This window comes from Barbatula barbatula (genome assembly GCF_947034865.1).
Source record: "Barbatula barbatula genome assembly, chromosome: 18".
NCBI lineage: Eukaryota > Metazoa > Chordata > Actinopteri > Cypriniformes > Nemacheilidae > Barbatula > Barbatula barbatula.
In genome coordinates, this window is record NC_136781.1 from 12,424,657 (window position 1) to 12,556,791 (window position 132,135).

Below are 132,135 nucleotides of genomic sequence, written 5' to 3' on the forward strand. Positions count from 1 at the left end.
CATCAACCAGATTGGGATCTACCACCAGGCTCCAGCTCGTGCCCAGCTCTAAGGGCGTTTCAGAGGTCCTGCACCTCCAGAGATATGTTCAGATCTGGAAGAAACTTAAGTCCATCATTCTCTGTCAGACACGGCCATAAAGCCTTCAGGCTCATGGTGGCTTCTGTTATTGATGGGTCCTTGTGAGATTAATCCAGATTGAGTCCAGGAAAGGAATGATCTACTGGCTGCTTAGATCCTCATTGCTCGGGATTTAAGGCTTTGCTTCATCACTCGGTTGGCTGGGAGCCACGCCTTCAGCCCTGTGTGTTATTTCTAAAAGACAGGTGGTACTTCTCCACCACTCGCCCTTAAAGTATGATACATTTCTTCTACGGACTGGATTGAAAAGATATAGCATTAATATATTGTGGAGATGTGTGATCAATAATTCATGAATTGAGAAAATAGGCCAACTGTATTAAATATGGTTGACAAGTTTTGAATGCAGAGAAACTTGAACGTAAGGCAGAAATGGTTTTGTCTTGACTTACGGTGTACAGGGATAACATACAACATACTATTGACTTTATAATGAGAGACATAGCTCAGTTCAAATTCAATTTAGATTTTATTTTATAGCACTTTTCACAATACTGCACTTCATCTAAGCTTTATACAGGGAGCGCAGTATAGGCAAACAAAATTTTATTACAAAAGACGTGTGAAATATAAGGTATCTTAGAAAATCTACAATTACATTAAATATAAGCTAATTGGGTGAACCAGTGCTACGATAGCATCGCAATGCTAAAGCTTCATAGTATCGTAGATGTTCATTTGAACACTTATGAATGCTTTGGCATTTCTCTTGTGCCTTTAATGACACAAAATGCTGTTTAGTTTGTAAGAGCGGTTTCACACTAGCCCTTGTGGTGCGCACCCGGGTTCAATAAACGTCAGAGTTTGGTTCTTTCGGGTGATGTGAACGCTGTCTTCCGAACCCGGTTGCGCACCCGCAAACTGTACCCTAGTCCGCTTAAAAAGGGAAGTCTGGGGTGCCGTTCATGTGAGCTCCAGTACGCTTCGTTGCTGATATGAACGCAATCGTACCAAATCGCACAAGTGAACTGATATTAATGACGTATTCTTTGGTAAAAATGGCTGCTTGTGTTTCACTAACTTGTCTGAAGAGCGTAGAATATTACAAAGCACCTTAGTACGCAGTATTATTTCATGTGGATTGTTCCGTGCCATTTGTACGAATGGTCTTTAGTTTTTCATCACTTCGGAAGATGTAAACTGGTCTTTTGGTTTCATTTTTGTTACTTCATTTTGTAAATCATGTGATTCTGTCCAAACATTTTTGCAAATGAAACAGGAAAAGAGTGGTTTGGCTTTCAGAGTGGTCTATAGCCAGCTATTCTCATTAATAAAGTGTTCAAAATCTTTCATCTATGTTTGATCATTTTGAAAGTTTTGGGAAATCTGAATAATGAATAACCACCAACAGTATTGTAATAACATTTGGTATTGTGATACTTCAGCGGATGTAATATCGTAAGAAATGTTTACGGTATTTGTGACAACCCTATAAGCTGTGTCGTACTAAAAAACTCATAAAGATTTATAGGCTTGAGTATTAAATAACATAATTTTGGTGTGTGATTCCTAAATTACTGAAGTATGATAATATAAACATAGTTGAGAAGCATATATAAAAGATAAAACTCCCTATTGAACAACTGTTCTCCAGAATTCACTGCTATAATCATAAAAATGGAAAGGGAACATTTCATTTAGCACAATATTTGCACGTCTATTCCAATAGTTTCCAGAAATCTGTCTCAAATTGGGCAGCAGCTGGTAATGTGGAGGGGGGTGGTGAAGGTGGTGAAGGTGGTACAGTTATCTGTGGAACAGATGGGACTTAAATGGGCTGGTTCAGAGATGTTCTAGGTGTCAGAGAGTCATCAGGTAGATGCAGCTGCCGCAGGTGTTTATGAGCCATCAGAGGCGGCCTGATGGATTTCACTGCTGATAACATCTAACCACGTGCAAACACGAAACATACACAGCAAGAGTAGTGTAAAGTAAATGCTGTCGGACTCCAGCAGAAGCACAGGGTCAGGTGAAGGGCATTTCTGAGCTATTTTTGGGTCGTCCTGAGATGCAATTCAGACACGTGGGGTTTATCCGTAGCATTTAAATGTCATCCCAAGGTCATCGAGGCATCTTTTCTCCCCAAACATATACTGACAATGATATTGATTTGCTCTGACATAGTGACAGTGTGACATATAAGAGTGATGTGTACGTAGTGACAGCTCGAGCTCTGCTTAAACACATTTTCAGGCAGATCTAATTAATTTGTTGTTTTACGTCAGATTAAGGGATGAGGTGACAAGTGATATAACAAGTTGTTCTAGATCCTCTCATTACTCGTGTAATTAAGATGGTGATTAAAGAAGGTTCCACAGCAGACAAGGCGATGAAGCTAAGTGGGAATTAACATTACATTTAGGCAACGAGTCGCATGTAAGACCGACTCATTATAACAGGCACAGAAACAACTCGATTGACATGATTTACTGAGGCTTTGATCTAAGAGCAACTTTCATGTCGCAGCTTTGATTAAATTTCCCATCCGGTTTAAAGTTTCTATCAGATCATCTTATAAGAACGGCACCACTGTAAAAATATATTGTGAATGGCACCAAAGAGTATAAAATCATTTTTACACGGCTCTTTGAAATAATTGATTCTGATTGGTCAGTCGTGAAGTCATGTGTCATGTTATTCCCGACTAACATGGTCAGTATTGTCATTTTTTTAAAAATAATATTTATTTAGATTTGATATTTTTTTGTATTTTTGAACATTTATAATTAAATAAAAATAATTATGTGTAATTAATAACATTCATTTCTATTGTTTCGACCTTAATTTGGATATTAAATGTGAAATTATTAGAATTTTAAAAGTATATTTAAAAACACTATTGTTATGTGCGATTAATCAGATTGAATGTTTTAATCCATTGACAGCACAATTTTTTATAGTGTTTGCTTTGCAAATCGAAAACAACTACACTGAAAAAAATAAATGATTTACTTAGATATAAAAAAATAAGATAATTATTAAAAAAAGTGTGCAAAAAATGGACACAAAAAATAAGCACATTTACTATAAATACCTACTAGAGTCAAGAGTATTGCATCTCTCAGAAAAAAGTTGCAAGATATCATCAAAAAAATCTTGAATATACGCCAGAAGATGAACCCTATTACTCTATTTCTCCATCAATGCGATGCTGATCTCACTTGTGCTGTGGGTTTCGATAAGCTAGTTTAACAAATCACAAGTTCATAACAACAATCCAGCATATTCCGGCTTTAACATTTCAGTCTTTCCTGCTGACTTCATTCACTGTCACCAACGCTGCATATTTCAATCTGGAACCTTTTCAGCAGCAGTAGTGAAGCAATTTAAGAAGAAAAGAGCAGGGTGAACTCCATCAGGCCTCATTTTCATTCTCACACATGATAAGAGTCATAGCTGAAGAGACCCGTAATGGCTGCTGTGACTGTACGACTGCGGGAGCTCTGTGCAAAGCTGTGATGACATACTGAAGAACTCTGTGTTCAATAAAACTGCAGGAATAAGACTGAAGCAGCTGGTTTAGTTAAATCAAAGGTACATTTCACCTCTATTACATCTTAGGGGGAACATTCATCATAATTATAGTACTGTAAGAGACGATTCGGAAGCACACTGTTCTGAATATAAAACAGTACTTGTACATGTTCATTTCATATCTAATATTGTTTTCCTTTGTTTTCCACCTTCTCTTGTGTCATACAGTATAAGTACCAACCGCGTCCATATAGAAGGTATTTGAACACACGACAAAATACAGCCGTGGCCAATAATTAAGAGACGATCTCAAAATCAGTTTTTCTGATATTAAAATGTATATTTCTTTTTTATAGATGGCTGTTTATGTATCTTGTAATATCTTTTTTCTATTTCCAAAGCGAAACAATAACTTATGAATACAAAATATTGGTAATGCAACACTTTTTATTTAGAATGGTTGTCAACATGCTTTGTTTCCCTACGCCTGTATAAATGCAATGCACAGCAATTTTATACTGCAAAGGTAAGTGTGAGCGACTTTTGTGCCATGTGTAGTCGGTGTCAGTCCCTCTCGTGTGCAGATATAACAGCTGAGGAACACAAGTGATACCCAACAGCACGACTGTGAGCACCGGGTGCCCTGTCATAACTCTCTAATAATAATATAATAATTCTAATAAACCTATAGGCAAAATAATTGAACATTAATGACCTCTTCCAGCAAGAACACACAGAACAAAGACGCATTTGGGATCAGACTTTTATTTGGACTCACATAAATAACAATAGTTCATATATTTTTGCATATTATACAATTTTATATAATATATATTTCCTCCTATGATTTACATTCTTTTCTTTCTAGTTAATATATCTATTGAAACAGGAGACTTATGTCGATGAAAACAGCTGCTCGCCCACATAAAAGACTGAAAGAGAAAAATTCATCATGATTTCATAACCCCCCTCCCCCATCGGAAATGTAAAAACAATAATGAAATTCATTAATCAGTCAATAGTCTTAAATGCAAAGAAAAGCACGGCTAAGTGGAGATCTGATATGACAAGACAATGATATCTTTTCCCGGACATTTTACATAAAATCAAGTAAAATGTTTCTATAAAACAGCACAGGAAAGCTTCGGTCCGGGCCACATCGTCATGCAGTGACCCAGTGAAGCGTACATGAACAAATGGATTGAGCATGTCGCTCTAGATCACAGATCAAGTCCCTGCGAGAGATTCGCGAGCTTTTTCTATCCAGCTCCTCACCTTCACTAACTTCTTAAAAGCCTGAAATTTAACTTTCACATGGTTGGTGACCTGAAATCAAGCATGTCAAACAGTTACTTAAGATTTGCCTGCAGATATCATCAATGATGAATGGATGACTCATCGTGATACATACATTTTGCTCTGTTTCATGCAGGATTGAGAGCGGCGCTGTCACAAAATAAGACCCGAGACCCATTCAAGCAGAAACGCATGACTCTTGCTTCAGCCATCAGTTACAGCTCTGACAGCGGTGACAATCCTGAGAACTGTCAACCGAAAGACTTAATGATCCAAAAGGGAGGGATGGAGCTGAAGAAGAGGATGTGTACACACAAAAAACAAAGTGACAATGACCGTGAAACATATCTCCCGTACTGACTGCTTTTTTAACTGCACAGAGCTGAAAAATCAGTTTTATGGAGCACTACTTGACATTGCATGATTCATCTCAAGCAAGCACATCAAGTGTTATAGCACGACATTGGTCAAACCACGCTAGATATTTACCAGAAATAACTACAATGCTAATAAACTTAATGCAATGCATGCCTTGTTAAAGCATTATTGCTGAATTCAAATGAATGTATCAGAGTTTGCGACTTAAAAAATGAATCTACCAAAAAATGACGAGATCCGCAAGAAAAAAAGAGTAATCTGTCACAGATGTGACTATCATCTCTCACGCGTATTGAATCTATTTGAAAGCTTACAGAGTAATAATGAAAATGAGGAAAAGCTGAGATGGAGAAGTGAAACTGGACGAACTGGAAGGAGTGATGTAAACGCCGTAATCCATAAAATCCTGCTGACCATCCAATCCTCATGCTTCAATAAACGTGCTCCTAAAACCTCAGGAATATTTCATAATGGATCTGTAGTAAAAATTGTAATAAAAATGCACTCTCAGCCAATTTGCTGTTGATGAATTGTGTTGATGCTCTCAGGAGGCGATTCGGGTGTTTGGTTGCGGTAGAGCAAAGCTGTAAAGCAGAGCTATTGAATTGTGCTCCAGCCGAGCTTGCATCCAACACGAATCAAAACCAATTGTCTGTCATTTTCAAGTAATCCTGAAGAATTTCATTAGTTTGTTCAGGTGTGCAGGACCTGAATGGTTCGCCTCGTCATTCAAAACTGCGGTGCACGATGCGCTAAACTTTTGAGCATCATTTCCGAAATTGAAAGATTCCTTTTGTGAATCAGGCGTAAAAACATCAAGAAAACAAACGACAGAGCAAGATTTCCCCCTTAACGTAGCAGGAAACGTAATACCTTGCAAAATGGTTCTGATCGTAAATTCTGTGCTTTCTATCAGATATAAAAAACGCAAGATCATTTATATACATTCAGATGATGAAAGAGGCAAATCCAACTGACGATAAGCGACTGCAGAGAGAAATAGAGCGCTTTCAGTAGTATCAATACCTCCCAATCTGCATATTTACAAAGAAACGCCTTTCAAAGCAAAGCACTTCTTCAAGTTTAACATGCTTTTGCGAGATCTCCTGCAACACACTTGATTTTTTTGCCTGCTCTAGCACAAGTGATTGTCTTTATGAACCCAGCTCTGGGTGTCCAGCCCTGAATAACACACCGAGGAAGGTCATGTAAGACTCATAACAGCCATTATGAAAATAATATTACTGTAGAGAATACAGTATGATGGGAGAACGCTGTCATGTATTGCTTTGGATGCTCAATCGAAACAGCACGTGTAAAATAAATCGATGTTTATTCTTTGAGATATTGAGATCGATCACTGTGGTTTCTAAAAGCTTGATGGAAGAACACATCCACTGATGGGATTTTGTGGAACATTAGGAATCATAGCAAATATTAAACATACATGTCAAAATAAACACCTGGGGAATTTGTGCCTCATGCTTTTCACAAAAAACAAAACCCGAAAAGTGAGAACAAATCACAGAGGAAATACATATCATGCCATTATCTCCAGACCAACTGTAAAGTTGATATTTTTCTCCCTGAATATCAAGTATGTATGCGTGTTATAGACCCATCAGGTAATAAATCCAACCCGTACACCTCATCCGCTATAATAATCCGGTCCAAAAGCTAGTCAAACCCTGTTTCAAGTTAGCAAATCTTTTAACACTAAGGGGGCGACAAATTTCACTCCAAAAAGTGCTTTTAGGGATACATTGAGACTGAGAAAAAAGCAAACCAACATATTAGTCATAAATAATTTACAATTGTATTTCCCCCGTTCAGCTGTAATCGGGGAGCTCATAAGAAACGACTCACAGTCCCATAACGTTCACAAATATCAGAACATCCTCATACCAAACCGCACTTCACCCTCAGTTTAAAAGTAAAAAGGGAACACTGGGATTAAACGGAGGAACCCCATCGTGGAACTTTCTAGAAACCCCCGGGCCCATCAACTCAGTGGCAGCTCTTCATACCAGACACATACGGTGAATCCTGCTGGCGACAGATGCTCTCCTGCTGCTCCGAGCAGTCCACGAAATCCGGCACGGGCAGCCCTGACATGATCATCAAAGACTTATTCCAGATCATGAAGGTGGGAGCCACGGGAAGCAGGAAGGAAACGTCAAAAGTGTATATGTGCTGGGAGTTCATGGCGTCGTAGAATGACAGAGAGTTGTTGTCGTAGTCCAGCAGCACGCCCACCCTGCGCAACTGCAGCGACGCTTCCACCAGAGACTCCTTGTTGTTGTGCCGTACCAGGAAGTTGTTGTTGCAGCGCGAGAAAACCCAGGAGGACGAGTTTTTACCGCTCCATTCGTTTTTGGGTGCGGATTTGTAGGCCACGCCGAGAGCGTACCTAACAGAGAGAAGAGATTAGGAATATTGTCATCAGAAACAGAGGCGTCGTGAAGGTATTTCATTTGGTTTCAAATTTCGGGTATCCAAGAGGTGAATGGGTTGACAGTTCCCTCAATAAGCAATGGAGTCCCCCAAAATGTGAATATATAAGTTCACTTAACTTCTGCCACTCATGTAGACTGAACTTAAATTGTTATGTTTGCCTTCATTTTGTAACATTTAATGATATTACAACAAAACGTATTAAAATAATTAATGTCAACCAATGAATGAACTTGATTCTCCACAGAAATACTCTGCACACAAAAATGCATTTTGACAGATATCACCATTAATGTGGAATGAAATGTGATGTATTGATCAGGGTCCATGTTTACCAAAGCACAAAAATAGCGACTTTACAGAAACTTAGTTTTTGATCAATTATACTAAAATAAGGATGAAACCCCGCTTGCGAACTCATTTTAAACAACTATTTAAAATATTTAGTTCCTATTCTTGGTCCAAATAGAAATAATCAAAACATTCAGACACAAGGAATTATGGGTATTCATCATTATATCATATATTCATCACACCTACAAACATTTTAATTTTTTTTTAAGTGACTTGAATTTTGAAGTTTATGGATTTTGTAGGTACAAAAAATATTTGAATCATAATTTACGTTTACAAAAAACATTAGTGCTTACAGTGTCTATAAGTCGTTCAACTTTTCACTATACATTAAAAAGGGCCCAACTGCCCATTAACAGAATAATTCCATGTGTGCTACAAGCCTCCGGTGTTGCTATTATATAAAACCTTATATAATACAGTAATTTACCACGTGGAGGCTCCCAGTAAAACCTCCCAATAATGGCAGCCGCTGTCGATGAAGACGTTGCCAGCAGCCCCGTACGATCCAGTTCCGCTGAAGCGCTCCGGAGTGTGACTCTTCTTCAGAGAGCTTTCATCTTTCTCCATGGTCAGGCAGTCATTAGACAGCCGCAGCTTCTTGTGGGCCGTTTTGGGGTCCAGTTTAAAAGGCTGACCTGAGGGAACAGAGAAAACGCACCATGACTCCTACTGGAATGAGTTTTGAGACCCTGTACTGGTGTGCTATAACTGTACAGATGATGAGGAGAGAATGCGATAAAAGCAGCAGAGCACATACAAATGAATGACAAGAGATGCATTTGATTCTTGAAAAGCGTAGGTGACCCTTGCAGAGCCGACATTTAACTTTGGCATGTCTAAATCGTTTCCATCCCCAGTGTAATAACTGACAAGACAGGAAAACAATCAGCTCCTCTCTGTCCCCTAACACAAACCAATCACCTCGGCGCAGAATCTGCCTTACCGCACCCAGATACCGAAGGCTTTGACAATGCGCTGCTGGAAGCCAATTACATTAATACGCTTTTGTCTTTGAACTGCTTATCGCCGCGAGCCCAGCCATTCTGAACGCTCATGAGCAGCCATGCTATTTTACGACACATGTCTTTGAGGTTGCGGGAACAAGAGCAGACGCGTACACGCGTGACAGGCCGCAACAGGCAAGATGCTGGAGAAACCTTTATTGCCTGCCAGTATAAAACCATTGAACGTTTAAGACATAAATGGTGAAGGGCAGGTGTCCGAGAGAAAAATGTATGTAATGTAAGTGTACTAACCATGTTTTTTGGTGATTAAGTGATTTGTATTACAACAGTTTTTACCATAGCTTTACTGTTTATGTTACTATTATATGGGGAGACCATAGTAAATCAATGGTTACTTTGGCTTTAAACAAAAAAACATGGCTAATATATATGAACCACAGTGGTGGTAACAACGCAAGGTTGTGTGCTGGATCCCAGGGTGTTCCAGATACCTATGTATAATTGAATAGGATAAAGCAATGTAAGTCGCTTGGGATTAAAGCGTCTTCCAAATGCCTAAATGTAAATTTAAAATAAACCATGTTTACTTTTCGTAAGAGATGTGTGAATTTGTAAACTACTGCAAGATACATCGTGACATGTGAATCGTTATTATGTCTTCTCACAATAGTAATAAAGACACATATCTGGTAATATATAGACTGTGTCATCGGCCACACATGGTCTGTTTCGTTATCGTTCTGGCTAGTGGCTAACAATATATCTATTTATATTTGATTTAATTTTTAATAATATTTTATTGTATAATATTGAATATTCATTTAATTAAATAAACATTTGTGGGGTTATGTAACTTCGTCGCAAGTAAAGGTTCTTCTACTGGTAACACAAAATAATACTGGCTAGAGATAATTTTACTTTCTAGCTTATGTAATTCATTTGTTTTAAATTCTGAGAAATCATTTGCTGGGGACTCTACAGACCGTTTCATCTGACGCGTGTGGTCTTTGTTTGTTTATCAGTCTGCCTGGAATCTAATAATGTTTGCTTACATTCATTTCATTTACGTTTATATTAATTCATGTATTTTTTATGTATAATGCTATGAAACCGTATGGGACGATGACATCTAGCGGTTAAGTTGGTAACAGAGTCTAAATTCAAAATATTGGAGAGACAAGTTTAGCCAAGTAACTGTTCTTCTCGCATTCTTGTTTTCATAAATAATCTACAGGGACTCTATTGTTTGCGAATGTGTACCGTAAATAAAGTGCAGTCCACGAACACATGCATGTGCAGTAACGTTTTTTTATGTTGTTGCTTTGAAACCGTCTATAGAGAAAAAAGGAGCAAATAAGCAACTCGGTTAATGCTAAAACATCCTGAAATAGTCCATAAGATATAAAGATACGGATATAAAATACAAGAGTTCAAATCTGTCAAGTTTTCAAATGTGAAACTAGCAAAGCCACAAAATGAGTAAGAACTTGTGGTAAATGGCAAGTGCTGACATCTGTGTCAGATATATACAGTACAGAGGTATATTTACAGTGTACTTTTCGTGAGGTTACACTCAGCCTGTGCTCTTGGGCCGCACCGCTGTGTTTTCTGCAGGGGAGGGTGGGTGACCGCTGACAGCTTGAGCGATGTCTGCGCCGTGCAGTTCGAGTAAATATTATTCCGAGATCTTTTAACAACAAGTAAACATATTTGCCCTTGAGGTGGCTTGTCATGTAATATTTCTCATATTACCTTTATGTGCGGCCTCTGGCCACGGTGGTCCTGATCAAACAGGAAAGACCTCCTATTGGAACACACATCAATGTGTCTCAACAAGCGGTGTGTCATATCGCGTCCGGTGTAGACACGATGACAGTATGACCACACACGAACAAACAAGCTGATACTGTGCTGCTGTTATTCAAATTCTGACAGCACAGGGCAGTATCGGGAAACACTTGAACAAACCGTACACACTCTTATTTTAAAAGTGAAAACTTGACTATGTTTCTCATTAAAATGTGAAGAAAGAAATTTAAAAGTAAAATGTTTGCCTAAAATAACTTGCATTTCCCTACATTAGAAGACTTTTCCAGAAGATTTTGGTTTTAATCGCAGTCTTTAACACCTGACTTTAATGTCTAAAAGTGAACTTTTGATCAGTTAAAAAGTGAACTATTAGGTGGATATCTGTTGATCTGGCATCTCTACAAAAGGGTACAATACATCTCCAAAAGCAGAACTGAGCATCCCTGTATTAAAAAATTAATACAATAGTGCTAAATGAAAAAATATATAAAACAAGATATCATAACAACGGTAAACAAGCAAACAAAGCAAAATACCAAGAACAAAAGGACAAAAAAGTCTCCAGTCGAGGAATAACAGAGTCATGATTTGGTTTGAAAAGCTAGAAAAACTCAACCTTGATTTCAGCACAACCTGCAAAGAGTCATTTGATGTCTTCCCATTCGTGTTCCTCAAGCCTGGATGCTCTGAAAGCTCTCGCTCACATACAGTGTATGCTGGGGATGGATTGGGATTTGGAGGAAAAGTAGCACGGATGGTAAATAAGGAGGAAGGGTGACAGCACACACTCACATCCTGATTTATTCATCCAGTTTTCCGGGGAAACCTACTTTACCAAATGTTGTCGAAGGGAATGCTGAAGTACTCTCCATGAACGGTACAAAATAGAGCCAGTGAATTGTTCAGAGGCCAGTGAAACTTTAGAAGGTTGATCATTAACCTCAAGAGGCAACTGACAGGTTGGATTTTTCAAAATTTGCTCCTTTATATTTTATAAATCATGAATCAAGGATCACGTAAAGTCAGCCCGACGGTGTGACCATCAGGAGACTTGGGTTTACTGCGAAACTACTTACCAAATAAATAGATAAACTGGGATGAAATATTGATTCGAGTTTAAATTATTTTATAAGCTAGAGGCAAAACACAAGCACAGCACACATTGTACAGGCAGACGGACGTTGCTATAGACACTGGTCATTATTCAGAAATATTATCTTGCTGAATGTCCCAAATGAAATGTCAGAATAAAATATTTTAGAAAATTGTATAATAATACAAAATGATGGGACTGGTATAGGACCTCGAGCTAGGAATCCAACTTGGGTAGCCAGAGGTGCAGTTGTGCTATATGTCTGAGTTGCTGCCCATGAGGCCATCGGCTTCGACATAATAAAAAAACTGTTATAAATAGGGTAAAAGGGTTAAATAATTGAGCTTGACAAATAGTCAACACAGCAATGTTTTACACAAATTCAACCATGATTATGACTATATAGATTAGCGGTTGACCGAGAGTTTTTCTCTGGCCGATGCCAATTTTTTAAATCAGGCCAGCCGATGGCCGATATACGAGGCCGATTTTGTTTGGCCGATATGTTTGGCTAACAGGAAAGTAGACGCTCTTGTGGTCAAATGCGTTTAAACATCCACAAAAGACCGCCTACGGACATAATGCGTAAACAAGAGGAAACAACAAGTCAGCATTTACACTTTGGCTGAAGACTTAAAAGTTTGGTTTAATGAGGAAAAAAGTATAAAGCCCATTTCAGATTTCTAACACACACTTACAGTGTTCAGCAGGTCTCATGGCTGTCAGAGCAGAAATAAACGCACTCCGTATGTTTATTAAGAAATCCCCAAAATCGGCCCGATTTATCAGCCGACCTCTAATATAGACGTTACTATGTCAAGAAATGTTACATTAGGAGTAAGGAGAAAATCATGTACGTTGAAAAAAAACCTGTTAAATAAATCTAAATGTTTCAATCGGCTGTGATAAAGTTTTGTAAGTTTGAGAAGCAGTATGTTACCAAGTGAGCCTTTTGAGTGAATGTTTTGAGTTAGTGATTACAAATCTGTATACATTTCTTTGTTCTGATGAACACAGAGAAAGATATTTGGAAGAATGCTTGTAACCAAACAGTCCTTGGCCGCCATTGACTACCATAGTAGGAAAAAAGACAATGCTAGTCAATGGGGGCCAAGAACTGTTTGGTTACAAGCATTCTTCCAAATATCTTTCTCTGTGTTCATCAGAACAAAGACATTTATAAAGTTTTGGAAAAACTTGAGGTAGTTGTAAGTGAAGACAGATTTGGTGAACTGTACCTTCAAACAGTATAGTGTCAGGGTTGAACACAATGTGGGAGGCAAAATGTCATATTTCTGGTAATTAAAATAAATAAACATCATGGGACAGAATAAGTGGATTACTCTCTTCACATCTGCTTTTGTGAATCATAGTCATTTGTCAAGGCAGCTGAGAGACGAGCTGTCAATGAGAAACTGTGAGCTGAGGGTTGGGTGGTCTTGTGCACACGTTCATTCTGGATTCCTGAATCCTGAACAGTTCGTTTGATTATGTAAATGTCTTTAAATAGAAGCATTTCTCTAGGGATGGGGGGGAAGTGTCTGGTCGAGTTAGCACGCGTGCGCTGGAGAAAACGTGAAATAGGGAACTGGCCGAAAGTCAATAATGTGTTGAAAGGCGTCAGATGGGCAGATGGCACAGCTGGGGTAAATCACGATGAGATGATTCGCTCGGTGTGTGTGGGGCAAGTTCTTGTTAAACATTACATGAAATGGCTTGCTCAGATTTGCTTTATTTTATCATTTGACTGGGTTTTCTAATTGTTATTTGGCATTGCAGACTGCATTATAAGGAGGGACTGAATCATTCAAGTGCCAGAGCTACAGGAACCTTATTTTGAGCACATTAAAACACAGACAGCCGTCAAAGCCAACAGACATGGACAAAAGCCACAAAACATTTGATATTACACAGTTTAAGAAAATATGCTCACGGAACCACGATCATTCGTTTCTTAACTTGCCAGCAACAATACAATGTATACTACTTTGGAGGAAAAAATAAAATATATTAATATCCGTATACTTGACTACCATGTAGGACATGTTTTCACCCCGAAATAAAGCTGACACACATGTTTGTTTGTGTGCCGGAGTGAAAATGGTACAAAATGGCTTCACTGTCATTATTACTCTAGACCTCTCTGCCCCAGACAGCTCGGGTTGAGAGATGGAAAAGGGGTAACAAACAGAAAACTGTGTGTGCTGCGATATTCTTGCAGAAGCTCCATGAACCATGAAAATAGGAATGAGAAGCAGACTATGAAAGCAAGAGACAGAAGAATATTTTCAGTTTCTTCATGCATTTCACTCTCAAACTCCTCCACAAGTGCGCCGAGAGATGCTGATGCAATGCCCTATTTGAATACCGTGAGCCCATGCAGTGGTTTCTGATTGAGTTCTTGCATTGGGAAGAAAATGGGGCGATGTGTGACAGCTGAGGTGAGGGACTCAGGCTTTTCCAGACCTCTCTCTTTAACCCACACAAAATGCCAGCAGCCTGACACCGAACCATCTGATGGATGCCATTATTAACATGCTGGACAGCTTTTGCTGATGGTTTGTCAATAAAGGCAACGAGCGGCAGAAGTATGACAGAGCCGCCGTGTTTATATTGATGTATGGTCACTAGAATGCAGGATTTAAAGCACTTAGTCCCACTGTACTGTTTAACAGACCTGCTGGAGGTTACTGTTTTTTAAGAAACAGTTTATGTAATGTGCTGTACTGAAAAGTTTAGAAACAACCTGTATTTATCCTTTATTTAGCCAGGAATATCCCATTGACATTTAACAGTCTCTTTTCCCAGGGAGACTTGGTCAAGTGAAATGTTTTTTTATGGTCTTAAAGATCTTTCAGTCTGACAAAACAATATAGTATATAATCGAAAAAATGCAGTATTGTATTATTATTTAAATAAATTAACATTTTATTTAGAAAATGATTTGGACCAGATAATGAAAAGCAGCCAATATAATATATGGGAAGTAATATTTAGTCAATTTTGTGGAAAGGGTGTCTACTTTGAAGAAGCTAGAACATAAAATACTTTTGATTCATTTTGCTTTCACTAAACATAATTTCTGTAGTTACAATTATGTTATTACACAGTTTTGGAAAATTATTTATTATAAATACAAAAATTAAAATATATGATATTAACAATATTATTTTAAACATAAATCTTAAATAAATATTACAAACAAAACTGTATGGCAGTGCAGTCTTTTTTATTTATGTATCATATTTGTTTTATTACAGTGTTATATATGCTTAACTTCTGATGTGTTAAAGTGTTAAAATCTGAAAATTGGCTTAATTGACATTTTGAACTATTTTAGGTTCCAAAAGTTGAAATGACTTTTAAAACTAGACAATTTTTTTATGGTGGAAAACAATGTAGTCAGTAAAATCCTATATTCAGTAAATATTTAAGATTTATACTAAAACACATCATGGGGAGATATTTAAACACATCTCTGAATAAACCCATGATAATAAATGAATAAACTACAGCATTATGTTAGAAATAAACTATTCATAACAGTGCCATAGTTTGATATCACTGCTTATAACTGCATCTGCTTGTAAGACGTTTTTAGTCCTATATCTACTATACATATATCTCTCTAGATATTGGTATCTGCAATAAAACAATGTGCCTACTGATCGAGCACTAGTTTACACATCCCTGCACACACACAGAGGACTGGACTTACTGTTGGTTTTCAGTCGAGCAGGTTCACTGTTTCGGCTGCCTGCCTGGTTGATAGCCTTGACGAAAAAGATGTAACGGGTGCCGCTCTGAAGACCATGGACTGTGTAGTGATTCTGCTTGATATTGGGCACGATCATCCAACTATCTACTGAGTTATACAGACCTGCCAGACAGAAGAGAAAGAGAGAGCGTGGTATTAATGATGGATTCAGGTAATATCTTGCACCGCTGTTGTTCAAGGCTACGGCAGCACACATTTACATGTCAGAGTAAATGTTTGTACAGATTCTCTCAAAGGCAATTCATTATGTGATGTGATGCTCATTATTCATGGCATGTCCAGTTCTGTTTGATGTAAAAGCACATATAGCACACGTTCTGAGGGAGTTATCCTGAAAAGACTCCGAATGTTGGCCTCAGGCAAAGACAGACATCCCCACCCGCATTTCTCAATCCTGAAGTTTCACAGATCACAAGTTGTTATTCGTAGGTAGGGAGATCTCAGTTGTTTTTAATAAAGGTAACAAGTTTGTTTTAGGAGAATAAAGAACAGACACAAATGAGCCAACTGTTGAATTGAAGGTTGATAACATCAAATAATTTGGTCTCATAAGAATTCTGTAAGAAATCAGGAGGATATTTTAGCATGCTGGCAAGTCTGAGCACTTTTTGATACATTGTTGAAATATCCTCTAACACTTTAGAGACATTGTGATTTTTGTTTGTAGAAGACTTATTATGCTATTCAACAATTTCTAATTTAACCATTTTCTAAAATATGTGATGTAACAAAAGAAAAGATAAAAAGATTGAGTGAGTTAAGGACCAAAAGAATCGAAATGAATTTTCCAACTTCTTCTAAAAGAGTATGAGAACAATGCCAACAATTTAGAGCTGTCCTCGGTAATGCCAGAGCCATACATCAGCCAGGACGATTATTCAGAAGAGATCTGGCCGTCCTGAGCTAATATCACTGGCAGATAACCATGTTAATTGTGCACCGGTGCAATAAACAAGTTTGGGCTCTTCCCCGTGATACTTCCAACATATACTGACAGCTCTGCCAATGAAAAATACAAAATAATATACAGGAGAAAATCTTAAAAGCAGTCAAGCACACATCTTTATTTGAAATCTACAATCTTATTATTTGAAAGAAAAAAGGGCATAATAGAAATGTAGCTGTCCTTTGGAATTTCTTATGATTTTAATATGTAGTGCGAAATAATAAGTAAGGTTGGGTACCATTATAGTTATGTAATTCATGCAATGTCTTACTCGGTCCAACATGCAGAAGCACATGACATAGTCACGTCCACTTATTTACATACCTTAGTATAGACGGTTTCAGCGGCTACATCATAATCAAACGTTTTATGGCACAAACTTAACTCCTGGTAAACTGTAATATACAATAAAATGTAAAAATAATGAAATATATATATTTTTAACCTAACACAGTCTGATGAAACCGTCTATATACACAAGAAGAAAAATCTATTGTGGTTTACATTTTACTGCAACCATAGACGAGTGTATATGGACTAGTGTGGACAAGACGTATTGGACTAGTATCCCTAGTAATCCCTAATAATCACGACCTAATTAGTAATCAAAGCGTTTGTGTTGGCAATCTTATAAACACTGTTAGGGCTTCTAAACATTAGATCGCTTACACCTAAGGCAGTCATCGTAAATGAAATGATAACAGATAACTGAAAAGTGGCTTAAACATAATAATTACACTGGTCTAAACAAGTCTACCCTCCAGGCTACGGTTATAAGCATGAACCATGTTTGGATGGTCATGGAGGCCGTCTCGTTTTGCCCACTGTGTATAGACCCCCAAACCCCTATGCTGATTTTCTAAAAGAGTATGCAGACGTTATGTCAGACCTACTGGTTAATGCTGACAAAGCACTAATTGTTGAAGATTTCAACATTCATTTAGATAACGTCAATGATGCTTTTGGAGTTGCATTCATAGATTTATTGAACTCATTTGGGGCCAAGCCAACCATTATCAAACCCCCTAATCGCTTTAATCATACCCTAGACCTAGTTGTGTGACATGGAATCGATCTTAGCGATAAGTAATGATGGCTGCGATCAGTACGTAGGGTCGTGTAAAATGCACATGGCCGCATTGCTCATTATTAACAGGGCAGAACAATTATCCCAACCACTGAAGATAGATTTACAGATAACCTCCGCCCCCTGCTATACATAAAGATGGCCTAGGCTATAAGAAGATTGCCAGGACCCTGAAACTGAGCTGCAGACCATACAGCGGTTTAACAGAACAGGCCTCGCCATGGTCGACCAAAGAAGTTGAGTGCACGTGTTCAGCGTCATATCCAGAGGGGATCTTTGGGAAATAGACGTGTGAGTGCTGCCCGCATTGCTGCAGAGGTTGAAGGGGTGGTGGGGTCAGCCTGTCAGTACTCAGACCATACGCGGCACACCGCCTCAAATTGGTCTGCATGTCTGTTGTCCCAGAAGGAAGCCTCTTCTAAAGATGATGCATAAGTCCTCAAACAGTTTGCTGAAGGCAAGCAGACTATGGACATGGATTACTGGAATCATGTCCTGTGGTCTGATGAGACCAAGATAAACTTATTTGGTGTCAAGAGTGTGTGGCGGCAATACAAAGTTCATTGAGGGAACCATAAATGCCAACATGTACTGTGACATACTGAAGCGGAGCATGACCCCCTCCCTTCTGAGACTTCCTGTAGAGCTGCGTTGCAACAATGAAACATTGTATATAAATAAACTGAACTGAATTGAATATACACACAGTCCTATCTTTAAGCGCCTAAGTAAATAAGACTTACAACATCTAGATGAGAAAAAGCAAATAGCTTAAAGCATTAACCAGATGCGTCCACACTTCCAAGTTCCACCATCTGTAAAACAAAAAAACGAAATTGATCCAAAAAGGCGTTTGATGTTGTTGTTTGATGAGCAGAAGTAGAATAGCTGACTATAATATGCTGCTTATATTGTACATTATCTGCTATTGTTTGACATACAGAGAAAGACTTCAAAGAGAGGCAGATGAAGGTATGTGTCACTGGGTAGAAAGAGCCAGTGTGAATAGGGATCCTACACTGTGTGTAAGTGAGTGTGTGTGTGTAGGCAGATGAAAAGGAGCCAAAAAACAGGAAAGGTGCTTGTCGGCAAATCCAAACCAGCCTTTGATGCAGCAGTTGGGCTGTTTTATTATAAGCATGTGCGTGTCCGTGACACTGCATTTGCTCTTCTGTGTTTATTTGTTATCAATGACAATATAAAACATGGTAAGAAATCAATCAAATCAGAATCCAGGATTGGAACTAACCGTTTTATAAAGGGATTTGTAGGCATTACTCCATATGCACATCAGATAGTCTTGATGATGTATGTGTGCTCTTCCCTCAAGAAAGCCCAAAATAATGCTTGTGCATATGAGTGTGGATCATAGACTAATATTCTCAAGGCTGTCGCCAATAATTTCGACTTGAAATAAGCAAACAAAACATCGACTGGAGAGGGTTACATAACCGACTGCATAACTTTCTCACTCTTGTCTCTGTGCTGTTGTCTTTCCATGGGATTTGTTTGGTTTCTCAAGGTTGCGCGGCACGTTGCCTGAGCGAGTGTTTTGTGCGAACACATAATAAAATGAACAACACAGTCAGATGACCGCAAAACAGCTACTTCTTAAACCGGGGCGAGCACCTTCCTGTTTATAATAACTGTCAACTCTGCCCACGTGTCCGCTGGCCCTCATGCCATCCACGCGTTCCTTACATACCCGTGAGTCATAGCACAGGACGTCAGATGAGGAGATGCGGCCCAATTTGTCCTGCAAGGACAGTAGCATTTGCATGCTGTTTGCTGCAGGTTAGCATGCCGGTCGAGCGTTTCGTATCACTATCAATCAATGTCACAATGTGAGCGGCGCAAAGAGCATTAACTTGTGTCAGATCTAATCACGGCTGATCCCAGGCCGGTGCCCTCGCATTCACAGGCCCGGTGATGAACAAGAGTCCACACACAGACCTGAGCTCTTTTCTTTTAACAGTACCAAAGATCCAGAGTAATCGACTACAAGCTTAAAGAAAAGATGCTACTGCTGTTTTTTTCTTTTTCTTTGTTATATTAGTTTCAGAGTTGTTTGATTCTGCTGAATTCTGGTCGCGTTTTAATTGGTCACCAAAGGTTGGCTTTCCACTCACGGCGGTTGTGTAGTTACACATATTGGACCTGAGTGCACTGCGGGGGAAATGTATAGATTTTTACATAGCACATGACACATATTGGCCAAGTCAAAGGCAGTGATGGCGAAATGTTATCGGCTCGACTCTGGAGAAAAACAAATTGATATTTCACAATAAATGACTGTTATAACAGATTCTTCAAGCATTCCAGCTTGGATCATGGTATGCCTTTGCTCTAACGTAAATCTTTGCTAGACATAATACATTTTAGTGGGAAAAAAGCATAAAGACCAAACATACACATATACATGATATACAAACTGTCATGATTCTGCTGCATCATGTCATGTTTCTCTTGGTTTAGTAGCAGGATCATGACATAACCTCATGTTAAATGTGGAGAGAGACAATTATTGTTCTTATGGCCTTCCATACTCTCTCCGGTCTCGTCATTGTTCCCATCCTCTTGTTACCTCGTTATTGATTAATGCCTACACCTGTTTCCCTCTTGATTTGCTCCCTTATTTAATGCCCTTGTGTCTTCTGTCTTGTGCTGGTTCATTGTGGTTTGTGTGGTGAGTTCCTGTTGTGTTAGTTTAGTTATTTGTAGTTTGTCAACAGTTTATTCAAGTCTTGTTTATGTGTAGTTAGTTTTAGTCCTGTTCTGTCATTATAGTCCCATGTTTTGTTATGTTACCCCCACGTGGGTCTTTGTTTTATTATTTATTAAATATATGTTAACCCCTTACCCGCTGTCTGCACCTGGGTCCTCTCTCTGTGTCTCACCACTCGAGAATCATGACAGAATGAACCAGCCATAATCGGACCCAGCAGACAGAGGGATCGTTGTGGCAGCAGTTGAGGCTGCCGGATTCCCCTCCAGGGTTAGAGGTTGCCGGACTCCCTTCCTGGGTCGAGAACGCCGGACTCCCTCCTGAGTCGGGGCCGCCGGACTCCCTACCAGGGTTGAGACTGCCGGATTCCTGCTCAGGGCCGAGACCGCCGGACTGCCTTACAGGGTTGAGACCGCCGGTCTTCCCTCCAGGGTCGAAGCCGCCGGAATCCTGTGGCCACCAAAGATCCCCAGCCGGGCATTCCAGGTCGGTGCAGCTGGGCATTCCAGGTCGGTGCAGCCGGGCATCCAGGTCGGTGCAGCCGGGCATTTCCGCCCGGTGGAGCTGGGCACTCCCGCCCGGCGGAACCAGGCATCCCCGCCTGGTTGAGCCGGGCTTTCCTGCTTGGCGGAGCCGGGCAGTCCAGCCCGGTGCATGCGGCCATTCCAGCCCGGTGTATGCGGCCATTCCAGCCCAGTGCATCCTGTTCGTGTCTGCCGGCTCTCCTGTTCGTGTCTGCCGGCTCTCCTGTTCGTGTCTGCCGGCTCTCCTGTTCGTGTCTGCCGGCTCTCCTGTTCGTGTCTGCCGGCTCTCCTGTTCGTGTCTGCCGGCTCTCCTGTTCGTGTCTGCCGGCTCTCCTGTTCGTGTCTGCCGGCTATCGTGTTCGTGTCTGCCGGCCATCCTGTTCATGTCTGCCGGCTAGTGTTTTCATGTCTGCCGGAGCTACCCAGTCCGTGTCTGCCCATGTTTGGACTTCCCTTTGGACTCTTGTGTGCCCCTTCCCTTGGACTCTTGTGCTTGCCCGTTTTGATTTATTGTATTGTCATGTTGTATTATGTTGCCATTGTCACAGTCTGTCTTGTCTTGTTTGTGCCTTGAGGAGCATCAGGTTGCTGCTCCTTTAGGAGAGGCTTATGTCATGATTCTGCTGCATCATGTCATGTTTCTCTTGGTTTAGTAGCAGGATCATGACATAACCTCATGTTAAATGTGGAGAGAGACAATTATTGTTCTTATGGCCTTCCATACTCTCTCCGGTCTCGTCATTGTTCCCATCCTCTTGTTACCTCGTTATTGATTAATGCCTACACCTGTTTCCCTCTTGATTTGCTCCCTTATTTAATGCCCTTGTGTCTTCTGTCTTGTGCTGGTTCATTGTGGTTTGTGTGGTGAGTTCCTGTGTTATGTTAGTTTAGTCATGTGTAGTTTATGTCAAAGAGTTAATTTAAGTTTTGTTTCAGTGTAGTTAGTCTTAGTCCTGTCATGTTATGTATCCATGTTTTGTTCTGTTACCCCCTCGTGGGTCTTTGTTTTATTATTTATTAAATTATTTGTTAACCCCTTACCCGCTGTCTGCACCTGGGTCCTCTCTCTGTGTCTCACCACTCGAGAATCATGACACAAACACATACTTGACTGAACATTCAATAAATAAAGACATAATAAATAAATGACTGTGTAGTAAATGTATATAAATTATAAACTATTATAGAAGAAAGATTGTGCGAAACAATTAAAAATATATTAGTGTGTGGCACTTCTCTTTTTCAACTAAAAAAAGTATTTATTAAAATTAGAGATGCACCGATATCTCGACTATTAATCTTCAAACTATCCGCTAGTTAGCCGATATATCGCCAGTTTAAAGTTCAATATTAATAGTTAATTAATTCAGAATTTAGTTAATGGAAGTTAATATGACCACCATCCTATTGGCGTCTGCAGATATCTCTCTAAATAGTCGGCTATCGTATCCGTGGAGAAATCCGGTGCATGTCTAATTAAAATCCATCTACAATATACAGGTCGTGACTGAAAGCCCAAGAGCATTTTCCTCCAGACAATATCACTTGTCCAATGCACAAGCAGAAGCTCACATTTCTCCTCATGGGAAAGAAACATACGCATCTAAGAGCTCTACTGTTTAAGCATTCAAAGAGCAATAGTGTAAAAAGGTCTGGGGGCAAAGCATTGCTCTCCATTTCCGCGTCTGTTTGTTTGTATCCTCAGAGGAGTCTGTGGTTGCACTGTAGATGTTCCTGGGTCTCTGAACTATCAGTGGTTGAAATGAATACACTGTGTAAGTGAAATAGCCTGAATATTTCTCAGAAACAGGTCTAATGGAAACATCATGATGACGGTTGTCTTTTTTTAACGTTAAGTTTTATTGGCCTTGAAACAATTAACAGCTTGTTCTTATTTCGCCCAAAGTCTGTACAGCTCATTCACACATCCTTAAAGCTCCATTCGATGCTTTTATCTAAAGTGCACAACCTTACCTTTTCTTGGACTTCATAAAAGGTACGGGGGATGTTCAACTTGTAGGTGTTCAGATACCTCTAAATATATTTGCACTATGAATGTCGAGCACTATACAAAGAGGGAATGTGGCTGATAACTGTACTGTAGCTGCTCTCTAAAAGGTACCTGACAATAGACTTTGTTACATAAAAATGAGAGAGAGAAAGAGAGAGAGAGAGAGATATTAAACCCACACTTATGTCAAATATGATCAGGAGATGCAAAGATGAATTCTTACCTATTGCAATTTCTAAATTGAAATACTTTCCCGCTCAAATTTCATGGAAAGCCAATTGTTGTCGCTGCGGTCCTTCTTGAACCTCTTGTCTTCATATTTTGTGATTTTTCATTTGGCCATAAATCATTATTATTAGTCGACCTTTGTTTGTCACTGGGTTTTACAAATATGTAACCAAAAGAAAATATTACAAATGACATAAAATAATTTTGACAACACAGTTTAAACATCGGATTTGGAGATTCAAGGTTTCAGAAGGACAGCGACTATAAACGTATGTAGACTACATAGACCTACTCATAAAAACATAACTCTGAAATGCTTATTTGAGTATTCCAACAAGCACAAAGAGGTGAGCATGGACTAACACTATCCATTAGGCCAGTGGTTCTCAAACTGCGGGATGGATCAAAGATGGATCCAGGGGGGACACGGTCTTTGTGGCAATTTAGGAAAAATAAAAATAATTTTGTGCAATCAAACTTCAGAAAAATAAGACCACCAACCATAAGAATGGATGTTCCAGCATTGTATAATTGTATGTTTTTGGTTAAATTCAAATGTGTCTTTATTTAGGTCGGCCACAAAGATGATTCACCCTACATAAAGGGGGCCTAACAACGAAAATGTTTGAAAACCACTGCATTGTGAGGAGTGGATGGTGAGGAAATGTTTTTTATTTACTCATTTTATTCAGTGACACAAATGATAAAATGTATATTTAATATCTCCGATGTTGAAAAACCTTGTAAACAAAATATTTCTATGTAAATGCTATTTGAGTTTTTGGATGTCACATACTTTTCACATCAGTGTTTTGGCATCTGAGTTTCTAAAAGTAGCACAGAGATGCTTCCTAAAGAGTTAACAAAATAAAAAAGCTCTTGTGAATCTAGATAGCTGTGGATCTACATGATCAGCATGTGTATTTGGACTCACTGATGAAGTTGGTCTGACCGGTGTAGATGGTGTACTGAAGCTCATATGAGGTGACACTGAACTCATCTTCAGACGTCCAGTGCACTGTAATAGTGTCGTGAGAGGCCGTGCACAGCTCTTCACGAATAGACGGTGGGTCGGGTGCTAGAAAACAATTCAGGTGTTAACACAGTATGTATTGATTTATTTGTTCCACAAAAACAATATCTAGTTTTATCTTGGATACACCATGTGTTCATTAAATATGCACTACATACGCAGAAACCGCTTGTGGAAGGAGGGTTTCAGTTTCTTTACCTGTCAAATAATCCAGTCCCTCCAGGATTTTCTTTTCTCTGGAGAAGTCGAGGGCAAAGTTGTCAAAAGCCTCGTTCAGATTGACATCTGGGATGAGGACCTGAGAGGAGGCCGTGGCCATGGCAACCCTGAGCACCGGCGGGAGCAAGGCGGCGGAAATAGAAACAATTATTTGAAACACTCAGAGATGTGCGTGAAATAAAAGTAATACGGGTGACAATACAGTCAGCATTACATAATGTCGAGAAGCCATTTGGTGAGTGTTGATATGGCTTATAATAGCCAAAGATTTGACAGATAGCAGTCAGACAGCGCTAGACATTTCACAGTTTGGTCATTCAGCCCAGCATCCGTAATGCACACAGAACCTTTTTAGTAAAACCAAGGTGCACCCAACAGTCTTTTCTCCAGCCAACTCAAACGCTGCCAGAACCCTAAAGGTATATTTGATCTTGTTTTGAATACAAGCCATGATCAACAGAAGCGAAGGGAGGGGGGCGGCACCAGTAAATGTGCAGCGTAGCAAAAAGTTCATTTCACATTGGGAAATATTAAGAACTGTTGGCAGAGACAATGATGGTATGTGTGTCTCTCACCTCTCAGCCACATTCCTGGCCGTCTGGAGGAAGCGGGCGTGGTCGTTCTCCTTCAGGCTGTGTTCAGCTTGGGTGATGAGGGCGCTGGAACGCTCCAAACACTGTCTGCAGTTGGCAATCTGCTGGGCCAACTTTCTCAACTTCATTACCTAAAGAATAAAATATAAGCCTGTTTACATTTTCACACAGGAGATAAGATGCGTGGAGCTGTTATCGCAACCGACTTCGCTATTAATGTTACAAATGTTTACTTTCTTTACGACGTTATGGAAAAGGATGAATCCTGAGAGAGCGTTTGATCAAAAACTCATTACGGCCTCCGCTCTCATCATCACAGTTAAATGAGCCCGTCGCTGGGTTTGCGCTTTGTGTAATTAAAGCACGGAAACAATGAGCTAACCGATCATGACTCTCATATAAGTTCACTACGGATAGATGAAATCACTAAAACTATATAACATCTCGTAAAAAATGCTGAATTAGAATATGCTGTTGATAATGAGGTTGTCGCAATGGTACATCCGCTGCATATTTCATGCTCCACCGCATATCTGTGAAAAACATTGTGCCCGGAATTACACGAGATGCGATGTTAACAACAAACTGGCCGAAAGGCAGGCTGCTGAAACAAGAATCTCATTTGCTTAACACTGGAATAGCTTCGAATGTTTAGGGAATCTCATTGTTCTCTTAAAACATGCGAGTCTGTGTCTTTGGCTTTTTAAGGATGTTTTCTGTTTCTGACCCACCTCTTGTTAGCGCAAAACCGTGCGGGGGCTGAGACAATCTGGCCCAAAAAATAACAAGCATAACAATTAGAATTCCGAGTCAGAAATATACATTTAATAAGAACAGTTTTTTGTTTTCTTTTGTTTTTAACTCATATGTTATATAACATCCAGCTGCTTTAATATAAGTCTACTATCCATGTGCATGATTTCAGTCTTTTGACAGGAAGTAACTGAAGTTATACTTCATCATTAAATCTGTAAAAAATGTAATCTGGATCTTAACTGTATATAAAATGTTATTCATCAGAATGACATATCTGACAGGAATGAATCATAAGATGCCTTCGATAACTCAGAAAACACAGAGTCAAAGAAGTGGCCTGGTAACGGCGTACACTGCATTAGATCAAATCCACATCTGACCACATTTCTTAAAGAAATCCTCAACGATTTAAACAAATCCCCACATGATGATTTTCTTTAATCAAATGTTTTTCTGACAAAAGTTTAGCAATTTCGGGGAGGCATTAAAAACAGAGCCGCATTGGAAAACTAAACAAACCGTCCAAACATCCAGAGCCTCAGATCAAATCTTACATATATTTTGCATCTGGGTTTATGATCCCAAAAAGCCTCCTTAAAGCTGGAGACAAAAGCAGCATTACTGATATGTGCAAAAGGGCAGAAGACATAATCTCATGTTACAGCCTCCGCATGTCAACTCGCGCTGTTCGTGTGAGCTAGAACCAGTGAAGCTCTCGAACAGACAGCTCTGATGGAGATTAGTGCATTTGTCTAGGTCTCTCACATCACATTACCCCAAAACAGCAGAACTATCCTGCAGCTTAGATCCACACTTGACAAGAAGTGTGAGTTCAGGCTGTCTAGATAAAGTGCCTGTGTGCTGCCTGTTCACTGTCAAACTTGCCAAAACTCGACATGTGCTCACTGCATAGAGGTGAAATGGACTATAAAATGTTAACTTTTAATATTGTGATGAGGTCATAATGCTTATAAAATGGACAAGTCTGGTTGTACGATCTGATTGGATTTAAAAGCCATTGAAAAATGTTGGTAACCGAACAACGGCGTTACCCATTGACTTGCAATAGGTTTTGTGTCCATACAATAGAAGTGAATGGGTACCGCCGTTGTTTGGTTACCAACATTCTTCAAAATATCTTCTTTTGTGTCCTGCAGAACAAAGAAAGTCAAACAGGTTTGAAATGACAAGAAGTTTAATGATGACAGAATTTTCATCTTTGGGTGAATTAGCACTTTAAGGGTTAAATACAACCTTAATTGTAGCACACTTGACATTTTGAGTTGTTACTTTCACACTAGGGTAAAAGCAAAAAGTAAAACTAAAAATGTAGATTTTCTTTACATTAAAGACAACTTAACATTCTATAGTTGGTAAGCGGACATTTATTGTTGGTTTGGTTCTGGCAATGGCGATCACGACATATCCGAGCTGTTTTAAGCATGACTTATATAGTCCTGAGTGCAGCAGACACATCCTATCCCAGAGGGGGACCCTGTTATATAGAGAACCGCTGTGATGTTTATGTTTTTGCTGCTGAAGATTATCAAGACCCTGCTCCTGTTACACAAGGGGAAGCTTGTTAAGTAAAGCCACATGGCCAGGACCCACTCCAGGCAGTCAAGCTGATCCTTCCTTCTGTGGTGATTTCAACATCCTAATTCAAGTGTTGTCTCTGCTCCTTACAATCTGCTTGATGGCTATCACATATCAGACTCACTAATAGGATCTCTAAAGTCTTATTTTATGTCTCACGGACGCATTCTACCTGCACAAGCCTTGACCTTAAAATGGCCCATAAGGGATTAAAGAAACAGATCGCCCAAATAAAATAAAAAATTCTGTTATCATTTACTCACCCTCGAGTTGTTCCAAATCTGCACAAATGTCTTTGATCTGATAAACACAAAGGAAGATATTTGGAAGAATGGTTGTAGCCAAACTAGGGATGCTCCGATCCGATATTCGTATCGGGTATCGGCGTCGATACGTAATAAAATTCTAGATCGGGTATCGGTGCAATTTGTCACCGATACCCGATCTGACATAAAATTTGTGCTAGACGATGTAAAAGTTCATGGAGACACCGGCGCTTAAACTCTCTCGTGGGCGGCTGCGCATTGCGCAACGTGCGACATCATACGCTAGCAACGTGTGACATCATACGCTAGCAACGTGCGACATCATACGCTAGCAACGTGCGACATCATACGCTAGCAACGTGCTCTGTACGTAGTGCACGTGAACAAGTGAACATATAGCAGCAAACAGCATGGAGCGAGCCAAAATATCTGTCATTTGGAGTTATTTTACAACAGCTACGCCAATAAGTTCCACCGCTTTCATTGTTATGGATGGGCAACCGCTGTCCGTCGTTGCGAATAATGGCTTCAGACTCCTTATAAACCACCTGGAGCCGCAGTACGACACGCCGAAGCGTAAATATTTAACTCTACCTTGAACTGTACCGAAAAGTCTGCAAACACATATCAGAAAAAATTAAAGATGTCAATGCGGTGAGTTTTACAACAGATATCTGGAGCTGCGACGTGTCCACCGTGTCGCTTTTAAGTTTAACCACACACTGGTTGGATGAGAATTTTGTGCCACAAAATGCCACGTTAAATGCAACAAACATGTGCAGTTTTACTCAGCTAGGGAAGCTAGTGTTTTATTCATCTGTTTCTGTGTTGGATGTTAAATTTTATTTTCACTAAACTTTAGTTTAGTTAAGTGGACTTTGCTTTAGTCACTAAAGCATTAAAAAGATCTGATTCATGTTATTTTGAATATCTAAAGCAGTAAAGCTATTACTTTTTTGCTCAATTTCAGCAGCTTTTTTTTGCGAATTGATTTTTTTATTATTTTTGCACTTTCTTAAAAATTATTAAGAGATTTTGTTTCCATTTATTTATACCCGTTTATCAAGCTAGTGAAGCTGTTGTTATATTCAGCTGCTTAATTTGCACTTTAATTTTGAATGTCTTTTGTCCAAAGATAGTGAACACTTTTGTTTTATTTTTCATTTGTTTTGCACCGGTGCTGGTTTAATAAACTATTTACTAAATTTGTGAATCATTAGTTTGTTATTTTGTTTTACAGGGTCAGGAAATTTATGTTAAGTCGAGCCTGATGTCTTGCACAGCAATGCACATAGTTTATTAAGTAATTGTGCAATTTAAAATTTTTACCTTAGTATCGGATCGGTACTCGGTATCGGCCGATACTGAATCTCAGGTATCGGAATCGGTATCGGAAGCAAAAAAGGTGGATCGGAGCATCCCTAAGCCAAACAGTTCTTGGACCCCATTGAATACAATGGAAGTCAAACGTGCCCAAAATTCTTCTTGTGTACTCAACAACAAAGCACGTAGTTTTTCCCACTACGGTTGACAATGGTGGCCAATAACTGTTTTCACTGTTTCTTTAAAAAGAGAAAAAACACATTTTCGTTTTGTGCCCCCATCTCATGATCAGATGACACAAAGTCAATCTGTCCACATAAAGAGCGGTCTGAAAGACCCTGTGGCATTCCCTGACAGCCCCTTTCCGGTTGTAACGGGGTAGTGAAATGTTCTGAAAGATGTGTTAGAAATGCCAGATCCATGTTTGTGCCCCGATGTGACATTTCGTCAAGAATCAAATTCAAATAGGTTTCTGAAAGTAAACAAAAGTCTGAGCTCCTTTCAAAAACATCAAAAAATATCTTCCTTTGCTGTGTGTTCTGAAAGTGTATGAAAGTTCACCACAAAATGAATATTCTTTCATCATTTACACAGCCTTGTGTTGTTTCAAACTTATATGGTTTTGTTTCCTCTATGGAACCCAAGTTCCTTTATACAGGCCTACTATGAAAGCAATGGAAACTTTATGTTTTTTTTATATGGTTTGTATTTACTTTACATTACAGTCTCAAGTAAATATATAATTTTGCTGTTCAATAAAATAGAAGCGTAGAAGTTTCAACATTTCTCTGTTTATGTTTAAAAATATAATAAAGCAAAGCATCTTTGAAATGAGAGTGAGTAGGCTACATCATGGCAGAACATTGTATTTTTGGGGGTACTGTCCCTTTAAACAGCTAGTTCAAAATAAGCTGACAAGTTGAACTCAATATGACCCTAGTGTGTTTAAACATATTAGACGATATGCGTATGAATTAAATTCGCAAGACTGTAAATGGAAAGAGACTGTACCTTGGATTCTTTAATCTTGACAGCAATGACCTGTTTCCTCTGGCGAATTATATCTACCAATTCATCACACTCCTCCACCAGCTTGGCTTCATGCATGGCTGTGTTCACCTGAAGATAAGAGCAGAGAGAAAGTTTCATAAAGACACACAATACTTCATCAGACCGCTGGACTAAGTTTCTCTGGTCTCTCTGTTTCAGGTCATGTGAAGTCAGTGAGAATGATGGGATATTCTGACTGGAGCGAGGTGGACCGTGTCATTACAGAGCGGGACTGCTGGTGAAATTACAGCCTGTTCTTCAATACTGTCTTCAATTCGATTCCCAGATCATCTCTGTAATTACACAAGGATGTGATATCCCATCAAAGGATAGGATTGCAAACTGCTTTATCACTGTAATGGCCGATCCCTGTACAAAGCTTATTATTCAAGTCAGATTCACTTAAGCTGTTAAAAACGTACGCACACACATACATACCAACAGAAGATGGATTAGTAAGGACCTCGCATAGACACAATGCATTTCCTACTATAACTACAGTAAATGCTAAACTTGAACCGGGTAAACTATACTTTTCTTTTTTGTTTCTTGAGTAAAAATGAAAGATACCATGAAAAATATCAATAAATACATCTGAAATTCATGTCCTTGCAAATTGTTTTTTAAATATTTTTTAGAAAGTATAGCCAAACCTGCACACACACCAACATTTGCATCACAATAAAACAAATGTTTAAAGAAAAATTGTTAGTATACTGTATACACAAACACTTCCGTAAACAAACACAGTTGTTATTATTGTTTTGTTTTTAGTTTTACTTATATTTAAATTTGATTTTAGTTTCATATCTTTGGTTTTACGTTTATTTTAGTTAACTTTTTAGCCATTTAGTTTTATGCTTTTGTCATTTTATTATATATGTTTTTTTGGTTGCTATATAAGGATAACAAAGTTTTTCAACATTTCTTAGGCCAATATATGATTCGATTTCAATAAACAAAACCTTTTTTATTTTAGTAAACTAAAATAACCTTTGTGTCAGCGTTTTATCGAGAGCATAAAACACAGAATCAGAAATAGCACCATGCATCGTTGGGGAAATTAACAATGCAGTTACGACTGTATCGTTTGATCCAAGTTGGGTCGGCTAGTTGATGACACCACACAGGTGGTGGAGTAATGACGTCTACTATTAAATACGTTTAGCTAAAAATTCAAGACAATTTTTTTCTGTAAATAACATACATTGCATTTAAGGACAACTTTCTTTATACTATTTTTGTTTTATTTCCTGATATTTATAAGTGCACACAACAAACAGTGCTTTTATTTTCTTGACAAACTAAAAGTTTTTGTATATATTTAGAATGATGGATTTGTAATGCACTATATGTTGCTTGCTTAATTGGACCAAAAGCTTGATGTCGTGCACATCCACATGTGATAATTACAGTATAAGGAACTATGCTTTTTACCACAGCTCTAGACCTCCAACCACGCAACTTTGCGATGCTGCTTGCGATTGATCGTTGCAACGATGGTATTGGAAAACACTTAAATCGTTGAACTATGCTGGAACAACGTAACTTGCGACCATAGTCTGCTAACGGTGCTTTTAAGAAACACACCCCTGTATAGCATCATCAGAGAGCGCTAGCTGAGTGCAGTGACAGACTGTCATGCTGGTGATGTGTGTTTCTTATCAGACCTCTTAACACAAACACGTCTCAGTAGCTTCTCCTGAGACTCTCAAATCACTTTTCTGTGAGGTACAACGTTTTGTCCTCTCTTCTGCATCTCCAGCACCTCACCTGCCTGCTGTAAGTCAGCTGAGACCCTGAGGGCCGACTGTGCTTTGGCAGATTCATGCTGACACATTTAACACGTGGCACTACGTCTTCATATATACATTCAGACAGCTGTGGACTGCACTAATGTTTATTGGACACTTCAGAAGAGCTTACTCACATCTGAGGGTCATTGGAGATTGGGGTCCTGCAGGGGTCCAAAATCATCATTTCTGCCTGATATGTACTGTACCATTTTAGGCCCTGCCTTAGAAGTACTTATGCTCAGACATTTTTGGCATTAAAGGAATAGTTCACATTATTTCTGGGGCTATCACCATTTTACCCTTTAGCACAGAGCGCAGGTCACCTAGAATTAAAATTATCCTAACATTACATCATTACAGGACAAAGATGCATGTCAACATTTACGCATACGACTTTTCTTTCAGATTAACGCGTAAAAATATTTACTGCAGTTAGCGCATCCATATATTTTGTCATCCTTTGTCTAGTATTACAATATATTATCACACTCGTATTCATGTAAAGGCCTTAAAACCATTAAAGCGCGATTTGAAACTGCTTTGATGCGTTCAGTATATATAGACAGCTTCTAGCTGTGGAATGCGGCACTACGCAACACGGCAGCGCTCCTGTCTGGTGTCCAAAGGCTGCGTCAGTGAATCTCCTGTCAGGCGGCGCATCAGTATTAAATTCTGCTTCGTGCTTGATGAACAAAACCACACAAGATTATGTCAGAAAGGCTGTTTTGTCTAGAATTTTTGTAAACACAGATTTCAACTTGTTAAATAAAATCCTAAATGAATGCAAGGAGTTGTGAAATTGGGAGAGGGTGTAAAATCTGTGTAGACTCTGCTGCTGTGACTCCTGCATGTCATTGATGTTAATCAAAGTTTTGTAGCTTTAATTCTGTATTTAATTTAGAATTTAGCATTGAAGACGTTGAAAGTGTTTGAGAACATAATTCAATTTCTGTATATGTACTACCTGTTAGACACGATAGCTCTCAATTATACTGTACTTCAATGTTAGGTGGCTATAATAATGTTAAAATAAAGAAAAAACAATCAATTTAATGGCGACATCAGTTGCAGTATTAATATCAGAATGTTGCCTTTCATTAATTGATGTTGTTAAATAAATCTGTTGTCTCTGCATTCATTTGGAGATAAAATGTGAAATTATTAGAAAAGTAAAAGTATATTTAAAAACATTAAATATGCGATAAATGCATACAGATTAATCAGATTCTTTTTTTAATCGATTGACAGCACTATAACAAAACTAGTGATTCACCAAAAATGCCCAATAATGTGCCCTGGAAAAGAAATTATTCAATTTAGTAACAGCCCCAATATACCCTAAACCGACAACATAATTGGTTTAGGAGGTGCTGCAGACAAAAATAATCTGCCATACGGTGCTGGGCCTGAGGAATTGCTGCACCAATGTTAACAAGTCATTAAGCCTATAAAAAGACTGCAGGCAACACAGCAGTCCATTACCTCAATACGTCCTCATTATTGACAAGACAAATCAATTCATGACCTTCCAAATCGCCACATCTTTACTCTGCTAATCCAAAGACTGCCTGCTATAAACAGAGTTATTAATGAAGTCCATTGGCTGAGCCCACGAACACTCTTAAGCGTACGCTGAGCAGACAGTAGGTGTGTTTCGAGGTCTGTTTTTGCGGCAGCTCTGATTATTTTGTATCCTTCCTGTATGTTGACAGATGGGGTGGATCTAAGTGCTCTAAGTGCACGGCTGTTTGAGGGGCTCCTCTGGGGTCCGCCTCGTCGGCACTGAGCGCGAGTGGCCCTGTTAAAAATGGATGAGAGAGAGTCATATGCATCACAGCGTGGCGACTCTCAACGCACTGACGCACTCGTGTCCAATCGGCGGAACAGCAACAAACAAAGCCGCCCTTTGCACCGTGGGGCTAATATAGCGCAGCGGTGCGAGCGAAGGGAGAGGGGCTGCTCGGAATATGGAAGCAGATGAAAGGTAGGTCAATGTATATCCCCGTGTGTAAGAGCGGAAATGTTCTCCAGACACCTGCGCTCCCCTGACAGCAACACTCAAGAGTCATTCATACACCGAACAGCACTCTCATAAAACATCCATCACTTTCACTCTTGTTTAATGGAATCCAAAGGAACTGGTACTAGACACTATATTTTGTATAACGCCCTTGTAATGTAAACATCACTGTTTTTACTGACAGTACCTGTATGTTTATTCGACGTGTGCGTTTTTATGTGCAAAGTTTTGCTCATTTGTAAGTCATCAGTAAAATTCTTTCTGTTGACGCTTAGCAGATGTTGTGCAAGGACTATGATTTATTATGTGTATGACTGTGATGTCTATCAGATGTGTTCGCACAAATTTGATCTTTAAAACTAATGTAATTCTGTCCAGATGATGCACGCTTTCAATATGTTTGACATTGAAGGTTAATATCCATCTACAGTATGGTACTATGGTGGAGAGAGAATAAGGTGGACAAATTTGTATTTTCTGGAGAGAAAATTAAAAACTTTTGCGCCACAGATGTTGTCTGCTGAGCATCATCATGTATACAAGAATGAAGAGCGAAGCTTGAGGCTAAAGTCTTGCTTTATTGTGATTTGCTTTAATACAGTACTAGAAAGTCTAATTATATTATAGACCATTAGCTCTGAGGACTTCTGTGTCAAACACTCATTCGCACAAATTCATACCTCAAGATATTGTATATAGTATCCATGAAGTCTACGTGACGTTCCAGTATCATGCCTAGTTTTACTCTCAATAATTTATAGCCCCTATTTAAATAAACATAAAAGACTTGATCTTGATTTTTAATAGAAGTCATTCAACAAACATGTTCTTACAGCCGGTTTTATTTAAAGTCCTGAATAACTTACGCTCTTTGGGTGAATATGTCTGCAAACCACAAGGGTACACAGTTCATATTTTATCTTTTGATTGATTTAACCATTTTCATCACTTGTGTTTTTAAAATGTCCATGGAATTCTCCACATCTCACCCGGCTAGCTCTCAGCTCTATTCACTGTGTGCTGAAAGCGGGTGGCTGGGATGCACAGATCTTTTAATGTGAGGTTCAGCTGAGATTAGTTACATGCGCATTCAGTCCCCCTGGGGTTGGATGAGTCTGATTCAGCTAATGAAGTAACAATGCCCTGTCACCTGCTTTCTTTTCAGGAATATCAAGGTCAACCGTCCTGACAGAGTCATTAGAGAGAACGTTTGCATTTGGATTTCCCCTGTGTCTGATGTCTTACTTCTGGTCTTGAGTCATTTTGGAGGCCGGGCAACAAGCTTAGCTAATGCTTCAAGGTGACACCACATAAACGGCTAAATATATCCCTGCTGTTTTGTTTGTCTTGGGTTTAATCAGCTGTAGTTTAAAGACAAAGGGTGCTAATGATCTGTCAAAAGCACTGCTAAAGATGTGTGTGCTAATGTCTCCTGCACAAATATGACCCGCAGATAACCAACACCTAAAGGACTGCAGTGTGCATTGCTGCAAATTTATAAACTAAACTCAGCTAAATAAATAACTACATAACCAACCAAACAAATAAAAAAATGGACTGACCATCAATCAACCAACTAAATAAATAACTGACCGACCGACCAACCAACCAACCAACCACAAATATATAAGCATGTCTTATAAAGGGAGCCAGGTAAAAAAATGAACAAAGAAAGTTACTAACTCAAATAACTGAATAACAAAATAAAAAATGATTGACCAACCAAACAAGTAATTAAGCAAATAAATAGTATAATTTAGGGGTGACCCCAAATAGTCGACGATTCGATCAAAGGAGTCTGATTCGACTAAAGAAATCTCACAGTCAAATATTCGCAGATATGTTACCAAATGAGGATCATGCCATTTTGGTTATATGAGTTGCGCAATGTCTGATGTCACATAGATAAGTTAGACCTAACGATTTCCCCCCAATAAGTGAATAGCCTATTATGATAAATGAAAAGAAAGCTTTGAATAAATATAAATCTAAAGTGTGGATGCACTTTGAAATGGTTAAAGCAAATCCGAAAAAACTTAAAGATGCAAGTTGTAGTCAACAACTACAAACATTGCCTTCCACTTAAAACGAGGAAGTTTCAAAATAAGATTCCGGGGAAAGACTAGAAGACTGACCGCTCTTTTATTTATATAATGGCTAATATACAAATAGCATACAATATTGGGACTTATAAGATATATTCGTCTGTTTAGATCCACCAGTAGAATCAAAATGATTACAGCTCATCTAGAAGTAACGTTAAAGGCGCAGCGCAACCAGACTACCAAAAAAAGCGAGTTGAGACCGCCAGTGTCTGAGAAGAGGAAAAGAGAACACATTTTCTCCAAGGCTGGATGTATAATCAGTAAAACCAGGAGCGCACTTTTGCCGGCCAACATTAACAAGCTGGTTTGAAGAGGCTCAAACGGACACAGACAGAGTGAAAGATGTATCTAAAAAAACCTCCAGATTAATGTTTATTGTTGTCTTTACAGTTATATAGACAAAGTTGACAATTCTGAATATACTTTCATTATTTAAATTGTATTTATTAATCCCTCAGGGTTTTTTCATTTCACTTTTTATTTTGTGGCCTGTGTTTTGAATAAATGTTGTCTTGCATTTTATATGCACCTTGTGACAACTTCTTTCGTTTTTCATATCCTTTTATTTATTTGAAAGTTATATTCTGGTCAAATTTAATTCTGTTAATAAATGTTTTCTTGTTTTCGGTGCATCAGTGTCGCGCAGTCCTTGTATGATCGGCGTATCGAGCTTGTTCGCACAGGCCGATTTAGCCGAAAAATTACTTTGTTTTGCCAACATGTGAAATGCAAATCCTTTCTGCAGTTATTAATTTGATATTTTTAGACTTGTTGATCCAAAATTGAGTTGTAGCCATGGGCAGCTATCACTGCAGCACCTGGGGAGCAAGTAAGGGTAAGATGCCTTCCTCAAGGGCATCTCGGTCGTTCCCCGCCGGCCCTGAGTATCAAACCGGCAACCTTCTGGTCACGAGTCCGACTCTCTAACCAATTCTGATTCGACTAGGTAAATCCTTAGTATCCTACTAACCAATTTATCACCTAATTAGAAAAAACAATATTCAATTACAAATACAAAGAAATAAACATATACTGTACAACTGTGTCTGAAAAACATATAATTTTAATTATTTAACCCGTCACATTGGAATTTTAAGGTTCTACTTGGTTATTCACATATTCTTATTCTGTGATTTATTTACATTGTGTGCCATTTCGTTCTTCAGATTGTGTACATTGAAAACAAATAGTATTTACTAAAAAAGTCAAATGGAATGCAAAAACTGTAAAGCTCAATATCACAAAACTGCTCAGAAGGCAGATAGACCCTTATAATGCCAAGGCAACAGACTAACTAAACACATAACTAAATAACCAAGCAAATTAATAACTTACAGACTGACACACCAACCAACCACTAATGTAAATGGTTGCAAATATAAAAGCATGTCTTATAAAAGGAGCCAGGTTGAAAAACAAGCTAACTAACTAAGTAATAAACTTAAATAACTGAATAACCAACTAAATAAATGAACAAATAGTATTAAGATAACCAACCAATCAGCTAACTAGCAAAAACAATAAATTAAGAGTTTGGTTCCAAAATGAGATTAACATTATTCAAAAAAAAGTTTTTTATCATGTTATCATGTTGTTATTGTGCTTTATTGCGTAAATTAGCTGTATTTTTAATTTAGGCTTAAATCAAAACAAACCAACTACTTATCTCATTTTGGAACCAAACTCTTCAAATAAACAATGAAATACCAAAAATCTACATTAACAACTGTGTCAGTCTTTGATATGTAAAAAGCTATGTTTTAGAAAAGCTACAAATGGCTCACGCACAATATATTTATTTCCACATATGAATAGGTAGAACGCATTGTAAAAATGGCACCCATCAGCTTTACAGCCTGTGTTAAGGACAATTTTCCTCTTATGCAACCAAGTGCCCAGATCTCTAGTAAACCAAACAGCAGGAACTCCAGAGTTTACAGTTACACTTCATGACTCATATATGAAGCCTATTCAAGACTCATTCTCCTACCTCATGAGCTTATTAACAGTGAGTGAACAGAGTTGAGAAGGCAAAGTACCAATGTATTTTACTCAAAAGGAAGACTTTAACCTGATACAAATACCACTAAAGGCACTTTTAGTGTCTTTAACAGCTGAATGGTAAATAAAATGTAAGTGCAAATGCAAAACAATAATCAAAAGCTGCTCATGTGACTTCAATAATCACAATTTACACTGAACACGAGTGATACGCGCAATCACATTAAAACATCAATTTGCAATCAAATCGCTGCACCGCATATCCAACATATTTCCAACAATCAAAACACAACATATCCTGAATATTCTGGAAAGCATTTGTTGCTTACATCTGTTTAATATCAAATCTCTTGAATATATACATTTGCAAGTAAAATAATTTGTTTGTACAATGACCAAAAACACATCTGCAGGAGTGAGACCAGTATACATTATTACAGGATCACAATGAGATCATGTTTTGAGGTAGCATGATGAAAGGAGAAATGACAATAAAAATGTTAAATGAAGAAGTGAGGAATTTGGCTGTACTCACCTCCACCTGTTGGCAAATCTGGATGAGTTTGGCCATCTGGTTTTCTAGCTCACTGTTCCTCTTCACCAGATTTGTCAAGTTATTCTCCAGGGTTTGCTGTTGGAAAGAAACATACATGACATTTAGAGAAAATGAATCACTCGATCTCGCTGACACACTCACAGACAATGTTTTTCTATTCATCTTGTCAAGATATGCCATAATTACAATGGAAGTTAATGGAATATGTTGCCCAAAATTTTATTCACCCTTATGTTGTTCAAAACAACATGCGCTGTTATTTTTCTATGAAACAGACAAGAGACATTTTGGAGAATCGTTCTCTACAATTACAGGGACTGTTGCGCTATAAATGTCATAAAAGTAATAAGTTAGCAAGATGGTAACAAACCAACAAAATAACATTATATGGTTTTGGAATAACAATGACAGAAATAATAATGACTGAAGGTTTTTAAGTTCAACAAATTCAACAAACGCAGTAATTTAAACAAAACTGGCATTTAAAGGAAAAACTGCATCCCATAATACGCCTGCTTTGATGTATCTGTTATTTCTGTGAGAAGCAGATGCTCTTTTGTCACTGCACATGATTCCCTTGAACATGAATCAAGTAAAAACAGTGTGAATGGTAATGTGTATGTTTGCATGGATAAATGAGTCCACAGAGATCCCACAAAGACGGATTAGATTCAAAACAAGCAACTAACAGCAAATTAGTTCCACATCACGACCACTAATCGTCACTAAAGAGAAAACTGTGCGCGCTGGGCCGAGACTTTCACGCTGGGGGGAAGGGTGTCCTACATCACGAGCGCTAGTGTACACTCAGAAACAGGTTTACACAAAAACCATTTTAATATGACTTTGTGGACAGAACCGGCTAGTTTGCGCCATTCGAAGACTGAATGTTTAGCTCGGATTATAAAGGAAAACATGAAAAACTACAGAGTTACGGAGTTGACCATCACTGGAGCTGTGACATCACAGTGGTGAGTGGCGGACGACGGTATCATTAGTTCAAAAGTTACACATGCTTCGCAACAAACACAAGATTAAAAGATAAATTGCAGGAGGCGCTCGCCATGCTACATGACCAGCTGCACGAAGCGACGACCCCGGAGCGGGGCGAAAGAAGAAGGACATGGAAACGCGGTATTGAGATGATATTATTGGCATGAGCACAAACAAAAAAGCAGCCCGGGCGGACTGAAAAGCAGAAGCGATGGGAATGGCAACATCGGCATACAAAAGCGACAACACAGCCTTTATGTTCTCTTGTTTGGTGTTGTTTGGCTATTCATGCATGTGTGATGTAGCCTGACCCTGTCCACCTGCCTGTCCCGTACCCCCCGAATGTGGCCTGAATCGGAGTCTTGCACACATCCCGTACATAGATTGTAAAAGGCAGCCGGTGACTCACCGCGGCGCTCGTCTTTGATGCCTCCATAACCGCTTCAGAAACTCTGGCAGGGCTCACTTGAAAAGCCTATGAACACACACACACACATACACACAGTGCCTTACTGGTCTTGGCCCACTTTGTGACGTCATAGCAGTATGATCGTCCCTTGAATTCTTGAATCCAGCCCTTCTCTCTATATCTCTGTCTGCCAGTTCGAGCACCTCGGAGCAGGCGAGGGTGTCTATATCAAACCGCCTATTCTCGGCGTGGATAGCTTGCTATACTCGAGGGCTGGTTGCGTCAGGCAGTCGCTTGTGTGTCACATTTTTTTCATTCCAACTGACCCGGCAAGGACAGATGGGGTCATTAATTAAAGACTGAACAGTCAGAAGATGATTTATACATCAAAACCAAGCATCACCTCTCAGGGGACAGAAGACTGCCGGGGGAGTGCGAACCTGGGAGCCCGATTGGAGAGAGAGGGCGAGAGATTGAGAAAGTAAGGGAGAAAGAGAGAGAGAGAGTAAAGAAAGAAGTGAGTGAGTGAGAGAAGTGACGCTGTAATGGCCTCAGGACAGCAGGATTGTTGCGGTTCGGGCAGAACAAGACTGAAGTGCACTCATTAAAGCAGACACTAGACTTCAAAGACAGACAGCCATGCAGGAGGAAGAGAGAGACGAGAGGATACTACAGAGAGCGTAGATAAAAAAAGAGAATGGTGAAGAAAGAAAGATGCATAAAACTCATACTAAGCAAGTGCAGTGCTGCAGTACACATTGACAAAGCCAAGGCTTGATAAAAGAGATTGTGGAATGACCATGGGGACAATGAGTGAGCGACAGGAAATGACAGACTATAGGTTAGGGGGAACATGGATTACTATCGAGGGAGCGTTGTCATTGCCTAATTGGAGGAGCTCGGAGATACTATAGGGCCCTGTGAAAACGTCAGTTTTTGACGATACATTAGTAATATATCTGCCCACGTGAAAAAATACTTTAGCATACAAGAGCATTTTACTAATAAACAATTCCTAGATACTATAGTGTTTCTGAACCTAAAGGAAAAAATCTGTAAAAATAGGAAATAATGTACAACGGTATGTTGATATAAACCTGTATCTTACCACTTGTTTGGTTTCATCTATTTAATTGTTATTAGTATTTTGTTAGTAATTTTACCAACACATTTTACTAAAGTAAATAATTACAGTTGTTTTATGTGGGTTTGTAATTTGTTCAAGTTAACCAGACTTTTATTTTGACAGGTCGTCGCAAATAGCAAATTCTATTTATATGCCTGGATTCCATGATGCCATCCGTGCTTTTGTATTGCGGTTATCATAGAGTCCTAAATGTGCAAGAATGAATTAAATTGTTTGGTCAATGAACTTGATTCAATTAAGCAAAAAGCTTTTGCAAAACTATTATAAAAAAGATCAAATTTAGTTTTGCAGTAGCACACTAACTAGCGATAGCACAACATTAGCATGCTAAAGACCATCAATATCAATGACACACAGGATGAGCAAGTAGTTATTACTTATCGAGTGAAGCATCACATCAATCATGAACCTAACAACCCTACAATCAACACACGTAAAGGAACATTACGTCTTTCTTTTTACTTCTTCATCTTTAAAAACTCATAAAATAGCTCTTAATTTCCAATATAACTTTCCTGATGCAGTCGCATACAGAGCATGCAGGGAGCTACAGATCCAATGCACAAAAGTTAGTAGGCACAAAATCATTAATGTTCACTTTTTTTTATACTTCAAATACATGTTGCAGACCTTTTTTTTGAGGATGAAAATGCATGTCATTTTTTTCAAGAAATTATCATCTTACAATAAATATTCTTTAGGGCAGTGGGAGCGCTTTGGCTGATGTCAGACATAACAAAAGTGGGCAGGCTGGCGAAGAGTCAATTCACGAAAGGATTTATTCATATCAGGTAACAGCACATCAAACATCAACATCTATGCTGAATCAAACCACGATTCTCCATATTGCTGGTCGGCTCTGAGTGCTTAGCTATGGGGCATGTGGAATCTCTCCACCGCTGTCGTTCCCAAAAAGCTTTGCATACACCGAGCCAAAATCATCTTTATTATCTTAATGATCTTATGCCTCAAGCTTGAAGTGCTATATGTCAAAGAGTTTCAAAGTCTGACTACATCACAAAAGGGATCAAGTAAGGTCATCAGATAAGGTATTGGCCCAGATACCAAGAATACAGAATATTTGCTAAATTGCAGTTTGATGCACTCACCGCAGGCGATGCACGCTTTAACAGCCACACACAGTTTTGGGTCAGAACGACAACAAACAACAAATCACCAAACAAGATTTGATCCCGAGGCGAGAAAACAGACTTCAAAGTGGGTGTGTTTAATTATTTCGAGATCTTCGCTGTAATGTTTTTAAGCCTACACAATGCGGAAATGCTGCAATGCTTCACTCGCGACACTGACAACAGGCGGTTGAGTGGATGCGTGTCAGCAACCAAAAGCCTGCTGGGAAATGTCGCTCGCGCAGGATAATGCTCCATACCAGCGCTCTCTGGAGACTGGCAAACTCGGTCTAATGAGAAGGCACTGCTGTTTCTCACCAGCCTCCGCTCTGCTAATTAATTAGACAGAGTCATTTAATTCAGTCTACATTAGCCGTGTTTCAAGCTTGTCTGGGGACTGCCATTAAGCTTTAACAGGGTCGACGACGCCCCCTTCAAAAAAAAGAACTCAGTCCTGTGATGGCATGTTTGGGGCTTCGACCCATCATCAAACAGTCTGGGGTGACTTCTTTTCATTTAAATGACATGGTACGGCTGAGGTCGTAAAGCCCAGGTGGATTTTCATGGGAACATCCTTTTCCGGACTCCGCGGTCTCTAATAAGACGGGGTGGAGAACATCTGCATAAGCCACTGGGAACGGATAGACCATTTCATAGCCTGTAGACCGAACGCAAGACGACGTGTTCCTCTATAGACAGCCAGTTTGAAAGCTACAAAGGACATGAATGACTCGCTCTCATGAGGAATAATAATCCCTTTAAGGGAATGTGTTCAGGCAAAACAACTCAAGAAAAATCTTGTTAATTATACCCAGCAAGCACATTAAAGCAAAATGAATCACTCAATTATTCAATAAAAAACTGAAGTTAGATTAGATTTTCACCCAGAAATATAATGTCTCACAGCATGTAACTCAGCACTGCCCAATGGGAAGACTCAGCTTCACTACACAGCCACTGCAGACAAACGCTTCTCAAAAGATAAACCGCAGACACTCCGTTTTAGATGTTTTTGTCCTTGGCGAGGGAAGTTAACGTACTGTTCGACGTTGAGCATTCATTATTCTTAAAATGTATGTGAAAAAAGTAGGACTGGTAGACAAAGAGGCAAATAGCTTTGATAGTTAGGACCATTATCTCCTCTTACTATGTGCCTGGGAGGCTGATATTGGCATCTGTTTGAGAGAACACGGTGGTCACAGCTAATGGCTGTTGCGGAGCAGGGTCATTCAAGAGAAGGTCATAGCGTAAAACATGCAAAGCTGATGAAACTGCATGAAAACAAACCACGGCAAAGGCTGAAACACAAAAAGGCAGCGGATTCGGGGCGCTCGGTCGCAAAAAACTAGCATGCGGTTTATTTAAAACTGAGAAACTTCATTCAAACTTCTCCTTTTGACTTCGAACCGTGTCTGAACTCAACCCTGCGCGCTGTCTATAATCGTTCGCTGAAGACGAACTTTGAGGCCGACGTCCTCGACAGACAGCGTTACAAATGCTTTCTACTGAAAATTAATTTGCAGAAACAAGCCTGGCACATCTGCCATTGAGTTAAGTGGTATCGATTTAGACAAGCATGGGAAAGCTGAAGAGTGACTCACGTCTTCTCAATGGCTTTATATTTCATTCGTGCGACACAATTAACAGCTGTACATTTCGTAGGGATCCGAAGGACATCTTTACCGGAGCTGTCCTTGCGGCTCATTTTATGGAAAACGCTCTGAACGTTCACTCGGGCTTTAGATTTGTAAAGTGTACACAAGCGTATTCAGCTGCACGACTTAAATAATCACCATTAAACAAGCGGTGTTATGAATTCAAGGTGAGAGAGGGTGGATACATGTTGGAGGAGAGAACGACAGCCCTCGACATCATAAATTATTGCTGCTGTGCACAGACTTGAGTAACAACAACAAATCTACAGCTGATGTTATTGTATGGTTTATTGTTTTCGCGGTCAGCTCACGCCTTGGAGATATTCAGGATGCAGTTAATCATTTGACTGTGCAAGCCATCAATCAAAATGAATAATTGACACAACGTGTTTCAAGTTGAAGTTTTCCTGGAAGCTCACGGCAATGCTAGTCTGTTTTTTTCTTTTGGCACAATCATTCTCGAACTGAGCAAATGGAGCTAATGCAGTTTCTTATTGGTATAGCGTTTTACTCAATCTGTGGAAGACCTAGGCAAGTTCCTTTGCAAAGCATATGCATTTTAAGATAGATTATACCCATTAATGTATTAATTTATTAAATATTGTTATAATTTGTATATATTATTTGACATCTTACATTTAACAGAAAAGTTGTATTCATCCTATTCATGTTATAGACATTTTCTTCATATAGTAGATCCAAAAATATATTTAGGCATATTAGCTTTGCCTCTATTAGGACAACTTAAAGGGACAGTTCATCCAAATATAAATAATTCTCATCATTTAATCTGCATACATTGTTCTGATGAACACAGAGAAAGATATTTGGAAGAATGCTTGTAACTAAACGGTTCTTGGGCATCATTGACTACCATTGTAGGAAAAATAACAAAGGTAATCAAAAGTGCCCCAGATCTGTTTGTTTTCCAACATTCTTCAAAATAAAACATTTTGTTTCTACTATGGTTCTCAGTGGAGGCCAAGAACTGCTTGTTTCCAAGCGTTCTTCCAAAAATATTTATTTTGTATTTCTTTTACCTCCCTCTCACCTATCAGTCATACATATTCACACTTTGAACGAGATCTCAAAACATCATTTTTTAAGTGGGAAGCTTTGTCAGCCACAGCGGTACAATTGTTTGAACTTCCCCTTTATTTCCTTCTACAATATGATCACTCCCTTCAACTAATTCAATCAACCTTTGCTGACACGTCACCCAAATCCTGAGTAAATCCTTCAGAGTACGACCTGTCGAGGGAAAAGCCTCAAAACTAATGTGACCTCCTTATGTGGGTGAATCTCAAATCCTTAAATCCATAGATTAGCAATATCCCAGCAAAAATGACTTAAATTAGATAAGAAGAAGAATTCCCCTTCTTATGGGAGAGCATGTGGGCAGGCATGTGCAAGGACCTGCCATCTGAAACCTCCAATAGTGGATGAAGCGTGAGTCATGCTGTCGTCCTGCATCAGGAGACCTTCTGTCCCCTCGCTCGACACGCACTGTCCATCTCACGGTCTCACTGTTCTACGACCGCTAAGAAAGAAAGGAGAAACATAGCCAGGAGCAGAACAGGGTTTGAAATCCTCTTTCATCTTCTCATACTGCTCTTCACACATTCTGCAATATATACTACATTTGGAGACAATAACAGCTAATTGTGTAATAAATATTGATATATTTGGGGATTGTAAGCATCCACACAAAGGATGCTGCTCTTCTGTACCAAACATTTGACAAATTCTGAAAAAACGACCAAAAATACTATTTTAAAAGCAGCCACCCCTAACACTAAACTATCCAAACTCGCCATAAACCAGAGCTGTACGTGAAGGTGACATTGAATTCAGGCGGCCACTGCTCTTGTAGTCTTTCCTCGGGAGTCTATGGAATACAGAATGACTTCACACAGTAAAAACTCCTCTGAAGTGTAAACATGTTTTCAAAGGCGGATAAAAAGGAACGCTGACGCCATGAGTGGCAAATGCGGCTTTCTACAAAGGTTCACAGCAAAGCCACGGCCTAGTTTTCAAACCGCCGGAGATTTCGATGCCCATTTGAGATACACAAACGCCCCGTTTCGGCTGTGGTCTCTCAGCAGCGATAGACAGTGAAACTACCGTAGCTCCGCTCCCAACTACCGTCTGCGGCGTCTAATTGGCTACATGAGACTGAAAATGCCTCTGATGGGCTTTTGAAACGCTCTGGATGATATTCTCCGAGCTGTGCGGCACTTTATGAGATATTCTGTCAGAACTGTGTGAAACGAGTTGTAAAACGCAATCGAAGAGAGGAGAGCTATATAGTAGGACAGATGCTGTTTGCAGTCGTCCTGATGTCCAAACAACTGCGGCGCGACACAAATAAATACTGTGATAATAACAGTACCAGGGAACGCTTACAGAAGATGATCTATTATAACACTTTAAACGTTGTCAGGACTGAACTTCTGGAACTTCAATTTCTCAACTACAGTCCCTGTTTTCTTAAATAATGGGAGCAGCTTCTATCTGTTTGTTTACATGAATAATCTTCCTCGACTGTTTAATAATCCAACAACGTGTAGGCATTTTATAGAGAGGTGAGAATTAGTCTATTACTCAATGTAAATGAAATCAGATCGAATCTTTTGTATGTTTACTAGACTGTAACTCCCATCAGTGTGTCTAAATGAGCGCTCCTTTATCATTCTCTCTGTGTATTCTGCAGCGCTGGCAGCTCATTGGACTCCCTAATGAGTTTAATGTGAAAGTGCAACGACCTGCGTCACGCTGGTAAATGAAGCGTCTTCTCCAACATTTGCTGAACTTCTGTTAAAGATGAACCGCTAAAGTCCAAAATATACTTGCTGGTTAAAATATACCGATGGCAGTAAATGAGCTGTTCAGTTTGCAAAATGTACACCAGAGGACATTTAACAATTAATGGTCTGAAATGTAAACATTTCTTTCTTACATTATGTCTGCACAGCAAAGCGAGCTGCATATAATCAGCAAAGACTTTCAGAAATGAATTCCAGGCCCTGATCAATAGCTAGCCTAGGAATTTCATTAGCTGTAAAGCTGCTTAGTCAGAATGTGGGTACAAATGCATTTTAAATTGCATACTACCTGGGGACTGGTGCAGATGGTGGCTTCTCAAACAATGGAGTGACTGATGAGAGAGTGAAGAATCCAGGCATGAAATCTTTGGAGCTACAATGAGCTGGATTCATTATCATAGACTCCAAAGCTTTAATATGTAATGATGTCTTTTACTACGAGATATTTCATGATTTCACGGTATACCAGAACTCATATAGTATAACATTAACTCAGAGATCAAGATTCTGTGAATCATTACATTCCTTTTTTTCTGACACAAAGATTTAGATGGGAAGGTTGTGCAATCCAATATTTCAACGCGGAATATGCTATACGCATCTTTTCTAAAATCAGAATCAATGGCTTTTAAAGGTGCTGTGTGTAATTTATCTGGAGGATCAATTGACAGAAAGGCAATATACAATAATGTACATATACATATATATGTCTTATGTCTTTTGAGGTGTATAAAGACCTTAGATAATGAAGCATTATGCAATTTTCATTGCAAAACAGCATTTTTTTATATATTCAACAGCAAGTGAAAGACTGACAGCATGACAATACACATGGAAATAGTGATAAAAAGAAACCTCATAAAAAAAAACATTTTGAACTTTTCCTAAATACATTTACAAATATTACTATTGCATTGGTTAAAAGTGATTATGAACTTGTTTTCTTTGCAATATTTGAGGTCTTAAGGTCCGATTTTCCGATTCTTTGTCCGATAGCCGATCATTCTTGTACCTTGGAAGCCGATAACCGATGTATTGGGCGATATACATCTTAATATTACTTTTTAAAAATCCTGAGACGGAAATGCTTCTGTTCCTTACATATTTATAAATATCTACATCCTACATAAAACATATTTTTGCTAAAAGCAGTAATTGAATGATTAAGACAAAAAGACAGTACTGTACTGGATTTCAACTGTAAGCAGGCAGAAGTGGAAATTATTTATAGTTAATTCGCTATAATATATCTGCCTTCATTTTATTATAAGCCAATAACATTAAAAATGACCATTTATCGGCCCGCACCGATATGACCGATAATTAATTACGCATCCCTAGTCCGAAGAAATACAGAGCATATTTTCTGTTATTTTTACCTGTTCCTCCAATTTTCATTTGCAAATAAATGCAAATAGAAAAAAAAAATTTATTTGAAATTTGGTAAACATATTGTTAGTAGTTCACAGAATGGGTCAAAAACAATTTTTTTACATTAACATATACTAAGTACATTTTAAAATCAGAGAAACTTAATTGTTAATTGTTTCCGCAGCTGTATGTATGAAGCGCACCAAATCTTCAAAAACATGAAATATTTAATAATGGACTCTAAAAACAATATTTGAGAAACAACAATGTATGGTTACCAATTAAACACCTTGGATTATATAATAGCCTAATACTGAGACATATAATATGATTATTCAATATGCAATACTACATATTATATAGAAATACACAAAAATCTCAAAAATTAACCACTTTTATGACTAAATATAGACATGCTCAACTTAACCATTGCTACATACATTACAGATGCATATCCAGTGCAAACTCCTTTTATGCATTACATATTTCCACTGTAACATTGACTGTACATATATACAGGGAATACAAACAAATCCTATTAAAATATGATTAAGCAAGAGCCGTGAGGGAGAGAAAGTTTCATTTAATAAAGGTTGTTAACTTCATTTAATAAACCCTGTTATATATTTTTTGAGGATTCCACAAACTCCATTACATTAAACAAAGAAATCCAGCAATTATCATCCTAGAACAATAATGATCTACATACAACCCAGGTACTGAAGGTCTAAATGAGCCGGCCTCCAATAATTTTACAAGCCGAGGTGGGAAGAAATGCTACTTAACTTAACCTTGCTTATCCAAACTGATATGGAAATGGTTTTGCATTACAATGTGATTCAGAATGTATAATTATGTAGACAGCGCAAACTATTTTTACCTCAGGTTCTTATCTTCTAGAATGATTAGCATGCGCTGCACGGGGCTTAATGCTAGGGTGGAGATAAACACTGTTGAGATTCTCTTGTGTGTGGCTGCATGGCAGATTTGTTGAACCCCAGGCTTTTTGACTCTTGCACATTATGGACAGATGATAGGTAAAAAAACATTCTTACCAGTTCATTAACGTGGCATACTAAATATGAAGCGGAAATGGGCAGATTGGGCACAGAAAAATGTAGTTTGTGACTTAGAGCCAAACTTGTTTTACGGACCAACCGTGCTAGCTAAATATTTTCACGTTTCCCTTTTTTGAGTGAACTACACCTTTAAATTTGTTCTTTATCTGGTCTACTATTTCCAGTGACCAGTGATAAGATCCATGTGGTCCGTCCAGCTTCTCGGCTCATTGGCAGCATCAAAGATAAGCTTAAGGGGAAAAGTAGGTGGGGAAGAATCTTGTCACGGTCGATGAGTGTCCCGGGCAGGAGAAAGAAGTTTGATATTCCTCAGGGGTCGAGAAACACGGTGAACGTGCTTGTGGTCTCACGCTCCAGGCTCTTGTTTTCTCCTAAGAGAGGCAACATTCTTGGCAGCTAAACAGCAAGCTTCAGTCATGCCGGACAAGCTGGAATGTCAACAGCGTCCACTGCATGATGAAGAACATCCACAGGAAATTCCTACCTTGGACTGTCTACTGACATTCCAGCTCTTGGCGGAAATGCTCCAAGCATCCCTAGTAGAGATAGCAGATGACCCATGTCCTCTAGGCCTTGGACGGTTGGGATCAGAATAGCTCGGAGCAAAGCGGATGCTCAGCAATTTACAGATTTCTGAGGTTTGAAAGCATGAGCGGAAAAGATGGAACGGGAAAGCATTTTCATTCGTGTTTGACCGTATGGTGTAGCGTATACGGAAAGTATTAGCAGCTGCAACTCGATCCTGAAAACTACAGCTTGACTAAAATGGAGGAATGCAGATAAATGTCAGATCAAAGCTTAAATGAAACCAACACAAAATGAATAACATAGTGAGATTTTCGGCTGATCTCTGCTACAGACAAACAAACTACGGTAATGCTAGTCCAGGGTTTTCTAATAAAGGCTTTTTACAGCTGACCAGCTAATAATGATTTTAGGATGATTCACAATTCGCTGCAGTCTATCTGAAACCTCAAATTACATATTTAGTGATTCTTATTTTCGTCATCAATCACTATTATTAGTCACCCTTTATGTTTGTCACTCGGTTTTGCAAATATCTAACCAATAAGAAGTAATAAAAAGTGCTTGACAACACCGTGTACGTATAATCATTCAAAAAGTACAGTGTTTTTTCCATTTTGACATTCGAGGTTGGGAAGAACAGCGATGGGACATCAAAAGCTGTTTGATATGTCAACTGTATATTTTTTACAAATTCTAGGCAAAGGGTTAGTTTAGCTACTTTGAAGAAGCTTACAATATAATTATTTAGTTTTTAGTCACAAAATAATTCCCACAATTAGCCTACATTTCTATGTTATTCCATAGTTTTAATGAATTTACTATTATTCTAAAATGCAAAATAATTTAAAGAATCAGTAAGTGACCCTAAACATTTAAATGTTAGTGGTAATTGAATTGATCCAAGTGTCTTTGAAATCATGGCGTATTTAACCTATTTTTGTTCAACATGGATCAGAACTATTCAACATGCTACATGTATGATTGTCACGGTAACAGCAGTGTCTCATCTGTGTGAATCTGTGTCAGAGGGAAGATTATGACAGTCCTCAAAAAAAACTTTGATATTCATCTCGTCTTAATAGCAACATTAATGCAACCTTCAAATTGCTATGCAACATACAATCATTTTTTGCATTAAGCATCTAGATATTACACCTTTTTTAATATATTGATGTACTGATAGTTTGACTTTTCATGGTTGGTACTGTACAGCCGTATTTTGTCCTAAATATTTTAAATAACATATTTGTCACCTTTACTTTGCCTCCCTGTATTTGCCGTAAAGCTGCTTTGATACAATGCAATATTACATTGCTGAAAGAACATTATTTAAAAAAAGACAGCAATAGCGCAAACGTCTGTGTCTCACACCACAACAGGTGAAATATAAAATTAAACTAGTACACAGGTGCAGAAGAGTCTCCATGAATAACTAATACAAAAATTCCCATTTCAAAGAAGCTAAGAGTGAGTGGAATAACCGCTACGACCAAAGCCACTACAGCTTTAATCCCCTCTCAGAGCATTACTGATGCATTCTATCATGGATGTGAGTGAAGATGATATGCGAGGTGCCGTGCACATCACAGCACAATGCAGGGAAACACCACATTAGACCCCTGCACTCCAGAAACCCCTCAAACTGCAGACCAGAGTGAAGAGAGGAAGATACGGTCATTCACATTTCTAAGGATGATGACTCCACTTCACTGCTTTTAAAAGCTTTCCATTTCCTCTCGCCATTAATTGTGTATAGGGGCTACAAGGTTCAAAGCAATTTAAAAACAGGCCTCTATTAAAGATAACTTCTCTCACTATATCTCTGTAGCATGCACCACACACATATATGTCAGCACGCAATCGTGTGGCAGGTATCCACGTGCACCTGCAGGAGATTTTTAAAAGGCCAAAAAGCACTTGCGCTACACTCGCTCTCTCACACAGCTGCAAAACACAGGCACATCTCCATACAGATGGAGGGGATGAGAAAAGGGACATTTTATGTTCCAAAAAGCAATAATAGCAACAAACACCATCGAAACACCTGCTAGGTCATTCCTTTGTAAAAGACAACAAGTTTTTGGGAAGTAACTAAAGAAGTAGCACATTACTTTTAAAATGTTTAGTAGCGTGAAAGTAGCTTTTTCCAAAAAAAAAAACTCTTTGAAGATTGATTTTTTTTAGAAAGTTGTATTACAGGTCTCAGAGCAGCCAAGTGAATTACGCATTTGTCTAAAATGTCAAGTCTCATCAAGCATTTGGGAAGTCTTGTTGAAACAATTCTTTTGGACGGTTCAATGAAGCGAAAAGAAAAAACGGTTCACTGGTTAATATCATCATACAGATGGTCCACCTGCATTTTATAACTTTCATAGTGTTACAGTAGGGGTGTTACGGGATCCGACGTGTCTCGCAAGAACACAATATCCTCACGCAATTGGCATGATGGATTGCTGGGCTCGAAATTGCGACCGTTATAGTCGCATATGCTCCCTAAATTTATCCTGTGCGACCTCAAAATATATTTGGGAGCGTTTGTGTGAGTGCACATTTTGTTGTGGTGCAACCTGTTTTCATTACTGTACAGAACACCATAATAACTGCACAAAGTATTGCATGCTGTGAGCTACAGTGACCGTCCCGGCCATTCATAAAGACAATGTGATTATCCATCCCCCTGCGCTACTTTACCACCATTTCTCTATGTAAGCTTTAGAAAAGCAAGACTTAATTTCGTGGGACGCTTTGCTTCTCAAGTGTGTGCTGGTTTGAGATTCTTCTTAATTTTTCACTGAAAACAAGATAAAAATAAATAATTATGTAAAACGTCTTATCTCTAATAACTTCCATATTTCTGCCCGAGTAAATTACCCTTTTTAAATTACAACTGGTTCGTACGTGACAAGTAACAGTTTAAAAAAACTTTCTTAAAACTATTTCAATAAAAGCCAGATTTGGGTAACAATCTGTCTCATGACGGGTTTTATCCAACACCAGTATGTCCAATATTTTATATTGTATTTTTCATTACCCTCAATGAGACCTATCCTTACAACCCTTAAGATTTTTGATGGCATGGCACATTTCCTTCTGCCATATCTCCTCTGAACACCTGGAGCTAAAGGATGGTCAAAACCGGCCAGATATGGCTGCAGTAGCAAGGTAAGCCCACTTTATATTAAACACCTTTATTTCAGCTGACTTGCTCCTCTGGCCTTTTAAAACGGTCTTTAAGGAGCATTTTGAAAGTGACCCCAGTGGCCCACTGATGCTCGCTGAATGCAGCCGAATTGGTGGAGTTGGTGTCTGTTGAGCCGGGCTCATATATCTGCAAGAAGATAGACAGCTTCCCTAAGGAGCTTAGAGTAAGAGGCCCAACCGCCAAACGGGGTGGAACTTTAATCAAAGCTGACTGCTGCAACTTGCAACTTTTCCAAAATTAAGCCTTTAATCACCACGTTTTTCATATTTTGTGTGTTTGGCACTAATCCCTGTGCGTTCGTGAGAGCACTTTCGAGGGCTCGCTGTCCGGCGTTCCACACGTAAGTCATGTTCAAACACAGGAGACGGGTGTGATCAATAAGACGATGGAAAGCGCTCGGCGAGCAGTGCAGAGAGCCCAAACATAATGTTTGTCTTGCATGAGTTGAAGAGTGTGTGGAGAGGCTTTGATGAGTTTCTAAAAGAACGGCAGCTCATTAGCTCATTGAAGTAAAGCGTTGCAATGACTCTAGTACCTGCTCTTCAATCAATTTGCGGCCTGTAACAATGTGTGCAAGACAAATCACCCACAACGGACACAACAACCTCTCCCAAAGCCGCCCTTCAACTCCAAGCAGCTTGCGCTCTGGATCTGCACTAAATGTGACTCAGAGGATGTTGACTTGAAAATGGCAGAGCTCATCTAAACGCACAGAATCACCATCCACCGTGAAGCCTACGCACCGACAGGGATTTCCCATTCTACTCGAGCCGCAAAAAGATTAAAAGTTTGAAGCCCTGAGCTTTGACAACGATTCTCTCTCAGGTTGTGGATTGGGAGTTCAAAGTTAGACAGGTTCAAAGCTCCAGCGGGGGACTATGCAAATAAGATTCTGCAATGTAGGCACAAACCCCCAAAATGGATGTTAGTTCACAAAACTGCCTTAAAGCGCATTCTGCAGCGTGCAGAATGTCTCCAGCATCTCCAGCCTAAGAGGTTTCTACGGACCGAACATTCCAGCGAGTAATTTAAACTGGAGGTAATCCTCTCATTCCGTCGGGATTCAGAGAGGAAATTAAATGTCGATCTGGATGCTGTAACCTTTGCATAATGGCAGGTTCCCTGCGAGAGGACCTTTGGACAAAAGGAGAGCAACTTTCTCGGGTATCGACTTTCTGCGTGCCACAATGAATTTCATCTGATGCACAATCGAGGCAGTTTCAGTAAAGCTGCATTCATTTTCACGAAACCATAAGGGGCCTGCGTCAATGATTGGAATTTCCTTTATGTGAGCTGGTGTGAACAAAGAGGTCAGGTTGGATAAAAGATGACAGGCAGATCGCATGTGCCCACTATACCTGACGCAGTCAATAGGTGTCTATTCATAACAGCGAGATTACTATAGTGTAAAGGCCTCTACGTGGGCTCATATGAACAAATCCATCCCAGGAGAACTCGACTTGCACGCACAGTCCCAACCTATCCGTCTCCTGTAACTTGAATCTGCCGAGAACCGTAAGATCTATAAAGATTTGTTATGATGCTATTATAATAAGAACCCAGATCGGATGTTATTCTGGCTGTTGTGGAGTATCCAGCAGCTGTGAATAATTATACTGCTGGGTAAGTGTATGTGTGAGTGTATTAACACAAAGAGCTTTGCACGGGGTCGAGAGCTCGGTGACTCCAATGAGCTCGTGCAAGCTTCTGTATTTTAGCCATGATTCAGCAATCAAGTTCTTTGTAGCGGGTCAGCATTGTGTTTCAGCACTAAACAGAGAACGGCTTTAGGGACTGCAGACTCATCTGATATGATAATGACTTGGGCTCAGTGGAACAGCTGGCCAGTCCTGTCTGCTGTTATGCACAAAGCACCTCACCACGAGAGCGAACAAATATTGCGTAAAATGAGTTAGTTTGATGCTAATGAAATGAAATGAGTCTACTAAAAGAAGGTTTTTAGTAAATAATGGTTACGAAACATCACGTGGGACAGCAAAGATTTTATGAAGGAGACTGAGGAATGTCGGTTTGGCAAAGAGCCAGGCAAATATAATAAAAGGCATCTTGATTTGGATTTTAGGGAAATATATCACATATCGAGCAAGTCGCTGTTTCAATAACAAAAGCCGAACCGAATAATAGCCAAGTAATACATTTTTAGTTATCAGAGCTTGTATAAAGGAATAGCTTACCGCCAAATTAGAATTTGTTGTTTTGTGACACAGAAATACTAGTTCATATTAGTCCATATTTTGCAAAAATGTCATAATCTTCTTGGGTAAATAGCTAGCTATAGAGGTAGATATGTGGAAATTATATAAAGGGACTGTTCGCCCAAAAATGAAGACCATTTATTTACGCTCATGTCCCGTATATGATCTGTGGAACACGAAAGAAAATTGTTTCAGAAATGTAATCTCATCTTTTGTGTTCTGCAGAAGAAAGTCATACAGGTTTGAAATGACATGAGCGTGAGTAAATGATGAAAGAAGTTTCATTTTTGGGTGAACTATTCATTCAGTCTTTTACTGTACTTTACATAGAACTATAATATGGCTCCAAAAACTTGAAACAACATAATCATAAAATTACTTGCACAGTAGCATTTTTCAAAACCTTGTAATAACCATTCCTGGAATTTCACAGAAAAAGTAACTTTTATATTTTTGGTAAACAATTCATTTAAAAACAATGTTGTGGGCTTACCTTAAGCTTGTCGAAGCGATCGCTTAGCGAGGTGACCTGGTGCTCGCGGTGTCGACCCACCAGTTTGCAGAGCGCGCATATCAGCTGGTCGTCCACCACACAGTACATGTTCACTTTCTCGTTCTCATGCTCCAGGCAGGCCAGTCCACGCAGCTGAGAGTCCGCCACCGGCTCCACCAGACGATGGCTGGTGAAGGGCTTCTTATTAGGGTGCGTTGCCCGCAGGCAACGGTCGCAGTACGACACCTCGCATGTCACACACGTCTTCACCGCCTCGCGTGGTGGCTCCTGATCGCAGAATTGGCAGCCGACGCGCTCTACGGACATGGCGCTACCGGCAGGGCTCCCCCGCGCGCTCCCGCCGAGCGTGGCACTGTAGGGCCGCGGCCGGCGACTCTCGTTGGGGGAGTTGGGCCCGCTGACAGAAGCCTTCTGGAAGCGGTCGATGATGTTTTGCAGCGTCACATTGCGCTTTAAGCCCTCCAGGCCTCGATGATTGAGCGTGATGACGTAGCGGCAGGTGGGGCACTGGAAGGCGGAGATGGACTCGAGGGGCTTTGTGCCAGAGCAGTGCGAGACCAGGATACGGTGGGCGCAGTTGAAGCACAGGCTGTGAGCGCAGGGCAGCAGGAGGGGGTCCTCAAACAATTCCAGGCAGATTGGACACGTCAGCTCCGACTCCAGTGTTTCCATCTTCAGTTGAACCGATCTAAAGGTGACATCAAATCCCACAGAAGCTGGTCAGTCACCTGTGCGGCGGATAGCTACGAGTTAGTGGCAAGCAACTTAAGCACGGCAAAAGCAGCATAAAGAGATTTTCACATTTAAAACAACTCATCACTTGCGTTTTAAAAAATATATTTTAAAGGCGAAAATCTCTTTAACTTTAAGCAGTTTGGTTAATGATAGCAAGCACATATTTGTTTAACAACAAAGCACTGTCTTAAACTCAACAGCGTTAGCAGGGTTAAAGGGACAGTACACCACAAAAGAAAAAATGTGTCCTCATTTATTCACCCTTATGTTGTTCAAAACCTGTAAATGACTTTGGGGAACACAAAAGAAGATATTTTGAGAAATATGTCAGTGGTTTTGTATTCATACAATGGAAGTCAATGGAAGACAGTGTTGTTTGGTTACCAACAATCTTCAAAATATCTTCTTTTGTGTTCTGCAGAAGAAATAAAGTCATACAGATTTTGATTGACATTAGGTAAGTCAATGATGAAATAATTTTTGGGTGAACTTTCCCCTTAATAATGGTGTTAAATATACAGCCGCAGAAAAAAATAAGAGACCATTTCAGACTTTTTATAGGTATGTGTTAGGTTAAAATGATTTAAAATTTCAGTCTGTAATCTACTAACAATGTTTCTGCCAAATTTAAAATAAAAATCTGGTTTATTTTTGCACTTATTTGCAGAAATAGAAAATAGGAAAAACCGGTCAATAACAAAAAAGATTCCCTGTATTTTTTCAGACCTCAAATACAAGTTCATGTTCACTTTTAAGCAATACAACACTTATGTTTCTACATGTATTTAAGAAAAGTTCAAAACAATTTTTTATGATAACCTTGATTTCTTGTCTTGCAGATTGCTGTTGGATGACTTTGTCACTCTTCAGGTTTGACTTTGTTAAAATTCAACAGTCGCTGGACTAGAATGGCCACAATACATCTAGAAATGGTTGAAATTTCAATGAAAATTTGCAATATGGTCTCTCAATTTTTCTGTGGCTGTAGATAACACTTTACAGATTACATAAAATATGACCGGTTCAAAAAACATAAAAAATGTAGTTTACACTAAAGACTGCTGTGCTGAGATATTACTACAGTTTTTGGGCTTGAGCGTAAAGCAATTGTGAGTGAAGCGCACAGATGAACATGAGCACATAGACACACACAGGTTGCGCTTCAGCCAAGCAATCAATGTCATCAAACAACTCCCCATCAAGTCACAAGCAATATAATAATAGAATGCATCACTTCCTCTAGGACTGTTTAAAAGAAAGCAAAAACCCCTGAACTAAAACACTCAACAAGTATTTTCCTGCTCCGTAATTGTTAACCACACACTCCTGCCACATCTTTCTAGTTTAAACTAAGTGGGTTTATCACATCAGTTTCTGCTTTGATGAATAGGAATGGGAAGAAATCAGCCATCACAGAGCACAACACCTGTACATCCAGCCTTTATTCTGAATCTCTTTATCTTGAGTGTTTCTTCACACTGTCTAGCACTAGCTATGTCTATGGGTTTGTATCCCTTCATTTATTGTTCACCTAAAATGTGAATTCTGAGATCATTTATTCACCTTCATGTTGTTCGAAATCTCTATGACCTTTTCTTCTATGTAACACAAAAGAAGATATTTTGAGGTGACTTAGTGGTTTTGTGCCCATACAATGGAAGTCAATGGGGGCCAGTGTTGTTTGACTACCAACATTCTTCAAAATACCTTTTTCTGTTTTCTCCATAAAAGAAGGCCATACAGGTTTGGAATGACATTAGGGTAGATGAATGATGAAAGTAATTTCATTTTCGGGTGAACTACCCTTTTAAGTCTCTTTGGATAAAAGATGCCTGTGAATTAAATATTAGTTGTTGTTATATAAGCATATTTACACATTAAGCAATTCTATATAGACATTTGCAAACAACACAGATTACCAAAGCAACATGAAACTAAGAAGTGATTAAAATTCTGCATATAGACAATGTAAGACTAAAAGTTTGCACTTTCTTACTTTTGCATATTTATCTCTCCTTCCCTTGGTCTGTGTCAGCCCTGTGACTTTATATTAATCTGGCCTGAACGCTCTGTGGCTTGTAATGATTTCCATCTCTGCTTCTACATACAAATCAATGCAGGACTTTAAACTCAAATAAACACCTATGATCGTATTTCACAACACCGTCTCTATCCTATCATTCCCACATTACACTGTAGCTTCCATCCTCCTTAATGGCTATTGAGCGTGTCAAACCTTCCAGACAGGCTGGTCTACTGAAGCGGCAAGTTGCTGCCATTTTGACATGGAGGCCCTTAAGACTGCCGTTTAAAATATCTGACAGCTCCTTTGAGAAGGCAAGAGCTCAAGAAGTCTACAAACATCCTGAGATCTTTAACTCAAGATTAAACCGAAAAGAACAGCTTTGGTTATAATACAGCAGTTATATGGCTAGTAATAAACCTAAATATTGAGGATTAGGTTGATGGAAAGACAGGTAGCCTCAGGTCAGACCCCCATGTCTTCAGAAAATAGGCATAAGTCACCCCAAAATAAAACCTTTGTCATCATTATTCATCAGCATGTTGTTCAAAACGTGCATGTGACTCGTATTATTACTTATTATGTGGAACACAAAAAAGAGAATTTGAGAAATGTCGTGTCCATACAATGAAAGTCAATGGGGGCCAACGTTGTTTGGTTACCAACGTTCTTCAAAATATCTTCTTCTGTGTTCTGCAGAAGAAAGTCATACAGGTTTGGAATAATTATGAAAATAAATGTAGCCTTTAAACCAATCCTGAAAAGTGAGTGTGCCTTTCAGTGTACAAATTCTTTTTGTAGAGCCATTGTTAAGGCCCAATTTATCACTTCTTTTCAGAAAGTAGCGCTGAATAGCCAACAAAATGCTAATTGAATTTGCGCTATTAGTAATGTTAGAATTATTCAGATGCGATTTAAATAATCTGCTTGTTTTGGGTGTCTGACTCTGTATTAAAAGTGGTTAGTTTGTGTTTATGGCACACCAAATGCTCGTGTGGAGCTTTCAACTGCATTGAAGCTACTGTCAAACACCCTTTGAGACGAGCCGTCAAAATAAAAGTCTGTTAACTTGAATTTGAAGTTATTACACACCCACAAAGTTTCCACTTTAGGTTTATATATATATATATATATTGTAAGTGAATACTTTAGTTTACTGAAGTATTCTTTCATGTGGGCAAATATCCAAAAGTCCATAAAAATACAATTTAGGAAACATAAAATGGATTTCATTGGGCCCTACATTGTAAACATATAGAGTAAGAGACACAAACCCAGGAAGGATGTGATAGATTAGAGAAGATTTTCTCAGAGAAGTAAACATTCGACTACTTAAAGAAAGACCCACATCTCATAATCTGATTATGATGAAGTGATCCATATGGCAGCTGATCTGAGTCTGCTTTTGCTTATGCACACCCTCTCAGAGCGGAGTCTGCTTTACCTGATCTGTTTTCAGGTTGATTAAGACATTATTTTCCCTTTGATGTCGACCTGGAATTGAAAAACAGCACTCTCGACTATAAAAGATGACTCATATGGTAATGATTTAACAAAGCCACTTACTGCTCAAGCGTATTTCCATCTGCTACCTAACGTATTGCGTTTACCTCAACGTAAGCTGATGCCTAGCTGCCTCGCATTAACCCTGCTGGTTCAACATATTTGCTACTAAACAGACGCATTAGATTGTCAGTTTTCTCAAATACTCTTCAAAAAAAACTCAGCCTACAATGCAAATACTAAGTAAAGCTTTATAAAAGAAAGCAGCTGCATTTGACTGCCCGTCTTTGTGTCTCCCGGGACTTTTTCTGCTCTTCTTAAAACAGAGGGGAAAAAGAAAATCAACAGTCGTGAGGAATATGACATTTCTGGAACAAAGAAAATTAGCCCTGTCTAAACAATAGGGACAAATGGCTTTTAATGTGTCTCAAAGGACTTTTCTTCCTTGAGTTATATGTCTACAATGATAATGAGATAATGATTGTCCACAGCAGACACATGACGAAAACTGAAACTTTCTCTCTTCCTTGTTTATTTTTGATGGACAAATCCATTGTATATGTTTATGTACGTGTTGAGCATACAGCATGTATAGACAGCTGCAGACAAAAATGAGAGTAAAATCGTTTTAAGTTTTTCTGAATTAAATATTTATATGTATGTGTTTAGGTAATCATTTGTTTCATTCTGTGAACAATATTTGTCATTCATTTCAAATAAAAATAATCTTGTTACTATTTGCATTTATTTGCAGAAAACTAGAGAAACAGGGCAAAATAACTGAAAAGACACTCTGTATATATTTTGTGTGATAACCTCGGTCTTTCCCATTGGTGTTGGATGACTTTGGTTAAATTCAACAGACACTGGACTGGAATGGCCACAACATATCTACACATGCTTATTAAATGAACATTTGAAATGGTCTCTTTTTTATCATATTATCTTTTATATTATTGAATGTCTGTTGACATTCAAATAAAAACATTATAGAGTTAAACCTGTCCTGACATACATCTGAACCTTATTCTGTCATTCATCCACTACAACACTGACCTGCTCTCCAGAGGCTACAATATAGGCCAGAGCAGCTAGGACGCATTGACTAATGATGCCTAAGTGTGCTAGTGTTCCCTGGCTTGTCTCGGGAAGTATGCTGTCTGATGTTTGTAAGTCGTTTGCTGTGGTGCTGTGTGGGCCAGTGGGTCAGACTCCGCCCTGCGGCCCAGACACTTTAATGGAGCCATTTATCTCCTGTCAACCTGCAGCTGCTTACTGGTTTCCTGCAGCTTCTCTACCGCTTGAGTGACCGGGCAGCTGGAGTCGCGAGTCTGAACCGGACACAGCACCACTGGAGCCCTGCTGCAGGCTCACACCTCATGGGTGGCTGGAGAGACATCAATTAAGAATGAGTGACTGGACTTCAGGGATTCCCTGAGCGCTGCTGTTGGGACTGGGGCCAGGGAGGCCATTCGCAGCTTATCACCTCCGAATTTGTTACGAATGACCTAGCGACGACAGGCTCGGTGTAGGTTCATGTGAGCAGGAGAGGGAGAAAATCCTCTGTGCCTTAAACCCACCCATGATTTCTAAGTCACAAACATGTGGTAACAATCACGTCACAGCTGACCGAGTAGATCAGTGTGGCTGGGTGGAGGCGGAGACTAAATCGCATATTAATGATCAACATAAATAAATTAAACAGAGGGTCTATTTACATTCAAGCTATTTCAGAAAATGATTTTCAAAGGAAATGTAACTTTGATGATCGAAGACTTAAAATTATTCATCACAGAAGGACCGTAATGTTTTTCTGAGTTGCCCATATGGTTTCTTTAGGGGTTTGAAAAAAAATGCTTGTGTGTTCTTTAAAGAACCATATACGGTTCTTTTAATCACTAGTACATAGACGGCAATTACCTAGCAACCACCCAGAACTCCCTTGCAACAACGTCCATATACCCTGCGTTCATCCACAACACCCCAGCATCTTTTAAAGGGCCGCACAGATAGACGCGTGTAGCTGTGTATGTAGAAATTGTGGTTCATCCAGACGTTTTGGGAGCCTAAAAATGGGTCCCAGAGTGGATAAATCTGAAAATGACAGCCTTGCGTTTTCGTGTGTACAGTCAATCCGTATATTTTTGGAAACAATGATGTCATCACCCCAATGAGCAAGGCTTATGTTTTCTATTCTGTTTTAAGTGTATCTCTTTGGTAGAATTACAGCGATGTATACTGATTTGGTATGTATACTCGTTTTGAGTCTGTTTCAGTGGTTTTGTGTATACGCAGATATTTCTTTAGACGACACCATGTTTGTGGAATTAAAAGGTAAAAAAGATCGAATAGGAAAAGCTATGGCATTGTGTTGATGTGGCCTCAGAAAGAAATGGTACACAGTTAATTGCTGGACAGATAGACCAATGTGATAACACATAAATCAGGTGTGATAACACCTTCATCATCTGTGATTTTAAGTATGAAAATTCATCCTTAAATTTCACAGCATTACACAAATCTTTATTACGCATCAACACGACACTTCAGCATCTGCTGTAACACTACTACAACATCAGCAGCATCAGTGGGCTACTTGAGTGAATAAAAGCAAGCCGGTTTGTTTTAAGTGTCTGGCACAGAATCCACTGCTCTTCACCGCTGCGAAAATTGCCGATTCCCTTCTATGCATTCCACTGCTAAATTGTGCCACCATACAAATGCGACACGCATCTCAGAATGCCAACACCGAGCAATAATCTCTTCATCCACAGCTATCGCTCTGTGACGAACAGGTCAGCCATTGAGCAGTTCAGTTGCGTGGAGGCTCCAAAACATGTGTCTTCTGTCCTACCCTAGTCTCAATGTAAGACATGCTGATTCTCGAAGCCATCAGTGTTAACAATAGATGTGAGTGAGTCAGAACCGTGAGAGAATTCCTCAAATATGTGATGAGAACGAAAAGGTTATGGATGTTAATTACAAATGACAGAATTATGACTTCATGTGGAACCGAGACGGGTTGCTCATTAAATGAGCACACGCTAGCCCTAAAATTGGGCCAGGAGGTTGAAAATGTCTTTAGCAGGTTGAAGTATTTCTTAAGCAAGCGGTTTATTTCATCTCCCCGGGGGACTTTTTATGTGTATGCGTATGTGTTAGGCCTGTTTTTAGGCACCGGGAGATTTCAGCGGCGAGTGGGCAGCTTGGCTTCGGCTCCCCCAAAACAATATAACCACACTGGGAGAGTCAACACAAAGCTGCCCGGCTCTCACCAGCTCTTCCTGAAAGTAAAGGGTCAGTCTTTTAAACCATAAGTGCTACTTTATTTATTTTTAATGTCAAAGCTTTATATAGAGGCCAAACTCGGATAATTGCAGTGGATGTGCTTTTATAAGGATACACAATGACTGTCGGGTGGACCTAAGTCATAGATGGTCATTTTTGTGATGTTTTCCTCAGTACTTACATGCCTATATAGCTGTTCAGTTTGTAGTCCTCAAACCCACAAGAAAAAGCATTTTCAAACCACGGCTTCCCTCGGGAACCTTCGGCTGGTTTTAGAAAAGCGGTTTTGATTTATAAGTCAAATAAGGTCTATGGTTACAAGTTACTTGATGTAACACATATCTTGTAGTTACAACATGCATTTTCAGAGATGTACCTTAAATGTAATATCTGAAGCCAAAATGTGTTTTATTAAAACAGTAAGATTTAAAAATGGATTAAAACACTGCCAAATAAACTACCACAAGGCTTTGAGTTAATTGTTTGATAAGTTCTAGCTATTTGGTATATGCTTTTGTCATGTTATAATTTATTTTAGTTTTTGTTTATTATTATAATTTAGTTTATTATTTTAATATTGCTTTAAACTTATTTAAGTTTATTTCTGAGGCACCATTACATTTTGTTTATTTTAGGTGTTCCCAATATTTTTTAGGCCAATATTAAATTAGATTTTAATAAACAGAAAAGTTTAAATGTTAGTAAACTAAAATAACCTTTTTATATTTGTTTAAATACCTCACAAGGTCTCGTGTCTGTCTTTTTAAAGCATTGTTTTTCCAAAGACAGGTGAGTGATGCTTTCAGAATTGTCACATTCATAACATAGTGTCTTCTTAAAAAATGTGCACACGAAAATTTTACAAAATTATATATTTATATATATTTTTGTTCTATAAACAACCAACTCTTCTCTATTTGTCGATTATTATTGATTTGGTTTGTGCATTTTATTTCACAGAAATACTACAAAGTATGTAGAATCCTTTTTTGTCACATCCATAACGCATATGTATTTCCTAATGCATGTATGACTTATGGCTGGATGTAGTTGTATGTAGTGTATGTACAGTATGTAGCTGTATACATGCTGTATGTAGTGAACATAACTTAATATCCTTATTCCATGGCAAATATATTTTTAAGCTGGTCTACATATAGACTGAACAGCTCTGTGTCTGAAACTAAGAGCCCTAACTAGTGTTGAAGCTACCTCTTGTCATAATTATCACTGGCAACCATTCATGTTTTTCTTTTTCATCCATTTCTCCTGTATGACATATAACTTTATTGCTCTCTGCAAGTCGCTTTGGATAAAAGCGTCTTCTAAATGACTTAGCGTAAATTTCATTTAACACATCAGCTAAGTTATTTAAAACTTGCTTTGGTTTTCCACACCCATGGTCCAGCTTCCACTTCCACTGTGACCCATGTGGATGGTGTCCATTTGTGTTTTCCACATCCTCACCTCAACACAGAGCTGGCTTAATCAAACACGTGATTCTATTCATAGAAAGCAAACAGCTATGCACTGGTTACGTTTAACAGGGGATCAGAGAAATGGGTGCTGCTGACTAGAGGTTCAATTCTCTGGCATCTGCGCAAATACAGATGGGTAACCTTCACGTCCGAAGATCACAGATCCAGGTCAGAGCCCATCTGCTACCCTACCACATGAAAAAAGTAGGGATGTGAAATGATGGAAATGCCTCTTTTGTCCCAGATATGAAAATGACAGGCTTGGCAGATTAGAGAATGAAATCAAAGTGGGATGTTCTGCTTATCTCCCTCAGAAAATAGAAATCTCAAATGGGATTCATGGGATGTTGTAGAAAACTTCTCAGGTTTTTCCCATGAAAACAAATCGTCCCACACGTCTCGGTTTCGGAGTTTCAGATATCAACAATGTCACGGATTGTACCCAGGACTTGCCAACATACTAAAATCTCATTACATCTCATAACAATTCAGTATTCAGAACTCTGAGACAACGCATGCTACACCACCAACAGCGAACAGACATCTCCAGTTACTTGAGCTATCAGAATTTATTTACTGATATTGTGGATTAATTACATCAATTTATCAATGTGACATAAATAAAATGACTTGTTACAACTTATTTCCATAACAGTCCCACAAAAATCAAAAGATGGAACGGGCGCCATGCGGACCAATCACAACAAAGCCAACACTTTAGAAAGACTTGTCATTTTGCTAACACCGGAGAGGCATCTTATCCGGCTTGAGCACTACACAATGCCTGCATGATCTCTTTCATTCTCCCAACACAACGCATTTTCATTATTGATGTGCATTTCATCTGGTGAGAATAGAAATTGCCGAAAATGCAGCAAATCTCATGAAATATTAAGCCAAGATTATAGAGAAACAGGCTCAATAAAAGGAGCTGGTTACATTGGCTTGCTATACTGGCATGAACTACTGACCCCATGTCTTAACCTCCATGAACCTTTAGGGAAGAGACAGGGATGAGAATAAGAAACAGGAATAATGCAGCTTTTCCTGTTTCCACCGTGTACTCACATACAGTACGCTCCCAATGGAGTTGACAGAGAAGTATTACATGCTGTGGTTTACCATCAGAGGCATCAGACATCAGAGTAAATAAACTGTGATTTACGCAATTTTCAAGTGAGAGAATCGATTCACAAATGCAGAAGATGATGGCACATTTCTCTGATGTTCCCATCACCTTAATACTTCTCCTATTTCATGCATTTAGGAGAAGATGATGTACTGAATCTCCAAACATTACTGAGGTCTGGTTTAGCATCACTGTATTAAACCCTCATGACACGCATTAGGAGTTTGATCCATTGGAGTGTAAATGTGCGAAAAGAGCTGCAAATCCTCCAGTGAGGCAACCCTGTAAACAAACGTGCAGATGAAAAATTGTTTTATTTTAGTTTGTCGACACAAACGGCAGAAAGAGTTAATGTGAAATGCAAGCAACTGATGGTAAAACTAAAGTATCACCTTTATGCAAACATTTCCTGTGAATAGTATGCAAATTTTATGCAGACTGCATGAAACTAGTCTGTACATAATTGGAGATCTGCTGGGTTAAGAGGCAAAAATAGATTGAAGGTCTGTTGTGATCGGTTCATGGACAGTAGCGCTGAATACAAACACTAACCGTAACAGCTGAGCATTCAGGATAGCAAAATAAATAAGCATGCTCAAAAATCTTCAACTACTTTTGAAAGCTTTATAAATCGAAAGACTGACGGAAAGATAGTTTCAGCGGCAACGACATTACAAACGTCCAGTAGTTGAGTACTTCCAGTAGTTGTTGAGTAGCTTTCATTTAATACAATTACTATACAACACAATATAAAATAAAGTGTAATATTACAGCCAAAAACAGACCAGATGTTAACTTCGGGCCAGGTGTGTGCGTCCGATGAAACTGTCTATATGAATAACAGGTATGACCTTTCTGATCATTAACATTTGTATCCAGCGTACAGATTTCGGCAGCAGTGTGAAATGTGGCATTAACTGTGTGAAAGTGCAGTTTTTTGGCTCAGTACCGCATGACCAATCAAATGAACTGATTAGCTGGTGGGCAGGTTCTCGGTTCTCTAGGAACATGCTTGCCTGAATTCTTATGTAACCTTTTAAAAGTCCTCCACCGTTTCCAGAAGGTTCAAACTTAAATGATTTCTGAAACAGTCGGCTGGCCTTTCTCACGCAGACAGTGAAAATATGTGGGTCACTTATAAGGTCACTTTTTAAAACTGCATCAATGAACATCAGCTTGCAAAACCGTCAATGGAAACGATCAGGTTTTCAGGTTCTCATCATTAAGCAAAAAAGGTTAGCACTTAACATGAACCCTGTGCATTCAGATATTTCTGCTGGGTAATAATATCTGACTTCTCTGTTTACAAATGGTATCGTGAGATTTTATTTTTGCACTTTTTTTGGAGAGCCACGTGCTTCAGTGTGTGGGCACAGCCAAGGGGAACCCTTACTGTATCTGTGGGGGTTTTATGATCACGTCCCAGGATGCTCAGGTGAATGTCCCCACAGAAACGCTCACACCAACACTCTCCCCACAAGTGCAGCTCCTTATTCATAAATGAACAGATGTTTGCGAGGTGTTACAAGGTTGTTAAGCCATGCAGAAGTAGAGCAGACAAAGAGAAAGGAAAAGTCAAATGTGTGTAGGGGAAGTGCAAGACAGATGTGGTTGAGATCCTGGCGTGTTTCCAAAGACCCCTGAGATGCGGTGACCCCGAAGAAGAGATGCTATTTATAAGCAGCTGTAATGTTTGGTATTTCCTTTAGGGACGGGGGTAGGAAGAAGGCATTGTTTTCCTTGGCTGACTTTGACATTACAACAAAAGGAATCGGCAAAACAATCAAAGTCTTGCTGTTTCGTTTATGCATTTCCATTTGTTGAGTAAATGCAGCCCATTCCATTGGATGCCCCCTCAGAAAGCCAAGCAATTTGTCATTTGCGTGCAAGCAGCTTCGACGGGACCTTTCAGCGTACAGTAGCGTGATACTCTCATTCAACACACTGCAGGGCACACACAAATAGGATTCTGGGACATCAGAAAACAGACTGGAAAATATGGCTCCGGGGGAAATCAAATGCCAACATTAGATCACTTCAAGGAGTCTGTTCCGTGCAAAGCAAGAGGATCAAAACCCTGTGGATTTTATAAAGAGATGGTCATCACCATAAAGTCCAGTTTGGTTTAATTTAACCAACACTAAGGCTGCACAATATATTGAAATGATCATAAAATTGCAATATGCATATTATATTGTCAGATATTTTGTGCTGTACTGCAACAGTAAAACATGGCGTTCACATTCAGAAGTCATCACCTTGGAATTATAAGTTTTTATCTGACATTTCTGTCAAAACATACTCGTTACCTATTCTTATCTACATTATGTGATGTTTTTTATTTACATTGTGTACATTTTGGGAGGTTTTTTAGGAAACAAAAAAGGCGCGATCTACAAATGCACAAACTTTAAAGCTCAATATCTCAACACTGCTCAGAATGCAGATTAAACCTTATAAATCCAAAGTAATGAATTTGCAAAGATGATTTTTCCAAGAATGCGAAACATGTATGCTGGTTACATATTTTAAATTGACTTTATAAAAAGCATTATCGTATCACATAACATATATTGCATCATTCAGCAATTTATTGAATATAAAATATTTCCTTAATGCAAAGTAGCCCTAACCAAAACTTACTGTCATCAGAATTTTCATTTTTGGGTGAACTCCCCCTTTGAAGGCACCATATAAAAAACATGATTTTCTGTACACTCCAAAAATACAGATTTTGCCAGACGTAGACATACTCCTCAACACATTCTCTCGCTGGTTTAGCACAATTGTTTTTAGACAAGGCTATTATGTCACAACCTTAAGCACATTAACACATGACCAATATAAAACTCCATATCAACAATCTCAGCCTACACAACTCGCCACTATGCAGAGTCATTTAACTAGTGAAGCCTTTAAGGTACACTAGCAAAAACAGCTCCACGTAACAATAATATCCATACATCATCCACCTGAGCACATTTTATTGAACACACACTGTTCATGGAAATCTTAAATTCATTCCTATGGGGGCTTTTTTAAAGCAACAGCAATCCAATGAGACTGAGCTGTGGGTCAACTCTCGTTTTATCATGAATTATTCCTGTTTCTTGATGCAGAAAACCCTGACTAACATTATTAAAACAGTCAAAGCTGTGATGTTCCACCTAAAACACAGCATTACGCACACTTCATCTCCGTCTCCATGTATTTATTCTACCGTAGACTGAATGAGATAATCAGCCACTGAACATACAGCTTGGCAGAAATGTGCTTTAGCAAAATGAGCCGTAGATAGTATTCCACCACGAGGAGAAACACAAACATATGGCTCATTTGTATTCATAATTCATGGATTATGCACAGCATACATTCTCTGTAATCCTGCACTGCCTGAAGTTGTGCTGTTACCGAACCGGTGGAGAGCGTAGGAGTCACCTAAAGAATGAGCGCCTGCCCTGCGTCATGATCCCTTCTCTTCCTCCTACCTGTATTCCCTACAAAAGACCTCATATCCTCGGAGCTCAGCTGGGCAGAACTGGGATACAAAATCCAACGTCCAAGTAAACACACAAAATGTGAGGAAGGTTTATACATGTGAACTTATTCTGAGATGGCGTGCTGTTTCATTTGGTCATAAATGAGTCAAGATCAGATGATGCGTGCAATGAAATATGGATTTCTGACACTGGTAAGATCTCTGCGGTGCATGTCGCAGCCTGTAAAGTATTTCAATATCATAACTAATTGAAAAACAACAACAAGAAATTTAACATTTACCTAATTTGCTTTAATCATAAATGCCCCCGGGCTTGATGTGTGTTGGGCATCTGTGGACGCGATTTTAAAGAAAATGCTTTTTTGTAATCTTTTGATAAACTGTTATAACTTTACTTTTCTCTAAAATGACTTCCCTTTTCTGCTGATAAGCAGTTGGCCGATGTCTATCAAATTGTCATCAGACAATGTCTACAGTGAAAGATCGCCATGGACGATGACATTGCCATGCGGCATTATAAAGTGAGGCCCTTCTTTATACAATTCAAGCTGCGCAGGCATGCGTAAGTCTTCTTTATACAATGCGGGATGCGCAGACACGGGTCTTCTTTATACAACGCGGGATGCCCAGACGAAAGTCAGACACCTGACATCTTTATATAAGGTGGGATGCGCAGACACAAGTCAGACATGCGTCTTATTTATACAAAGTGGGATGCGCAGACAGGTGTCTTACAGTTATAAAGTCATAACTGTGCGCCCTCTTTATACAGCGCAAGCTCCACAGTAGTAAAGTCAGGCCAGTCTGTACAGCGCAAACTTAAATGCCCCTTAGCCTCGTTCATATTTGTTCACAAAGTGATTTGCAGCACAGAGCATCAAGAGTCACGTAAAGAGGGAAACATTTGTTGGAATCAAGATGCCGGCTCACCATGATGTCTGTCAGCTATCGACGATGGAGTCCAAACCTATCAAGGATTAATCGCGATTATTCGCATCTAGAATAAAAGTCAGTGTTTACATAATGTCTGTGCACTGTGCAAATTAATTTTGCATTTATAAACACATACACAATTTATAAAAGTTTATATATAGTTTAAATTATACATAAACATTCATATATATATATATATATATATATATATATATATATATATATATATATATATACTGTACAGGGGTATGATGAGATCTTGTGGCGCGAGAATTCAATATCCACACGCAATTGGCATGATGGAGTGGTGGGCTTGAAATTGCAACCGTTTAGTCGCATATGCTCCCAAAATTAACCTGTTCGAACTCAAAATATATTTGTGTGAGTGCATATTTTGTTTTGGTGCGACATGTTTTCATTACTGTACAGTGCACAAGTGTTTACGGTGGTTCGCGCTGCCGGCAGCACATTAGGAGCCCGCTGCTGAAGAGTGTCTACATATTGTTAATTACTGCATAATATAATTCATTAAAATAGTTTCATTTGTTTCATAAAGTTCAAGATTATTTTATAATGCCTTCAGTTTTTGTAGTTTGTGTTTTTAAGGTGAATAAAATACTTTTGCCCCTATAAATTTAATCATTGAGGATTTCTTTAAAAAGTCAAAAGATCTTGTCTTGTCACACCCCTAATATTATGCAAATATTTCCAAAATAAACACATGTATGTTAAGTATATGTGTGTATAACTATGCACAGTGCACAGACATGTATTATGTAAACACAAACTTTTATTCTGGATGCAATTAATCGTGATTAATCATTGAACAGCCCTACCAAACGGTGGAGGAAAATATTTTGAATCAATAAATCACAGCTAATCAAGTAGTCCCCTTCACAATCTATTCAAACCCCGATGGGAAAATAAAGTCCCGCCCTGCATTCTTTTTCCATATCCTGTTTCAGTCAGAAATACACCACACCGAAGGAAAGTGGTTTGCGAACACTGTTTTATAAATATATATATATATACACACAACCTGGATGAAATATGATTTATTTTGCTGTGGCAAACACTACATATATTCTTTCAAAAACATATAAACTGTAAATTACTTTTTGCTGCAAGTTTTTAAGTACAACTAAATTGACTTTTCAAGTCATTTCAATTTACTATTTTATTTCTTCACATTACTTCAATCAAAACAATTTAAGCATTTCTAATTAATTTAATAAGTTACATCAACACTTGCCAAAATGTAAAATAAAAGTGTGAAATTTAATTGGAGTCAGCAAAAATGTTTTACAGTGTAAGCACTTTGTGCTTTCATGTGTGTACATAATCATCGCATTAAATCGTACCCGCCCTGTGCTTTACCAGCCCCGGAGGGCGGATGACATCACTGACAGGCCGTCGTGCCAGGTGAGATCACGGATTGTGCGCAGACACATGTATGAAGACGCACACATCAACTGGCTCTTAACCTCCCTCAACTGCTGCAGGAAACTCCTGACCTCTCACCTGCCCCCACCTACAAGCCAGTGAAGAAAATGAATCCCATATGCTCATTCTGCCTCCACTAGCTCAGCTGCGGGCTTCGACGTGTCCTAAATATGATAGGCTGCCTTGATGCCTACATGGATAGCACCCTAAATGTCAACTTCTTAAGTGACCTGATTAGTGCACCACAGTAATACGATAAATAAGCATTTTATATTTAACAAGTGTACTGTAATTAAAATCTTGTCTTGTCCTCCATCTTGGATTTATTTATTTACCGAGTGCATGCTTATCATACTGGGACTGTGGCGTTTTCAGCATCCTGACAACACAAATGTCCTGGTTCTTGAACAAATTGGACCATCCATACTATATTTGTCACCGATATATATTCTGTAATATGAATTAAAGTAAATACTGTAGGATATGTTAACATTTACTATAATAAGGTTCACAAACACTATATAATATGCAGGAATATAACAACAGCTTACTATAGTAGTTTACTATAGTAGTAAATACTAAAATATTACAGGAGCAAAAAACATTTATTTAAGAAAAATTCAAATGTAACAAATGCAACTTGGGATAAAATAAATCGGATTTCAAAAGGTAATAAAAGAGCTCACAGTAGTTTTTGGGATGGCAACATGGTGAATAAAAGCATTTTATGATGATGATGATATTACATGCCGAGCATCCATTCCAAGGTACTTGGAAGGTCTACATTTTACCAGTCGCTCCGGGTAAAAAAGTCTGCCCAATACGAAAATAAAAGTGTAATCAAATAAGTATTTTTTGCATACTCTAAAAATAAGACATCACAAATTGAAATATAACCAGCCTCATATGGTATTCAGAAAGCTTTTCAGATCGTCTAAACCTTCCCCAAACACACACAATCCAATGATTTGTATTGAATGTGTTAGTGGTTTAGATCTCTATGGAGACCTCTTAGTCACCAAACAGACCAGAGCCTATTTCCTGCTCAGCTGCTGTTTGCTGGAGGAAGTCACAAGACTAAAATGGTCCAGCCTGCCCATAGGCACCAACCCCAGAGGCAGGAGCCCGCCAATCTCACGTCGAGCATCTGCAGCTACAGCTCCTCTCTGGGAACATCAGTATGCAGATCAATATGAGTAGAAAATCCAATCAAACCTTTCTTTTTCATGACACATTCAGAAATGTGAGATATGCAAACAGAAAAAGCCACAAGGTTACCGACAGTAAATGAGTAGCATGAAGACCGGAGGCAGTGTGAATGCTTCCCGGGGCGTGTTACGGGACTCAGCTTAATCCAAAACTGGAGTGCAGTGTTGAAAAAGTAAGAGGCCATTCACAGATGATACACTCTTGTATTTAAACAGTTAGAAACAGTTCAATGGAAAGGTACACGAGGATCTTGAGACACGGCTTTTGGCAAGTTTAACTTTTTAACATGACACCACGTCTTAAAAATGTTGCTTATAGTGAGCTGCTGCACAAACAGTAAAACGCTTTCATCGGAGGCATGTGTATGTAGACAGACGCATCAAAAAGTGCAGATGGATCACAAGAATGCACCCTGTCTGAGGTTTTGTTTATCTAAGACTTTTTGAACTAGGATGGTGGAGCAAGTTTACACCAAAATGAAGGTCTAACAAAAAATATTGCTTTGTTATACTATTTGTTTAATACTGACTACCTCAAACCCCAAGCTTTGGAATGAAATTACCATAATAAATGTCTAAAACGACATGTTATGACTATGGCCTCAAGTAAAAAAAAGAATTGCGTATTTTTTCGTTTTTATTACTAACAAGAACAAGACTGGGGTGTTTTTGGTGCAACATCCGTTGTTTCGAACAAATCGGTTGAACGATTCAATGTGAGTATGTGGCCAGTATGTGGCCATTTTAGTTTCCCATTTAAAATTAACCCATACATTTGTTTATTTTTTTACATTGCTGAGATGAAATGTTGCACACTGCGTTAGTTTCCATGTGAAAAATATAGCATACTTAAATATTCCAGCCAGTATTCATTCTCAATAAAGTATTCAAACCATTATGTGTTCAACTTTAATTATCTTTATCTGTGTTTTAAGGTAATTTTAGTTCGTTTTGTAGATTAAAATTATGAATCAACCACATTGCACAGTGTTGCGATACTATTTGTTATTGTGACACCATGTGAGCAATATGCAGCATCTTTATTTCGTACACTACGAGCTTTATAACTCAGTCAGTGAGCAGGACCATCTATGGCCAATGAACCCAATCAGTGCGGCGTCTGCTAGGGACCGTGCCAAACGTACCCTTCACGGTTCTCTCAGAGCAAGTCTAATGAATCCCCACACGTTCCCCTGACGGACCTTCTCGAAACTCCACAGAGCACTATGTGAGCATCATTTGAGAAAATGATAAACAATGGCATAATAAGAAAGTATACTCATCTACAGTAGCTCACAGAAAGTTTATATAGAGTAGGCTAAAAATCTAACGGCTACTACAGAAACACTGTGAGCTTTTTTCATTTCTTGTGGCTATATCAGTGTTCCTTGTGGAATGCTGACAACAATGCAGACTTGTAAATTAGAACAGCCACACCTGCATGGATCCAATGAAGGGAGGTATAAGGTTGAGCGGTTACATTCCTGATTTAGCCATGCTAATGCATTTTAAGTGTAATGACATGCACATGAGCAATGACATCCCACTTCTACATCATTTATCCTGTTGATTGGTTCTGAGAACTGGTTGATTAATGTAAAATTGGCCGCGTCAGACAAAAGTCATGCACATCAGGTTGAATCACGTCCAATTCTGCTTGTGATCTGTTCCACAATTTTCAAAACAAAGGAATCAAAAGTCTTTCTGAAATGACACTCGAGTTACTGTTTTTTCTTTCACACATGGACGAAACTGGAACTGGATAAAAGACACATAGGACAATTTGTGGGTGTCAAACAGTCATATTTTTGTTCACACCACCCCAGAGACAACAAAAAAACAGTTGTTCATGACCCAGAACATAGTTTTTATTTGTAATTCTGCATGTGGACACATTGGTGTAAAAATGAGGTGCCAGCTTAACTCTTACAGTTTGTTCTGCTCTGAGAGTCTCATAAGTCTCATGTTTTTTTAAGGCTAATCTTCTGTGTTTTAGTTGGCAACCCTCTTAGTCTGTACTGAATGGAAAACAAATATGCAAGAACATGAAGGGTGTGACGGTTATTGTGCGCTTGCCATTAAAGATACCTTTTAAGTATTCTGGACATAAATGTTAAATGGTTCAGTATTGTAAGTAATGTTAGCCAACGCTTAGGCACAGATCAGGTCAATCTGGCAGATAGTCTTTTCAAAATGACAGCCGCTAAATGACATTTTAATGACCTTCAACTCAGGGTCCGCCTCGGGGTGTTCTGCATGCCAGTGAAACAAAGCGCCCGTGTACCTGCTTACTGTTTAAAGCTTCTGACAGGCTTTGATGAAAGCTTAGACAAAAGATCTATGCTTGTTATGGGATTTCTATTGTAAAGCCTAGTGTAAGAAATCACTTTAAAAATAGCTGAGGCATGAAAATAATTAAACTGTGGTCATGTGATCGCAACGGATCCAAAACGCTGCGGCTGGATTTCAACGTTCTTGAGTGTACAATCATCAAAAGCATCATACAGCAATGTACTATCAACAGATATTTCATACATTTGAGCACAGTCCTGTACCAAGCTTGCCAAGGAACTTCATACTGTATATCACAAACATTTACATTTAAAAGGTCCAAACCCACAACCATTCTCGGACAAAACAGCATATTCTGTCTCTTTCTGCATTTTTGCAATTTTAAATAAACAATCTAGTTCTATGTTTAACCTGTTTTCCAATAAATGTTGGCACAAGGTGACTATCTTTGTGGGGACATTAATGATACACTAACATATGCACAGTATGTACATCTATATTATATATATATATATATATATATATATATATATATATATATATATATATATATATATATATACACATACATACACACACACATACATACATACACATACAGTGCATATGTATATACACAAACACACACACACACACACACATATATATATATACATATATACACAATATATATGTGTGTGTGTGTGTTTGTGTATATACATATGCACTGTATGTGTATGTATGTATGTGTGTGTGTGTATTGACAAATAAACTGTAAATGCACCCTATGTTTACACCCTATGTAAATGTTGATAATAAATGACTTTATATTTTTAATAGAGAGATAGAGATTTAAAAAAAACGTAATTATCTTTTCTTTCACAATATTAATGCAACACTGAATAAAAAAAGTTACTGTTTTACTCATTCAAAAACATTTCCTAAAGACTGCGTTAATATATGAATACAGGTATTGCAGACAGCACCGCGGTATGCGCATTTCCAGCAGATGTTTAAGTTGTGAGAGTGCATATGCACCCAGTCATCTCTCTATCTGTTTCCACTGTACAGCATCACTGCTCATCGCAGAAAACCTCAAACACTGTGTCAAAAAGAGAGCGTCCATGACTGCGTCGACATACGGCAGAGAACAGGTAGGTTGAGCCCTAAACACGCCGAGACCGACAGAGAACTGACTACAAAGGCGGCGTTTGACGGAATGATGTGCGCGCGCAGCATTCTGTGGTGTCCAGAAAGCAAACTCACTAGGGTTCGATGCTCGACCACACTTCACAATTACAGCCGTATGCTTTAAAACTTCCCCGCGTTTATTTCACTTCAGGATACATTTAAGCTGTTTTTAATCCGACAGCTGAACTGCTCATCAAAAACAAGTTTAAAAGCCTATCCAGAGAGGTTTGCGTCCTCGCGTCTTTTATCCAAACCAACTACAGCAACTGAAGCCGACCCGAGCAGTACTCACATACCAGCTTAAAATGTCGAGCACTCCTCTCTTCTGTCATCTTGAAAGAAACCAGAGAATAGGAGACAAGAGAAATCTTGATGTCAGGAACGAGTGTGAGTCGTTGTCTGGAGCTGTGTCGACTCGACGCGGTGTGTCTCCAAATGCAACTTTAGAGAAATGAAGCCAAGCCAGTGGCAGACAATCGCAGGAAAGCGGCTCCTCCCACCCGTACAATGTGAAACCTACGCACAGTCCAAATGAGACTGCGATGCCTATGAGCGGCTATAGCGCTTAACGTCACTTCACATGTCAGGTTCCGGTTACTGACAGCAATCTATCACTTATCGACATACTATGACATCACAACACAATATATTCGCGATATGAACCATCAGACATTCTGCATCTTTTATGGTCAGCTCTTGAATAAGGGGAAGCCATGGCCTATATTGTATTATCTATCTATCTATCTATCTATCTATCTATCTATCTATCTATCTATCTATCTATCTATCTATCTATCTATCTATCTATCTATCTATCTATCTATCTATCTATCTATCTATCTATCATCTATCATCTATCATCTATCATCTATCATCTATCTATCTATCTATCTATCTATCTATCTATCTATCTATCTATCTATCTATCTATCTATCTATCTTTCTCTCTATCATCTATCATCTATCATCTATCATCTATCTATCTATCTATCTATCTATCTATCTATCTATCTATCTATCTATCTATCTATCTATCTATCTATCTATCTATCTATCTATCTATCTATCTATCTTTCTCTCTATCATCTATCATCTATCATCTATCATCTATCATCTATCATCTATCATCTATCTATCTATCTATCTATCTATCTATCTATCTATCTATCTATCTATCTATCTATCTATCTATCTATCTATCTATCTATCTATCTATCTATCTATCTATCTATCTATCTATCTATCTATCATCCATCCATCCATCCATCCATCCATCTATCATCCATCCATCCATCCATCCATCCATCCATCCATCCATCCATCAGTCCATCCATCCATCCATCCATCCATCCATCAGTCCATCCATCCATCCATCCATACATACATACATACATACATCCCTCCTTCTCTCTGTCTATCTGTCTATTTGTCTTTCTGTATGTCTTTCTATCTGTCTGTCTGCCTATCTATAGGATGGCTCTCCAATGTAATGAATCACAAGAATTTACGAAATACACAGTCTAACATTTGGACTTCATTAGCAAAATCCTGATATTCAACTAAGCCACGTTGCAAGCTGCTTTCTACAATTTATTTCCTGTTTATCTTACTGAAAAAAAGAAGGACAATTTATAGTGGAAACACAAATGTGCTCGCAGTATAAAGATGTTAAAGAGCGGCTTTCCTTTGGATCGCAGTAAAATAAGGCCAATCTGTCCTACCACCACGCCTTTAACGCATTACTGGAGTGAGATGCACCCTTCATGTAAACAATCAAAAACATGAAATTACTGCATGCCCAGCTAACAATTTGTGGTTCCCAGAACCTTCCCAGAGCATTCGTTTTTGGTTCCCAGAGTGATATTTTATAAGGTTTGTTATTGGTAACACAGGAACGTTTTCTTCACGAGAATAGAACGTTGGTTTCTGGTTCCTTGAACATTCTCGGAACCAAAAAACAAGGTTCCCCTAATGTTCCCCTAACATTATAACGCTAATGTTCCCCTAGCGTTGAATTTCCATAAAAATAACCAAAACCAAACCTTAAAAAGTTCCGGGAACCAAAAACTAACATTAGGGGAATGTTTTGGGATAACCGGGTAGACCCTAAGTCCAGATTCAGTGTTCAGAAATCATGATCAGAGTTCTTGCTTCAGACAGGTAAGCGTGATGGTATAATGATGTATTCTCAATTAAGCACAGTAAGGTAAAATACCTTACTGTACTGTGGTAAGTATGTGTATTGCGCGTACACAGAGGGCCAAGGCTCAAACGTCACGGTTCACTTCTGACCTGCATACATACATTTCTGACATAAAGTGTAGATAACACATCACACAGTCAGGTGTTATACTTTAGTTTTGCCAACTAAGATGACAGTTTTCCAAAACAGACCCAGCTAACACTGTAAACTCTTTGTGGTTCGGTCAACTGAGAATCCCAGATATTAAATGCTTGTAGTCATGTAGTTGTAGACAATACTGTTTTCTAACGCCTGCTGCCACTTGACACCCATCATCTGAGGAAAACCTGTCGGACTCGTAAAGTTTATTCCTTTTGGAGGGGAGATGGTGTGTTCAAAGACATTACAACGATGTAGAAAGTGCTGTCTACAGCCAACTGGCGAAATACAAAGAACCTTGTTTTGTAAGAGCTGCACTGAGAGGCTTTCAAGTCAAAACCCATAGTGCTCTGGATGAAGGAAAAACGATTATTAGAGTAAATCAATTTGTGTTTTGTTGGAGTGCAATATATATTTTTGAGGGGCTCTAACAACATTGCATCTTTCTCATTTCATGATGAAGCCTCGGCCCTTGGGCTGCCTGAATGCCGCAAATGCTTTTGAGACATTCCTGTCTGTCTTAAAAATATATTTCAAAGAGTGAAATATTACAAGCCATTGATCAACAGTTTGAGAGCCCTGGTTGAAGGAATGAGGTTTAAACTTTGCGCTGGTGGAAAGCACAATGACACGAAGGCTGCTTACATAACAAATAATCATCAGCACATCAGCGTGAAGATCCAGGGGGAAACGCATCGCCGCCCCTCTTTAACTCAGTCTGTGGTGGGCGACACGCTGCATGACAAGCTGCCTCCACACGCCCTCGTACATCGGAAGCACGGGGAGACGGATCAGCTTTCAAGTTAGAGATGTTAATGGCACTTTCAAACAGACTTGACGTATGAATGCTCCGAAACGTTTTAACTGGGAGGTGGGATTCAATGATCCAGTTAAAATCAAGTCTCCTAGAGAAAAAAAACATATAAGAAGTAACGAAAAGAAGAAAATGTCATTGCATCTTATTTTCAAAGAAGCTAAAATCCACACGAAGCTGTTGAGCCAAAGATAGATGAGTCTGGTTGTTTTATAAACCTCCACCTGCTTTCATCTGAAGTTCAAGCTGAACCACAACATGTGCACAAAACCACTGATAGACTTTCCCGCTTTTCACTGTTCCTATTTTAGAAAACTTCACCATTTCTCTGATTAGAGTTGTGTAGCTACCCACCAATTTCTTGAACAATCAACGTGATGGCGCCATGACAGTCTCTTATTTTTCTTTCACTTCTTTCTGCTCTCACCAAAAATCACTGCAGAAGCTATTCACACACCACCTACCAGAACTCGTATTTGTATGATGCAGATAAATACATGCTGAGGTTCAATGTATGCTGTTGGCTTCCACAAAATCACACGTAAAAAAGGGTAAAGTCTAAGTTTCAAAGCAGTGAAGGGTAGAAATCATTGTTGGAGAGAAATACATTTGTGAGCAAAAACGATTACTATTTTAAGTTTTAGTCACTAAAATTTAGTCACGTTTGGATGTAAACAAGATGATCACTGTTCTACGTTTACATTTAGTCATTTAGCAGACACTTATTTTCATTCAAAATGGCCACACGCTGGCTCAACGAATGTTATCTTTTGAATCTTATTGGTTGTCGCGTGTCTTCTGACCACAAGAACCGATGACATTGAAACGGTAAGAACATCGCTCTTTCACAGGCACTATAAATCTCAAGCTTTGAATCTACTTGGTTGTCGCGTGCCTTGAAACCACTTGAACCAATGATATTCAAAAGATGAGACTAAATACTATGTGACCAATATTTTTTTTTTACTTTTAATTTGTTAAATACAGTATATTTGTACTGTATATACAACCTGTTTCTCTCGACAAGGTTATGTGTTTATTCTGAAAACACCTGCTCTTTGTTCTGCTCTGTAGCTCCTGCAGACCGTACTCTTTTAATGCAGAAGAGAGCGATTACAGTAAACTGCTTCCAATTGTTTTCTAGTTTAATTAAGCTGTCGCTGCATAGGCATTTATGCAGATTTCTACATAAACATCAAACTTTAACTACTGTGAGGTAATGGATTGTGAAGCAGTGCAAATGTAAAACACCAGAACTCAACAACTGGCTTCCAATATGAATCATGGGAAAATTCCTATCCAGGAAAGGCTCATCTGCTGTTGAGCATAAAAATGGAAATATTGTGAAAAAGCCAAAAACAGATGCCAAGTACTGTTGGTATGTATTTTCGATATATGTAGAATGTTTTGTTCTGTATCTTGGATATCAAACACCGGCCAAGCAAAATTTTTGAAAGCACTGTGAAACCAGAGGAGACAGACTATATTGTTTCTGCTGTTTATGTTATTGTTCTCAGTCGAACAAGGACATTTTGTTTCCGACACAGATGTGCAGCTCTAATACACAGACTCCGTAACAATCATACATAAATGCTTCCACGCTGACTAACCAAATTAAACTGCCAGAAATGTCAGTACTACCCCCACACCCCCTTCTCTAGAGACATTCTTCAGTCTGCATTACATTCTCATTCGCAAAACTCGGACCCAAACATCTGTTTTTTCCTTATTTATGGAATATATACAAAACAATGTATAAATTCTTCTCCACATTGAGATGACTAAAGGGGTCATGTAATAAAAATATATTTTTTAAAAACACTTCTGTTCCCAAAGTTGGTGACCCAACGTTCTTTAAAATGTGTTATTTTGTGTTCTGAATAAGAAAGTCATACAGGTTTGAAATGACATGAGGGTTATTTATGTAAAAAAGAATGAATTGTCATTTGTGGATGAAATGATAGTTAACCAAAAAAAATTATTCTGCCATTATTTACTCACCTTTATGTCATTTCAAACCCGTATGACTTTCTTTCTTCCGGAGAACAGAAAAGAAGATATTTTGAAGAATGTTCTTATCCGGCACCCATTCACTTTTTGCATTGGTTTTGTGTCCATGCAACAGAAGAAAATATATGCCGGCGCTGTTTGATTACCAACTTTCTGCAAAATATCTTAATTTCTCTTGCGGAAGAAAGAAAGTCATATGGGTTTGAAATGACAAGAGGATGAGTAAATAATGAACAACGTCATTTTTATGTGTACTGTCCCTTTAATGTCAACACTCACTTCAAAGTATGATTTATGATTGGCTAACACTTTTGCATTGGAAATAAGTATCAGACCACAAGTCCAATACACCCAATACACTACTATAAAGCCATCTATTTGAATCAAAAACGGATCCTGAATCGACTCTACAACGCAGCAGCTCTTTATGCATTATACAGATCAAGCAAAATGTCATTCCTCATGTCCCGACTCCTATAGAATTGTTGTTATGTGTAAGGTGCTGACCTGCAATTTTTAGAGACAGGAAATGCAAAAATAAAAAAGATCTGCATTTGTTGCCCTCACAATGAAAAGAGCGGAAGATTACTACAATGCATCACAAGAGTTCACTAAATACACAACCTAACAGTTGGAATTTATTAGCAACATCCTGATATTCAGCGAAGCAATGTGAACCTAATTTTACCAAACGACCAAATGCAATGTATTTCCTGCTTGTTTTAAAAAAGCTAAATTATCAAACTGCAGGAGAAGCACAAACGCCACACAGTATACGTATGAGAGGACCCCTGTGGAGTGGATCACGCTGGGATAAGGCCAGTCTGTCCTACGCTCTCAGCTAACTGGATAGTGATGCGCAAGCACTCGAAACTTTAGACCAAAACAAACAAATGTTAATTGCTTTCCAGTCTAGAAATACAGATCTTATGCGGCTCTAGTACGAAAACAATGTATCTCACACTTACAACAGAGTTGTACTTGCTTAGTCAAAGAAGTAAAGTTGATGGTCTAAATTAAATCATATGTCTTTAAATTCTCTAAGCGCAAAACCACCGGAGGCATGACATTTCTTGAGTCCGACCTAAGAACGAGAGACAGACTGTGATTAACTAGGTAAACGCATTATTGCTTTTGCTTTAAACGTTATTTACAGAACGGCAGTAAAACAAGTTATCCAGCCAATAAAACACAAGTAAAACATCAGCACAATAATGATTAACAAATGAATTAATTAGGAATATGTGGTTTGTGCCTATCAAAGAGCCAAAAGTAATTTGTAATAGCTGACGGGATGAATTGATCTCAAGATGGCCTTTCGTTTAAATTACGTACACCCCTTAATAGATTTAAAATGCCCGAAATAAAATCTTTTTCCTTTAAGCCCAGCGTACAGCTCTGCATGAGTGGTTAGCTCCACATGTTGTCTTGAACTATCTTAAGTTTCTGTCGTTTGGCTGTCAGAAGGGATAAGATCACTGGTGGCTTTATATGCCGTGCAAAGGACTATCTCATTGCCCGCTCCTCGAGAGCAGATGATTGCAGAAGGCAGTGATTTTGTTTATGGGAATGGGAAGGCTTGCTTGTCTGATTACATGGGTTTGTACAGCCCTGTGAAATCCAACAGGGATTAAAGTGTAATGCAAGTTGTAAAATAAATGACTATGGGCTATATAATGACTGTTATACATCTGGATGAGCTCACACAAACTAAAATCACACCATATTGGCTTAAGGAACCGGTGTGTCATTACAAAATGTTGACTAACCACGAACCGATCGGATGTGAGCTTGAGGCTAGATTTTGGCAATGATACAATGGCTGAATAACTTTAATTCAATTTTTAATAAATCAATTTTCATTAGTTTTAAAAGTTGAACTTGAATGGGTGATTTGGAACAGTGTAACTAGTTCACCCCAAAATAAAAAGTCCATCATCTTTTACTCACCCTCGAGTTGTTACAAACCTTCATCAATTTCTTTGTTATGTATGACCCAAAGTAGATATTTAGAAGAATGGGGAAACTAGTTCTGGGGCACCATTGACTACCATAGTATTGTTTTCCTACCATAGTAGTCAATAGTGCACCAAAACTATTTGGTTAAAACATTCTTCCAAATATCTTTCATCGTGTTTAGCAAGACAGCAAACTATATACTGTACAGGCTTGTAACAACATGAGGGCGCGTAAACGATGATTGAATTTTCTTTTTTGGGTGAACTATCCCTTTAATAAAGGCAATAATCCTTGCTGTGATATACTGTACAGAGATGTTACAAGAAACCCATCCATCCATTTTCTACCGCTTATCCGGAGCCGGGTCGCGGGGGCAGCAGTCTAAGCAGAGATGCCCAGACATCCCTCACCCTAGACACTTCCTCCAGCTCTTCCGGGGGGACACCGAGGCGTTCCCAGGCCAGCCGGGAGACTTAGTCCCACCAGCGTGTCCTAGGTCTTCCCCGGGGTCTCCTCCCGGTCGGACGGGCCCGGAGCACCTTCCGGGGAAGGCGTCCAGTAGGCATCCGTAACAGATGCCCAAGCCACCTCAGCTGACCCCTCTCGATGTGGAGGAGCAGCGGCTCTACTCCGAGCTCCTCCCGGGTGACCGAGCTTCTCACCCTATCTCTAAGGGATCGCCCAGCCACCCTGCGGACCAACAAGAAACAATTGTGGAAAATCATCATGGCAATTATGACGTGTCTATTGACCACATTGTTATAACAGTAGGTAAGCAACTCAGCAATTTGGCACAAAAGTACTAGATGCATGTAGTGGAGATACGTCATTGTTCACAATGGATGTGACCTAGTTTTATCACATGGGAATGTGCCGTCCAGTGTAGACGCGATGTCATAATAAAACACGACTTCCCCAGATACAGAATGCTCTGTTCAATTGTGGGATTGCATGAACAGCATTCCCATGTCTAAATTGGTTTATTAACCAGTAAATTATAAACAAGTCAGAGCACCCCTTTACATTTTTAAAACACTCCAGTTTGTCTAGACTGGGTTTATTGGTAATGAATGACTGTAGAGTGTTTACTGCATATAAAATGCATTGTGATGATAAATTTGGTCATTTCAGATTAAGCCTTCTTCAAACAGGTTTGTGCATCTTATCTTCTTAAGGCCAAATCAATGAAGAACTAATCTCACGCACCTTTGTTTTCATTCTCAACCATCAGGCCTCACGCCTGTCATTAGGAGGCGTAATGCAATCTCACCATGCTGTGAATGGAAATGACCATTCACGCAGATTCAGTGGGAATCACTGCTGGTGAGGCACGCAAGATGAATTCTCACGCGCGCACCATTTAAAATCACAGATCATTAACAGAGAAAACTCCAGCAGCTTCAAAGTAATTCTGCGGGCGTACCCTTTGGCCCACTGACGACCTCGACACATAAATCAAATCAGTATCTCTCTGAGACATAAATCCACCAGGCTGAGTAAAATGGTAATTTTGGATTTATTGGTTAATGGTAAATGGGGCATTTGAGCCTGTGCTTGGGTAGGGGGGACAGTGCTCAAGAAAAGCGTGCCTGATATGAATCAGAACCGGTGAACACGTTTTGGACTAATCTCATTACGTTCCCTCCTCCCAAATTTCAATGCAGATCAGGGATAAACACTAGGATGAGGTTTAAAACATAATTTGCAAGGCAGACTGTACAGTGCGGATCAAATGAGCATTTTACGATTTAAAATACACAAAGGAAAGAAAAAAGGGAGGATGTTTTCTTGTTTTTAAAGCAATGCGGTTTATGCCACAGGGAAACTAAACTGCATTTATGCATCTAAGGTATCAAATGTTTCAGCAGGAGGAATAATGAAACATTATGTTTTCCCTGCGCTCCAAGCAAACAGGCAGGGGTCAATTTCTTCTAGGTTTGTGCACATAAAACTTGTTTATCCACTTAAAGAAATAGTCCATCCCAAAAAATCTTATTATTTACTGATTCTCATGTCATTTCTAATCTGTGTGCTGCTATCTTTTCAGTGGAACTGAAAATGAGACTATAGCTTTGTGATGAACAACCCTCTTACACGTAAAACAATCTTCCTAAGCATTTTTGTCTTGTTATTAGTAAAATCTTAAATGAGTACGAGACATTTACATAACAAGAGAAGTGACCTAAGATATTTAGTCTTGCTTCATGACAGAAAATATAAGAAATAGGTCAATTTATGTTTAAAAGAAAATTGTAAATTAAATCTACGGTAAGTTATTGGCAAACCTGCTGCAAAACCATAGCAAAGTTTTACAGTGCATTTTACAAAAGCATTATGCACATCAGACCATTTTTTTATACAAGACATGCAAGAACCAATGACGTTATGCTAGTAATGAAGCCCAACCTACAAGATAAATGATGTCTATCTCATACTGAAATAATCTCAATGTTAGTAGGCAGAAATATGTGACCTAATGCTGCTTTTTCAACACCGAGCTTCAGAGACCCATCAATCCAGTGTTCTGAAAAGGCAAACAGTTATCCAAATAGTCATTTGATATACAGTTAATATGCCGGCACGAGGCGAAAAACTGGGTCATGCCCAGGATGCACGTTCCTAAACTGATAGGACAGGAGATTGCATTGATGTTGTTTATCAATTCCAAAATTGCAACTAAGGGGATTTGTTTCTCCAGAGAAGCATGAGAAACTGAAATGAGTGAAGCATGAAAGCAGCACATACGCGTAATAAAAAAGCAGAGTAAACACGCAGAAAGTATGCATGCAAAGATGGCACCCACATGAAACTAAATGCAACAGAAATTTCACCATTCCTCCAAACACTGACTCAATACTAAAATCTAGTGCTGGTGATGCCATCATTAGCCTACTCATGAGATTGCACTTTAAGGCAAATGGCATTAACACACACACACACACACACATTTAATTGTAGCACTTAGCCGTTGCATTTAGTCAGCCTCTTCATTCATAAGGGTGCATTGTGAATCAAGCTCTTCTGGATGACTGGTGTTTGGGTCTGATAACTCACTTATGTGAAATACAAGTGCCTCAGAGTAAGCTCCAAATCACTTTTACATCTGCTGGATTGAGTTTTGGATGTTCAACCCAATCTGGTGCTTCCTCTTGGTTAAATGCCAGGCATAGTTTGGCTCAGCCTCATTCAAGACATAATTTCACTGCTGAGTTGATGGAATACGTCTCCTAAAAATGAAAATTCTGTTATTATCTTCTTCCCTTTATTTCGTATTAAACCAATTAGCTTTTTTGTCATTTCTTGGAAACACAAAAGGAGCTTTATGAAAAAGTAAAGATGCATGGTGCATAGGCAGTTCACAGTGACCAATCCTAGGTTTACTTAGTGTGGACCTGACCACAAGAATTCACATTAAAAAGGCTTTAATACTGGAATTGATCAGAAACAACAGACCGAAACATGAAATTGTACAATTAAATACTGTTACAAACAATCACAAACCTCCAAACAAGCACTGCTATTGACAGATCAATATCCACCAGTTTCACTGTCTGAACAAAGCTCTTACAAACTAAACTCTTGACCAACAAAGGGAACAATTTCTGTGCAATCTTCTTTTTGAAAAGATCTGACCCTTGAATTCTGTCTTTTAATCAATGGACCCTTTTCACAAGCCTGTGATGACGCGTTCAACGGTTTTTATATAACCTCCAAAGTTTTTATATTACATAACAAATTTATGTTTATAACGCTTTAGATTGTATTATAAACTATAATTACCTTTGCATCAAATTACAAAACAATAGTTAACGCTAATGCACGGGTGTTTCTTATACAGGCAATTTGGACATTATTCTCTCTTTCGACTGCCTTTATCGGACTCTATCAAATTGAGTTTTTCTTTTGCTATTTGAACAAATGAGAATGCAAATTATATATTTGTGGTAGTCCCATTCACCGCTATAGAGGTTTACGGAACTATGATGACTTTTGCTGCTGAGAAACCTGGAAAAATTAAAAAGGTCCTTTGATACAACCTGACATTACCTTTTTCCTACTAAACAAATGTATGGGAATATACCGGAAAACAAAATATTAAATAATACGTTTACATATATTGGAACAATATTTTTCCATATATGAAAGCACCATCGTTATGTATTACTCAATATATTGTAATATTATAATAATTATTAATTAATAACAATTTACTATTCCATATATTTTCAAATGTATATTAAATGGTTGAATATATCGACAATTATTATATAGGAAATATTTCTTTACATAAGGGTTGTGTCACTACTGGATATGAAGATTGTTCCACTGTCCATCTATCCATGTATCACCGAGGCCTGATCGCCTGATCACCAGATGACTGATATGAAGTTTATTTAATGATTAGTGCAATGATGTAACAGCACAGCATGGAGGAATGAGCATTGTTCTGGGGCTAGATTGAATTACAGGCGGCGGTGATCAGGTTAATGAGCAATGCCCCCCTTTACCTCTTCTGTAACTGGGAAAGCAATGGTGGCCAGTGGGCATGTTCTCTGGAGATGAGTCAAGAGATGATTAAGTAAAACTCACAGTATACAAAGACAATCTTCTCTCTTTACCGCCGGAGAATCAAGACTCATTTAATTCGCTTGTTTCCACAATTGCGAACAAATCCTAACTTGTTAAATCATTCTGTTAGAGCAGAAGTGACTAATGGGGTTTTGTATGTATTGCATGCTTTGCATTCTTAGAAGGGCATTACTTACTCAAGCTATTAAAATTCTGCAAACTACATTAAATCCTGATTCAACGCCAGACTAAACCATTCTATTAAAGAAACGGCACATCTAAAAATGACAATTCTCTTATTATTTACTTAACCTTGTGGTTGCTGGTCATTCCAGTCAAAGATGTCATGCAAAGCAATTGTATGACTTTAAAACATGAAATACATTTCACGAGTGTGTAGACTACACACTTTATATCTTTAATTAATAAATGCAAACGTAAATAGACAGCCGGCAGCCCCCTCACGGACGACTGCCGGCGACACACACAAACCACAACTAAAAGCCAGGCCTGGTCCTCTCTCACAGACTGTCCGGTCACTCGTCCTCTTATGTTCCTCAGCTCCTCCATGATACGAGACCGTATGCGTGAGTGATAACGAGTGTCAGCTGTACACGCATCCCGGCTCTCGTCCCGCTAACCTCACTACAGACACATTAGGCTACACATTACTTGCATAAATGTCCTTATAATGTTGATAATCCATTAAAAGAGATCCACATGAGAGATTGAAATATATATTTACTTATTTTTTCAGTGATATAAAAACTAGGTTTGATGTCTTTCTTGCTGAGATTTCACTTACTGAAAAAGCTCTTAACGTATTGATCAATCACATTGAACAAGAATAACAAGATACTCTAAATATGCGATACAACTTCTTATTAATGCATGGATAGGCTATTTTAATTTGCGTCTCATGAAATTTGTTTGTTTTTGGTTTCATTTTGGTTTTTAGTACTCTAGTTTAAATGAAAGACTTCATTATTTTAGACTTTATGAGGTGCCCCTTAAAGGGATAGTTCATCATTTACTCTCCCTGTTGTTGTTGCAAACCTGTATAAATGTTTTTGTTTGGTTAAACACAAAGAAAGATATGTGGAAGAATATTAGTAATTTTCTGGGACATCATTCACTACCATAGTAGAAAAGAAAAAATATTGTATTTTTTACAATATTAGATATTTTGAAGAATTTCTTTTGAAGGAAAGAAAGCAGTTCTGGGGCAGCTTTGACTACCATTTTCACTTTTCCTACTATGGTTATCAATGATGTGCCAGAACTTAAAATTGCAAGCAATCTTTTTGTGTTGAAGCAGAACAAAGAAATGTATACAGGTTAGGAACAAATTGAGGGTGATTAATGGATGACAGCATTTCTGGGTAAACTATCCCTTTAAGCCTAGGCCTTTAAGGCCCCAGCCCCCCCTCAATTCGAACCCTGTAGCCACGAAAAAATTAATAAAAAATAAAATAAAATATTGGTGCTATTTGCATATTATATTTTTATATTTAGATTGTTTTAGACCTCAAATACTGCAAAGAAAACAAGTTCATTTTCAATTTTAAGCAACAGTACAGGTAAAAGAAATGTGATGTGTCTTGTCATGCTATCAGTATTTCACATTGCTGTTGGATGACTTTATATCACTCCTGAGGTTTGATTTTGTTGAAATTCAACAGACACTGGACTTGAATGACCACGATACATGTAGGACTGCTGATTAAATGAAATTTTGGAATGGTGCCTTCTTATTTTAAATGAAATGTGTTGTTTTGTCCTTCTAGGAGCAGATATGGCGCAGCTCTTTCTAAAATGAAATTCCTAATTTAGTTTTTCACATAAAAATAACATCACATGAGTTGGAATGACATGAGGGTGAGTTAAAAATAACAACATTTTCATATTTTGGTGATTTATCCCTTCACGGAAATGCTCAGGAAGCCAGTTGTCGTGTTTCTTATCTCTCATCTAGGTCTTAAAGATTCAGACAGATAAACATTAGTCACTGTACACATTCATGTTACATCATGTTTGAGATATCCTGGCTCTATGCTTTGGAACAGAGATGAAATTGATAGTTCGGAAGAGGGCCATTGGACTCTGAAAGCCTATTTCTAATGTAAAAAACAATTAAACTAATTTAAGCAATGCTGTTCTAAAGTGTCTAGGATAAGTAATAAAATAATAAAAACAAAGCCGTTACATTGGGACATGTTATCAGTCTTTCGATCATTAACAAAAAAGAGAAATGGCATGTTTAGAAATAGAAAAAAGTTTTAATGTAAGAGGAGACTGAAGAGAATAGACTGAGCAACAACTATACACCACAAAAACGACAAATCATCCCAATATCCACCGGTTTTACTGTCTGAATAGAGCTCAAATCACAATTTCTGTGCAGTCTTATTTAGCAAAATATCAAAAATAATTTCACATTCTTCCGATCACTGAGAATTATAACTATGAAATCTATTGATGGATGTATTCTGTATGACTCAATGTGTCAGAGATTATAATATATAATATATTGAGATTATAATTCCTTCCTGCTGATCCAAAATAAAACGGCACTACTATAAGCATGATTGAACCATAAGGATAGACTGTAACAATCTATCACTTTGACATTTTGGGAGCAAACGTATAAAAGTTTAATGATGGTTGGAGTCACTCCTTTGACATGTTGCGCTGGTACCAATGTGAATTTATCGCATCCGAAACTCCAAACTCAGCACTAAGGCTGTGAAGCTGACAAGGCTTGACAAATAGACACTTTAGCTCAACGTCCAACAGGTCAGAAAGTCATCAAAATCAATTCTGGTAGGTTTATTGTCTCCTCCCTTCAAATTCTAGCCGGCTGGTGACAAAACCATCACAAGGCCCAGGTAAAAACACACCGCGGGCCGTACAAGTTTTTCAGCCCATGTGCTTTGATGAGATTTAACATAGCCTACTGTTGCACTGCCACAAACTTGCTTTGGAGAAGATGGGACTTCTCGTACCCAGTTAGGGACAGCTGTTCAAAGAGTACTGAGAGTTTCACATCGAGCTCTTTGAAAGTTCGCACACTGACGCTCGCTTTTATCTGTCTCAACCTCGGCAAGCATCAGAAAGACATGATAGGTTGTTCCTACCTGGAGCCTCTTATTATGCATACATAAGATGTTGTTTGCATGTCTGTGGTTTGCGGGAAACTGGGTAATTTTGTAGGAACAAATTTTCATTGTTATTCCTCAGGAAGTCATGACTGGAGGCACTATTTTTGCCACGAAAGATATTTTGAAGAACGCTGGTAACCAAACAACATTGGCCCCATTGAAATTCATTACAGGGACATATTATCCCTGTGACATTTCTCAAAATATCTTGTGTGTTAAGTAGGCATAGTTTTCAATGCCATGAGGGTGAAACAATACGGACTGATTTTTTTATCTTGGGTGAACTATCCCGTGATAAGCTGTTCTGTGATATCCAAGGCATTGAAATGTTGCTTCAACATATTCTCAATAGAAAAACCATGCGTATCGCTGTCTCTGATGTGCCCAGATAAAAAAAAACATCTCTACAAATGATCAGCAGAATCTGAGGACCAGACGTACGGTAATCTCTCAACACCTACGCACAAGCTCCCGTATTTGGCTCACATTCACACTACATAACAGACCGTAAGACAGCAACCCCACTACACACGTTTGTGTTGTATAAAAACGTATCAGCTGGTGCTTTTGGTTATTCAACATAATCTGCAGAACATTGGACAGGTAGATGCGATTTACTCTGAATCTCTCGTATCTATGCGAGCGTCTGGGAAACGCTCTTGCCAAAGCATCGTTTAAGGAGGAATGTACCTGCACAGTGGGGATGACAAATGTCTGTAGGGGCAGAGCAGGAGGAATCGCCTGAGACAGCGTTTATCAGCCGAGTGAGCAGGAGAATCCTTAATGCACGTTTAAATCATTGGTGCTTAACTTCAATTTGCTTGGAAGAGGGCATCATTACTTTCCAATATAATGAAAAGTGTATCTACAGGACTGGAATACAGAGGAGGGTTTGTGAAAAGAGGCTATTGTGGCTTAATCTTTGCTATTGAAAGGCTTGAAATCAATACTGTGATATAAAGTGGACATGACGTGTGCGTTTAAAGGGAAAGTTCAATTAAAAATGCAAATTTATTTACATTTAAGTCATTTCTAATCTGTATATGACTCTTCTGTTAAACACAAAACAAGATATTTTGAGACTTTTGTGTCCATAAAGTCAATAAAACTCTTCCAACGTTCTTCAAAATATCTTATTTTGTGTGCATGTTATAGAGGTTTGGAATGAGATAAAGGTCAGTACATTTTGAAAGGATTTTCATTTTTGGGGCAAATTAACCCTTTAAGACTTGTTTTCTCGCAAGCAGGTGTGTAAAGTACTTCACTACATTATAAAGCATATTGTACTCCATTACATTTCATAAAATACATTGTTTACCTTTAATAGTTAAGTACATAAAAAATCTACAATCTTATTTTTACTTAAGTAAAACCATTTTTGAGCAAACTTATCTAAGTAAAAGTAAGAAAGTACTACTGTATGATTTTTTATGTAGAAAATGTACATGTTTATCAAATGTATGCTAGGCTATAGGCTGTGCTTTATAATGTAGGGAAGTAAAGTCTTTCCAAAGTAAAACACTATGATAACGTAGCTACAGAGTAAAAATACAAGTAACATTTTGTCCATTTCATGCCAATTATTTTACATAAAAAAGACAGCCTTTATTGACCTACAGTAGAGAATATATCAAACATTATTGGCAAAAAATACTAACGGGACATTTTAACACGTGGGACATTTTTTGCCCTGAGTCCAGCGTAATTTCTTGTGTTACTAATAAATCACTCTAAACGTTTATAACTGCTATAACCAAGATGAATCAGAGCTGTATGAATCGATAAAATGAAACGTAGCTGACAATTCATCATGGCGCCATGGTAAAGTCAGAATGAGATAAGACTCTTATTGATCCCTGGTTTGACCCCCCCAGTTTATAGCTTACCAACATAAAGCAGCTTTCTTTTGCTAGATCTCACCCCTCTAAAAGACATCATGACTTTGCAGTTTACCCTGCTAGAGAAGAGTGTGATTTGTCCTTGGATCTGAGGCCTAAAAGCCAAAGAGCCAACTGCAATTTAAAATGTTGCTTTCTGCAGCGTGTAAAACAACAAAGCCAAACACAAGTTATATTAGCCTAGTAGTTAATGGGACTCCCTGCATAATATAGATATCTTATACAGAGTTCATGCAGCATCTTGTAAACACAAAAATGCATTTGCTAACACATACAGCAGGGCACGACTCGTTGTTGGATCCACAGGAACGGAGATCAGCTGTCAGGATTCCGAGGGGAAGCCCTGCATCGTGTCTCCTGCTCTCTGGGAGGTCTGACTTCCTGCCGGGGTAAAGTCAGGAGTAATCTCAGCCAAGACCCGACACCAAACCCGTGTGGTGAAGACGCACAATGTCACATTATCATAGAGACGAGGGGCTTGTTTGAGTCTGGGTGCATGGTAAACGGTGAGCTGTCTCTTTTCGATATCCCCATTGTGGATGAGAGGGAAGGTAAAAATACTGCAAAAAGCAAGCGTGCACCTGTGGGCCCCAGCCTACTTAGAGCAGATCAGCAGAGCCAGAGGTGCGAGACTCTGGCCAGGAGCTGTAGCGTGTGGTAGAGACAGAAAGAAAGACAGAGAGAGTGAAAGAGAGAGAAAGGCATAATTAGAGCGAATGGGTCATGCTGAGCCGCAGAGAGCGAATCAGACCTCAGATGCTGAGTGCTCAGTCGAGTCTCACACCTGCGACTGAGGGCTTTCAGCCCGGCTGCTGCCGGAACACTCAGAGGACATAATGAACAGCTAATGAAATCCCTCATCAGCACCGTCAGGCCCAGACATGAATCCTGACCAATGAGATGAGACTGTGTCCAGGAAGCAAAACTGATCACTGTCCCATGGTACAGGGTTTTAAAATGTGCCATTAAAAAAGACAGACTGAAGAACAAAATTACTATACATTTAAACATGATTGAATATATAAATGATCATTTTAACAATTTTTTCAGATTCTGAATCTACACTCTCAAATAGGATGTTAATTATTAAAACATATTTGTAAAATGGAATTTTAACACATTGTGTCATTTGGTGTTGATGATGGGTTGAAAAAATAAAATGGACAACACAGGGTTGAGTTGAAAGTAACAAAATGTGTTGTCCTTAACTTGACAAAGCAATGTGTTGAACGCTCTATTTACAAAATTCATGAATGTGAACTTGTACTCTGCTTAGGATGGTTTAATGTGGTTTGAACTGGAACTCTATTTGCTTTTTGCTAAGCGCTAAAGTGCCGAAGTCTGAAACACAGCTACCGGAAGATTGCCACATGATAAGAAGTCATTCTGGATAACACTCGGCCTGCCTACCTGATCAAGCACCTGCTATCTGTAATGTGAAAACCACATCATTATACTAAAGGTGTTTTACTAAAATCAACATATAAAGCTGACTAAATCTTTCTGTAAACTGACGAAACTGCTACTGGTCGACTGCCTAGTTTCTGTATAACACATTATAGCTAATTCCTTTGAGGAGGCTTATTAAAAACTGTCCGGCTCAGACTTAACTAACCACAATGAAGTCAGGACTGTGCTTAATATACATCCGCATGTACAGTAGCTGACTACAAGTACGCTGACAAATTAAGCCTTCATCGGAGGATAAAGATGAGGGCCGGGCAGAAAAGAGTCAGGGCAACAACAAGGACATTGACATTATTTCCGTCCACACAGCAGGTCACGCAGGATGAGGTGTTTCTATCTTTCTGATGTGTAATGAGAAACGCATCTAAAGTTAGCTGACTATTAGAGTAAACTGCAAGGGGACATTGTCCGTCGGGAGCAATTTAGATGCTTAAAATAATCTGCGCTGCGGCTACCGATGATTCATCATAAAAAAGACGATCAGGCAGGAAATGAGTACACCGAGGCCTTCTGCGGAGAGAACGCAATATTCAATCGAAGTATCATTAACTTCAATGACTTTCTTTGTTTTGACGCATTTTAATAAGACATAAATCACAGAGAATGCCAAGCATTAAAACGAGTAAAGGAATATTATTTCCGGCCACGACGAGGAAACATTTTCATCGCTACGCGAGTAAATGAATAGGACACATTTGCCTTTTGTTTATTCGCTGTGTCTGGACTATTAAAGGACACGTAATAATGAATCTAGCCTCTATGGAGTAAAGACCGTAATGCTTCCTCGTGATTAATAAAGTTCAAGTCCTAAACTGTTTGCTGATGCAAAGCAGAGCCCAGGATGTAGAGCTTATGTAATAGAGAACAACAGGAGCGGAGATGGCCCCGTCTGAGTCTGTTTGGGCACGGCTCGTCCACCCGGCACGCTGAGTGCTCCAGGCCTCATTTATCACTTCGGGTGAGAGGTCGGCCTCGCTCTGGTCTCACGACGTTTGAATAGGACTACGGACCCCTCTGCAAGCATGGCACGAATAACCAACAGCACATCACCAAACAATCTGCAGACGGAGCGCTGGCGGGAATTGCTTTCATTCAGTGAGCACGGAGGTTTTCTTCAGCTTGTGAGCACCGGCAGAGAAACATTCTTAGGGGGGATGAACGCCTGAGGAAAACAACAGGCGCATTTGGGCATTGAGATGTGCGCCTGCTGTTACAGATTACAGAAGGAATCTAGTTATCCCTGTTTGTATCTGCTCAATCTCTCCCTGCATCCGGCCTCACACAGAAGACGGATGGAGCAGGTATACAGCCTGAGCACCCTAATGACTTTATAAAGACAGAAAGAGCGGTTCCCTTATGCGTCCTATCCATTTCCCTGAGAGGAATTAATGATTTCACTGCTCTCTACAGCACATACTCTAAATCTGCTTAGATAATGGCCGGCTATTGTGGGAGTAAACATATTCATAATTCTAAACTAAACAAATTAAAGAGTGAAACGAGCTCCATTAGAGTTTGGTGATTTAGCTGAGACTTGGAGGGCCAGGAGTGTGCTCGGATTTAAATCACCAACAAGGTATATATTACCTGGAAAAGGTTTTGAGAATAATATATTTAGAATTGTTTACAATAGTTTCTATCAAAAACTATTTCAGAGTAAGTTTTGTTTTAACATTTTTGGTCCTGCATAAAAAAAACATCTGGTGGGGACCCCCATTTGACATTATTTAATTTGTGCACCGGTTTATATATTTTATATTTGTAATGTGTTTCTCTCTTGATTCTTATTATTTTAACAGCATGTTCGGTGGGAAGAAAAGTAAGAATTGTATTGTAAAGGGAACAGTGCAAATGACAATAAAGGCTTTGAACCCTTGCCGTAAAGGCAATGACTCCCCCCAAATGTTTCTTGAAGGGTATGCATGTATTTGGGTGGACAAATCCAACAGGTTTAACTTATGCTGTGTTGTTTCAACCCATGGTTGGATGCAATATAGACATTTAAGTTAAAATATTACGTTCATTGACCAAGATTAATAAACATTATAAAAGTATTGGTATGCATCATATAAGTGTGTGTTGTCCTTCCTGGTGGAACATTCTTCCTAACTCAGTCCGGTCAACCACATCTCTCACAACATTAAAAAAACTACTTAAAACCCATCTCTTCTTAAATACTTTACAGACAAATTAAAAAACTAACCCTCTCTCTCTCTCTCTCAACAGGAAATGGTCTGGCTTTTATTGAAACTAGTAACATTGTATTAGCACCTATTGTATGACATAACTGCTCCCAGAACTCTCTGTAAGTTGCTTTGGATAAAAGCGTCTCCTAAATGACTAAATGTAAATGTATATACAGTAAGTATATAAGAAAAACACTGGTGTAATCAATTACATCCAAGCGGCAACCTTCCGTTCTCTCTCGTGAAGCCAACACGGAAGGGACTTAAACTGCAATTCATCGACTGGCCGCTAGATGCTGGCTCCAAAAGAGAGTAGAATCTCATTGAGCCTCATGTTAAAATAAAAGTTCCCAGCTTTACAGCAGTAAAAAGCATATTTACAGCCTGGTACAAACAATTATTTTGGTCTATATAGCTAATTGTGCCCTTCATGAGAACTTTGAGGGGGGTGAATTCTTTTAACTCCTTAAGGCCTTAAAATTCTGCATTATTAAGGGTGTGGCCACTGGCCACTTTAGAGACAAGCGGTTTCAGCAACAAGGCACCTCAGCTCCAAACCCTCCGCTTCTTTGCCCATTTTCAATTATCTGGGAATGATGCGCTGCTAATATTGCGAAGGCCGACTTCTCCCACTTTAGGCTTCAACAAAAGCTCCTCAGCAACCTATGGGTGACGTCGCGGACACTACGTCCACTTTTTATACATTTTATGATTACATCACACCTTCTACAAGCAAACTCTGTCAATGATGCTATGCATATGTAACACTTATTTTGATCTATTTAACGCTAGAAATGAACATCTTACCTTTTTTTGAACAAATTAAATGAATAAAATGTTCTTATTATACTGAAAAACACAACATCAATAAACTAGTACAATGACAAATTTGCTTATACTGTATTAAACATTTTACTCTTATTAACAAAAACAAGTATAATGTATGACGTGTCAAATAACACAAATAAAGTCTTTCTCTATTATTAAAGAAAACCCAGACTAAAAAGCTAACTTAAATTAAACAAAGAAATGAAACATATTAAACGTTTATCACGTATTATCACGTATTATCACGTATTACAATTATCACGCATCATTCTAGTCGCATGACTCCTGCTGCTCGATGATGCAACTGTTCAGACCATAACCTCATAACGTTATCCAACTGAACAAAATAGATTTTATTTCTATAAAAATTTTAAATTACAGTGTGTCGGAGGGTAAGTAATATAATCGGGTGAACGTCAACACTGACTACCGGACGTGTTAACATCTAGAATATTATTAAAAAGTGTTAGAAAACCTTTCATGATATCGCCACTTCAAACATGAATAGTTCACCCCGACAGTAAGCTCTCAATGAAACATTCACCCAACACATCACATCAAAGGCTGTTGGCAAATCCAGGTACTGAACGACTGGTGAAAAAACTTTACAGTTGTCAGACAAAAACATAAAAAAAATGTGTTGCCTGTTTGATGATGAAATCACATGAAATACCAACAAAATATAATCCGTGGATAAACACCTTAAGGAAAGCTAAGGCCATGTGACAAGAGGTTAGTTTAAATAAAACAATGAAAGGGTTTGTCTGCTTGAGCTTCTGCTAAATCACATTAAACTTCTTTCACGCTTGAACAAACATCTTTTCAGTAGCATTTAGGTTTCATGTCATTATACGTATAAAGATAATTCCAGAGTCTCATGCAAAATCAAATATGGTGCAGTGAACTGTAAATCTCCCAGTCATCCAAACTCGAATGTCAGTAAGTTTTAATGGAAACAGGAGGCTATAAATACAGACAGGTGTGGTGAAGTGAAGGGTCAGCACTTTAGTGAACCTGTGACGCAAGGACTTTCTCTTGACTATGAACTGAAGCGTGGCGGCGAGAGTGAATCTGTCAGCAGCTTGAGGTTATAGATTCCTCACAGTTTAACCACACGCTTTATGTGAAACCGACCACAACGCTCTCCAACTGCTTCCTGATAATACCGCAAGGTATGAGAGTCATTTCCTGTGATGTTGGAGTTATTTTAAATGGGAACGCTCTACACCTATAGGCTACTGTATATACTAATTTGAGCACACATTTATGTTTTTTTTAGTTCAACGTCAAGCTTGCGAGTGTTTGAGAAAACCTTTGCTGACATATCCGGGCTGGAGACCGATAATCATCTTAACTTGTGTTTTAATCTACTTCACAAAGTTTATTAACACAGATAAGTCAACACAGAATCACAGCACAATTGTAGCTAAACAAGCCTCAAATGTAGCACAAGTCTTAGCAAGTTGCTCCGAGATAAAAAACAGTTACAGCAGTGATTTTTGAATGTTGCTGACACAGGTTTGTGTAATGGGGATGTGAAGGCACACGATAGATAATACCGCCTGTATACGATTAAACTGCCCACTTTGATTTTACTGGTAACGCTCACGTCTCTCGTCAAACTTCCTGCAGGCCAACTTGTATTTCTCAGACACGGAGGAAAGAAATGATGTGTCACGATATACCTGTGGCGAATAAATGAAACGCTGTCTTCGATATTACTCAAAGCTCAGTATGGGCAGAATGCTCATTTTCATGTTTATGAGCTGCATATCAAATACAAATGCCATTTTACTTCAAAACGACGTGCATTATTTTTACTTCAAAGGTTTGGGACTATCAGTGGAAATCTTAAGTTACTAATGTTAACTGGAAGACGCACGATAAATAAAGATTTATATTTTGGACCGTCAGGTTGAATTTGGCAGAAAAGCTCGGGGTTTACCTCATTTGCCTTTGGAAATGGGAAGGTAAATTGAGCAAGAATAAATCACAATATTGAGATGCCACTCGACTCTTCGGTTAAAAAAAGCAACTACGCATAATATTCTATTCCAATGAATAGTTTATACGATAATTTGCTACGGTACGATTTTGGAAGAAAAAACACGGGAAAAAATGTGAGGATAAATAGTAGTAAAACAATCAAAACAGCAATAAACACACCCTTATGCTACATGGTGGAAATAAGGATTGATGTGACTCCAATAATCACTACAAGGATGTTTCCTGACTGTCCTGTATGCTCATGTACCCCATGAAGGACCTTTCAGTCAAATCAGAAAACTTTAGGCCCTAAAGAAACATGAACAACTTTCAAAATAAACTTGAAAACCATAAGAACAAAGACAGGTCATTGAGAGCTGATTATATTTTAGGCACGCTTGTTAAACGTGTAAGGCATCTATCTTTCTATTAGAGTGGACGTGTCCTGTCAAGGTGGACACTGGGTTCAGGTAATTGTGTGTGAAGTGCTGGTTAATTGTACAGTGTGATGCCGGGCTATGACAGCAATAAAACCTTGGAGCATTACACCTTAATAAGGTTCAGAGATCTGTGAGGCTGGTCTGGTGCACTTTTAATTGCATACTGTACGCTTCAACCTGTGCAGCAACACTCAGGAGACAACACTTTACTTTCTGAAAACCTCAGGCCATTTTGGGCAGAAACTTTAAAATTTAACTATAAACCCCTATTACATTTCAAGCAAAGTTCCCTCTAAAAAAATAAAGACCACTTTTAAGCAAGTTTTTGTATATATTGACCATGATTATCAACTACAAACAAGCTCAAACTGTTTCTAATGTGTAGTATGATAAAACATGCTTATTTATGAATTGGGACAAAATAGATTTCTAGAAAAGAAATTACTTGCAATTTTCATTACAGAGACTCTGGACTGTTATATACAAATATTACTTTCAAATAATATTGACCAAGTTTTAAAGGTAGCTTTCTTGTAGCTCAGTGGTTAGAGCATGGTACTAGCAATGCCAAGGTCGTGGGTTAGATCCTAGGGGATTGCACGTACTTAGAAACAAATGTATAGTATAATGCGATGTAAGTTGCTTTGGCGTAAATATAAATGGATCACAGAAAATTCTCAATTCTGTCATCATTTCACAACCCGTGGAACACAAAAGTGGACATTTCGAGAAATGTCTCAGTGGTTTGTGTACGTACATTGTAAGTCAATGGGGTCAAAAAATGTCTGGTTACCAAAGTTCTTCTTTTATGTTCTGCGTAAGAAATAAAGTCACACAGGTTTGTAATGACAAGAGGGGGATTAACTGATGACATAATTTTCACTTTTGGGTGAACTATCCCTTTAAAAGCAGGTCACCTTTGCATGAATTTCGCATTGGTTTAAAGTGAGAAAAAAAGCAAGGCTTGCGCACATACTTCATTTTAAAAGCAAAGCAGTTTTTTTAATAATTTGTGTATGAATAGCTGTAGCTTGTGCAGATAAAAGCAACGCAACTCCAATGTGCTAATGAACAGTTGTGCATTATTAATGTGTTTATTATTTGCTGAGAAGATTGGCAACGCAAAATCGTCTCTGCTCTTTTTGATATGTTAAAAAGATGTCCCCATAAACAGATCCTATAAAGTAAAAAAAACAATATGTAACCATTCCAAAAAGTCGGAACAGGGACCAGAAATTGTATTCGAGTGTTGTGTTCCACTGCACGGCACAGGAAGTTATTGAACCCCGCGCTGTGCCACTTATGCTATGTCTCTAGTTAACACTGACATCACGAGCTAAATTATTCATTGGGTGAATATTTCATGATCACAGTGCACCATAGGGGGTCACCGTTGCCTTTGATATGTCTAACTGTTTCATTAATAGAAAGAAACTATAGAGCTCTTCATTAAGGCCAATCGCTGGCCATGTTCAAATGCACGCTTATAATGCTGTGTTTCCACTTTAGCTTGTGTAAATAGAATATTCTGATTATGTTTACTCCAATCATGAGCATTAAAATATGCGCCGTACTACAATAATACTTAGATTACACAGGCACGTAGTGTATAAACTTTAATCACATTTACGCTGCTTCTCAAGGATGGCGTGCTAGTTCAACGTACAGATTTGAAAACATGGTGTTTAACTGCTGAATTGTTTTTGCGTTATGATGACATCATTCGTGTAGATGAACTCCAGGTCAACACACAGCTGTTATACCTCCCAGTTGGGCCATAACATTAAAAAACAGAAGCCACTTCACAAGCCTTTTTTTCAATTTGATTACGTTCTTGCTCTGCCTGAACAGGTTTCATAAGCTGCCATAGCATAAGAGTCTCAGCCTTAATTGACTTAACGTTAAGTGTTGCATTTTATAAAAAAAACATCTCTTGGCTTCTTTGTGTTGAGAAAACCAGCACTTCTGATGGGTAATATATTTGCAGCCGTTCTTTCTCATTGATGCTTTATGTCTCTTCTCTTGATGTCATACACACTCCAGAGAAGGACATAACGCACGTAAGAACTCCAGAACTTGAATGCAAATTTACAAAAGCAGATCACAAAAAGAGATGCAATGTCATTTCCTCTTATAAATAGGCAGGAATTGAGGAGCACCTATTTTTAAACGCTGTCCTATTTCTTTAAATGTGCTAACGCCGGTGAGTTACAGTAAGTCTTGCCAAGGGCATATTTAATAACCAGCATGAGACTTTTACCTAATAAATTCCTGATACTCTGTAAACTTTGATGTTCCCGTCACATATCGAATAAAACATTCAACACTAAAGATGAAAATCATTAGTTTCTTTTAAGTCATGTCTCTCGAAAAATTGCAATATTCTAAAATAAAAAACAAAGTATAAAAATAAAAGCAAGTATCGATGGTTTCAATAAGATAAACAAGCTTTTGTAACCTCGACTTGACTTCCGGTACACACTTAGAAACAATAGAGTGCCTGTAGATTATTTCTGATAACAATCAAAACCGAGAAGAACCGATACTTGCCTAAACTTGTCACTCCACTATTTTGAATTTACCAACTGAACCGCTAGATGTCAATGTACCATACGGTATCTTTAAATGTGACCGAACTACAGGACCCATTCAACAAATTGTTTATTTAAGGAAATGAACATACAACAAAATTCCACAAATCGTTTATTTAATACAATTAACATAAAGTAAAATGATAATACAAATGAATATTAACATAAATAAAATCAAATAAAAATAGTTATATTATATCTATCTACTGGATTTTTTACAACAGCACTGGCACGGACTAAACCTGCTCAACAGCAGACACTGAATTGTGACACTATAAGGAATTCTCAGCTTCAGAAGCCACGCTCCTTCTGTTCATAGTAGATGTTCAACACATGACAACAATCCCACAGTTACCCCTTTAAAGTACTTGTTGTGGTCTCAGGTCTCTTCCCTACACTACAAACCGCATAAGCCACTGTTTTGGGAAACATACATTACAACGCCTGTCAAAGCAGTATATCAGTACTCTCCCTGCACACAAAACCACATAAATAGATTTGCATGACGTAGCTCTTTGAAAGCCGTGGCTCTGTTGCTGTTGTGTGTTTTGTGGTTCTCTCGATGATCAAACGCAGATCACCTGCACAAATATCCACCTTCTGACAGCTTCCCGTCAGCTGTGGTCTGTCGTGCAGGTGAAACGCACAATGAGGCCGAAAGAGGACACAACGAGGTTCCCGATGGCACACGGCTCATGTTCTGTCATCGCACATGAGACAAAAGCCCACGGTGAACATCTATCAGACAGCTCCGCTCCATTTTTGGTGCACCAAATAATATCCTCTTTGTGCCATCCGAAGTCAGCGCATGCTCCAAGAAAACAGGGTGTTTTCCCACCCGGCTAAATGTTTTTGAGTCACAGAGAACATCTTTGTTGGAGCTTGTGAACCAGTCTGAACAGAATGAAAGGGTCTCAGTGTAAGATGGTAAGCATCTCACCCCCCATTTTCCCAGTTCTACCATCAGCCTCAGTCAATAAAATGAAAACACCTCTTTTTCCTTATATACGGTCCTTATTACTTCATGAAGAGAGAAAGGTCAGGGAAAATGGAGAGCAGTAAATTCAATTGCTTTGGAAAATGGAATGCTGTCTGAATCTCACCGATTGCAGAGAACCACAATATAATACAATGCTCTGTGCTATTTGCTCATGACGCCCCATTAGTGGTAAAGGCTGAAGAGTCTAACAAATGTAGTCTCACTCGCTAATGTCTAACCTTTTCATTCCCAGAATGAGTATTTACAGGTCCGGTGTATGAAATTTAGCGACATCTAGTGGTGAGGTTGCGAATTGCAACCAACGGCTCACTCCCCCTCCCTTCGGTTGACACAGCAGTAATATGTCATCGCGTTTTCGCTTCTTGAAAGATAACATATTTACGAAACACCTCTGAGCAGTTTGTCCGTTTAGGGCTACTGTAGAAAAATCATGGTGGATTCCATGCAGGGGGACCCGCGGAGTAAATGATAGAAATAGCTCATTCTAAGGTAATAAAAACATAACACTACATTATGTAAGACATTGTTATTAATTATATTGCATTTTTGACAACAGATCATACCCAAAAATTACACATTGGACCTTTAAGCAACCGCACAAATGTCTGACTCCATTACTCATAAATTCTAAACACATTTTACCTTCACCACCTGATGTAATGTTTTAAACAGGATCCTTTTAACCACAGCATAATATTAGACTTTCATCCATAATTCAATATCGGTACTATCAAAGAAAAGAACAAAGCAAAGCACGCTTAAAAATTCTAGCTGTGTAATGCTAACAACACTTTATTGAAGGGTCGCTGTGATAACCGACGAGACACTGGCCACATGCTAATTTCATCAGCGTTTTGAAAGTACGTTTATTTCCTATCTTAAATCCCATTAAGACAGCCTGCTATTCAAATAAAATTGACAACAAGTCAGAGCTGAACGACTGCGACATGCTAAAACATAAAAACCTAACTGTGTCAAAAACAAATGACACAAAGAACACGAAAGCCTCTTGAAAATCAGCATGCACAGCTGGCACTTTATCTGACCACCGAGACACAAACTGATCAGACAGAATCAAATACCCCAATGAGAGCAATTCCTCTTGATCTTATTAACTGGAGTAGAGAAGAGGCCATACCTGCAACTTTCCTGTGTTCAGTAATCCCTTCAATAAAGATTATCCATAATGTTTAGAAAGCCTATTTCTGAGCCTGTTTGTTTCAGGTGAAATCTGCTTAAAAGGGATAAAAAACATCTCACGGAATTGATTGAATTGATGTTGAAGATGGGAAGAGCTGTCAGAAATGAAGAAGATGCATCATGTGCTCACTCTCTGAGTGAATTGCAGTAATTTTTCCATAATACCTCAAGATCAATGCATACTTCAAGAACCACTAATAAAACCTGTAATAAACCTATAGAATGATGTTGTGAGGCGTAAAACATGTCCTTCAGATTTCTCCGTCCATTGTTTCAATAACAAGGGAATGATAATAGACATCAATATATATTGAACATCATCTGTGAGTTATAGGTGAAGAATGATTTATTATACTGATAATATAACGCAGCACAACATCACAATAGAAATGCTATAAAGTACAAAATAGTGCAGTGCTCTGCTGCATTTCAGTGGAATAGCGATTTTGTGACATTTATTTTTGCATCCGTTTTATTATCTCACAATATTGATCATGTTTAGCAATTGCAGCAGACATACACATGCTTTTATCTGTGCAGTATATCGGATTGTAGCTAAATATGATATAAAAATCTCTGTTCACATGCCTAATGTCGTCCAACTTCAGGGAACACATTTCTAAAATATAATAAAGCATGGCATACAGCTAATTTATGCAATTTACAGTAGAACGTGTATGTGTGGAGTGTGCATGCACACTGCCATCTAGTGCCGTTGAGCAGCGTCAAAAATGCATGTCCACTTTCAGTTCTTTTTTGTTTAACAGACAATTTCTTATTCACACGTGTCTTAGAGTATATTTACTAAAGTGACAGTCAAGAGCAAAAGATTAATTGTGTATACGCAATGTTTGTATTACTATTGTTTGCTATGGTCTAAATAATTTATACATGGACTAACAGGTTGGTGCAGTTATTGGTCAGTTTTCATGTGACTCCGTGCTCAGTTTGTTTGAGAGGCCTGACCAACCTGACACAGCAACTTTAACTTAACCAATATTTAACCAATGGCAGATGGGGAACTCATGCAGAAATCCAGTTTGATCTTAGTTTTGCAATTCTGTTTGGTGACACTAGTGGCTTTGAAACGACACAGCGAATCCAGATTTAATACCTGTTCTCATGAGACATCTCATGAAGGGGAAGATGATGCATTTCTTCATTATAAATTATTACTTGCTCTCTCTTTTAATTGAAGGACATTTGTTTCATGATGTTCATCCCTTTAAATCCCTGTTTATCCCGTGAGATTGTAACATACTCTGACAAAATGGGCCTTGTCAAGTGAATTCATGCAAAGTAGCGATGCTAAGCTAAATTAAAGGGATAGTTCAACCAAAAATGAAAGTTCTGTCATCATTTACTCACTGTCAAGTTGTTCCAAACCTGTATACATCTCATTTTTCTGCTAAACTCAAAGGAAGATATTTGTAAAAATGTCAGTAACCAAACAGATCTCATCCCCCACTTATTGCCTTAGGGAAATACATATATTGGCAGTAATATCTCCAAATTTGCACCTATATAAAAACTAAAACTGAAACACCATTTAGTTCCTCATAAAGACTCAACGCTCCTATTTCCAGGCACCAGTGTGCTCACAGTAAGTGCCTCAGGTGCTATTCAATATCGCGGTAGAAATTTGATAGCCACGGTGTCGGGGGTCCCGTGAGATCGACTCTGGCGTATGTACAGGCTTGGCCAGCGGGTTGGAAGTGGAAATTGAGCTTTGATGGTTGTGGGGGGTGGTGAGGATACTCAGACCTGCCACTGAACTGTGTGGTTCAACGTAGGGGCAAGCACCTGTCACTGGGATATTTCTTTACCTCAACCAGTCATACAGACCTCTGTCTCCCCGCCGGCATTCTGGCAAACGCTCTGTGGATTCTGCAGGCCTCCCATGTGTTATTCCACATGTCTGGCACCTTTTCCTAAACAACTAAAAGGTGACGCTGGCAGTATGTGCATACAGTCTATACAGTACATAAAGGATCAGACAAAAATGAACCACCAATATTGTGATTTATATAATATAACAATTTTCAACACGTCTTCTTTTGGACTTAAAATATACACCAAATGCATGTCCATGAAAAGGAACAAAGAACCCAATTTAACAACAGAAAATGTTCAGTTCATGCCAAAAAGCAATGAAAAAGCAGATGAGGCTCGCCATTGAAAACACAAGGTTATAATAGATGAAAAACTAAAGCAATGTCGTCCGTCAGATGGCACAGGCTGTGCCCACCAGCTGTGGCTGATGACCCGGAGAGAGAAACCAAAGCTGTCATTATTGCCTGCTGAATACATTATAGCACGGGGAAGTGACAAATTCTCATCTTGGATGCTCTTTTTTTACCTACACAAAGTCTTACTGATGGAGAGCGAATCACGGGGTGCTTATTCAAGAACAATATGCTTGCGAATTGGAAGAGAGAGTTTCTGTATGCAAGGCCTCTCCTTGTTAATTGTAGGTTGTGGGCCTTTCAAAGATGCTCTGCTAGTGAATATGTGGGAGGACTGAACCGAGATGACTAGAGGCTTCAAACAAGCCTCTGTTTCCTGTTCGCAGTCTTTTATTTGAAAAAATGTGACCCGGTCTGCTTTTTGTGATTTACTTTCTACATTAAATCATCATGTCATGAAACATCAAGTCATGAAACTTGAATATCTATATAGTAAGGCCACTTCAAAGATCGAAATCAAGGTATACGTTTTTTTTTAAGTATAGTATAGTATAGTATTTAAATGTCAATAAAAGCATTCATTTCAATATTCATCATATCATGAAAATCTGAGTAGTATATCTCGAAAACTATCATTTACAGCAATAAATACAGTATTTCATCATTCATGACAACTGATGCTCCATGATCTTATTTGTATGTTTTAGTATGAGTTGCGTTCGCATCAGTGACGTTAGTTTTAGGGGCGGGGTTAGGCGAGGGGTTTCAGTATTGCCAGGGCAGAAGTTAAAACTGTGCTATGGGCGAACCGCTAAAGTTTCATGTTAATAAATAACGGTAGCCGAGAATAAAGAAGGATGCCAGTGTGATTATAAGATAAAGCACAAACGCATGTTATATCTATGCCTATAGCCAAATCCCAATCCGTTGTACAAAACTACAAGCTGCGCAGTGGCAGTTTAACCACCCAAAATTTCAACACAACTGCACACTGCAGAGCGACAGCACATAGATATCAACCCCTACACATTCGGACTGTAGACCTAGCCACAACTCATTACTGCTGGCCTGCATACAAAACTCCAGAAGTGGCCTTTCGTTCCACGACCGCTCGTGATACTTGACCTGCACTAACAAATGCCGTAAAGTCATGGGACAGTTGTGTTGTCAAAGTCATTCAACAACAAAAAACTATAACGTTAATAATGTTTTTAATGCATATCAGCAAAATAGACAAATGAATCACATGTATTATATATATTTTTTACATGGTTTCAGTGTTTCTTTCGCTCGACGCCAGGGGGTGTTGCAGCACCCCAACTTCCTGCGGCTATTAATGCGCATCGTACAGTTATGAATCCCTGAAAAAAAATTTGCGTTGGAATTTCACAAACAGGGGTCTTTTCACATTTTAGCATAACAAACTTATATTAGCATATTCCTAATATTAATTTAGGAATCATTTGATGACAATTTTACCATCTGTAAAATGGCAGTTTACCAAATAATGGAAATTCATCTGAATACAATAGTTAAACTAAACATGCTTCCCTTTTTACATTAGTGGAAGAAAAATCTTATCGTCTCTGAAAAAGTCTCATCGGGAATGGAAATCCCTTGACACCCATGATGGCATTTGGAAATTTTTCCATATACAAGAATGGAATGTTGTGGATGAACGCAAGGTTCACAGCATCACATTTCATTTATAAATGATAAGATGGGAACACATTTTCCCAGGATGCCTGGCTGATTTCTTCAGAGGTATGCCACTATTCTTTTGTTACTGCTGTGGATAGATTTCCTCTCCGGAGCTCTGGAATCCAGCAGCCTGACCGGGTGGCAACAATGTGACTCTTTATTCGCTCCTTAGGGCACAGCGAGACCCGCCTACACAGGGAGCATAACAGCGCAATGATCCACACGCCGTGGCCTACATCCCAACCAGAACGAGAACGAAAACAGACATGACAAAACCGCGAGGCTAAAACACAGACACTCCAGAAGCTTTGACACTTGATGAGTCACAAATAGCAATGACTTTCACTGTCACCAGTTCATGTTGCTGTGTGACTTCAAGCAAATCACTTAATGAGATCTTTAAAACAAACCAGTGAGAATACCAGTGAATTAGGCGAAGGTTAGCGAATTAATCACTTGCTTCACTGGAATTATACGCTGCGTTGCCGTTGGCTAATAATCTACATTTGCATGCTCTTCAAGTTCATAAACACAAGCAGGCAAAAGGAACACTTCCTCTTCAGAACAGAGAGCAGCAATGAGATTATGGATGATTTCTTATGAATGCAAATAAGCAAAATGAAAATGGTGACTTGATGTATCACGACATACATTTGTGACAAAGCTCTCTGCCCTCCATCTATGATATTAGCATTTGGACAAACAACAGTCAACAGCAGAATTGCAACAGTACTTAGCAGAATGGGATGCAACAATATGTTAAAATATGCATCATCAGAAAGAGCCAAATGACCTGTGCTTGTTAGATCTATTACATTCATTAGCAAGATTTAACCATAATACTTTTAAAAGAGAGTGGGAAATAACTCAAATATGACAGAGGATGCAGCAACTGATAAGATTTAAAGAGACAGTTCAGCCAAAAAGGAAAATTCTGTCTTCAGTTACCAAATCTGCATAAACTTCTTTGTTCTGATGAACGCATTGGAAGAATGCTTGGCCATTATTGACACAGTAGGACATTTTTTTTATCCATTTCTTTGTTCTCATTTAGTATGCAAAGGCAACGTGTGTAAAAATGCAATAAAAGCACATCTTGACTGAGGTTAATTTATGCATGAAAGAGTAAAAATTTTTTTTATATATATACCATATTCTTATATGGTTACATAAAGAATGTACAATTAAACATTTAATGTTGTCAATATTAACAAAACAATTGTTATTGTTGAAGTATTGTATTGTATTGAATTGTGGGCTCGGTTTGTACTAAATTCACTGTGTTGTCAGAACAATGATAGAAGCAAACAATGTGAAATGATGTGAACTAGGCTCACTTCACAAGTTTTTTTTCACATTCATTTTAATGCGACAGGTGACAACATGAAAGTAAATAAGCGTCTTTAATAAAAGACCAGTCAAAATATCATCTGCTCCAGAATCTGAATACGTCCTGGTATCTGAGATCACTACAGCACTGACTAGTCATGGACTACATAGGGGTCGTCTGCTGTCAAAGACCCACTTTTTTACAAATGTTTGGTCATGACACAAACACATGTTGTCCCCTGGAGTCCAGGCAGCCCCATCCTCCTGACTGTCAAAACAACAAGAACAATACCATTATGCATTGTTTACTGTAAGTCTCCCGTTCAGAAGATTACAAGTTTCCACGTCTGAGCTGAAACGGATCGGATTGAAAGTGATCCCAGACGTATCCTGAATGTCTCATACATTCAATTTTGTTCAATGTAATCATTGTTTATTCAAGAAAGAAGCCAGGACAAACACTGTTTGTTTAATGTGGGGGATGGATGTATTTATCATGGACTGAATGACAGGGGCTATAAAGAGATTGTTTAACTCGCAAACAAATTAAAACCTTTTGAAAGCGGATATGGGGGTGGTGTGGATGAACAAGAAACCATGGGATAGCAATAGATGCAACAATGAACTAGGAGTTAAAGACGGAATAAGGGACGACGGGTCCTTGAAGGAATTCGTTGAGGTCGTCTCATAACCCGTCTTGACTTGCTCCTGTAAACTCTTTCCCACAGAAGTCCCACAGGGATTCATGCTGATGCTGTAATGTGGGGTGAGGCAGACTGACATTCTGTTGTGATGCTGAGCGATACTTTTTGGCTCGGAGAACGGCTGAACATTCATCTAAGTGACACTAATGTGTATTGTGGCTAATGAGCTTGGAGCTATGTTAATTATTTCAGTAGGAGAAAAAAATGACAAGATGCATTTTAAGTGTGTCAAATAGCAGCTTACAATGCACCACATATCATGTAAATCGAGTAAACTGCCATCATGCTGAAAACGAAACAATTTATGCTTTAAATTTATGGTGATGTTCTTCGTTTTGGAAAGAAAAGGAAAGTTATTCAAAATGACACTTTTATGAGGTACTAGTACAAACATGTGGCAAAAATGTTACGTATTCTTGACAAATTAAAGTATGTGATAAATGGACATAAATGGAGTAGACATTGTTCGGAGCAGTCCTTAAAGGGATAGTTCACCCAAAAATGAAAAATCTTTTATCATTTACTAACCCTCTTTGCAGAACAAAAATGAAGATATTTTGAAGAATGTTGTTAAGGGAGCAATGCTGGTTCGCCGACTTGCATTAGTTTTTACCAATATTCTTTAAAATATCTTCTTTTGTGCTCTGCAGAAGAAAGAAATTCAGGTTTGAAATAACATTTGAACAACCTCAGATTTTTGGAAGTCGACTACTATGTGATAAAAGTCGTGTCGACCAGTCAATGACGTCATTAACTAATAAAATAAGAGCTAGGGAATGTTTTGCAACATGGGTGTGGGCAGTGTGTGTGTGTGTGCACAGTGTGTGCGTGCGGGCTGCGTGAGAATGGTGGGACTCCTGCAAAATAGCCTTTAAATATATAGTATCGAAATACAAATAAACTGTCCATCTATTGCACAAGAGCACTAACTAAACTAAAATAAAACTAGTTTAAGGTGCGAGGTTAGTGGTAGCGAGTCTATGCAGTAAAAGAGCAGCAGGTGGATCTCTACAGCAGCCTAATGTTACTTCACATCTGAAGCGTGTGTACAGACCAAACTTCCCTAAGTTTGTTTGTGATGGCCTGTGACTTTAGAACAACGTTAATATGTATTTATTAGCCTAAGGCAGCAGACGCTTTATCATAACGGAGTGGCACAGCAGCCAACATGAGAAACATTTTTATTCATTCTGTTTCTTTCATGTTTTATCAAATGGGGAACAAGTACAAAAATAGCCTATAATATTAAAAGATCTGCATGTAGAAGCTAGCGCACCATGACATTTGGTTTACCTGTGAGCTTTTGCGGCGTCAGAACAAATGAATGTTGCGGATGGAAACAGGACACATTGTGAATGATGCATGCGGAAGCAGGACAAGATAACATATATTATTACAATCCCTCTGAAGCGGGTGAGAATGACATCCATCCTGCGAGCTGCAGTCTCGGAAGTCGGTCTTCTTAAAGGTACGGTGTCAAAGAAATACCATGACCCACGACAAGTCAACTAGTATTTGCAACCCCTAGTTTGAAATGATAAAAGGATGAGTATGCAGAATTTTCTTTTTTGGGTGAACTGTCCCTTTAAATCTACAATTCAACCACCAGTTTCTCTTTAAGTTCATGATAAATGTTTACATCTGCACTTTTAATTCAAACATTTTTGCATGACAGCCACTAACAACTACAAAGATAAACAAATTGAAGTCAAAGTGAACACAACAATGAGTTTTTTTGTTTTTTGTGACAGACCACAATCCCAAAACTTGTTATAGGGTGGCCAGATCCACAGATCTTAAACTTCACCTCCTTGACTCGAGTTTACAACAAAATGAGTCACCTCACAAGCCATTTCAACAACGCCACATTTGAAGGCTCTCCACAAAAAGCAATGCCACAAAGGCAGCTCGATTGAGTCATCATTCAATAAGAGCTGAATATACAGGGTAAAAACAGAAAGAGTTTAACTCAGCATGCTAAGTTTAACCAAAACCCACAATATAAGCAGCAATCGTGAAGTCACATGCCGTAATCTCACACCCTGAGTTATTTCAATTCAACCAAAATCCAAACTCAGACCAAGCTAAGAATATAATACCAAATTCCAATGCAAATAAAAATGTGTTATAACTAATTAAAACTAATTAGAATTAGCTTTGAATAGCAATACATTGACCACAATGAAGCGTAATATTATAATATCGTGACCCAGATATTGGTAAAAAAATGGAAACACCCCTGATGTTAAACCATCACAGCACGCCTTTCTTTCAAATCTCATCTCACACTAGTACACTCACAAATAGTAAATTATTATTAAAACACATTTTTATAACCTCGAGAGCTGAATTTACTTAACTGGCATGAACACAGGACATTATAATTGAATATTAGACCCCTGATGAGTCGCTAACAGCATTAATGGACCTCCCTCCAAACCTCCATCAGGATTCCCGGTATCATATCTAAGACAATGTTCTCACTAGATACACCCTCCAGCTCATCTTCAACCTTTCTCGGTCTGCCTTGCCTGAGATAATAATAGCACATAGCCTCAAGAAATACATTTGGCACAGCAGGTCAGCCATGGAAAATTACCTTCTGTGCTTCCTAATATCGAAAAACATTTCTTCCCTTTGGTGTAGTAAGAACACCAGAGGTGGAAAATTACAACTTCAGACTTGATTTTTCCATAATACAGTTAAATTTCTTCCAAATGTAAGCCAATAAAAGCATTAACATATCAAGCAAGGGCTGCATATGGCAACAAATGGATAAACTGTTTATGCATGTCTCAGATTACAAGCGAGAATACATTTTATATTTGTTGGTTGTTTAGGAATGCCCTACAATACTGACAGGAAGTGAGGACTAATCAGCAAAAACAGAAGCGAGGCTGAAACAACACTGAACCATTTTAAACCACATCTGCTAAACCAAGCTGCTGAAAGATACCTGCTTTTTCAAAAACAATAAACACATCGCATGCTACGGTACAATAAACACAAAGCGAAGCGCTCCGTACTTCACTTATAATCTTTTAAAACTAAAGGCAATTGAAAAGCTGCACTGTAAACCATCATGTCTGAAAAGCATCAAACCGCATGAATGACAAATCAGCGTTGGCAGCACAGCTGGTGATACAGGTGTTGGTCCCCTGTTGATATATACAATAAGCTCAGTGTTACTACTATAGGCATGACTGCTCTCCGTTATGAAAAATAGCATTAAAATAATACTGCAGTGCAGAACAATGCTACTTAGATGCAATGTTAAAAAACAACATGCTGCAAATGCCTCATGACTTGCATTGAATGAAAGAGAGACATTTTTAACACGGAGGCGTGCAATACGATCACTTTACAAAGGGCAAACACACCTCCACACTGTTCTGATATTTCTGTCATGAAGACATGTCAGTTTATGATACGAACAAACACAAAGTTTGCAATGTGATTCTGAGATGTCAAAATGATTAATAATCGTATCATCACAATTATTTGATGTCATTGCAATTATTTTAGATAACCGCAATTATTGTGAATCCTTAGAAAACAAGGGTGATCTGCATTTTACATCCACTGTCCTCTACACTCACCGTTACATTCAAATGACATTTCTCCATCATTTGAGTTGAATCAGCTTTATATATTTTTGTTGATTTGTTTGAACAATCAGCTATGAACAATCAGCTGTTTACCATTAAAATCATAACAAAAGTAGTGGTTTCTGGCCTTTTTTCTAGTAGGATTTAACGTTTTTTATAGCAGGTAACATCCCACTTACTGTAAATAATCCAACACATTGCCAATACAGAGACCCTCTTACAGTACCTTTCATAAAAACCACCCAGAATAACCGTTAAATCCATTAGAAAAAAAACCTCTGCTGTGTTTTAATTTCCTTCTAAGACAAATGAAACTTTGGAAAACTGGAGCAAATCAAAGGTGAACATACCAAACACAAACTCTAAAAAAAGAAAGGAAAAGCCATAGACAAGGAAGAATCCGGTTCATATTGTTCTTGCATTTGATTCACACCCTTTTATTATCACAGAAGTCACATGTACCTGCTGTTCTTTTATTCTGCACATTACAGCTATAGAAGGCTAAAACACGCGACAGGTACGCGCGCGGGTGATGCGCAAACACGCAATCGAAGCGCAACTTTGTGTCAATACGAAACGCTTTGTTTCTTTCCGACTTAGACACTAACAACAAAACATCCGTCTTCTACGTCAATTACTCTTACAACTTATAAAACTGAACCTACCTTGGTTTTGCAGTGACAGCCTGTTGTATGTCGCGTATGCCGATGCGATAATAAACAGCCGGAGTGTTATCGTTGCGCGCAGAAGTTAACGTGGATCGGAGGAGCTGCGCGGGAATTACCATTCGCTTTAACACAGTGACAAACACGCGCAGATACCGTCAGGTCTGTGTTGACAGCTCCCATGCTGTAACAATCATATCTACCCCTCCTATTCCACACAAATACTCCCCGCGGACACGTGATCATCCCACGGGAACGGCGCTCATCCCTCCCTCGCCAGCAGCTGGGATCGGTACTTGCGTCCTTGTGTTTGCCTCTGTCTTAAGCACTAAATGTAGTGGGTAATAGAAACGATTTAACAAAGCCCTGACATTGATCTGAATATGGATTATTATAGACCCTACAGGAATAATCGTGATATAAATACTTATCAGTGTGCATGGATACGTCTATGTAGACGTACAATATACACCAAGGAAATTTACCAGTGTTTTTTACAGTATTAGTATATTTGGCAAATGTATTAACATTGCTCGTACCATAAGACCATGTGGTTAAAGTATGGTTACTGTAGTTAAACTATGGTTCATTTGTTTTAAGAAAACGTATTAAATATATACATTGAATGCACTGTAAATCACTTTGGGTAAAAGGGTCTGACAAATAATCCACACCGTATTTTACATGAAGTAAGAAGGCACTGCGCCAATTTTGTTCAGTTTTTTGTGTTAGTCCACACTTTATGAGTTTTAATTGATGTTTACATAATTTGTGATTAAGTGGATAAAAACCTCCTATAATCTGATCAGGTATGCAATAGTGCATGTAATTATATAATGCTGTAAAAAACTGCTTTGTTACTGACTTCAAGAAGCTGTAGGAAATGGGATATAAAATTGTATGGATTACAATTAGAATAGTTATGAAACAAACGTCAATCTGTTTATTTTTTGTTAAAGACTCTGAGTTTTGCCTGAGAGCTGGCAGAGACCTCAAGTCATATTCTGGCACGTGACCACACTGGGCCTGCTCCACACGTGGATTTCCAAGCGGAAAATCTTTCCTTGGAACATATGTTTCTGCCAGAGTTCAGTAAGTATTCACCATTACATAACCAACCAGAGAAGAGAAATGTTGCACATGTTTGTTGCTAAAATAAATGAAGAGAGCGCAATTACCAAACTACACAACATTGGCAACCCTCTGCAATACAATTAGATGCAAACTTACTCATTTTTAGGACTGCGATTTGCTTACGAACCATTTGACAGATGAAAGTGTGAGAGCAAAACTGCATCCATTTTCCAAACGGAAAAAAAAAATCACTAAATGCCCTTATTTATCTCAGCACATTAGTGATAAACCCCTCCACGAGAGATGCGATGAAGTTTCACAATCGGTGCCAAACATAATTTCTTTTCACATCTCAGAACATTCATTCACATTTACTGCGTCTTGTGCTCCCATTAGCATTTATATCTAATGGTTCTTACAATTTCCCCAGCTCATGATTAATGGACACATTTTAAGTGCAGTAAATAGCTGACGTGCGAAAAACAAAAATGACATTGTTAGTCTCATTTGGAGGCTTTGAAGCATTTGGTTAACAAACAAAATGAAAGGCCTAAAAGGGAGTTTTTTTGGAGCAGAGGCTCAATTCATTCAGCTGTTGGGATCCTTCACGGAGAGAAGCAGTGGGGAGCGGACGGATCTTTGTTAGGCTGTTATGACTCGCCTCTTACATTCTTCAACATCCCTTTTCACTCCAAGCTTGAGGCCACTTTTAAGCATTATATTATTCAATGGTTCTCTGATAAATGTTTTATATAATAAAATTTCATTTCACATATAGGCTGCAAAACCAGCTGCTTATAATTAAACTTTATATCTTTCTTATTATGAGTGTAAGGAGAGCAGTTCTATGCATTTGTGTTGGAGGAAAGAGACGGCCTGTTGCAGCAATGATCCGATACACAAGAATATCGTTTTCTTTTAGGATAGCTGCCATAAACGCTGAATAGCCCGTAAAATACAGACCCCCAAAACACTAGAAATTGATTCTTGTTTCACGGCATCTGGATCTGCAAATGACTTTGTGGGTAGACCGGCGTAGTCTAATAGCACCTACCAGGCAGCTCTACAGTGAAATGAGTCCTATTCTAAAAAGACTAGGTTGCTATGTAGTTGGCAGTCGGACTCTTATGATAAAATCATTTATTCCAGCTGAGCTGATAGTGTCGTCTTCCCAGGACGCTCATTATCATTGAGCTGTTACAGGGGAAGTTTGACAAATAACATGTTTCACAGCCACTTCCCTTTGGATTTTACACAAGGACAAAACCAGATTTAGGAGACTCTTATTTTGCACTTGAAGGACGATCCAGTTATTCCAGATTGTGTCTAAAAGTCACTTAGGGCAAAAAATAATCTTGTTCTTAAGACAAAATATAATATAAGATATCTTTAATAAGAGTAAGATCTTATTTTATAACAATTAAAAAATTCCTCAATGGTAAGTAAACGTCAAAATTATGATTCTCAAATACAGGTATTAAAGTTTTTTTTATTTTAGCCATAATAACAAAAAATACAGCAACTAACATTATAAAACACAATAAAACACGATAACATAATAAAAAAAACATGATTATTGAAAATGTTATTTCATTTTGGAACCAAACTCTTCATTTAGTTTTCAGGTTTCTTCGAGACATCACCACTATTTCACTAGTTTTCTTTTCCTTATGCAACAATAGATGGACTTGATGATGGTGTGAGATCTCTGTTCGGAGCACAGGCTGTTGTCAGACTCCCTGCCTACAAAATCTCAATAATTACAAATAAAGACAAAAGGAATGTTTGGATATGTAAACTGTAAATCATGCCCTTTGTACAGTACTGTACATTGTATTTTTTGTGTCCCTCATCATCATGAATAGGCCAGATGAGGTCAATTTAGGACACCTCACTTGTTTTATTGTGGATTGTGTTGATTAAATGGCTCACGTGTCACACATCCTGCCGATTTACACAAGTAATCTTACAAAGCCTGAGCAAAAATCCAGCAATCTGATCCGAGCTGAACAAAGATCAAATTTCAACCCACAAAACTCATAATCAGGGTTTCTATTCAGGGATTGTCAACCAAATCACAATCCTAGATTGTAATTTGAACAAACAGAACAAAAAAATGCATGGTAGTCAATGGGGTCCAAGAACTGTTTGGTTACAAGCATTCTTCCAAATATCTTTCCTCGTGTTCGACAGAACAATGGCATTTATACAGATTTGGAACAACTTGAAGGTGAATTTTTATTTTCGGGTGAACTATCCCTGTAACCAGAGAGGGCTACCCCACAGGTTATGTCAGCAAATCGACTGTATTGAATTTGTTATTTCTACAGTGTGACATGCGCGTTTTTATTTTGACTCTCTCCAATTTCCTTCTGTTTGGAAGGGATATTAGAGATTAGAGCTTCAGAAGTGAAAAGGAAATGACCTCAAATTTCCCCGACAGTGTGCGTATCTTCAAAAGGGTGGAATAAGATCAGATAATATCTGATGAATCACACTTTTTATAACGTGAATCATTAAAGCTCTATAAATAGTTGATTATATAATGAACGAGTCAGGCAGGTTGAGAGCAATAATTGATGAGGCAGAGTACAGATGGACCACGCTGTCTCATTAACTTCTGTAACTGATAACCCTCTTCTTTATTAATGGCCCAAAAAACCTTTTTTATCACCAAGCAAACTTAAGACCACTTAAACAATTAAAAAATGTGGTCACATTAAGTGAAATTATACATCCCATAAATGTTACTTTGGCAAAGAGTATTCTAATTGTCCCACAATTACCCTACAGTTCACGCTTGCAAGTCAAACTTTCAGTTTTTAATTCTGCCTGCATTTAAGCCTGGTTGGCCCCTGGAAAACGTGCGAGAAACGCTTTCCACTTGGGCTTTGGTTTTTGATCATAAAGTAATGAAAAATGTTGAAGCTCTATCTGTCATGCTCCTCTCATCTCATCATCAGAAGAGCCCACAGCTCTGTTCCAATAGAACCTCTAGAGAGCTAGAGATCTTCATTGCTTTCTGAATTTCACTGAAAAATGTCAAAACAGCATATTGTGCACTACTAAAATGAGTAAAGATGGGAGCGTCAGCATAATTTACAACAATGTTTGGTAAGAGCGTTAAACACTTCAAGACTTCAAGAAATAGTGTTAACAGTTTACAGTAAGGTTGTTTTTGTAAACATGAGTTAATGCATTAGCTATATACTATAAGCAAAACTTCTACAGTTCATGTTCATTTCAGCATTTACTAATACATTTCGTCGCCTTAGAATTACGAGGTTCTATCTGACAATGTTGTCAAAATTGAGTTGTTCACAACGTATTTACATTATACCATAGTTAGTTTTTATATGTGTACAGATTGGGACATTTTTAAGAAAACAAAAAGGTTCTATCTACAAAATCGAATTATAATTTATAAGGTTCTATCTGCAAGCCAGTGACCCTTTGAATGCACACAAGAGGACCAATCAGGATCAGCTTTCTTTCTCATGTGACCGGACTCCTCGGTGACAGTGGAAAATACCTGAGGTATCCTTCTTCTGAAGAAACCTTAAGGTTGACTGTTTTATTGATAATCTTTGTTGCAGTTCAACGTATTTTCTGTTTTAGGATTTGTGGAGGAGTTTATTTTTATATTTAGACACAACACTAGCCAGCAGCGCAAACTGTTAGCTTCCGAACATGATGAACCCTCATGAGATTAATGCCTTGTATTTACCATTTTAAACCCTAAAGGCTAAATAGTCAACAATAACAATAGCCTTAATTGCAATAATTAACACTATAATGTTATTTCAGCCATACTCATATAGAATTAATCGTACCCGTCTCACCTTCTGTGGAATAAAGTCTAGGTCAGATTCTAAACCAGGGGCGTGCGCTAGGGGTGGGCTAAGGGGGCCGACAGTTTTCAGTAAAGCCCCCGATGTTTTTTTTTCGCAGGCTTTTTTCAACGTTCTTTTTTTGTTTAAGTTATATGTTAGGGGCGTTTTGCGTAAACAAGTAAACAACCGACATCCAGTAATGCGCAACATGGTCACAAACATATGAAGATGGCCCGTTAAAAGTGGAACTAAAGCACGTGCGCACACATTATCAAGAAAACACTGACATCAGTTTCAGTCACCGCGTACGGTTCATGTCTGGCATGTTTTAGTACTGGGACCACCGCTCCATCTATCAGTTTCAAACAATCTCCAAATCCAGTTTTATATCCACCGTTTATTTAACATTCATCACCCAAATGCAGCGAACAAACAACACAGCTGAACAAGTGAAAGTGACTTGCGCTCATGCTCCTTCTCCCGCTCTCCATTGTTGATGTTTGGCCGTCCCATGTGCTTTTCCAGGAGAATTGTCCAATAAGGGACTAAGTACAGCTGTTACCTGTACGGTCACTGGTGAGTGTATCGAGCACAGAAATACTACTTCATATGTCCAACTCGTTTTTTGACAAGTTGACCATGTCAAGCTTGAGAAGACAACACGTTTAACATTGTAAAGAAGTCAGAATGCATGACACACCGTGTCACCACCCCTTTAGCAAAAACGAATTGAAAATGTATTGCTTGAATAAATGTTTTGCAGATAAAACCTAACGCCAAATGTTGAAATTGTATATTTAGAATACATTTAGGGTCTCTTTCTTTTTCATGTATGAAAGAGATTTGTTCCTCATCACATCATTTTTGTGTGAATGATGAACACAGTGACAAACATAAAGGGCGACTAATAATAATGATTTTAGGCAAGAAATATGGATATACAAGATTTCAGAAGCCATATGCAGACCTTTTTGTAGTGTTGTCATAATATTAAGCAACAATCATATAAAGGATTATCATAAAACATAATTGAACTTTATGTTGTGTTCAAATTAACTACTTAAATTGTTAAACAATAGATCAATTCTTAGTAGCTTAGTAGTATCTGTTGGTTTCACTCAGTTTATGAGGCACAACAGTTGAAGCTGGTAAGACCATAGAAACCAGGAAACATAAGGTCAAGGGATTCTGTCTTTAATGAGGATATGCATCCTTCTTAACTTGACCCTCAGACAAGCTCAAGGTCCAAAGTGAAGTTGGCCATCCTAACCTTTCTCACATGCATCTGTGAAAACTAGTTATTTTGTGCCACAGCGGTCTGTTGTCAGCCGTGTATCGCACCCTGCAGCCATCATTAGCTATATCCATGCACAGCACATGGCACTGACAGCCTCTAGATTCAGATCGGTGCATTTATTGGATGCCAAGTCAGTGAGATTCATGCGGTTATGAGTCCGTGTCCCAAAGCCTGCTGCTGAATTGCTTAGCACACTGGAAAATCTGTTTTTTAAATATGAAACTTGGGATCGTAATCTTGTTAAATAAAATTTTGAAATGTATGATGTGAACTTGTATTTATATGTCCGAGAACCTGTCTTTTTATGCATCCGTTTAGAAACAAAACTCCTCAAAGCTGCTTGAGAACACAGAACACAAGTGACTGTAAAAAAAAGTCTTGACAGAATATCAACACAGCTGCTGTCTGCTTTGGCCAGGAGGCAGAATAGAGATCATTGTAAAGGTCAACGATTATATCTGGCCAGGTCTAGTGTCACATTTAAGTAATCCAACTGTGGGCTGTGTTGTAACACCGTGTAACCCTGCAAAAGTCTTGTCTTGTGAGGAAGGCCGCAGGTTTCGGGCACAGTTAAAGCAGACAGATGGTGATGACAGTGGTCATTTCACTGCTGGGTTTCAAGGTCACCGTGTAATGGTTGGAAACCACATCTGACCCAACAGGAAAATGGGTGTGGAGGTGAAGAGAGGGTCAATGTCTGTCAGAAACATTATTAACGCAGAAGTCATTAGCAGGGTTATGGAGAATGCAACACTGAAGTGGATATATGTGAAGTGGTTATTTAAATGTTACTGTATGTGAAGGCTTATATATTTATTTGCTTGCTTGTTTAATAGAAATGAGAAACTTGCCTTCAGAAGCAGAACTGTTGCTTTTGATGATCAACACTCAGTCATGTTAGCTCTGGTGAAATACTTTAGTGCCTCAACATTTCCCCGAACCATATGTTCTGAATACAAATGCCCACATGTCCAACAGCAACATGTAGAGAGCTTCTACAAAACAGCTATTACATCCAAAACGCTTTACAGACAGCATGTTTGAAAAAAATCAATACATTCTGAAACCTTTGAATAAACAAAATGTTGGATCAAATTGTGGACTTTGGCTGAAATGTGCTATGAATGAATAAATGTTAGTAAATGTTAAGTAAAGTCGAGGTGTTGTTACACTTGAAAAACATTTCTGTTAAAGACAACACTTCTCTGGGTTATTTTTGCACAAAATCAACAAAAATTTGTTAAATAACACGTAATGTATAATGTTTTAAATAATATTAACACTTTGGAATAGTTCACACAACTTGGAAATTCTTGTATAATTTACTCAACCTCATAGTAAATCAGATATATACTTAATGTATACCTTTCTGCAGATGAACGCAAACCCACAATTTTGAATTAAAATGTCATTTGTTATCTTTTCATATGGTGCCCAAAAAGGTTAAGCTCCGAAATGCACATACAGATCAGTCTGTAGTTCCACTAACGGTGGTATTTTGGTGCAGAATTTTTTTTTTTCACATGGTTTTCACATCTCATGACTCAAATGCGTTGCCTATTACTCTTGTTCTTATATCACTTCCTCTCCTTATATAACTTCTCTTTGATTTTAAACATCTGCCATCTATCAATATTTCCTGACTGCATGTGCTGTAGTCTCAGGAAAAGTTTTTTACAATAATACCATGTACTGTATTGTATTCTTCTGTGCTGTTTGTATTCTATATATTTAATAATTTTCCTTATTTCATGTAAAGCTGCTTTGAAACAATGCAACATTGTTAAAAAACACCATATACTATACTGCCCTAGAAGGCAAAATACCTTTACTCGCTGGAGTGTGGAACTGAGAAAAATTACTTTACAGTAAATATTTTAATTTTTTAAGTTACAACCAGCTATTTTTTCCACAAAACAATACAATTTACTCAAGATAAGGAGGGTTTGTATGTCCCAAAAATATAAATAACTTATTTTTGACCAAGATAGACGTTTCTCCCTTTTGCCTTTGCACGGCAGTATAAATAAACATGAATTGAACTATTTGAATGTGCATGTTTTATCACGAGACATGCAATTACCAATGATACCTGAAGTTATCGATGTGCCATCATATTTTAATCTAGTGATAAGATCTGAATTTTTAGATTGATATACAACATATTATTTGCTATATAGATTCAAAATATGACTAATTTTCTTTCTCTTAACAAAGTTGTAGAAGACATTTAAAAAGCCACTGGAGTCATTAAGATTATTTGAATGATGTACAGTATGTGCTTTATAGAGCTTCTCTATTTTTAGCACCGTATAAGATAACATGACTGCATATAAAAAATGATTCAGCTAAAGAGAGGGAATTATAGACCATATAGTGGCTGCTGTATTTTTATCTAGTTTGCGCTTTTAAGGCCCTTCAGGTTCAACTGAATCTGATACAACACAGAAAAACATATTTAGGAACCAATCCTTTAAGTAGCTGTTTCTCCAAAGTAGGAATGAAAATCAAGTCAAATCTGTGCTGATCACAGCTGTTGTGCAATTTTTCATTTTGCAGACCAGTTCTGAGTGCACGGCTGTGGAGAATTTGGCAGTCAATTATGATCTTTGCATGTAAAGCATCTTTCCACCCCTACAGTCAAAGCACTTGAATCAATTCTTTATAATGGCATGCGCTCGACTCCACACGTCTAGATATATGCCTGCTTTTATAACACAGTCTCAAGGGAATTTGTGGTATTGTCATGAACTGTAATCTATTAATTCGTCAGGCATGAATTACCCCTTTTGTTCGTGTCAGTCAGCACAAACTTTTTTCGTGTCACCCAGCACGACTTTCAATCTAAAGTATTTTTAATATGCGATATCTTATACGTACAAAATATATATCAACGCAATCTGATGGGAATGCATAATATTTTACAAGGTTGGTTTTTAATGAATGTAGCTACCGAAGAAATGGAAGCCATACTTCATTGCATGAATAATTATTGTCAGGCATTGTTTGTGCAATACATGTATTTCTCATGGATTTATGACACAGCCTTGAATAGAAAGAACTGGGAAGTCGAACGGTCAATAACAGGAAAATGATATGATGCTTTCCTTGTGATGTGTGGAACTGACGTTGAGGACTTTTAAACGTTTTTATTGGCCAAAGTTTATGTGATGTCGTGATCATATCATCTAATCGATTGTAATCGAAAAGAAAGCCTGAAGTTAAACTGGAAATCGGTTACAGTGTGTATTAGCACTGTATTTATTTATTACATTTAGAGAATACATTTTCATGTATCACGTTAAAACGAAAATTCTTGATTTGTATGCGCAGCCAAAAATGTGGAGTATTTGTAATACTTTACAATAAGGCTGTATTTGTTTACATTAGTAAATGCATAAGCTAACATGAACTAACAGCAATTCTAACTAACTCATTTCGTAATCCTTGCTTATGTTAGTTCATGTCAGCGCTATTATTAATGTTACTTCATGGTGCATTAACTAATGTTAACATTTGATTTTAATACTGTATAAGTAAATGCTCAAATTACCATGAGCTAAGATGAATAAATGGAATGCTGTAGAAGTATTGCTCATTGTTAGTTCATGTTAACAAATTCAACCTTTTTGTAAAGTGTTATTTGCAACCTAAAAGTAAAATAGTTTTACAATACATTCTGTACATTTGATCTGTTTTATCACATTTTCAAATAATGATGTAATAATTTCAGCTCTGCTCCAGCACCCTCCGTCTGCACTGTTATTCTTCTCAGGAGACTAAAAACCCAAACCCTATAAATAGGCAGGAAGCAGGGGGCCAAATATACCCAATTGTTTAGTGCTGTCGCTTCTCTCAACACACTAAAAAAGGGGAAATGCATTGAGACTAGTCTGCCAGGGTGATGCAGGGAAAGCCCGCTCTCGACCAGAAAGACTCCACGGCATGATATTTTAAAAAGTCATCTGAGTGCTCTCAGAGGCAGATACAAACAAGGTTCCATGACCCTTTGTTCAAGTATGCTCTTATCACCCACCGCTCTGATGTTCCCGGGCTGACCCATGGGCATGACACCAGACGAAATAAAACTCTGTCACCTCCTGCGCTTCAGGGCCAGACTATATACAGAGCGTGCACGTAAACAAGAGTCTGCAGGCAAACCTCTACTGATTCGAGAATGCAAATTAACTTTGTGCAGGACATATTGGGTAAAAATGTAAACACTACCCATGGGAAATAGGACAACATGGAGACATTCTCTATACGTGTGTCTGAAAGTACAAGAAATAACTCCACAACAGGGGGACAGAATAAAAGATGGTAATTTGTTGGAGATTGATGTGACCCTCGGTCTATATAAAGCCACACTGATTCTGAAAATCCTGTGAGAATCACTTCAAAGAGCGCATGAGTCAGAGGAACGCTGTGTCTCATTCCCAATACTGTTAGAAACCGAGAAAGAGAAGATATAGTCCTCAGACAAGCAGATGTTCAGTGCTTCTCAGCCTCACTGCTTACAGCTGAAGCAATTGTTGATTAAATGTGTAAAGGAAGGTACAAGTCAGATCATGGAGACCTGTTTCATTCAAGAATGCAAAGATGTCCATCTCTCAACCTTCTGAAAACAGTTAGCATACCTAAGAAGAAACAAAAACATGCCCAAGTCATTCACATATGCAAAATTTCTCTGATAGCCGATCATTCAAAGTTATATATGCCGATGCCGATTCTGAAAATTAAATTAATATTTTCTAACTTTCTGAATGTTATTAATTCATGTAATGAATACTAATATTGAACATCAAAGTGGTGATGTTTCTTCAAATTTACAATATACAGAGCACAAATGAATTGCAGTGTCCTGTTTTTAAACTATCAGCTGATAGCCAACAAGGTGAAAAATTGCTTTTGTTGCTCGATACCCATTATTGCCCGATATATCGGTGCATCTCTACTAAAACGCAATGTTGTCACTCTTCCAAAACACAACTAGATAGTGAACACTTTCCCATTTTACCAGAAATTGCTTCCAATTTCATTTTTATTTTCTTTGCTTGCTACAATTTATGGATTCGTAAAAACAGATCTTCGTATTGTTTGCTTTTAGTTTTTTATATCACAGTTGACATCACAAATATGATACATTCCATTTTTTTTTAAAGCGATGGAAGCAGGACAAAACCTCACAAAATCCATCACACCTGCCATGCCTTTGATAATCACTGAACATCAGCTGGCAAGTAAACATTGTTTATTTACATTTAGGCATTTGGCAGACGATTTTCTCCAATGCGATTTACATTGCATTATCCTATACATTTTACAAAGTTATTTGCAATCCCCTGGGATTGAACCCACGACCTTACGTTGTTAACACAATGCTCTTAACACTGAGCTACAGGAAAGCTTTATATTCTTATTTATATGCGTATTGCTATCATCTTTATGACGGTGCGTTCCAACTGACCCTGCAATGTGTAATGGTCATTGAAAGACACACCATGAAAAGCACACGCAAGCATCTTAAAAACAAATGACAGGACAGTGGTTCTTACCAGATAAACCACAATCCTGTAAATCAATTTTTGCCTTGAAACACAAACAGTTGCTACAGTACAGCATGTGCCATCCAGCCACATACACGTACAGTATGTAAACCGGCGTCTGTTCAGTGTGGCAAAGGATGCCATTCATACATACCACAGGACTGTAGTCATTACTACAGCAATTCTGTCCCCGAGTTAGCAGCACCATTAACAGTCTCAACATTGACCTGGTTAGAGCTCTGTCTCGTAATGTGACAGCCGAGCACATGCGGCGGCTGCTTTGACCCTCCGAGCGTCTGTCCACCTTCCAAACGCTCGTCTCCCGTCTAGAATGTCACTAATGCTAATAAAGGAGAAGACCCTCAGCAGGGAGCTAAGAGGATTGTCTTGAACTGACCTCAGGTCAGATTCATGGCAGCTATGAACACACACCGCACAGACTCCAAGCTAAAGTTATCTCTCAGAGGGGACACGCATCCTTGTGGTGTCTCTGCTTCTCTGGCTGCCTTTTTTTCATGCTTAATCTTCGCAAATATATACAGTATATATTTCTGTGTGTGTGTGTGTGTAGTCTGTTCCTATTCATTATTTTTATGTTTGTGTGGGCTTTGAGTTTCAGCTGAATGTGTATCCAATGCCACACTGTTCAGTGGAACCAATTGCAGTAAAGGCCTTTAGACATCAAAGCAAATGGTTATTTACTCATGGCAAATAAAACATTACTGTGCAGTACAAAGAAAACTTTTCCTTTATGTTGGAAGGGACAAATTAAGCATGAGAAAGGTGGATTGCTATCTATGAATGTTGAGATAATGCCAGAACATTGGGATTAGACTACATACAGTATCATTGCCATGTCGAGTATTGGTGCAGAGAGTTCCCATACTGTATAATGTGTGCTGGCATCTTTATATTACAGTTTCACTGACAACAGCAGTCTATGTTAACCACTATCGATCGAAAAGTATTCAATCATCTTTTAATTCACATGAATTATTTTAGCCCTTATACACAAACACAACCAAATTTGTATGTACTGTACAGGTCAATATGTAAATAGTTACATGCTCTTTTCAAAACTCTTAAATGTAAGTTCAAAACCTACCACAGTACAAAATATATAAGATAGAAAATTGCAACAATTTTACATTTATATATTTGGCGGACGCTTTTATCCAAAGCAACTTACTTGCATTGTATTACACATTTATTTCTGACTATCTGTATCCCCTGGGATTGAACCCATGACCTTGGCATTTCTAGCACCATGCTCTAACCAGTGAGCCACAGGATAGAGTTTTACTAGATACGAGTGCTGCACATTATGGAAACTCATCTGTAACACACATCTAAACAAACTAAAACGTATAGTACACCACACAACAAACAAAAGAAGTAAGTTAACAAGGTTTTCTGCAGCTGTAGAGTTGCTCTGTAAGGAGTATCAATGGCTAAGGTCAGGATGAATAAGGACTGAGAGCCTTTTACATGAGACAAGAGCTCTGCAGGATACTCCCAATCAGCTAGAATCCCATAATAGTCTCTATCTCGACAAGACAGCAAAACAAACGCAAGGTGAAATACTGTGGTGTGGGTGCAAATTTGCCTTTGTGAATTAAATGCGTAAAACAAAAATACGACCATATGAAATTTTATATTAAATATCTATAAAGCTAAAATCTCTGAACAGTTGTAAGCCTAAAAACCACCTCAAGCTAAACTTGGAATGTGCCACATGCTAAATGAACATTATTACATAAAATGTGAGGGATAATAATATTGCTCATGTCAAGACTCGTGCTTTTTGGTTTTATGTTTCTTAGTGAGGTAAAAATAGAAGCAGTTCTTGCTGTGGAAATGAAAACCTGTAATTTAGAAAGCAAACATTTAGCGCTCTCGGCTGGGGAAGATGGTCTGTAAAAAAATGAGGTAAAAATGTGGTAACAGAAACAGTGAATTATAACAGCTGCACAGAAAAGTTTTACCCAAAATGAAAAGTCTTTCATCATTTACTCTCCCTCATGTCATTCCAAACCCGTGTGACTTTCTTTCTTACGCAGAACACAAAAGAAGATATTTTGAAGGACGCTGGTAACCGTATTACACTGCACCCCATTGACTTCCATTGTACGGACACAAAACCACTGACACATTTCTCCAAATATCTTCTTTAGTGTTCCACAATGGGAAAAGTCATATACAGGTTTTGAACGACGAAAGATGACATATTTTTTATTTTTGTGAACAATCCCTTTAGGAGCCTCAAAGAAACAATAACAGAAGTTCATGTTCATATGAACAAAGCATCTGTGCAATGTTCAATAATAAGCAGATTCAATTTAAAGTCCCAGCAGTAATCTTACAGTACACATGGGCAAAGATCATGAAATATTTCTCAACAAATTCATTGAAACCAAATGATCTGAGCTATTATCTTATACTCTTACGATGATAACAACTGTCAATGTGAACGGTATGACATTAACCAAAAACCCATTTTAGCAGCATCTCAACAAATAAGATTGTCAAACCATAAAATACAATTTTGTTATGAGATTATGAGCATCAAAGTTTTATTTCAACTGTTGATTTCACTGTACTTTCAATCTTTGACACAGCCTTACACAGTCAATATTAAAGATATCAAGATTACATTTTCACATAATTTTCTTTACATTTTGTAGGATGGTTTTATGTAGAAAACCGTAAAGTCCCTAAAACAAATTTAGCTGAGATTCACAGGCAGATTCATCCCTTATACCTGTATATACTAGACCAGTAGGGATGTAACAATATTATCAATATCGTGTTATAGCAAAATGATAGATGTTACCTTTGGCAAGGTTTTAATATATAAAAGGGATGTTTATGTAGTTCCACCCATCTCATACTATAAGATATATTTACGTAGGATGGACAGTTTTCAAGATGTGTTACAATGTACATTTTCCAGCCCAAATACAATATAGTGCACATGCACTTTGTGAACGTGCCTTTAGAAACAACAAAAGAGCTTATACTGTCAGAGTAAAGAGGATGAAAGCTAAGCTTCTCACAGATTTCTGATCCACCCGCCATATTTGTTTTAATTCTCAAACAATCGAACACAAGATGCAGAACACATTTCTGTCACATACATCGATGAATCACAACACATTCTGCACAAAACACATCTGTCATTGAAAGATCACAATCGATCAAAGTTATTGGTTTGTAGTCATTCTCTTCAAACATGAGAAACACTGGACTTATAGTTCTTTCATACAGAGGAATGCTAAGCCCATTTCATTCAAATAAAGTACAAAAGACGTTCTGTGATGCAGGGGAGCAGATGGAGATGTAGAGATTGGACAAATCAAACAGCAGCTCTGGTGTGACCGTGTGTGCTGTACAGTAACAAAAGCAGCGTGTTGCTTAGTCTCCTACAATCACGGTAATGATAGATGGATTTATAATGAGGCCCACAGGGAAATGCTTGAAGATTTTTTCAATTCTGAGCTAGACAAAAACTGAACATTTCAAAGTGTGCTGGTTTGAGAGGCACATAAAACTGTAGGAAAGGAGGGACCCATACACTCAAAATGGCCTTAGTAACTAAAACTAAATAATGTATTAAAATGTCTATTTAAACAAAAGCTTAAGTATTAAGTAAAAATATAGTCACGGGTGAAGAGCTTTGGCAGGCATGACAATTGAGTTAAGAACCTAGGGGTGAATTGTTGGAAAATACACCAAAAAAATGAAGATTCTGTCATTATCCAATCACCCTATTTTGGAGAATGCTTGTAACCAAACAGTTCTTGGCCACCATTGACTACCATAGTAGGCAAACTTGCTTTATACATTTCTTTGTTCGGTAGAAGAAGACCTTTTGAAGAATGTAGGACAGCAAACAGTTCTTGGGCATTCTTGACTACCGTTGTCATTTTTCCTACGATGGTAGTCTTTGGGTGTTGTGGGCTTTACATGAATTTTATTGTGTAGGTCAATTTCAGGTTTTCCTTCTGTCTCTGACTGTGATCGAAAGCTCAAAAGCAACGTGACTTTGAGAAGCTATGGGAGGTTCCTCTGGAGATCAAATCAGACCTCTCTGACTGTTCCGTGTCCCACTCGAACTCTGAGCTTCACGTCTGATGTCTGAACAGTCATCCCGCTGTGCTCTCAGAGCCTGAAAAAAACAAGCAGCAGGCAAGAATGAAGTCCTAAAGCTCGCTAAAAGCTGAACATATGGTTGTCTAAGTATGCCATTAGATAAGCTTGACGATAGGATCGGATGGGGACTTTTGTTTAGCTGTGATGAATTAGCATGAATGATAATACTAGAACCTTTGGCAAACACATTGATTTACTCTCAAGAATTTAGCATAATTTACTCTTTTTTGTTATATTTTTGTGCGATCATTTCGTACACATCTGTCTGAAAATGATGCAAAGCTAGGCCTACACCTGAGTGATGTGTTTTTGTGGTCTATGTAAGTTTGTGAACTACACATATGCTGTATGTCTCCGAAGACTCAATGTACATTTGTTTCTGTACAGGAAATGGCCTTCAAAATGTGGAGAATGAATAACTTGCTTTGGCCTAAGGCAAACGCATGACTTTATGGGGAAAATGCGCTATGTTCTTCTGTTGGACGGCATTTAAGATTTCCCTTGGCCTCAATGGAGTCTATGAAGTCTTTAAAAAATTAGACACTGAAATATAGGACACACAAAAGCTAGCCTTGAGTCACAGCACCTCTGTCAGCTGAGAAACATTTGGAAGTGAGTTCTCATGTTTGATTTCAGGTAAAAGAGCGACATCTAATGTTTGATTTGATAAGTGCAGGCCAAGCAGGAGCTACTCATTTCTCATATAGATTTAACAAAAATGACTTGGGAATAAGAATGAGAATTGTTTTTCCTTTACTTTATCAGTGAGACACATCTCTTTTTCTTCACACTAACCTCTCACATGGCTGTAGAAGTGTTACAGTATGTAGTGCATGATACGTTAACAGGGCTTTGTTTGTCTGTTCTCTAAATGAGTAATGGGCAATCCATATTTAAGTAAAAGTACAGATAACTTGCAGCGAAAATAACTCTGTTACAAGTCACTAATTCTTGAATTCATATTGAACTCTATGTAAGTCGCTTTGGATAAAAGCGTCTGGTAATTGACTGAATGTAGTTTCCAAAACAACTCAGTACTTGATTATTTTACTCATGCTCAATGTAGGCTCAAAGAAGCACTGGTCCTCAACACCCAAGAGACATGTCAACAGTCGCATGTATTTATTTTACTGAACACCTCAAATTTGCAACAAATCATGATTGACACCATAACCTACGTCTTTTACAAACACCCAAGTCTCATTTAAGCTCAAGTGCTCATAAGTAAGCCAAAATCCTT

At 38.4% G+C, this 132,135-nt stretch overlaps 1 protein-coding gene across 6 annotated transcripts; it reads right to left on the reverse strand.

The window, feature by feature from the left end:
* Positions 1–4,367: 4,367 nt before the first annotated feature.
* mid2 (midline 2) lies at positions 4,368–115,188 on the reverse strand. Of its 6 annotated transcripts, none has more exons than XM_079479646.1 (11): positions 114,994–115,188; positions 55,629–56,337; positions 39,983–40,048; positions 38,560–38,655; positions 30,064–30,171; positions 25,094–25,242; positions 24,498–24,625; positions 24,201–24,344; positions 15,686–15,847; positions 8,528–8,735; positions 4,368–7,699 (listed from the first exon to the last, which is right to left on the reverse strand). In XM_079479646.1, the coding sequence occupies exons 1-11, from the start codon at positions 115,113–115,115 to the stop codon at positions 7,297–7,299; spliced, it is 2,295 nt and encodes a 764-aa protein (XP_079335772.1). In that variant the 5' UTR covers positions 115,116–115,188; the 3' UTR covers positions 4,368–7,296. The 6 variants fall into 6 exon arrangements, with proteins under 6 accessions (XP_079335772.1, XP_079335774.1, XP_079335775.1 ...); XM_079479648.1 differs by lacking the exon at positions 114,994–115,188 and adding an exon at positions 76,647–76,880; XM_079479649.1 differs by lacking the exon at positions 114,994–115,188 and adding an exon at positions 76,647–76,880 and having other exon boundaries at positions 55,629–56,377.
* Between the last annotated feature and the right edge of the window lie 16,947 nt (positions 115,189–132,135).

Excerpts from the sequence above, each read along its gene's own strand:
- mid2 (XM_079479646.1), bottom strand. The coding sequence starts at position 115,115 with ATGGTAATTCCCGCGCAGCTCCTCCGATCCACGTTAACTTCTGCGCGC. Across the intron at positions 24,345-24,497 it reads GGGACTGGATTATTTGACAG|CACCCGACCCACCGTCTATT; the intron begins GTAAAGAAACTG and ends ATTGTTTTCTAG. Across the intron at positions 7,700-8,527 it reads TTACTGGGAGCCTCCACGTG|GTACGCTCTCGGCGTGGCCT; the intron begins GTAAATTACTGT and ends TCTCTCTGTTAG.